A 144,179-nucleotide genomic window follows, 5' to 3' on the forward strand; every position below is an offset into this window, starting at 1 on the left:
CCACCAATGCGATCCAATTGGAAGATAATTTAATGATTGAAGGAGAAATAATGTCTATTGAGCCTAAATCTATTAGCTCGCAAGCATCAGGGCATCATCCAATGACCCTAAAGCCTATTGCTAAGGAGCCAAAGATATCTGAGTTGACTTTAGCAGATCTCACCAAGGCTATCCAAGAGAGTCTTAGAGATAATCATGCTCCGCAAAACAATCATATGTATGCAAGAAGAGGGCAACAATGGTGCTCAGTATGCTATGGACCGCATAGTACCAGTGAATGCCCTACTTTTAGAGTAAAATTCAATGGGAACTACAATGCCTGTGGGATGTATGGTCATCAAGATAAGGATTTCATAGTATTTAAGTGCGCGATGGCCAATAGACCAACCTTAGCATGGACACACACCTCAAGTGTCTGCATTGATGCCGGTCCCACCTCTTGAACAAACAACACAACACATGGTCCCTAGGGCCCAAAATGTTGTTCAAACAACACCCTTACCACCTCCACTGCTAGGACCGCAACCACCATATCCGAGAATCACTTCAGTGAGTCAAGTGGGTTGTGAGTCATCTATTGCTTGTTTGGAAGGCTGTGAGGAAGATATAGATCCTAATATCGCCTATGGGATGGATGTGCTTGAAGAAAGTCCACAATACTACATGGAGGACAATTGGGAACAAGTCAAACCTATCTATCAAGTAGCTGCTCTTGCTGCAAGAGGCCAAAATGTCAATTACACTGCCAAGAGACCACCTCTTCAATGCTACGAGTGTGGAGGTCCACATCGTGTAGCCGAGTGTCCTATTAGGCTACAGAGGAATGCCACACTAATGAAAACCAATCAAGCGAGCACGTTTACAATGCCAATACTCATGTGTAATCGATGTGGCATAGATCATTTGATTTCCCAATGTCTAAATAATCCAAATGCACCGAAGATCACGCCACTTGATTGAAGTTACCGAGGAGCCATCACAAAGTACACCTGTGGTACCAGTAAACGTACTCACACGATCGATGCTCCAAAAACAAAATTATATTCTTGAGGAAAGAGACACGGCATCAATTGCCCAATCTCAAAAAAAGAAGAAAACACGAAGGAAGAGATCGCAAAAAACAGCGAAGTCAGGCCCCAGTTCAAAGACCAACATAGGGACTGGTGACGACCCCGTATATATGAACACGTTGAAGAAGATTCTGATTCAGGTGAAACCATGGAGACTAAAACAACCACTAAGATAGAAACCAATAAGGAAGATCTTCATGAGCCACAATGGCCAGGATCCAAGAAGAAGATAGGAACTTATCCAAACCCTACAGAGGAGATTGAGCGAGTCAAGCAATTAAGGAGTTTGGTAGAAGATACCCAAAGGGATCTAGAACTAGCACCTAGGCAGATCCAGATTACAGACACCGTGTTCCCTACGCAACAATGAACTCACCAAGTCCATAGACCCTTAGCCATACCTAGTGTCATCCAAGAAGGAAGTGACTTAAAGTCATGGGAAAGTGGGCGTACTCACTTCTTGATGGAAATAATGTTTACAGACGGACTAACTGATCCTATCAAAGAAATGGAGATCCTATCTTTCCCACGTGAAGGGACTGAAGTCCAAAAGGTGCCGTTAAACATTGCCAAATTGATGGATTTCCGACCTTCAGAAGTTAGAACCACCATCATGTCCAAACTATATAAAGACCCTAAGCTAGTCTCAGCCATTTGAGCCTTCCTCAACGGAGAACTAAAGTTTGGGCTACCACAATTTGCACAGATTGATGGAGCTGGAGAGATGCCAATAGAGGAGGAACACTTAGATCCACAACCCAACCTAGATGAGAACCTTGTTATAGAAATACATGTTAACAAGTTGGGACAATATTTTGAGGATGATGAATCCAATGCGACCATACCAATCACTACTAAGGGATTACCTATGAAGGGAATCCTTGATGGTGGTGTTGGGGTTAGCATTATGACTAAAAATTGTTGGGAAACTGTGGGAAGACCTCACCTTGTGACTACAACCATAGTAGTGAAGATGGCCAATGGGTCTATTGTTAAACCTATTGGGATGCTAGAAGATCTCAAGATCAAGGTCTTTGGACATAAAATAAGGATTACCTTTTTTGTTATGGATTTCTCCAAACACACTATGGCATCAAAGATGATCTTAGTACGTCCTTTCATGAGGGAAGCAAAAATGGTGCATGACTGATCTAAAAACCATGTCTACTTGCAATTCCAAGATTCTGTCATTCGAGTGGATCTTGTGACTGGTCGAGCACATCCTTTAGGAAACAGGTTTATAATTGATCATAGATCTGACACAACAATTCACTTGGCCCCATTGCAGTATTGTTACACGTGTAAAGCGGACACTGATGATGGGGAAGATTCTCCTTATATGGATGTACTACCTGGGATGACTGAGTCGGACAATGTGGATTGGGTCCACCTAGAAGCAACCATAGACACTTGGGGAAATAGGGAGACAACCTGGGTAACACCTGAGCAGGATGAAATGCCACCACTCGTACCCTTAAATATGCTAGAAGCACTGCATATAGCTTCTGACAAGACTCATCCTAATATAACGAAGAAAACATACAAGTGGGTCCCTAAAGCTTCTTTAGCAACCATAGCTAGTGCCAAAAAACACAAGCCTAGTAAGAGACGTCCCATTCGCTCCAAGAAAAGTAAGAAAATGTTGCGATGGATTCCTAAACGACTATTGGAAGCCCAAGGCTACTATCAAGGAAATTATCAAATCTGGGTGCCAAAATGTAGATTGTGTTCTTACCTGTCACCTGACCCATGTGAGTCCAATCTTGTAGCTTCAAAACAAATTGACGATCGTGGAAAGAAAAAAATCACAAAATGCTACACACCCGCTCCAGAGCTAGTTTGGGTACCAAAGAAAGAACGATTTGTTCCACCTAGCTCAAGAACAGGGAAGTCAAATGAAGCTTCTTACTCTTCATGTAGTTCCTATACGGAAATAAAAGCTTCTCTACAGCCTCCACCTACAATAATGAACCTCCATAAAGCTACAAAGGAATCCACACCTCCCAGTGTTCAAGAATCACCTAGTGAATCACTTCAAGTTCGATCTTGGGAGAGTACCTCACCACCCTTGTAACTCGATGAGGCACCTAAGGTAATAGAAAACTAATGGCAAAAATCCTCACCTAGTACCAACTAGAACAATTGGTTTCAAAGGGTGACGAGCACATTTCAAACGGTATGATCTACCCAAGGAAGGGGGGAGTGTTTGCTGACAGTCATTATTCACTCACTCCCCTCTCAACCTTCCTCCCTGACCTCTCAATCTTCCAATCTTAGGGAATGTATATATAAAGCCTTATACTCACAAAAAAACATAAAAATAAAGAGCAAGAGCAATTAGCAAACGAGTATGCACAATATAAGTGATAACATTGACTCAGACCTACACATTCACATCCGGTACATTGAAACAGAAACCTATGCCACAAAACACCTTTGATCCTCATCACTTGAGTAATGGAGGGTAGGTAGAATTAGTACGATGGGAGTGTTTCTGTTTTAGAGTTGAGTGATTAGCAAAGTTCTTTTTTCCCACCGATGTGCCTCCTAGAGGTATTCTTTGTGTTTCTTAGTGTGTACAGGAACGTGTTGCTGTGGTTAGGATTTGGGCCTTCATGGAATCTTTCACTCGTTCACACTTCAAATCAAGCGCGACCATCAACACAAACATGTGTTTCTTATCCATTAGCATTGCCCCTTATCTTTTTGCATCCATGTTTGTCTGCTTTAATTATGATTGGTAGCATAATATTCAGTGCATTTGCTTAGTATCAAATATTAAATTCAATGTAATTTTTTGTCATAATCACTTGTCTAGGTTTAAAAATCAAGCAGTCCGACTAAGCTAGTTTGACCAAGCTAGGTGTTAGAGATCTTCTATTAATACCATGGGGAATGCCTTCCTAATAATCTATGGTTACTTAGGTTCTTAATCCAATTTAGGCAGCATTGTGTGAAATGTACTAGGGCTTTCTAGTGGGCTTAGTCCCTATTGACTTTTAGCTTAAGTATTATAAAGGGAGTTTACTAGTGTGATGAGCCTGGGGAGGTGTAACAGTGTTATATGACCCCCCAAAGTTACAAAATTAAAATGTTGAAAACGAACAAAATAAATAAATAAATCAAAGTACCACAATGTAAAATCTTAAGCTGGAAGAGAAATCTCAGCTTGATTTGGTACTCCACTCACATGTATCGCCTATGGTATTAGAGCCCTAGAGGTTCCCAGTGTGGGCGCTTTTTCTTGAAAAGCAAAAAATCAAGGCATACAAAATAAGTACACACATCAAAATTGAATCACTGTGAAAAGACTTTGGGGGGTCAAAGAAAAGGTAATCAGTCAAGCGATGATTTCACGAGAAATTCCTTTTATCGTAGCTTAACTACAAGGTCTTCTAGGTATAGCCTCTAGTCAGCCCTCAGGCATGAAATACTTGGCTCTCGCGATTAAACAACTTAATTGACCAAAGAAAATTGAGAAGCTTGCCCATGGTATTAATGGTCGATCTTTGTTGCCTTTCGACCGCTGAATTAGCGACCCCGAACTTGTTTAGGTTTTTACCTTCCCAACTGTTTATGCGTTTGATTATATTGCAATTTAATGTTTATTGCTGACAAATGGTTTAGAATTATGCTACCAATCAATTTATCTGCCTAAAACTGCATATGCTTTTTAATTATATATGAGAATGCAATTACTGTGCCAATGTTGTTTGATTTTGCAGTGATTGAAGAAGGCTAAGGACATTCATCTCAAATGCTCTTCCACCTCAACGAAAAGCTTCAACTCAAGAGCTTCCAAGGACGGAATCTACATCAGGAAGGAGGGCATGTTAATCCTCACGCACATTCCTATCATCTACGACAGACGCTGTATTATTTATTTGGTAGAGTCAGGTATCGGGCTTGTTGGTCCAATAGGAAAAGGGTAAGAGTGATCGCCGATGAGAGGCACACTCTAATTGGAACATTCAAGGGATTAGTTGGCTAAGCATGGGCGCCCAAGTGTGAATGGGGCGAGCTTATATAAAAGTCAACTAAACCTAAAATTCACTCATTCTCTCATTTGTGCAATTGAAGAGTACTCTTGCTCCATCTTCTTTTTCTTCATCTCCTTGTGTGTGTGTGTGTGTGTGTGTGTGTGAGAGAGAGAGAGAGAGAGAGAGAGAGAGAGAGAGACAGAGAGAGCGAGCATTGTGGCGGCACGACGGCGGCGAGGCGGTTGAGCGCGGCGTAGCAACGTCTCCCTCTTCTTCGCAGCGAGGAATCCTCCACGACAACAAGCGTAGAGCTTTTTAGTTTAGGCTTGTTGTGTGTTTGGAGCCATTTGTGGCTCGCACACAGTGTATTGGTAAGTTCCTTGCATTGACACGTGCAATAGACGCACACAACAAGTCACTTAAAAAAAATAATTGAAGACATGAATTATTATCCATTTCAATAATTGATACCTCACCATGGTTTGAAATAGATTGATATTTGAGGTAGGAAACAAAATCCTGTCATGAAATCATCGCCAATAGAAACATGGAAGCGATCTATCACTCTAAATAATCTACAAATTTAACTAATAAGAACAATCACAAGAAACAACTTACTATCATATGTTTTAGGCTTTTTTTTTTTTTTTTTGACAATGTAATGTGTAACACAATTGAGAACACTTTAAGAGGCATGGAAGTCAATGACATTATAAACTAAGTTAGGATTTTTTAATGATCCTTTTAGTACCTTGCAAAAATTAAACTAAGTTAGCATACTATAGGATCTTTTATGATCCTTTTAGTACCTTGCAAAAATTAAATTATCTTTTCATACATTCACTCCTAAAACACTTTTAAAATTCTAAGCTTTACAATCTCCTTTAAATGTAGACGATGTCGTTGCCATCTTGGTTGTTTAGACTTGTACTTAGAGAAAAATTAGATAATTTTAGGCTATAAATCAAAAGGACCAATACTTGGAAGTTACGAACTAGTTTTTAGAGTCTTGGGCAACGTGAAAAGTGCATATTAACATTAATAAAACAAGGAAAAAAGTTAAAATGGATTACATAAGAGAATGAGAAAGAGAGTGGATAACCCACTATCTCTCAGGGTGGCACACATGTACATAAAGCTATGAGCAAGAAATAGGTTTGCCATCCTTATGTTGCTATGTGGCACTAGTATCCAACAATCCACAATTGCTCCAGGAGTTCCATGCTTTACTTAGCCCTTACGGATGGCAAAATTTGAGATACTTGAAATATCTCTCACATCTTGAAGGTCTTACCACCTTTATTGCTTGCATATCTTCCAACACACAATTAGCTCACAATTTGTTGAGGACCCTCATATGTAAGTTATGCTCCTCATCATTTGGTGAGATCACAAGTTCAAAATTATAGACCTCATAAGAAACAATAACGTCAAGCTACCGATGAGCTAAGAGATAATGACCAAAAGAAGCGTAAACGAGACTCGAGGAGAGAAGAAGATCTACACCAACATTAGTATTTTTTGCCAGGTCATCTGCATGTGACTATCAACGCCTGTGATTGGCTGGTTGTTTGAACACGTGGCATGTACTTTACAAGGGCTTTTGAGTACATGTGGCAGCAGGATAGTCTGCCACGTGGCATGAATGTGAATAATACATTTAAGAAATCTTGGGCGGTGGGGGGTTGCGGGAGGGGGGTATCGTTTGAACTTTGAAAGTCATCAATGGCGAGCTCGCGGGTGCAGGATGCCGCACGAATGCTCGCAGGCATTGCCTTGGTGGCACGCGAAGCTGCCCTCGCTTCGCACGCCATAGCTCACCTTCGATCAGGTGATCTGCCTGGATTTGCTTCGTTTGCCGTCACTCGCGCCGTTAATTCAGTCTCCGACATCGCTGGCCTTTCCCGCGGCTCCCCCGTTTCTTTGAGGGCTTCTGAGGACTCTATAAAACCTAATGATGCTTCTTCTGTGGATCCTTGGCTCCGACATCCAGACTTGCAGCAGGATTCAACCTTGCAGAATGGTGCTGCTGCTGCTTTGTCCTGCCAGGATGCTCCTTCCGCGTCACCTGTGTCCTCTTCTCACTCTTCATCTCCACCTCAGAAAGTTGAAGCGCATCCATCATTGCCCTCTGAGTCCACTGACAAGATATCAGATGACAATCTAGCGGACATAAGTCTCAGTCAAAGTCTTCGCTCCTTGGAGAATGGACCTGAAATCGCTTTACAAAACCAAGCCTCAACAAGCGAGCCTTCTGTAGCAGGTGGTTCTTCTCTTCGGAGGCGGAAGCCCCGAGAGAGACGTGTTCCTTCCACTCCTTTTGGACGAGCTTTTGGGTAATAATACTGCATTCTGGTTCTTTTCTGCATTTATTATTTTAAGTCAGTACTTGGTTTAGTCATGCTTATGCACTGGCAGCCAGTCTGAATTTTGTTTTTTTTTTCCAAACTGCTTGGCACTTTTGTTCAGACTTGAGAGCTCAATGTCTCTTACGTTGCTGGTGCACACTTCTTATTCCAACTCAAGACACTCAAGAGCCTCTTTGGATGTCACAGTTGAACACATAGGGCTGGTGAGGCGCAAACTACACTTGCAAAAGTTATAGCCTTCTAGTTTGTTCGTGGGTGCCGCAACATGCTTCAACCACAGACAGGCACGTGAGCGGCAAAGAGGGGCAAGTGGAGCACCCAATACTTGATTTGGACTTGTGTGTTGGAGTTCAAAGCACATTGCATTTGGCAAGGAACCAACGTAACGTGTACAAAACACTATGAGTGATGTGCACACAATCCTTGGCGGGATTACGGAAAGTGTGTGTTCCACGGTTCATTGTCTTGAAAATCTTGGACATGATGTATTCCCAGTTCACGAATGGGGATTCTTGAACATAGTGGTGTCTACAATTCAACTCTATGAGGCAACCGGTACTCAAGATGGCATTCTTTTCGGTGCTAAGTTAATGGTTTTTGAGGTGTATCGAGTAGAACGCCTTTGTTGGGTATCCATGGTAGCTTCTTCATCGACTTAGTCTTCCTACATATGTCCACTAGGAGCTGTAGAGAGGGTGTTAAAGTTATGCATCTCAAGTGAATCCCTTGTGCAATCCTATTTATTTATTTTGTCATATTAGGTATTTAGTTGCTTATTTGACATGAGTCTGGGTCAAGCAATTCATTTAAGGTGTACTTAGGATCTCCAGAGGAGTATAGAAGTACTACCTGCCCCCGTTGCAATAATCTATCTAATCCATTGCAATTTGCCAAGCTGGTTGGTTCGAGCGCTCTCTCTCTCTCTCTTTCTTTCTCGCATTCTCTCTTTATTTGTACGCTTCCGCTATGTCGACTTTGACAATGGCATAGACTTTGTTGAGTCCTTGATAGAACCAGTGTCATTGTTGTCCTCATCAACCTTGCCTTTGCCTTTGTCCTTTTACAAGCTTTTGCCTTTGCCTTTGGATTTACAATCCCAAGACAAATAACCACGCTTTCCACAATTATAGCAATGGCTCTAGGACTTCTTTATAGTTTCCCATCTAGCATCTTCCATTCATCACTTCTTGAAACTCAAACCTTGAGTAAGACAACTTCCTCCTCTATGAGAAAAGGGTTGAGATTATCAAGAATTTTCAAAATTGCAACTGTAATCGATTATTACAATGGGGGTGGGTAGTACTTATATACTCCTCTAAAGGTCTTAAGTTTCCCTCACATGAGTTGCCCGACCTAGATTATTACTAAATGGACTATTTTTTTATTTTTTACGTAATTTCTATCTAATGAAATTAGGATATTTACATGTGTGGACTTGAACTGTTAAGTTAAGATTGTAGATTTAGAAAATCTGATAAAAGCCATTAAGAACGGACACCTTCGATGTATCATATGATGGGTGACGGTAAGCATCGCGAAGGAGTCGTTCCGTAAGTTTGGTGGGAGAGACCGGGAAACGGATATTCCCGATACGTCACAGGATCTCTCTCTCTCTCTCTCTCTCTCTCTCTCTCTCTCTCTCTCTCTATTCTAGCGCCCCACTACATTTGCTCTTGTTGGGAGAAAAGCTCCACCTCACCGGCTATTCTTGGTGGCCTCTGGAGCCTATAAAAGCAACACTAGCGTCCCCACTTTTGCCAGATCTGCCAACTCTAGAACAAGGAGGCTTTGCTGCTACGAATCTGCAAGTATCTGTGACAAGTTGCAGTACAAAGGTTGCTTTTCCGTACTAGGAGCAACATGTGAAGTTTGCTTTTCCGTACTAGGAGCAACATGTGAAGTTTGTGCATACACTACGATTCTTTGCTATAGTGTTTGTGCTTTTGCGGGTACTCCATCTCGGAGAAGGAGCAAGGAGGCTTCGTAAAGTTTGACAGTTACATAGGACGGAGAGATATCTCCAAGGCACTGTCTTTTATTAGACAATTTGAAGTTGCTTTTGTGAATGGACTTTCACTGAAAATCCAAGTTGCATCATGTTGGGATGTATCTGAAGGAGATAGCAAGCAACTGGTGGTTGGCAGAGATTTTGGAAGGTACTCAAGCTAGAACATGGACTCAGTTCAAAGCTGAATTTTATGAACAATTCCTTCCACCTGACTTTGAGAAGTACATCCGGAAGGAATGGGACTGGCTCGCCAGAAGGAACATGAGAAAGTCACGACTTATGTTGACAAGGATTGATCGGTTCTTTTGAGAGTCATCTCTTTCATGAAGATTTTGTCAGAGTGAGCAACGGAGAGAGAGAGAGAGAGAGAGAGAGAGAGAGAGAGAGAGAGAGAGAGAGAGAGAGAATGGCGATGGACACACAAGAGACAGATGGAAAAGGCTTGCAAGCCCCAATAACTCCAGATGGCAAAAACTGCTGTGTACAAGACAAGATGGCAAGATATGAATGGGAGAGTGCATCCTCCCCTTCCTATATAGAGGAGAATAGGGAGTAGTTAGGGCAAACCAGAAGCCCCAACGACCATGCACAAAAAAACCCATAAATGAGGAAAAAATGGAAAAGGACTAGAATAGGTCTGGCCGGGCAAAGTGTTGAGCAAAACCCTAAACATGTCTGAAGATCCCTGTCCAGCAGGTGTACGGGTGGCCAACCCACAACCAAGGGCCAGTGCAAAGTCACGTGGTTTTGGCTTCTCTTTATCCGGTTGAGCGAAAATTTTATCTACGTGTTCTGCGTCATGCAATTGGTCGGAGACAATGTCCATAGGTCGATAGGGATGGTGTGTAGGGGAATGATGATCCTCGGAAAGCATGGCTAGATGACCACTGCTTGGGCTCCTCGACGTAGCTCTTTGTTTTCCTGTACGTGAGAGATGAGAGGGAAAGAGGGAATACCGCTCTCGCTTCGAATGAGGACGAGTTGCGACACATTATCTTTGATGAGAAACGTGAGCTTCTCCCAATCGATAATGGGCTTGAACCCGCAAACCCACTTAATGCCCAAAATGATATTGCATCGTGCAAGTTTAGAGACTACAAAGTGACGAGTAAATTGGGTTTGTTCAATGATTAATTTGACATCATCACATTCTTAAGAGATCGAAGCGTCTATGCCTGTAGAGAACCTTTGCATCGGGAGGCTGGGGATAGGAGAGGTCTGAAGATGTGCACATTTCACAAGAGATTCAATTATGACATCTTGAGAACTTCCAGAATCAAATAACACAACAACCCTTTGACCATTAACATGTCCATGACGTAGATGTGTGAAGAGTGTTGTTGTAAGCAAACTCCACCAGAGGAGTCTTTGGATCAAGATATAAGACTTCAACAAGTCCAAAGCCACTAAGTTGGCTATCTCTGATTGCCCCTCTGTCTAAGGATGAAACAACGATGAGAATTTAAGCTGAGTGCCTATATTCTCCCACATTGCTCTCCAAAACAAGCTCATGAATGTGGGGTATCTATCTGACCCCCAACCCTCCTTGCGCGACCAAGGTAAAGTGATGACCTGCTAGGAGACCTTGGCCCGAGCCGATTGTGTGTCTCGTCGTGACCACAAGACGATTAGGCTGATGCACGAGCTCGAGAAAACAAGCAAGACGTAATGTACCACATAGTGGCCAACAACACCTGGTCGGCCACCACGACCCTGCCAGTAAGAGAGAGCTGTGCTGAGCTCCAATGTAGTAGTTTCGTGCTGATGGGAAGGAGAAGAGGAGCAATCTGCTGCTTTGGTGACAGATCCAAACCAACCTGACCGCCCAAGTAACGTACTGGTGTCCTTGGAGGAATCCATCTAAACCCCTCTCGAGGCGACCAATTGGGAGTGGGAGCACCACCAACCCAAAAAGCGACTGTCTTCCGCCAGTTGATTAGTGCTCTCGACGCACAACAAAATACCTCAAGAGACTGCTCACACTCGTACAAGTTTGCCTCCCGGCCCTCCAAAAACAAGCATGAGTCATTAGTAAACTCAACGTCCAGAAGCTCCTCTCCCCGAATAGGCAAGTGCAGTCCATGCAAACCAACGTCCTGTGAGGTCAAGAACCTGCTCATCGCCTTAGCATAGAAACGGAATAGGAAGGGGGTAAGAGGGTAGCCTTGCCGAAACGAGCGTGAGCATGAAGCATTCCCCTGTTCCCCCTACTAACAACACCTGATTGTACGCATGTCTGTAGGGAGCTGACGCCCCCCCAATCCATGCATCTGAAAACCCCATCCGCCGCATAGTGCCCTCAAGGAAGCCCGAATCAACTCTGTAATGCGTCTTCTCAAAATCGAGGAGTACCACTGATCCTCTTCTCAGAGATGTGCAAGAGTAGTCGCCTCTTTAACCGGCCTGTACAACATACAGGGCGGTACTAGTCCGTTTACCTGTTAACTTTACACAAAGCACTGAGAAGGAAAGAGAACACAGATGCGTCCAGTGACTAGAATGTCACAGTGCACACGAGACCGACACCCTGTAGGCCCCAAAGACTGGCGCCCCTTTGGTATTTCTTATTCAATTTAAGGTAGACGATCCGACCACTCAGTACAAGCTTTCACAAAGCTGTCCAAACTTGGCGAGGGCTGAAAACGCAGGTTTCCGACCTGATTTCGGCAGCATAACGGCGCAAAAACCCCTCTAGCTCAAAAGTACCTGTCTAGGGTGGATTCCCTCGCTATTTGGAAGCTTTCTGATGAGCTGTTGCAGAAATTCAGCTGGCTGTAATTCTCTGTTTTTCACTATCAGGTGCCCAAAAGCCTGTACACGCATCCCAAGGCTCTCACAAGGCTCCCCTGGTGTTCCCTTGCAGTTTAGGTGCGACACCCTAAACCTGCCGAAAGACACAGCAGGCTGTAATTTCTTGTTTCGGATCGTTTTTAGCGGAGCGAATACGCTTACGCGTGTCCCAAGGGCTCCATCAGGCAATGGGACAGTTCCCCTGTGAATTGGACGAGTTTTCACGTGAGAAAACTCTCCAAACTCGCAATCTTTCGCGATGGAACTGTGCGTACCTATGGGGGATTAGCAATTAGGTAATCCGGTTCCTGTTCAGAAGGCTCTTGCCTTGGCAAACGCGCATAAACCCCAAGAACTGTACATATTCATCTGAGTAGCCCAACTAGTGGGGCATTACCATATGTGCCAAAGGGGAGAAAGAGATGCACGAGAGCAAGTCATCGCGCTACATGAGACAGAGGAGAAGGCAAGCTTTCCATTAAAGCTGTAGACCTGCACCCACTACTCACACACACAATGTAGCTCACTTCTATGAGCAAAATTCAGCCCCAGCCTCAAATGGGTGCCCCCCTCTTGCTGAGGTGTCTTGCAGGTGTCACAAAACGGGAGCGTACACGAGCACTTAGAAATCTGAAAAATAAAATACTTTGCAAAGGTGAGAGAAGGGAGAAGATCGACACAATATTGGGGACCAAAAGATGGGCTGGTCCCCCCCCCCGTCAAGAGTATTCTTTATTCAGGGAGAATTCTTATACAAGCATGAGAACCCGAGGAAACCCCTCCGTTCTGTAATCTTAGACCCGAAGGTCGTTCTTTCCCGTAAAAGGGCTTGGGCACAAGGCCGTTCTTTCCCGTAAGGGACTTAGGCGCGAAGCCGTACTTTCCCGTAAGGGACTCAGGCGCGAAGCCGTACTTTCCCGTAAGGGACTTAGACGCAAAGGTCGTACTTCCCGTGAGGGAGGATTCCTGCAAAACAACCACACAAAGCAATACTCGCGATGTGTAAACGACAAATTATACCTGTTGCTCCTTGCTCGGAAAGACGACCTCCGTACTCAGTCGTCACATGAACACTTGCAATTTCTGTCGCCAACACTTGCTCCAGAATCCGAGCGCTAGCTCCTTCTGCTGCTTTCGGCGTGTATAGAACTTGAATGCTTGCTGCCCTTTTATAGGCCCTTGCACCCGACGGGAATAGGAGCCGAGAAAGCAGAACCTTGGTGCCCCTAGAGAGAGGAGAGAGAGGGATCGCTGAATCTGGCGCTTTCTAGAGAGAGGAGAGAGAGAGCTCGCTGTTTTCAGCCCCTCCCTACAGTTTGCGTAGGTTTTTTACGTAAGCTTTGTGGGGATGCTTTATTTTATTAATAAAAGGGCTGGTCACTTAAAAGTGACCGGCCACTTTATAAAATAAAGTGTGAACCTGTTCAAACTTTAAAAACTCACTCAGTTAGTGAAAATAATGCTACACGAACACATTCCAGGCGTCCCCGGGTGTTGAACACGGCACAGATGCAATGCAGACACAGAATCCTCGCGGGAAAGTATCTGCCCTTCCGCGAATGTTCCTGCTTTTCGTAAAAAGCTTCATTGAACCCATCTTTATTCTTGTGCTTGCGTTCTTACGCGTATTTTCTTACTCAGTTCGGATTTCCTCCTTAGCCTATGGAATGCCCCCTTACTGATGCACCCGTCACCCATCATGTGACGCACCAGAGGCACTCGTAACCCGGACCTTTCCATGGAACTTACGGAAACTCCTTCGCGATGTTTACCGTCACCCATCAAGTGACACATCAGAGTTGTCCGTTCTTGATGGCACTTCCTATAGCTACAATCTTTTAACAGCTCTTAGTGTACACAATAAAATATCCTAAAAAGAAATTAATCATTAAAAGAAAAAGAATAGTCCAATTAGCAACATCCCTCTGGCTTCTAAACAGTTGACCTCAATTGTAGAGCTTGGACATATACCTCCAGTATCTCGGGATAAGTTGCTAATTCCTCCTGCGTCATCCACTGAGCATCTAGATTCGAATAGTTCTTAAACTTAACCAAATACTTCCGTGTTATTTTTTCGGACTCGAGAGGCCGCTCCTGATGATTTACTATCTGCTCCGGTTGGAGTATTTCTTCTGTTTCCTCAACCTCGGGAGGTTCCTCAGCACTAGGCTGGCTCGGAGGCGGTCCCACATACGGCCGGACTAAACTGACATGGAAAGCATTATGGATCCTCCAATTAGGCGGTGGCTCTAATCGGAAGGTGACATCATTCACTCGCTCAGTGATCTTAAACGGCCCATAATAACGGGTAGAAAGTTTTATCACTTTCCCCTTATGAGACGCTTGTTTCTCAAGTCTTGCCTTCTCAAACTTGAGTAAGACTAACTGTCCGACTGTTAAGTCTAGATTCCTCTTGTGCTTGTTTGCAGCTTTCTTATGCTTTTCCTGAGAGCGTAGAATAGCTCTCCTAACTTGCCCGTAGGCTGTGTCCAAATCCTGGACAAAGTCATCTGCTGCAAAGATCTTATCCTTGGTTAAGAGGATCGGTGGAAGCAAAGGCTTACCATAGAGAATCTCAAAAGGTGCTTTCCCCGTCGATGAGTGTATGATATTGTTATACGCATACTCGACAAGGGGCAAATATTTCTCCCAGTCAGATTGCCGGTCTGACACATAAGATTTTAACATATCCAATACTGTGGAATTGGCTATCTCACTTTGCCCGTCTGTTTGAGGATGGTAGGCAGATGAAAAATTCAACTTCGTACCAAGAATATCCATCAAGGCACGCCAAAAATTTCTTGTCATTCGAGGATCTCGATCACTCACAATAGACTTAGGCATTCCATGATGCTTAAAGATCTGTGCCAGGAAGACCCAAGCCATATGATCTGCTTTGATCGTTTTCTTGACTTGTATAAAGTGTGCTTGCTTGCTAAACCTGTCCACAATGGTCCAGATCGCGGCATTTCCAGTCTGAGTTCTAGGGAGGTCCATGATGAAGTCCATGGCAATACTTTCCCAAGGTTCATTAGGCATAGGCAAAGGTTGTAGCAACCCAGGCGTCTTATGCCGATCATACTTCACTTATTGGCAAACCAAGCATTCCTTGACATACTTATCAATGTCTGCTTTAAGGATAGGCCAAAAGAAATATCTTTCCATTGCTAAGGTCGTAGGGAGAATACCCCGATGACCTGCATAAGGCGAAGCGTGTGCTTCATCCATGATCTTCTTTCTTAATGGTTCCGCCACACATATGGCCTGATGGTGGTAGAGATAACCGTCCCGAATGGAATAGGGAAACTCATTCTCTCCACGATGTAGCTTTCCCCAAACGGTGGAGAAGTTTGGATCATTCGGATACAAATCCGGTAGTGCTTCTAATTCTTGGTACACCGAAGTGATAGCGTTCACCCTTGGCCGCCTAGACAATGCGTCCGCGACCACATTCTTACTCCCAGCCGTGTGAAGGATCTGGAAGTGAAACATAGACAAAAAGTTTGCCCATCTCATCTGCTTCTCAGATAGTTTCCTTTGCGTAAGAAAATACCGCAAACTCTGGTGATCAGTCTTGATCACAAAATCCGATGCAATCGCCTGAAGCATCGCAGTGAACCTCAAATGGTTTTCTTAAGTCAGGCACTATCAAAATAGGTCCATGGCTTAGCAAGTACTTGAGCCGATCAAAAGCTCCTTGTTGTCTCGATCCCCATCTAAAAGGAATCTTCTTCTTTGTCAAATCATGAAGTGGTCCTGCTACATGAGCAAATCCTCGGACAAACCTTCAATAATACGAACATAATCCAAGGAAACTACGTACATCATGTACCGTAGTGGGAATAGGCCAATCTTCTACCACTCGGATCTTGGCAGGATCCATACTCACTTGATTGTGAGAGACTATATGGCCGAGATAGTGTATCTCTGAGAGAAATAACTCGCTCTTCTTTGCATTCACATGCAACTCATGCTTTCACAATTCTTGAAACACTAAGTCCAAGTGCTTCCGATGTTCCTCTTCTGACTTAGAGAAGATGAGTATGTCGTCAAAGAATACTCCCGTAAAAGCTCGATACGGGCTGAAAATGCGGTCCATGCGATTGAACGTCGCAGGAGCAGTGGTCAAGCCGAAAGGCATTACCAAAAATTCATATAGTCCAAAGGTTGTGCGGAAAGCAGTCTTATGGACATCCTCAGGGGCGATCCGTATCTGATGATACCCACTCTTTAAGTCTATGCGACTAAAGACACTTGCACCCTGTAACTTATCAAGTATATCATCAATCCGAGGGATCGGAAAGCGATTCTTGACCGTGATCTTGTTTAAAGACCTATAGTCTATGCACATTCGAAACGTTCCATCTTTCTTCTGCACCAGTAGAACTGGAGAGCAATAGGGTGAAGCACTTGGCCGTACTAACCCTTTCTCTAGAAGCTCGTTGACTTGCTTCAAAATTTCCTCTTGCTGAGCAAGACTCACCCGATAAGGGAGTTGATTGGGAGGCGAGCTACCCGGTATGAGATCTATGCGGTGATCTTCCGGACGTACCGGAGGTAGTTCATTAGGGAGTGTTTCCGTGAAACAATCTTTGTACTTTTCAATAAATTGAAAACGTTTAATGTCCAGACTAGAGAGTGAATCCCCACTAGTTTTATCCTTCTCACGTGCAAAAATCAAGAAAGCAGAAACACACTTCTTCATTTCTTTCTTAATGGAGATATGGCTTACAATTGGGAACTGCCAATCTCCTACATCAGCATGAATCTTTATTTTCTTACCCCCATGATCAAAAGTGAGGGTCTTTTCCACATAATCGGGAATAGGTGTCATGTGGAAGTGCCATGGCATACCCAAGATGATATCACATCCCTCGATGGGTGCCATCAAAAATGATTCGCGGTCCTTGTACTCGCCAATCCGAAGATTGAGCTGTCCTTGCACGGGAGTTGCATTGGTTGTCAACCCCTTGAATGCCGATTCGGATGTAACCGGTGTGCCAAGCTGAGCCGGTGTAAGGCACAAACGTTCCGTAGTATCCGGGGAGATGAAGTTACCCGTGGATCCTGGATCATAAAGAATCAATACTCGTTGGTTGTTCAAAGACCCCCAGCCCTTCAGAAGTTGACGCTTCCCTTTCTCCGTTTCTGTGTTTCCTTGAACATATGGAATTGAGTTCGATCTTGGTGGTGCGGGTTCCTTCCTTGCTTTCTCTTGCCTTGTAGAGGCTTGCTCTTGCCGTTGCTGCTTTAGCGGGCAATCCGGTTTCATATGTCCTTTCTCGCCACAGTAGAAGCATCTTCCTTCCTCTCTGAAAGTTTGAAGTTGAGTAGGAGAAAGATACTTGGTTCGCTTGCCATTGCCCTCTGGCTTCTTAGAATGATCATAGTCCCTAGATGGAGGACGTTTTCTTCCTTGGCCCTCTTGGTCATGGTAGACCCCTCTTTGTCTTGCATGGTAAGTGCTATGCTCCATTTTTCTGGGTGTCCCAATTGAGTGCAAATCCTCAACAATGATTGCTGACTCCATCATCCTCTGAAGAGTATCATGCGGATACACTTTCATACTCTTTCGAAGCTGCGGTTGAAGACCCGCTTCGAACTTTCGTTTCTTTTCCTCGTCGGCAATCTTCATGAAGGGAGTTACCTTCAACAGAACCGACCAACCGACCAATACTTGTCCACATAAGTCGTTACTCTTTCATGTTCCTTCTGGGCAAGCCAGTCCCATTCCTTCCGTATGTCCTGCTCGAAGTCAGGTGGAAGAAATTGTTCATAAAATTCAGATTTGAAGCTCTCCCAAGTTCTGGCCTGAGAACCTTCCAGAATCTTGGCTAACCACCAATTACTTGCCATTTCCTTGAGGTGCATCCCCACATGGCGTAATTTGGATCTTTTTGTGAAGTGCCCATTGGTAAAGGCGACTTCAAACTGTATGATGAAGGACAGTGCTTTGGAGATGTCTCTCCGTCCGTTGTAGGTTTCGAACTTGATGTCCTTGTCGCCCGATTTGAAGACTCGCATGCGATGTTGAGACTTGCGACCATGCTTCTTGAATCGAGGCTTATCTTTAGGTTGATGTAGGGTAGTAGTAGTAGCGGCTTCCTTCTTCTGACGAGATGATCGAGAAGTAGAAGTATAATCAGGAGAGTAGGATGGAGATGAGATAGAGATGTCCTTGCTCTCGTCTAGCAAAGAGAGCGCTTTTTCCCGGCCTTTCCTTGGAGTAGGCCGTTCATTCCGATCCGAAGATCCTTTGTGCATCTCGGCACGTTCTTCTTCTCTTTCCTCCTGTGGTCTCACACCAACAGTGTGGTCTGGATGCCTGGCTGCATCAGTTCCATTCGTTTTCTTCATTCCGCCCAAGAGCTTTTGGACATCTGGCAATAGTAAGATTTGTTGCAAATCCGCAAGCTGAGCTTGCACTTGTTGAAGCTCCTCTTCAACGCTTCTCCCTTGGCTCGACATGGTTCTTCCCGTTCTTCCCGGAATCGTCCTTCTTTGCAGAGAAAGAGAGGAGTCCGAGCTCTGATACCACTGTCACAAAACGGGAGCGTACACGAGCACTTAGAAATCTGAAAAATAAAATACTTTGCAAAGGTGAGAGAAGGGAGAAGATCGACATAGTATTGGGGACCTGAAGATGGGCTGGTCCCCCCCCCCCCCCTCAAGAGTATTCTTTATTCAGGGAGAATTCTTATACAAGCACGAGAATCCGAGGAAACCCCTCCGTTCTGTAATCTTAGACCCGAAGGTCGTTCTTTCCCGTAAAAGGGCTTGGGCACAAGGCCGTTCTTTCCCGTAAGGGACTTAGGCGCGAAGCCGTACTTTCCCGTAAGGAACTTAGGCGCGAAGCCGTACTTTCTCGTAAGGGACTTAGACGCAAAGGTCGTACTTCCCGTGAGGGAGGATTCTTGCAAAACAACCACACAAAGCAATACTCGCGATGTGTAAACGACAAATTATACCTGTTGCTCTTTGCTCGGAAAGACGACCTCCGTACTCAGTCGTCACACGAATACTTGCAATTTCTGTCGCCAACACTTGCTCCAGAATCCCAGCGCTAGCTCCTTCTGCTGCTTCCGGCGTGTATAGAACTGGAACGCTTGCTGCCCTTTTATAGGCCCTTGCACCCGACGGGAATAGGAGCCGAGAAAGCAGAACCTTGGCGCCCCTAGAGAGAGGAGAGAGAGGGATCGCTGAATCTGGTGCTTTCTAGAGAGAGGAGAGAGAGAGCTCGCTGTTTTCAGCCCCTCCCTACAATTTGCGTAGGTTTTTTACGTAAGCTTTGTGGGGATGCTTTATTTTATTAATAAAAGGGCTGGTCACTTAAAAGTGACCGGCCACTTTATAAAATAAAGTGTGAACCTATTCAAAATTTTGAAAACTCACTCAGTTAGTGAAAATAATGCTACACGAACACATTCCAGGCGTCCCCAGGTGCAGAACACGGCACATATGCAATGCAGACACAGACTCCTCGCGGGAAAGCATCTGCCCTCCTGCGAATGTTCCTGCTTTTCGTAAAAAGCTTCATTGAACCCATCTTTATTCTTGTGCTTGCGTTCTTACGCGTATTTTCTTACCCAGTTCGGATTTCCTCCTTAGCCTATGGAATGCCCCCTTACTGATGCATCCGTCACCCATCATGTGACGCATCAGGGGCACTATAACCGGCCCGTACAACGTAGAGGGCGGTACTATTTCAATTACCTGTAAACCTAACATAGAGCACTGAGAAGGGAAGAGAACATAGTTGCGTCCTACGACTAGAATGTCACTCGCACATTAGACGGACACCCCGTAGGCCCCAAAGACTGGCGCCCCTTTCGGTATTTCTTTAATTTAGAGAGAGAATTACAAAAAGAGCCCCTGGAAGACAACACTTGCATCCAGCTAGTACGCTCTAGATTCGGCAAAATTTCGGCAACATAACGGTACCGAAATCAATCCGAATTAGTTTCTAAGGTAGGCCCTCTGTTCCACGGACATATTCCCTCAGTCGGGAGCACAAAACAGTAAATTGCAAGTCGTCGTAATTTCTGGTTCAGCCCTGTTTTTGACCTGATTTGGGCACACGATTGTCCCTGCCCTGTTCCCTGCACCTTGGGCTAAGTGCCCCTTGATTCTGGAAACATTTTGGGCTCAAAGCAGTCCCAAAATAGAGTAAAAAAACAGCAAGCGTACAATGCTGAATTTACTGCGCAATCGAGAGGTTATCAACCTCTCGTGTACCTGCTTTGGTGTAGCAGCTAGCTACACCGGTTTCTGTGCAAAGAGGCTCTTGCCTCGGCACGAAAGCATATTTCCCCACAGGTGTACATAAGTCAAATGAGAAGCCCACTAGTGGGGCATAAGGTACTGTACGTAGGGGAGAAAGAGAGCAGTATGTAGTGTGCGGGGCATCACTCCCGTCACCATACTGTGCATAGAGGGCAAGGTAAGCATTCCATAGCTTCTGTACCTGCTACAATCCACCTGAGGCTGAAAATGGCGCCCCCTTTGTTGAAAATCGCTCACAGGTTGACACGTCGCCCAGTTTTCGAGTCTGGGCTTTCCCTGCTAAAAATATCTCAACTGGTGCGTCAGTTGACTTGGCAGCAGAGCAATAAAATGTTCCCCTTGTCATTCCAGAGCTAATGACGCGAACACATTTTTCGGTCAAAAATAGCAGTTCCCTAAATTTTAGTAGATGCTTTCATGGCGTCCCTATTGGTCTCCTGACCATCATTGAAGACTACCATTTGACCAACATCTAGAATGTGGGTTAATTTACTGGCCCCTTTCAACTTATAAAGTTGCAGTGACTTGACGAGTGGCCCAAATTCCAGTTTGGCGCACACGAGCTTCCATACTCATCAGAATTCAGTGCTAACTGGCCCGGGCAGTCCCTGTCTGACCGACCTAGATCCCCGATGCGAGAAACCCATTTGGCTGCAGCCGTTTCACACTGGCCATGCAATGTCCACTTGCACCTTTTCAAGGGTTCCGGGACAAACAAGTAAAAATAAAATAAATATATCTAATACTTATTTACGGAAGGCAACAGGAAAAATACACCTCCTGGTGACAGGCACTCGTAACCCGGCCCTTTCCACCGAACTTACGAAAACTCCTTCGCGATGTTTACCGTCACCCATCAAGTGACACATAGAGTTGTCCGTTCTTGATGGCACTTCTTATAGCTACAATCTTTTAACAGTTCTTAGTGTACACAATAAAATATCCTAAAAAGAAATTAATCATTAAAAGAAAAAGAATAGTCCAATTAGCAACAGCAGGCTGCTCTCCTTTTGCCAAGTGTCCAGTTTGCCCCTTTGAGTTAATTCCCTAGTTCCCACTGACTTATAAAGTTGTGACTTTCCGAGTGACCTAGACTTCATTCGGTGCACACAGGCTTCGATACTGGTTAGAATTCAGTGCTAACTGGCCCGACCAATCCCAAACTGACCGACCCAGACTCCCGATGTGAGAAACCTATTCGGCCTCAACCGTTTCACACAGGCCATGCAATGTTCACTTGCACCTTTTCAAGGGTTTCGGGGAAAACAAGTGAAAATAAAAATAAATAAAAATATACAGTACTATTTATGGAAGGCAACAAGAAAAATACACCTCCTGGTGACACACCCCACCCTTGAAATAATGCAAGTGACCTTGCTTGCATGCTAATAATACATGCGGATATCTCCTGATATCACATATATTCTATGATGGGAATCCAAGATATACATGCTTCCAGAAATGTAGCGTTGGACGATTAAACAATCCCACCAACCTGGCTACGACACATATCAAGCATAGAAGTCTTCTAGTGTACTCTCAAGCACAAACTTTTCTAGCTAAATTCTGTATGGAAAGAGTAGATACAATTGCTTAACTACTCTGTTGAGCATCATGAACCATGCTCTTGTCTTGCTCCAAAAAGGCTACATCAAGTCACTGTGGGTTCCATCGAAAGGCTTCAAGATATAATTGCAATAGCTGAGGCGAATCAACCAATTCAGACTCTTCCATCCATTTGGCATCCAAAGATGGATAGTTCTTGAACTTCACCAGGTAGCATCTTGCAACTTTCCTCTAACCTTCCCTTCCTTATGTGCCAATATCTGTTCAGGAACAAGGATCTCATCCAATTCTTCCACTTCGGGTTGTTCCTCATCAAGCATATTCTCTGGCACATCACCAACAAAGGGTCTTAGAAGGCTGACATGAATAGCATTATGTATTTTCAGGCCTTTTGGTAGCTTCAACCTGTAAGCTACATCGCTGATCTTTTCTGAAATCTAAAAAGGACCATAATATCGCATACTGAGCTTAGGAAACAAACGCTCCTTGTCTTTCCTTTTCCTTAACTTGGCCTTTTCAAAGCACAAAAGTACCCAATCACCAAGTGAAAATACAAGTTCACGATCCAAACAAGGGGCTCCCGTAGGCGCTCCTCTGTGCAAGTAGGTTGTCGCTGCTCCAGACCTCGCCGCAAGAGCTCCCAAGATCGAAGCAAACTCACAGCGAAGCAGTCCTCCAGTCTCCTGCTCAAACCAACTCTGCGCATCTCTGTGAAGATCCATCTGGTCGAAGGTCGCTAGGGGCCTCCAGCCTGAGGCACCCTAGCACAAAGCCGCTGTAGCAAGAACTCCTTCCAGGGCTCCTCACTCGGAAGAAGTCCTCTGACTATGAACTTCCCTAGAAGGGCTCTGCTCTGCTGTGCTGGGTCAATGATCCCAAGCCCTCCCTGTGAACAAGGAAGAGTGATGACCTGTTAAGCCACTTTGGCTTAGGCTATCTGAGTGTCACGTCCTGACCAAAGGAAGTTCCTGATCAGCCTCTCTACCTGGCTGATACAAGAACTCGAGAAGATCCAGCAAGAAGTGATGTACCACATTGTCGCCAACAACACCTGGTTGGCCACTACTACTCTGCCAACCAAAGAGAGTCGTGCTGAGCTCCAGTGTAACAACTTCCTCTTGATAGACAAGAGGAGGGGAGCAATCTGCTGCTCGGGAGACAAGTCCAAACCAACCTGACAGCCCAAGTACCGAACTGCAGTCCCTGGGAGAATCCACCTAAAACCCTCTCCTGGCATCCAATCGGGCATAGGAGCACTACCAACCGAGAAAGCCACTGTCTTTCGCTAGTTGATCAGTGCGCCTAATGCACAACAGGAGGTCTCCAGAGCCTTCTCACACCTGTGAAGGTTGGCCTCTTGGCCATCTAAGTACAAGGCTAAGTCGTCGGCAAACTCAACGTCCAGTAGCTCATCTCCTTGAATAGGGAGTGCTAAGCTCCGTAGACCAACCTGCTGCGACACCAAAAACCTGCCCATGGCCTCCGCATAGAACAAAAAGAGGAAGGGGGCAAGAGGACAACCCTGTTTGACCGAACGTGTGAGCATGAAGCGATCACCTCTACCTCCTGCCAAAAGTACCTGAATGTGAGCATGTCTGTACAAAGCTGACACCCCTCTAATCCAAGCATCTGAGAAGCCCATCGTGCGTAGAGTGCCCTCTAGAAAGTCCCAGTCAACTCTGTTGTATGCCTTCTCAAAATCGACAAGAAAAATCCCTAGGTCCTCACCACGGAGCCGCGCTAGGGCAGAAGCCTCCCAAAAAGTAAAGATGTTGTCAAGGATACTGCGTTCCTTGACAAAACCTGTCTGAGTCCCATGTATAAGGCTCTCTAGAAGTGGCTGGATCCTCAAAACTCAGAGCCTTGGCAAGAATTTTGTAGGCTGAGTTGAGGATGGTGATGGGGCGCCACTGTCGAATCTCATCCAAGGAGCCACCCTCCTTGGGAATGAGGTAGATCAAGCCCTCACTCATGCTGTCAGGCATCACTCCTCTGTGCAAAATGTACTGAAAAGCACTACAGAGATTTGGGCCAAGCAAGTCCCAGTACTCCAAGAAAAAACTGGGAGTCAAGTTTCAACCCATCCTCACCTGGACAGCTACCATGGGGGAGGGCCCTAAGAGCCGTGTGCAGCTCCTCAAGCTGAAGTGGCAGCTCAAGCCTCTGACGCATCTCCTCAGTCACAAGGCAAGGCATCTGTGCCCACACTTGCTCCCTGCATGCATTCCGACGCTCTGACTGAGGCTCTGCAGATAGTAACTCACGGTAAAAGTCAGTAGCAACTGCACGCATATCCTCGGGCTCAGAAGCAACTGACCCGTTAGGCCTCCTCAATTGACTGACCTTGGCATGCGAATGCCGAGGTCCCACTGCCTCGAAGAAAGCACCAGTCACTCTGTCGCCCACCTGTGTCCATTGAGATGCCCGTCGATTGAAAGCAAACTCATGTCGCCGCTCCTCTATGCTAACAAGCTCTTGGCGAGCCTGCTGTAGCTGCTCCTCCAACCAAGGAGTGTCTCGATGCTGCTCGTGCATCCTCTGCAACGAAGCAATGCCCCGTCTGAGACGCTGCTTCTCCTCTCTCGCTGCAGCCCGGCGAGCCAAAGACTCCTGGAGAAAAAAACGACTAATCTGAGCTAGTCCTGAGGCCACTCTGTCAGCAGGAGAATCCTACCTGTCCAAGCTCTCTATCCAGAGAGCCTCTACTCGCTCTCTGAGTGTAGAGTCTAGCAAGACCCTCTCTGGGATGCGAAGCATCGTGCTCCCTTTTCTCTACCTGTCTGCCACTGTGAGGATCACTGGTGCATGGTTTGAGAAGGAGGTCCCTGCCAGAATGCCAACTGTCCCTCCCAAGTCATTGAAATGGCACTAGTGTAGAAGCGATCTATCCGCGATAGGTTCACTCCTCCCACTCTGCGGTCCGAACGAGAGAAGGCAAGGTTGTCTGGGGGCCTCACAAAACTAGAGTACTGCCAAACATCCGAGACCCTCAGAGTCATACAAAACCTCTCCCAAGCTGGCAGCTCAACTTCATGCTCAATCCTGTCAGAAGGGTCCTCCAACATGTTGAAGTTTTTCCTATACACTAGTGTTCTGCCTGCGGCGGGAGAGACTCAACTATCTGTGACCAAAACTCTGCTTGAGCACTCGCCACATTGGGCGCATAGATGTTCAGGAAGCCCACAAGGCAACCCTGAACCTGCATAGTAATCCACTGAGCCCTGCCTGACACAATAATTCCTCTGCCCACAATGGCCTGCTGCAAAGAATCCGCAATAGTCATACATACCCCACCGTGGATGCCTCTAGGTCCAAAAGCAGCTGACCAAAAAGTATCATATCGTCCACGCAAGAGCTGACCACAACGTCTAATGCGACTCTCACACAGATGGTGCTCCTGAAGCATAAGGAGATCAATCTCTCCTCCCACAAGGTAGCGCTGAAGCTCTTGACGCAGTCGGCCCCGCTGACGCTGAAAGTGGGGCCCACCAAGTCCCTGCACGTTCCATGAGACGATCCTCATGGGGAGCGAGAGAGAACAGATGCTGTTGCAGCAACTAGACGGGCTATCTTCGAGGCTGGCTTGGATGGGGAGTAATCCGCATCCGAGCGTCCTCTAGATAGGCGTGACTGCAACGAGTGCCTGGCCCTGGCCCAAGCCCAAGCAGAGCGAGCCGTACGTAAAGCAACCTCCTCTGTCCAGGAGTCCTCATGAATGTGTACATAGCATGGCAAGCACTGTGTATCGGCAAAGAAGTAAACCACAGTGTGTCTACCCTTGCTGTATCTGGAGGTGTCACCACAAACTTGGCCAATGGCCACAAAGTCTGAAGCATGTCTGTAACTCCTAGTTCTCCCATGTGGTGAGAGAACTCTAGGACCTGTGTGTGCAACCATCCCAACACTGAGTCGAGAGTCCACTCAGTCTCGTCCCTGTTGCAAAGGGGAAAGGAGAAGCCAACCACTCAGTCCAAGGCCTCTGTCCCCCTAGCTGCAAGGAACAGAACATGGACCCTGAAGTAGGCTGCCTCATGGTCTGCTGAGGGGTCACCGAGAAAACGAGTAAAGTCGTAGTCGAAGAAGTCCCATCGGCGCCGGATGTCGATGCTCGTCAGACCACGAGGGATAGCTGCAAGGGGAGATGTCTGTACCTGTAGAGGGGGTCGCAAGAAAGGCTGTCCCTCTCTCGCCAAGCGACTCGTGGAAAAGGCACTGCCAAGAGATCTCCTAGCAGCCGGAGAAGGCCTTGCCCCCTGGGTCGACTGTGGAACTGGAGCGGCAGGGGGGGGAGTAGGAGCAGGGGGAAGAGGTGGAGAAGAGGGGCGGGGGGGAGCGGCAGAGGTAGAGGGGCGGAGGGAAGAGGCGGCGGGAGCAGGAGGCGGGGAGGAGGATGATGAGGGTGGGAATTCTCTGTGTGTGTGTGTGTGTGTGTGGGGGGGGGGGGGGGGTCGAGGGTGAAGCTGGGATGGGGGCTGGAGCAGGGACCTTATCCTGCTCAAGAGGACCAAACCGGTTCCCCGTGGGAACCCACTGCTGCTGGGTAGACGTATGAGGACCACTTTGAGTGCCAGGCTGTCGTTGTGGCCCTTGCCGTCGTCGACCACGGACTTGCTGCCATCCCTCCTCCGCTGGAGCCCCAGGCTCAGAGGGTGGCTCTGCATGTGTGCGCTGTGTCTCTGTCTGTGGCTGCTGGCCAGCCCTTGCAGGCTGAGGCTGAGTCTGTGGTGTAGGTCGAGGCCTCCTCCGTGGACAGGCCTTTGCAAGATGGTCCATCTGTCGACAAATGAAGCACTGGTTCGGGAGGCCCGAATACTCCACACTCTGTCTAAACCAACCTCCACTCACCCGAGGCAGAAGAATGACCTTCGGGAGCGTGTGAGTGTCCCTAACCATAACGCGAACTGAGGGAATGCCAGCCGCCTTGGCAGCTACTAAGGCTGCCGTGCGAGGTGTCTCTAGGACAGTCCTGATGGCTGAGCCTATCCTGGACAAAAGTGGTAAGTACTCCCTCCGCAAACCTGGAAAGCAGACGGAGATGGGGATGTCTGCCTCCGCTACCAGAATATCCGAACTAGGGTCGAAACCATGTTTCCACTGTCGAAAGTGGGCTAGAGCTGCTCGGATGGTCAATGGACTCATGACGATGACCTTGGACGCCATCTCGGAGGTCTCAAGCTCGATCTGATAGTAACCTCGTCCGAGTATCGGTACGTCCAAGATCTTGCCCACCTCTGCGAGAAGGTGGGCTTGGAGAAGGTCACGCAACTCTCCTCTGCTGGGTCGGGTGCCGAGAATCTTGCAGATGACAGAAGTCGCCTGCAAGCGCTCTACCTTTGCGGCTAGGCTTGCTTGCTCTGTCGGTGAAAGAGCAAGTCGAATGGTGGGCTCAGCGGGGTCGGGCGAGGGGGCTTCGGACGAGTCCCTTTGTGGCGGAGCTGGAGCCTCCATCTGTGTCTACTGCTGTGGCGGAGAAGCGGAGGGAGAAAATACTCTGCAACAAAACGCGCCGAGCACTGTCCAAAGAACAGCACTGCCAGAGTCAATTGCAGGGAATCTTTGGGAAAGAGGCGGAGAGCGAAGAGAACGGTGGGGGGGGGGGGGGGGGGGGGGGGGGCTGGAAAAGGCAGCAGCAGGTGAGGGCAGCGGGCGGGGGGTGGCAGCGCGAGAGGGCAGCGGGTAAGGCGGGCAGGGCTGCGTGCAGCAGGGGGCGGGCTGGGTTGGTAGCGCGAGAGGACAGGCAGGGGAGCAGCGTGAGGGTGGGGGAGTGTGTGCTAGCAGCAGCGAGTGTGCAGGTGATCTACTTAAGAAACCATGCGCTTTATTGCATGCATGCAGGGTAGTTATACTGTTATTGCCTTTTTTCAAACGCTTTTAGTCTGACTCATCATGACGAGTTGTCCACATGGACAGCTCTTCTTTTAGCGTCTGTGAAAACGATGCTTGGCTAACCACGTATAAATGCTTACAATCAAAACTGTCAATTGCTTTGCAGGTTCCATGTTGGAGTTTTGAACTTTCTGCCTTTTACTGTAGAGCAACTTATCAAGAAAGTGTTAATAGTTTATATCAATAATATTTTCATTGATAGTGTTAAGCTGTTTGATGTGTCATATGTGCATACATGGCGAGGGTTTGGAACAGAATGTCTTGTGCAGAAAGAACTAGTTGCGATGATCGTTTATCTAATATGCGCATTGTATTTCACAAAATTAGCTTCTGAGTGTGTCTGTTGACAATGCACAATGTAATAATGTATGACATCAATGGCGGCAGCAACTACAAGGAATACATAAGATACAAATTTAATTTTTTCCAATCAGAAAGCATTATGGGGGGTATGGGGCGATAGAGAACAAGATGGTAAGGCAGACTGGCAGTTGAGAGGCTAAAAGCTTTTGTATGTGTACTTCTGCCTTTGGAATCATATTAATTAGTGTGCAGATCAGACTTCCCTAGTTTGACTCTTTGATTTGTTTTGATTTTGCTTTCTGTTGTTTTTTTGGATTTGCCACCTGCTAAAGTGGGGTTAAATCGTTTCTGAACTGTACAGGTTTGCAAGATTAGGGGCAGGGCTTGCTCTCGGGACATTGCAAGAATCAGCAAAACGATTGTGGGAAGGGCAAGGTGGCTCAAATATGGGCCAATTTGCATTGTCGCCTTTTATGACGGAGAAAAATGCAGAGCGTTTGGCCTTAGGGTTATGTAGAATGCGTGGAGCTGCTTTAAAGCTTGGTCAGATGTTGAGCATTCAAGATGAGACGATACTTCCACCACAAGTAATCACTTCCTGTTTCTGGAAACACATAATTTTCTGTTCAGATTCGCATGAGCTTTTTCTCTCCTTACCATAGGACTTGAAGTGTTTGATTTCTATGATAAACCAGAGTACATACATAGATTGAAAATAGTTACATGAGTTTGAACTGGAATGAGTTTTATGGGGTAAAATTACCTTTAAAACTGTAGTCTTTCCATTATTTCTCTTAGTTTGGTGCCTAATGGGTAGCCCCATATAGCCTTATAATACCTGGTTTCTGTCAAGTTTGAGATACCATGCCTCTCTAGTCCTAGAGTCTTGTCAAGGTTTCAAGTAAAACTTCTTTGTTGGTTCAAGCTTGGTGCATTTGTGGGTGTTACTGTACAGCACCTTTGCTTGTACAATCTTATCAAGTTATCAAGTTAAACTTACATTGGGTTAGTGCATATTTGGTTCCACTACCTTTACATTCTGACATTGGCGTGTCACAACATTAGATCACCCACCGCTTATCTGAACATTGTGCATTGAGTCTGAGATGAGTGTAATTAGAATTCTGATGTACCCTAGACGACCTTTTCACTCGAAAGCCATGATTCAAACAAGCTGCACGCTACACTAAGAGAATGAGTTGGACTTTGAGTGAGAATAAGTTTGGCTCTGCCGAACCTGTGGATAATGGCGTGGAGAAACCACACAAGTGTAGAAGTCAAGGCTTTGTGAACTTTTGTGTTTGGGGATGGAACTGGGGATTTGCAACTTTGCACTTGTCACAGTATCTGTGTATCACATGAAAAACATAATCTTATTATCATATGGTGAAAGAGCTCTTAGTTGTAAGAAGATAGCATAAAAATAGCTGAAACTTAATCTTGGAGGTTCTTATGAAGCTCATGATATTCTTACAGAAGAACAGGACCAGCCATGTCGTTTGGTTATAAATAATGTGAGGGGAGAGACCAGTGAAGTTTATATCTGCTGATTCCATCCTTTTTGTGCTCAGTAGATGCATGTTTTGTGGTAATGTCAACATTGTTCATTGTGTACAGAAAGTAAAATTCTTTAGATTTTTCCGTTTAGTCTTTTTCTATAGAGTGCGTATTTTGTTGAGATGATAATGCTTCTGAAATTGTGAGGTAACTCTTTGTGCTGACAGAGAGATGGGAAACATTTTTAATCTTGTTTTGCTTCAATTTTGTTTCCTTTGAATAGGTACTTGCGGCTCTTGAAATGGTTAGACAAGGTGCAGATGTGATGCCAAGAGGCCAACTACACAGAGTAATAGATAACGAATTGGGTTCTGATTGGAAATCCCGATTGGGCAGTTTTGAGGATGAGCCACTAGCGGCTGCAAGTATTGGTCAGGTATTCGATTGCTCAGATAAAGAGATGCGACTTAAGATTATCCATGTGGTTCTGAACTGCCTTGAAGGACCAAACGCTATCACTTTTTATGATTTGGCAATGCTTCAGTTTGAGCATGTCTCACACTTTTTTTCACTGTGACAGTTACAAATTTGTGTGAGAAAGTGTCATGTCATAGTGCATGGAAATAAGTTTGGCGACCTGGCTCTATCCACTTATCACTGCATTCGCCAAATTATAGACTTCCCCCATTTAGCACGAGTTTGATTGGTGAGAAGCTGAGTTGTTAATACATGGATACATAGGTTTATAGGGCGTATATTCACACAGTTTTGAGGAATGTTATAGAGGAGGACAGAGCACATAAAGGGACAGATCTATAGCTGATCTATGGATTTCCACAAAGGCTTGTCACAGTTTTGTTGGCCTGATTGATCTACGAGCTACAGGATCTAGTATAGTTGCCTGAAAACGTGTTTTGTCCTCTCAAGACAAAAGAAAACTCGAAACACCTGAAACGTTTCCGCACAAGATGAAACGAGGTGACGAAACACAGCTACAATCCGCATGCTTTAAGATCAATATGGAGCTCTCTTTCTCTCTGTAGTCGCTAATACAAAACATTCTCTTTCCACACACACACACACACACTTTTTTTTTTTGTAAATTAATTTAATTTAGCTATCTGTGGGAAACCTCAAAGAGAGGAAAACCCACCAAAAAGATGTACAAGGAAAGGAACACAACAGTGTTCGGCGGTATAGAATAGCTAAAAACATTAATAAGAAAGCTGATGTATCTCTGCTGTGATATCACCAACTTCCAAGGCAAACCTCAAAGATTGCCGAAGGGAAATCTTGAAGAAAGGTAGTGGATCCGTATGAATGCGATGGAACATATAGCCATTACGCTGCCGCCACAGGCTCCAGTATGCCCAAAACCTGACCCACATGAAGAAGGCTGCAAAGCACTGCAATGCCGGCGAGAAGATACCAAAAATCCAAAACCGCTTATGGAAAACCGTCGTGGGAAAACGTAGCCGCATACACGCAAAAACCCGACGAAGGACTTCTCGAGTGACACGGCAATCCCACAAGAGGTGACAGACATCCTCATCGGCAGATAAGCAACGGACACATGATGAAGAGCGGATACGGCGCATCCGAAGAAAGGTACCCACTGGGAGCACACCAAGTAAACACCGCTAAAGAAACAAAGGCTCTTTCAACGGCAAACGACTTTCCCATACTGCAGATATAATCCTGCACCACCAAATATCGGATTTATGCATGTGCCAAATAGCGTTGCAATGATCAGCAATCCATGGACGAGGCAGCAGAAGAGCATATGCCCGGCCAGCAGAAATATCTCGAAATGGCATTTCCCCAATCTTCCAGTCAGACATGCGATCACCATCTGCCAAAGGTGAAACCGGCAAGAAACCTGACAACATTTGCTGGAATTCTCTCCAAAACTGGCGATAGTGCATGCCCAATCCAAAGCAGCGAGCGGCAAATGGAAACTCAAAAGTGAAACCATCTGCATCCACCACATCCTCAACCACTCGAATGCCACGCCAGGAGAGGAAATACGCCTAGCGAGGCGAGCGGTCAACCAAAGTAAGAGAAAAAGCCCGACTCCAATGAAGACTCTCCGCACGAAGCGAGTTTCCTTCCCTCCGAGCATTCCAGGAAAGATAAATCGTAACCTGTTTCCATGCAGAAAGCAAGGTGGAAGAAAGAGGGCATCCAGGAATATGAGCATCCATCTTACCAAATACTGCCTCCCACATGGATGGTTGCCAGTGACCAAATGAAGATGTAACCACATGCTGAGTCAAGTGTGCAAACATAAGTGTCCAAGGCTGAGATTGTTGCACAAGTGTAGGCAAAAGCATAGCCTTCCTGGCAATGACATGCCTCCGCAGGTCCAATATATTCAAACCACCAAAGCGCTTTGGTGTACATAGTTTCGCCATCGATATCAAGCGCAACCCTTTTTTGTGAGCACGCGTTCGCCACAAATGAGACAAAATGGCCGACTTGAGAGAGTCAAGACAATGACGGGGCCAATGCAACAATGGCAAAAAGAATTGAACATATACCACAAGGATACTCTTGAACAATACGAAGGCGAACATGTAGCGGCCAGGTAGAAAGCTTCCAGTAATGCAGTTTAACATTCAGGCGATTCATAACCCAATCCACTTTCTACGTGTGAGTAACATTCCATCCAATTGGATAACCCAAATGCCTAGTGATTACATTTGGAAGAACAATCTCTCCTGGCCACAACAGAGCATGCCAATCACAAGAACGAAGCAGCAGAAGCTTTGATTTACGGAATTGACTTTTAGACTAGCCGCAAGCGCAAACAATTCCAAAGCGTTCATAATCTCTTGAACATCATTTTGCTGATTGCGGGGCATAAATAGCGAGTCATTTGCATAAGCTTGCCCAATAAAGTATGACCCAAAGGAAGCTGCAAACCATGAAGATGGTGCGCAGAGGTCAAGTGATCAATATACATCAACAAAGGATGAGAAGCAATTGCATACAGCAAAGCACTAATAGGGCAACCTTGCCTAACCGAACAACCAAGCGGCCACGATTCTGTCAATTCCCCGTCCAGGATGCTCGAAGACGTACTACAATCATACAAAAAATAAACCACATTTGCCAACTTAGGACCAAATCCTAGACATCTCATTGTGGCAACAATGAAGTCCCAATGCACAGTGTCAGTTGGAGAAGATGCTCTCTATAGAAAGCCATCTTCTTACCCAACTCCTGTGTCGGCTATATCCATATGCTCCTGGTATCTAGCTGAATCCATGTCCCGACTGAGTCCTTATCCTTGTTGAACTTTTGTGAGGTGCAACGGAATGAATGTTTGAACTTGGCTCAAGATGAGTGCTCCGAACTGTGCTCAAGGTTCTTTTTTGTTCTTATGGAAGGGAGAGCCTTCCGTTCTTAATGAGAGTGTGCAATGATCATAACAAAGTGAATGGACACTGTGCGTGCAAGTGTATGAGACTGAGAGATAGAGAGAGAAGAGAATACGACACCAGAGACGTTGTAAAACCCTCCTCCGAAGACCCCACTCTCGTCGGAGAGAGTGGTCTACTATTGATTGCACAAACTGGTACAAACTGAATGCATGTGACTGATGCAAGTCTAGGCTAGGTCGATGTCGACGACGGGGATGACGAGACCAACGCTATGGCTGAAATCTGCTACTCTTATCTGCTATCCAAAAACGCTGATAGGCTGAATTCTGATGCGGCTGAAAACGCAAGAGAGAACGCTGCCTTTGCTGGTCTTTAGGGCTGAAAACTGATGGATCTTTAGGGCTGAAAACTGATGGTCTTAGGGCTGAAAACTGATGGTCTTCATCTGCTGAAAATTGCCATGCCAATGGAGGGCGATCTGGGTTCTGAAAAACGCTAGGGGGACTGAGGTGGTCGTGCGGAGTAGCCTTGATGAAAAACGCCAGTGGCTGATGTCCTATGGCGATGATGCCTGCAGAAAAACGCTAGTGCTGATGTTGATGGAAAACGCTAGCATGGGGGGTCTTCTGCTTGGAGGGAAAACCACCAAGGGGGTTCTTGCTGAGAAGTTGCCTGTTGAGCGATGGAGCTCTTGCTGCCTCTTCTGCCAAATAGTGCTAGTCTAGGTTTGCTTATATACAATCTTAGCAAAATTGCCCTACCTACTTTCCAACAAAAGTCACTTAAAAATAATAAGTGAAAAATGTCAAAAATAGGGAAAATAAGCTAAATGCACTAGAAAATTCCCCTGAAGGACTCTGATGGATTCTGATGGGAATGCTTATGATCATGCTGTGTGCAACTAGGATATGCATCATCTACACTAAGTGACTGGACATGCACGGTTTGCGAACAGACTCACAAAAGTGCGAGATCACTTCTAAATCTAGATTGACTGGACTGACTGAACCCTTGTCGTGTTGTAGCTTGTCCACGAACACATAGGGTTGGATGTGTCACGTGACACCTTTTTTGACCCCTGTGACGCTTCAGGAGCCGTTTTCACAAAGGGCTTCTTTGCTGAATTTTTCTTTTGCTGTCACCCTTTCACGTTGCCCGGAAACCCACTGTCCTTTCCCTTCAACAAGGCAAGAACAGTGTTGGCAACTTCCATGAGCTGAGTGAGGGTAGCCACTTTGTTCTTTGTACAGTAATCTCGAAACCTTTCAGGCAGCCCACAACAATACTTCTTAATTTGCTTTGTCAGTGGCACAAACCTATAGGAGGTTACTGAGAGCAACGCTTTACAAAACTTCCGATTATACTCCTGTAGGCTCTTGCAAGTAGCCGCAGTGAGTTGGTGCGAATCCGTCATGAGGTCGGCTTCAAATTCATTTGACAGCCACGCAGATGCAAACATTTGCTTGAAGTATACCCATGTGGCGGGTGCCTACCCTTGCATTGTCTTTCAAGAAAGTGGCAGCTTTCCTGACCTTAGAGGGAATTGGCCTCTGTAAAATTCCCTCCTGCATAAGCTGTATCAAATTGCTGGAGGAAAGTAAGAGCCTTTGCCTTATCCTCAAAGCCGCTGAAAGTGCTAAACTTTACAGCCGCACCACTTTCTTTGTAAGCTTTTGGCTTTTCTAGTGTCCCAAAATTGTCATAAGGAATTGTTTGCGACATGGGCACTGCAGTAGGGATCATCGGCATTCCTTGGCCATTGACATTTTGCATCGTAAGTGCCATATCTGACTGCTGTCCAAAAAAACCAGCCATGCCAAAATTGTCGTGTGGTACCTCAAACTGGCCCTGGCCGATGCCACCATACATGGGGTTTGACATCATGCCTTGCATACACCCAAACACTGTTCCTCGAATATAATGCTGGTTTCCAGGCGCATAACCAGCCATACTTTGGAACACAGATCCACCCCTGAAATACCCAGGATGTATAGTGGGTGGTGGAAAAACCGGATGCATTGCCCGCAAACTGGTTCCCTATCCCTGTAACGCAACATGCAGGCTTGGAAAGGTGGCGGGCTGAACTAGCAAAGCCTGTAGAATAGGCGTCCTAACCACCCCTGTTCATGGACGGAAGGAACCTGTTTTGGAGCCCCTGACTCCGCAACATGCGAGTGCTCCCTCTCCTGTTGAGACGCATGAAGTACTTGGGCTTGAGTCTCAACAGGCTTCACGGGCTTTGTGAGTTGCCTTGATTGCTGTGGCACTAGTGGCACTTGCAAAAACTCCATACCTTGAGTTTTTGCACCAATTAGGAAAACACGTTCACAGCGGCAACTAACTGAGTCCTGAACGCATCATCTTCAAGTTGCCTAGTCATAAAGCCCTGCATTGGGGACATTCACATCAACAAGAGGTACAGACAGACGTGGCTGTGAACTCTCGCCAACCTCAAACACTTTAGAAATTGCCTGCATGTTCTGTGTAGAGGAATCCTCTTCCATGATGCCTTTCCCTTTGTTGGCCATAGTGTAATCCCTCGTTCTTATATCCTGTGTCTTCACCAAACCAACCGGGGCTCACTTCTTGAGGAAAAAGTGATTCTGTCCCGACGACGGAACCATGAAACCGGCCCGTAGGGCGGTAGACTTTGGCTTTCACCCAAAACTTTACTCAAGCTTTAACGCACAAAGAAACCTTGCGGAAGGAACGTGTAATGGGAATTAATACATCAAAGCACACACGGCTCTGAAGCTAGAATGCCCCAAGCAGACGCCGACAACCTGTAGGCCCCAAAAACTGGTGCCCCTTTTGGTATTTCTTTATTCCTTTAGAGGGTAAAGTTACAAAACTAGAGTCCTGGGGATCTTCACCTATATCCAACTAGATCGCACCTGTTCTGGAAAAATTTCGGGAGCATAATGACCCCAAAACTCGCCGTGAACAAATTCCCCTACTGGAACTCACTTCCAAAGACATAAACTCTCTGTTTTCAGTGTAACAAATTGTTGACGTGTCAAAGCCTAAAGAATGGAGCCAACTTGCAGATCAGTTGTAGTTGAAGTGCTAAAAGTTTGTTCAGTCTGTTCTTTTCTATTGGCACGTGGTGCCGGTCTTGTGACATTCAGCCTAAAAACAGTAATTACACCTCGCTGTTTATACTGGTTTTTACCCTGTTTTCAGTCCTAAACAGTCCCAAAACTGTCCTCTAATAGTGGGACACTGTCCTCTAATAGTGGGACACTGTTCCCAATGCTTCTGGCATCCATACGACTGCAAAACAGTCCAAAAACAGCACATAACCAGCGCTGAAAATGCACCTGTAAGGTGAGGTTATCACCCTCACCGGTGCCTGCTTTTGGAGTGGCAGTTAGCTACTCCTGTTTCTTGTCAAAGAGGTTCTTGCCTCGGCACATAAGCATAAGATCACACAACTGTACTAGCTCTATCATTACCCCTCCTTCGTACACACTGGGTTGGGGCATACGTAGGTTGTAACCCAAAGGCTTCAAGGTAAAGCTGCAATACATTTGGTGACTCTGACAGTTCATGCTCTTCCATCCACTTTGCGTCCATAGGTGGATAGTTCTTGAACTTCACCAAGTAGCGTCTTGCAACCTGTCCCTTGACTTTTCTTTCCTTATGTGCCAAAATCTGCTTAGGAACTAAAGTTTCATGAAGTTCCTCACCCTTTGGCTGGTTCTCATCTGGCATATCTTCTGGCACATCACCCACGAAGGGTCTTAGAAGACTCACATGAAACGCATTATGAATCTTCAAAGAGTCAAGCAATTTCAGCCTGTAAGCGACATCGCTGATCTTATCAAGCACTTGAAAAGGCCCATAGTAACGCATGCTGAGCTTCGTAAATAACCTTTCCTTGTTCTTCATCTTCTTTAACCTTGCCTTCTCAAACCGTAAAAGTACCCAATCACCATGTGAAAACAATAATTCACAAGGATGACGATCATCGGTCCTTTTGTGCTTTGCCTGAGTCTTCTCCAAGGCAAGCTTAATCTTTTTATACATTTCATCCATGTTCTCGACATACGGATCTGCCTCAAAGATCTTTTCCTTTGTATGCAAAATGGGAGGAACTTTCTTGCCACCTTCAACAATCTCAAAAGGTGCCTTGCCAATTGACGAATGCACCGTATTGTGTATGCATACTCAAGCATAGACAAAGACTATTCCCACTTGACCTTATTATTTGACACATAACATTTCAACAGATCCAAGACAGTAGAATTAGCCTCTTCTGGTTGTCCATCAGTTTGTGGATACCTCTCCTTGTCCAACAACAAGAATGACACTTCACCCTCGTCACTGGAACTAGAAGTAAAGCTACTTTCCGAATCTTTAGAACCGTCTTCACTGGTAACCTCGGATTCATCATTCTCACTTTAGATCTTCTAGTGCCATAGGCTGGTTGGTAGTCATATCAAACTCCCTCTTTTCTCCCTTCTTGTCATACACACAGATTGTTCCCTTGCCCCAAGCTTGCACAACACCAACCACTCTTAACCAAGGTTGTCCCAAAATGAGAGGAAAAGCTCCCAAGCCAGCTGGAATAACATGAAATTTTACTATAACCTTCAAAGACTTCCACTTCCAAATTTTTAATTATCCACAAACACTTCACTTTGGAATGGTTTTCTAGTCAAATCTAAAACCCAGAGCTTCCACATGTAATGAGACCCAGTCTCGCGACACATGACTTTGTGATCAAACAAACTTGAGCACCTCCATCAATGTAGGCCTCTCCCATGCCCACACCTTTGTGCCAAGTGTTCACCACAAGACAAATGTCTTCCACAGCCAACACTCTGACTTGTCCATGCTTCAACTCTTCTCTGGATTCACTAATGACTTCCATTGCCTCTTGAATTTGGGCATCATATTCATCACTGTCCAAAAGTACACTCTACTTTCCTCTCAATCAGGTCATCCTTTAAACTGTAAGCTGTTTGACCTTCTCCCAAAGGTAAATCTGCTACTTCAAACCGTCTACAAGGTCTTCTCTTCCTCTTGGCTTTTGCATCCTCACCCTCTTTCTCTTTTCCTTTCTCTTTGCTAGGGCTAGGAGTGGCATAGCCTTCCCTTTCTCTTTTGCCTACAGGCAACATACCTGCTTCTTTCTTTTCAACCCGCACAATACCCACATGACCACTGAAGGTTGATGCATAATCATTAGCTCTGTTAGGAATTTGCTAGGGAAGTGGAAACATATCACCTCCCATCCTTGTTGGCTCTGAACAATAAGTGCTGATATAACCAAGTTCACCAGAATTATAAGAGGTAGAGATGAACCTCCTTTGCGGCTCAAAGACGCCTTGTCCACAACCTACATTAGCATTAGGTTGAGCTTCACATGCCTGCTAATGGGTGGGTGTAAGATGTGGTACATGGGTGGAGCTGGAGCCAAGGCCATCAATCTAGGCTCGTCTCTCCTTAGTGGCTTGGCGATCACAGGTCTGAATCTCCGCAATATGGCGTCGATGAAGTATGGGGGCCCAGTAGCCTGTAGCGCAGGGCCGTCTCCTAGCTTTGGAGGTCTCAGCCTGCTGAAGAGTCACACCTCTGTGTGTGTCGGGTGGTCGGGGGGGTGGTAGATGTCGTGAGACGAAGAAGTCAGTGAGCTGGGTTTAACTCCCTCCTGTTTGAGCTGTCGTGGGCTCAAGTAAGGCATCTTTGTGGCTCTGTATCTCTAGTAAGAATCGCCCCAGCTGGCACTGATGTCTGGAGTCCATGATCTCTCGAAGGGTAGGCTGCCCTGTGAATAAACCCTCATATCTGCCTCTGATGTCATCATATGCTCTGCATCTGCATACAAAGTGCTTCTCATCCTCTAGCTCTACTATGCATACGCGGCATATCCGCTCCTCTGGGGGTGTCTGATGTTCTGCCAGTTTCAATCTCTAGTCGATGCGAGGAGACCTTCAACTGCCCAATAGATACTCTCGAGCTATGAGGCATGTAAGTATCCATGTATCGTGGTCGCTGAATGAACCTGTCTGCTAGTATGTCTAGGAACTGATCTCGGTAATGTGACCGTCTAGATGCCAGGTCGGGTGTGAGCCATGTCCGATTGGTGTAGAGCTGCCAAAGATCCTGTCTGAGCACAGTGTTCCTCTCACTACGTGAGAGGCAGATGTGGGGTGAATCTTGGTCATACTGAAAGGGTGGTAGTCTGTCCATGTCTAGGCCCTGTCTGTTAAACCATGCTCTAACCTGAGTGTACCAAGCTCTGTCATACCTTGTCTTTGAGATCTATATAGCTGCCTCAAATGCTCTGCGTGTGAGTTTGTCTGCTGGGAGCTCTCTTATCCTCTGAATAAACGAGATAGTCTGGAATAGTGCCTCTACTATCATGGGAGGTGCTGCTAGCTCTATTCTGATGATGTCATGTGGAAGTGTCGGCTTCCCGCAAAATAATCGCGAGATCATACGTACTTGGGGCCTCTCGACCGCACTCCAGTGGGTGTCTGTGAGGCCTGGGGCCCAAACTGTCGCTGCATACATCATAGCTGGTGTGACTATTGTGTCAAATAGCCACCCCTTCGTACGGGGCTCCTGAAAGTGTGCATGGTTACATTGCCGCTCTAACATGGCCAGTGTTGCGTACCCCCGTGTCAATTTGTCTGTGGCTGCCTGTCTCATGGAGAAAAGACAAGGCAAACTCGTGAATGTGACTCCAAGGTAGGCATATGAAGTGACGACCTCTATCTGTCCGCCAGTGGCTGTGAATACTGTTGTAGTCCTCACCATGGGAGAGGTGTGGAAGATCATGACCTTGGTCTTGCCAAGGTTTCAAAACCCTGTGCGTACAGAACTCATCCAAGGCAGCCAAGTGGTGCTTTAATCCCTCGGGTGACTTTGAAATCGATGCAATGTCATCAGCATATAATAAAATGTGTACAGGTGTACCTACGAGATCTGACCCCTCTCCTCCAGCTCGTAGAATGTCGTCCTCAATCTCGTCGATGTAGAGTCCGAATAGACTGGGGGAGAGTGGGCAGCCCTGCTTAACACCAATGGTGCTAGCAACAACCTCATACAAACTTCCTGAACAGCGTACCCTCCCAGTCACCTACTCATAGAGTGCATAGATGGCTCAAATCATATCTGATGGTATCCCCAAGCTCTGGAGGCGTCGGAAGAGCCTCTCTCGTAGCACTGTATCAAAAGCTTTGCGGAAATCCACAAAGCAGCAGTATAATCTCTTCTTACGCACCTTTGTCCCATCAATGAGGCAACGCAGAATGAAGATGTGATCAATAGTGGAGAAGGCCTGTCGGAAACCTGCTTGGCCGCGTGCTCGTAGACCCTCAATCTCTGCATATGAACTGAGCTCTGCCTCAAGTACTGCCCCGTACTTGTAGTTCCCTAGGTCCAGGGTGTTGCCAGGTTTGTGGAGAGGCGCGCACACACACACACACAGAGAGAGAGAGAGAGAGAGAGAGAGAGAGAGAGAGAGAGAGAGAGAGAGAGAGAGAGAGAGAGAGAGAGAGAGAGAGAGAGAGAGATCTTCACGTCATCTGTCGTTGGCTGGCCGCGCATTGGTCGCCAACCAGGTCATTCTGGCTACAGTATGGTATATGGCCTCCTGTTGGATGCTACATTCTGGTGTGATAGCTTAGCTATGCAGACTCGTGCGGAACTTTTTATGGAGTGGCACAGATGGGACTACTGATACTCATGCTCGAGTTCGCTGGTCCACGATTATTCGTCCTAGATCAGAGGGGGGCCTTGGCATTATTGATCCAGAATTACAGAGTCGCGCCCTTCTTACCAAGCTTATTGTTCGGGGTCTTTTTCCCGGCCAAGAACATTGGAAGATGCTTCTTCAGGCCGCTCTTTCCACAGCGACTCCGCGCCTCAGAACTAGAGATGGCCATACTTGGCAAACAGGGTATCGTTTTCTCTTCACGGATGCACCCTTGTGCACCAGCACTCTCTCACCCTTCATTCGTTCGCTCCTTCAGATTTGGGTATCCATGCGACGCGCTATCAAACGCTCACCTCCCTCATGCCGTGAGGAGATTGAGCGCCAGCCTCTCATTTGGAATGATGCAGTTCTTGATTCTTCGGTTAATCCACCTCGTCAGCTTGGAGAGAGGACTCACATTGACTGGGCTGCTTGGGACACTGGACCTGCTGCCTCTATGCGGTTGTTTGCTGCCTCTATGCGGTTGTTTCATGAGACGCGTATGCTGGATGCAGATTTTGTGGCAGAACATTATGACATTGGTCGCGGGGTAACAGACAGACTGCTTGAGATTGGCTCCGCCATTCCTTCACACTGGGACGCAGTCATGCGCGGTACAGTTCAGATGCCTCCACATTGTGGCTGGGAAGGCCTCTTCTATCATAGCACTCTCTTACTAGTTCGTTTCGACACTATGCTGTTCACAGTTGATACTGACTACTCTTCGGGGATGCATGCTAGACTGACTTATGCTACTACCTCTCCGCACCTTGTCTACCCCGATGCTCGCTGGGAGGCCATACGAGTAGTTGGCTCCCGCGGGAAGCGTCGTTGTGTTGACCCCCGTTTCGCTTCCGCTGATGCTGCACTTTGGAGGCTTTGGGTGTGGGAGGGTCGTGCCCTATCTCAGCTTTATTGGGACCCAGGAGAGTGGCATTGGCCTCACTCTAACCCTACCGGCGCACATGTATCATTCTTTGAGTATACAGTCAGAATTGGAAGATTCGCATTGATGAGACAGCACCCAGAGCAACCCACTCGTATGCGTTTCTGGTTACATTCAGGTCTCTCACACGCCTATCTACGGCAATTTTGGTCAGCCATCTGGGATTTACATGTGGCTCGTCGTATTTCCTTTTTCCTTTGGATGATTGCACATGTAGGACTTCCAGTTGGGACTTGGTTAGCTTCTATGGGTCACGATCCGTTATGTACTCGATGTTCTTTGCGCCTACCTGAGTCACCTGCGCATTGCCTTTGGTCATGCTCGTCTTCTCATGCAGTTTGGCTAGCAGCTGGAGTTCAGCATGGATTTCTCACTTGGGGATCTGTTTCCTGGTTGATGCCGATGCCCGGACCGCATCTTTTCTACGAGGGCTCAGACACAGATCCAACTCTTATGCTTACCGCGACTGGTTACAGACGAGGGACTTTGGCTATGTTACCACAGATTGCTTGGCAAGGAGATCCTCAAACACGTGATGAAATCTTCTCAGTAATCACCAGCATTGCACTTTGGAATGTTTGGAGAGCTCGTTGTCTTCATATTCTTAGTGCGGCACCGCAGCTCCTTCAGGATACCCTCACTGTTATTTGGCTGGACATCATTCACACCCTCATCTGGCAGTGGGATTCTTCCTCAGGCACATCTAGAGCAGCCGAGGCTCGTCGATTTGATTTCCTTCGGCGTTGGGCAAGATCTCCACTCTTCTTCACACTTACAGGTGGACAGATTACATGGCATTATGCGCCTCCTTAGTGGTTTCTCCTCCACTCATCACACAGACCACCATGAGATTGTACTAGTCGAGTTTCCACTATAGTGGCTCTCATCCTTACATTCAGCTTGTACACCCCACGTGACAGGCTATTTTGGCATCCGTTGGGGATTCTATTGTACTCAGTAATATGCAGCCCTGATTTTTCCAAAAAAGAGAGAGAGAGAGAGAGAGAGAGAGAGAGAGAGAGAGAGAGAGAGAGAGAGAGAGAGAGAGAGAGAGAGAGAGAGAGAGAGAGAGAGAGAGAGAGAGAGAGATGAAATGAAATGAAATGTTATATTCACGTCTTCAAAAGGCCAAAGTGACCTATTAGACCAGAAAGTTACAATGTGGTGGATTTTAGACAAAGTCAGAGTAACAAAAATAAAAGCAATAACAATGTAACATAACATAATAAAAATACTATGGAATCCTAAGCCGCTCGATGTGAACTAAGCAGCTGGCTGGGATAGCTAAATAGCTAAATCACAGGAGATCCAGCATCGGTCGTCGCTGGCGGATCTCATCAATATCCTCCATGGTCAGTAGTCTGACCGGGCGTCGTGCATGCCTGGCCAAAGTGACCTAAATCTTATGATGCAACCTCTGTCGATGCTGTGTAGTCCTCTGCGGTCGTGGCGGAGGAGCGATGAGGGAGTCGTTGAACAGCTCATGGTCCGGACCTGGATGGTTATTTGTCGGGGGGGTGTTCATCGGCGACTTTATGTTTCTATGTCTTATAACATACATATGTGAGTATTTGTGTTGCATTGTGATGTGCCAACTACTGAATGTTCCTAATTGGATGAGATTGTCTGGGTATGTTATTTTAGTGCACCAAGACACCCGTGGAAGATCAATGCGGTCTGGGTGTTATGGCTAATTTTACTACGCCAGAAGATCAAGAGTTCCGATCTGGACGAAAGGAGAAGCCAACTCCTTAACAAAAGAGCCGAAAGGAGAAGCCAACTCCTTAACAAAAAAAAGAGGAAGTTGATTGTCGCTCGGAATGTCCCTCGGAAAATTTTTGAGCTAACTTGAGTTGTTTTGCAGATATGTTGTAATTGCGGAAGATTACTTGCTTTCAAGAAGGGGGGATGTCACAAACTGTTGACGTGTCAAAGCCCTGAAGAATGGAGCCAACTTGCAGATCCTGGCCGAGGGGCCTAAACCCTAAGAAGAACAAGTAACAAAAGAAGAAGTCCTACCAACTTATGGGGACCCTGTCCAATGGGGCCCTAGTGACGGAAAGGAATTAATATAAAGCAGAACCCACCTACCCACACACGCGCAGCTGATGACATGGTAGTAGTACGGACACTCCGGAAATTACGTTGACTGTGCTGACGTGGTAGGCCGTACGGATTTCCTCCTTTTGCGCTAACATGCTGACGTGGCAGGTTGTACGGTTTTCGTAAATTACGCTAGCAGCTTTTGGGCATTGCTTTTGGACCAGATGCTTTTGAGTTTGAAGGCTTTCATGTAAGGCTGCTTTTGGGGCCTAGGGCCTTTAAATATAAGGCCATAGGCTCATTCTCTGGCATGCTTCCTGGAGAAGGTGCAGAGTGTGGAGTACCTGCTTGTACTGTGTTGATGCAATATAAAGAAATACTGAAAGGGGCTAAGGTTTGGGGCCAATACTCTCTGGGTTGGAATTCCGCCACTCCGTGTCGCGTGTCGTCTCTCTCTCTCTCTCTCTCTCTCTCTCACTTCAGTTGTTATTGAAGTGCTAAAAGTCTGTTCAGTCTGTTCTTTTCTATTGGCACATGGTGCCCTTCTTGTGTGACAGGTTCTCCCTATGTCTGCGCAGCTCGAGTAAAAAACAAACCCAAGCATCTTTGATCTTCGTACCCCATGACTCTGGAGAGTGGTCCAAAACCCTCTTTGAACAAGCAATGGAAGCGGCCTCGTATCTCGTAGTAGACGGGGCAGCGACGTGTAGTGCAACTCTGTCTCAGGCTCCATGTCACACAAGGGGCATGTCCTGGCCTTTGGTGGTACTCTGCTGTATCTCCCAGTCTCAATTCGTAGCTGGTGTGAAGATGTGCGTATCTGGCCAATAGCACATCGTATCCCATGAGACAAGTGGGTGTCCATGTATCTGGGTCTCGTCGTCCTCCTGGTGACTAGTTGAGTCAAGTCCTGGCGGATGATCTCCGTGATCTCGGACTGTGTAAGAGTGAGAGATGGTGCATCCAGTGAGTACTTGAAGGGTGGCAATCTGTCTATGCTGAACCCATGCGCCTGAAACCATGATGTTATCTCCCGATACCAGCATGCTATATCTCCTTGCATGGCTAACTGTCGAGAGGACTCAAGTGCAAGGCGGGCATATCTGTCTTTGGGAAGTTCCCACATGCGGTGTATGGAGATTGATCTGGTGAGCGCCTCAACCACTAGTCGGGGGGCCGCTAACTCTGCTCGGATAATGGCACGTGGTACTGAAGCCTTGGCTCTAATGAGCCGCGAGATCATAGAGACCAGAGCTTTGTCCATGTCCTCCATCCATCAGTGCGACCTGACCTCCCGTGATGATGAGCGCCTCAACCACTAGTGGGGGGGTCGCTAACTCTGCTCGGATAATGGCACGTGGTACTGAAGCCTTGGCTCTAATGAGCCGCGAGATCATAGAGACCAGACGTTTCTCCATGTCCCCACATCCATCAGTGCGACCCGACCTCCCATGATGATCCAATGAAGGCCCCCATATCTTAGCTCCATAGAGCAATGCAAAAGCCACCAAAGTGTCAAAGAGCCAGAGCTTCGTCCGAGGCTCCTGAAACTGAACCTGCAAACACTTCCTCTCCAATCTACCCAATGCTGCATGGGCTCTAGTCAATCTGGTCTCTGCTGCCCTCCTTAATGAAAATGCCGGTCTGCTAAAAACCACTCTAAGTTAAGTGTAAGCATCTGTATACTCCACTATCTCCTGTCCATATGTGAATGTAGGTGCTGACCTCCTGATCCACTGTGGGGTGGTATTAAACACCATAACCTTGGTTTTACCAAGGTTGACAGACAGACCACTTTCATGGGCAAACCTATGCAAAGCATCCAAATGACGTTGCACACCCTCCGGGGAGTCGGACGTCAACACAATACCATCAGCATAAAACAATAGCGGAATCCATGTCCCTGCCAGCTGTGCACCTCTATCACCATCGCTCTCAATGTAGTCAGCAACCTCATCTACATACATACTGAATAGAGTAGGAGAGAGCGGGCAGCCTTGCTTCACCCCAATAGTGGAGTGAACCGGTGTAGATAGACCCTCTGAAGTGCGTACATGCCCCACTATTGACCCGTATAATGCCATGATCCCCAAAATGAGCTTTGGGGTACTCCCATCTCCTGTAGTCTGCGTATCAATCTAGCTCTGGGTACTGTGTCAAATGCTTTGCGGAAGTCCACAAAGCTACAATAGATCCGTCTCCCATGTGATCTGCCCTCCTCAATGATGGCTCTGAGTGTCAAGATATGGTCAAGAGTAGAAAAGACTCTCCTAAACCCTGCCTGCCTGGCTGCGTGTATCCTCTTCTCTGCCCATCTACTGAGCTGCTGCTCAAGAATGGATGCATACAACCGTGCCAATGTGTGTCCAATCATTTTAGTGCGATAATTCCAAGGCTCCATAGGGTCTCTCGACTTGAAGATAGGTACAATAGTAGATAGGCTCCAAGTATCATGCAAGCCTTCACACATGGCACGATTAAACATAACTGCTAAGCCATCATGATCATATGCTCTCCCAATCCTCATCCTGTCAATTTTCTTCTTCACAATCTCAGCGGTGAAAAAAGCACATGCTTGTGGGCATGGATCCGGGGTGGGGGATGGGGGGTGGGGAAGGGGCGGCTGTCCAGAAGCTGTGTACAAAGATGAAGCGTACTGGCCCCAGGCCTCTGTAGAGGTAATGGCAAGGGGGGGGGAGGGGGGGGGAGAGTGCTCATGAAAGAACTGCCATGCCGCTTGTGAGTCTTGACTCAAGAATAGCTGGTATAGATCTTGCTCTAGTCGAGCCAAAAATGCCCTCTTCTTCTGCCGCACTAGTCGTCGGAAGCATAGTTACCTGGAACAGGAACGGGGAACGGGAACGGGAGGGTCCAGAACGGGACGGGAACGGGGAGGAGGAGGGGAGGGCGGATTGGGAACAGGGCCGGAACGGTGCACCTAAAGTAAGGCTTGAATTACCTCCATTCAGCTTAGTCCCAAATAAACTCCTAAACAACCCCAAAACTGCCCCCAAATCTGCCCCCTAACTTACCCTCAAAGTGCACCAAATATGTGCCCCGAACACCCGCAAATCTGTCCCCAAAAGCCCACTTTTCTTCCCCCAAATGCCTACTTTTGCCCATTCCGCCCTGCGTTTTGCCGTTCCGCCTCGTTCCCTCCATTCCGGAACACCGTTCTGTTTACATCCCATTCCGGAACGGCATTCCGTTCCCATCTTCGTTTCGGGAACAGGACTCGTCTGGAACGCCATTTCGGATCGTTTGGGCTGTGTTCCCCCCGTTCCCTGTTACACTGGTCGGAAGTCAATTTGTGACTGTCTGTGAGTGATGTCTCCCAAAAGCACCTCCCTCTGAAGTCTGGCTCCAGTCTCGCGGCATTCCGCATCATACCAACTGTTTTGCGGCATGCTCCCAGAACGGCGTCGTTGCTCAGGCTGATTGTGTTGGTTGCTGCCTCATGTAATGTATGTGTCAGTATAGTAGTAAGCTTTTTGAGAGGTCACCTTGGCTCCTCAATGCACAGCTACAGAGTCCGTCTCCCGCGTGAAGGTGTAGCGAGTAGGTGCTGCTGCCCGTGGACTGTATGCTACATTAAACTGAAAAGAGATGGTCATCGACAGAAGGGCATGATCCACTGCCACCCCGACAGGTCTGGGTCGAACTGTGAGATCCTGGATACTAAAGACGACGCTCGGCTGTGCCATGACATAATCCACTGTGCTGGCTCCATGTCTGTGAAGAAAGCATGTAAAACCTCCCGCAGCGGGAAATCTCTCTAGGCCATTCAAGATGGCCAATCCATGTGCAGTTCCCATGTCTATCAAGTGTCGTCCATACTCAGTATGTTCCACATCTTGTGATAGTCTGGACAGGCCCGTCTCTAGAGCATCCAGCTCTCTCAACATCTCCTCTGAAGTATCATAGAAGACTGTCTGGTGAAGGGCAGTCCTAGCATTGAAGTCCCCTAGAATGATAATGTCACCATCTCTAGAGAACTCCCATATGTCATCATCCAAAATAGAAAAGGGGGACTGGCCTCTGGGTGATGCATAGATTGACGTACTCGGGGGAAAGTAGCAAATAGCGATGTAAAGATATCCGCCTGTCTCTGCTCTCAATCTCACCCACATGTACCTAGCCTGCAGGCTGCTCAGCCCTACGGGCTATATGTATCAATGGCTGCAACTCCTCTGTGAATAACACTGCCACTCCCCCTGATCCCCGCTCTCTGTGCTTTGATCGTGTCTCGTCTCTACAGACTATCTCCCATTTGTATCCACTGATGTGAGGCATAGATTGCCCAAGGGCTTGATGTGTCTCAGAGTAGAAGATGATGTCCCTTCCAGTAAAACTATCCTCAAAAGCACCCACATCAAGGCGCATGGATCCATTACAGTTTCAGGTGACAACTTTGGGTGTGGTCCCATAGGTCTCGCACCATCATGTGGAGCGTCGCTCCAATATTACCACTCTGCCATCTTGGTGCAATCTTGCCTTTTTCCCTTGCCGCTCTAATCTCCGGCATTACTTCTTGCATATGAGCGATCTACGAGAGGGTGAGATCATTCCGAGAAAAATGCCCGTCTTCTTAAGAGTTGGCCTTTTCTTTAAAAAAAATCCTTCGCTGCCATGCAGGGAAAACGAAGGATGAGTGCCCTTTCTTTCGAGGTTTCCCCGTTGCTTCCATTTTTCTTGTTGCCCACTCTCCAAGCTCTTGTGTGCATCGGCTCATGAACCCCCATTAAAGCCATGAGTTCTTTTACCTCCTCCTCCACATTATCTTTGTCTTTGGGGCTGCAAATTCTCACATGTAAAGCGTGCACACGTCTTCTTTGCTCCTGCTCTAGTGTCAGATTAATAATAGTGGGTGTGGACTTGGACGTTATCTCCTTGCCTTTTCCTTTCTTGGCAACCTCGATCCATTTATCGGCTTCATCCGCCTGCTGTATCTCTGCCCTGCTGCATCCCTGCCTCCCCCCTCGCGCTCTCCCCTTGTTGTTGCATCCCCCCCCCCCCCCCCCCCCCCCCCCCCCCCCCCCCCCCCCCCCCCCCCCCCCCCCCCCCCCCCCCCCCCCCCCCCCAACCTACGCGCTCTCCCCCTACTGCAACCCTGCCTCCCCCTCACGCTCTTCCCCTTGCTGCATCCTTGCCCCCTCCCTCGCGTTCTTACCCTGCTGCCCTACCCCCCCCCCCCCTCTTGCGCTCTCTTGCTCTCTACCTTTGCCCCCCGCCCCCCTCGCGCTCCTCCTCTGCCTCCCTGCCCCCTCCGCGCTTCCCCCCTTACTGCCCGTGCATGGAGAGAGAAAGTTCCCCTATGTTGCCCGTTGCCCGTGCATGGAGAGAGAGTGCTGCGCTCCCCCCCTTGTTGCTCGTGCGTAGAGAGAGAAAGTGGAGGGAAAGAAGGCGTAGAGAGAGAGAAGTAAAAAGTGTAGAGAGAGAAAGTGGAGGGAAAGAAAGCGTAGCAAGAGAGAGAGGAAAAAAAAAGTGTAGAGAGAGAAAACCTGCACGCGTAGAGAGAAAAAAAATAATAAAAAAAAATCTCGGATTGCAGATTTTTTTTTTGAAATTGCTGGATACGCAAAATGCATACTTGATGCGGGAGGAAATTTATGCATAGTGTGGAAACATATGTGCACATAGGCTCTCGTTTTGGCGGCGATTAAGCATGAGGAAGCAGAACGATAAGATCGACCCCCAGTGGTTCATTTTACGCTCATCCTACAGACCACCTTGATGTTTACATAGCCTACACATTGATACCCGGGACAGTGGTAGGACAGGTACGCACTCCTCAGGGCATGTATGACATGGTTCACTCCAGCATTGGGGTGAAGTAGGGTTGTCCCCTATCTCCAACTCTCTTTGGGGTATATGTAGATGAGTTTTCAGATTATGTACAGGCTGAGGGTGATAGTGGTGCTCAACTTGCAGGGACATGGATTCTGTTGCTATTATATGCTGATGATATTGCGCTGATCTCAGATTCTCTAGAGGGGATGCAACGTCATTTGGATGCATTGCATGTATTTGCACGGGACAGTGGATTGTCTGTGAACCTTGGTAAGACCAAGGTAATGGTGTTTAACACCACGGCGCAGTGGGTAAGGAGGTCCGCCCCCACTTTTACATATGGTCGAGAGGCTATGGAGTATGCAGGTACATACACTTACCTTGGTGTGGTTTTCAATGGCCCAGTATTTTCCCTGAGGCGTGCAACATATACGTGGTTGACCAAAGCCTATGCAACATTGGGGAGACTTGAGAGGATATGTTCGCAGGTTCAGTTCCAGGAACCTCGGACAAAGCTTTGGCTCTTTGACACTTTGGTCACTTCGGCCATGCTCTACGGAGTGGAGATATGGGGCCCATCAGTTGATCATCATAGCAGAGCTGGCAGTACTAATGGATGGAGATGTATGGAGAAGCCCTTGGTGTCTATGATTTCTCGGATGATTAGGGCCAAGGCCTCAGTACCACATGGCATTATTAGGGCGGAGCTCGCTGCTCCTCCATTGGTAATGGAGGCACTCACTCGACCAGTTTCATTTATGCATAGCACCTGGGCTCTCACTAGAGTCTTCTCGACAGCTGGCATTGTAAGGAGATAGATCATGTTGGTATGCAGAGATGACATCTTGGTTTCAGTTACATGGCTTTAGTATGGATTGGCTACCCCCATTTCAGTACTCTCTGGATGCACCCTCCATCTCCCTCACTAGGACAGAGATTTCCAGGCTCATCACACAGGACTTGATTCAGTTGGATACGAAGAGGACATGGATACAACCTACACATGAGCTAGGTACAAAGATGACTTTCTATAGAGAGCATCTTCTCCAACTCATGGAGGATGGTTTTGTGATCAGACCAGGATACATGGACACTCATCTATCCGATGTGCTATTGATCAGGTACGCACATCCTCACATCAGCTAGAGATCGAGATAGGCAGATTTAGATTACCCGTTGAGTCCAGGATTTGTCAGGTGTGCCAGATAGAGCCAGAGACAGAGCTAGATTACATTTGTCACTGCCGACTATACTATGAGATACGAGACTGCTTTCACTGTCTATTCAAAGAGGGTTTTGGGCCACTTTCTAGAGTCATGAGATATCAGGATTAGAGATGCCTTGGATTATACTTACCGGAGATTCACAAATACAGAGAGGACCTCTTGAAGAGGGGCACAATGAGAGAGATCCAACAACAGCGGAAGATAACAGATTTCTTTCAGTCACAGATAGAGGAGTCCGAGCAGCCTCAACAGCATAACAACACTAGAGGCACCAGAGGCATACTGCTTGATCGGGCGATAGAGTTGGGGCGGTCCGGTCGCCCACGGATGAGGGGGCCCTCTCGACATTGACGCAAATTGCGACAGAGGATCCATACCATACTGGCACGACATAGGAGCCAACCCGATAGAGCGCCTACCTTGGAGGACATTGAATCTCTATAGCCTTTTGGATACTGATGTATATGTATATGATGCCTCGACTGTCAAAGAGCTCCATTGTATCAGCTCACCCTTAGCATTCCCTTTGTATCAACTTTCACCCCACCCCTACCCATTATTTTCTTTTCAGTTCTTTGTACTTTTCGTACCCAAACCTAGTATTAGATTCACCACATGTAACCTTTTGGTCTCATAGGTCATTTTGGCCTTTTGAAGACATTAATATTACATTTCATTTCATTTCATTTCTCTCTCTCTCTCTCTCTCTCTCTCTCTCTCTCTCTCTCTCTCTCTCTCTCTCTCTCTCTCTCTCTCCCCTCGACAGCGACATAGCGGGAGCGAATCACACCACCTTTAAAGTGCATGCAACACAACCTAGATCAACATAATGTCAATCGAGGACGTAGATGACACGATAGGCACAGGAAGGAAATCTCTTTAGCTTGTCAGGTTGAGACCATCCTACACATACAACACTGTGGAAGGCCAACTAAACCACAACCTAGAATCTCACTACTCTCAACTACACCACCAACCCATATACACACAAACGGAAGGGAACTCACTAAATCATGCCAGAATCATACGAAACTTTAGGAACACCATCCCCTCACTAGGATACACCTGTCCCAAAGCCTCTACACTCAAAACCCTAACTCTAAACCCATCTGCGGAAAATGCGTTTAAAGACAGAGCCGAATTCTGAAAGTGTCCAAAACTGAAATCTATGAGTACCATGTGTAGCTTATGTCGCTACGATTCTAACGACTACATGAAGGCAGAAAACAGACATCGTTTGATATACTTAGAGCCACAAGAGCTCGCGCATTTGCTCCGTTCCGCTAGGAATGCTTGGCGCTATTGTGTAGTTCTCATTGAGCCTAGCACGATGGTGCAGTCGGATCTCCAATGTGATGAACGAGCGGGGAATAGCGCTAGGATGAAGCTCACGCTCTCTCTCTCTCTCTCTCTCTCTCTCTCTCTCTCTCACACATACACACACACACACACACACACACACACACACACACAGTCGACTCATTGATGGCATGATCCCGGCGGAAAAGAACTGACGACTTCGTCCATGTGTGAAGAAAGACGCATCGATGCTCCTCCGCTACCGTGGAGCAGCCGGTGAAGAGTCCCACTAACTGTGAAGAATATGCAAAGATTTTGTACTTCCTCTTAAGTGATAGGCGATTGAGCATCTCCAAAGGCCTCTTATGTAGAGAGAATACAGTCCCTTTTCTCGCACAAAGAGAGAGAGAAATGAAATATTATATTAACGTCTTCAAAAGCCCAAAGTGACCTATGAGACCAAAAAGTTACAAGGTAGTAGTTCTAATACAAAGGTGTAGCGCGGATAATGTGTCGTGCTCTCTACAGTGGGTGGTCCTCAGTGCAATGTGCGTGACAATCTCACTCAAACAGACTGAAAAGAAAGGAAACAATAGACATCAACAGAGCTCACAAAGGCACAACAACAGACCAGAACATACGACTCGACCATCTCAAAGACTGATACAGACTCTGGCGTGGCAGCACACTCAGCTCCAGCCCAGGACTCACAGGTACAATGGGGGTGTCGAGGCTCAGATGTGCCGGGATGGTGAAGACGTACTCTGTATATAGACTCACTCTAGACGACTACGTACCAGATGCTTTGACCAAACGCTATCTCTCATATATACAATCATAAAGAGCCACCAACGGCTCATAAATGACATCACCTAAGTCTATCCCCACTGGATGGTGGTGGTGACCTGGCCACGATGTCCACTAAACCATCGTATCCTTGCCACGTGTCGTTGCCCAGCGAGTCCGAGTCCGAGTCCGTCTAGTGTGAACCGACAAGACCAAAGACCAACTGTAAACTAACTGTCCTGTGAAAGTGACACTGTAGCCTGCTACAGGTTGCCCGCCACAAGACCGCTGCCCGTCCCGGAGAGCGGAACTGAAGAACTGAAAGATCGGCAATCTACTGTTGGTGGTCAGATGATGGAGGAGGAGGAGGAGGAGGCTGGTAGAAAGGTGGGTAAGGAGATGGAGGCCATGTGTATGGTGAGGTGTAGTGGCCATGAGGAGGGTACATCGGATATGGAGTAGCCGCCCCATGAGCAACAGACTGAGTAGGGTGAGTAGGTGGAGCGGGTGGAAACCCAGGAAAGGACTGGGTAGACTGAGATGGTGGAACAGGTGGTTGAAATCCAGGGAAGCTGTAGAAGTGCTGAGGGAAAGAGGTGGACTGGGAGGGGGAGGCCATAGAGGGTCCATGAAATTGTGATGAAATTGATCCTGCTGGCTTAGACTCCATATTGGTAGGATTTGTTTTCTCTTCTGTTTGAGAATCCCTTGAATGGGCTTTGGAAACATCCGTCTGTATCTGTGTTGCCATAGCAGGAACTTGCGTAGAAACCGGGGCTGTAGCTTTAGCTGTAGTTGTATCTGTCTGTGAAACGGCTACAGCTTGGTATTTGGCACATGAGGGACACACTGTATGTACCACGGGAGAGAGGTCATGAACTGCTGCGGCCATATCATTTCTCTTTTAACTGTATTTGTTGAGTGTGGACAATATGTTTGAGGTCCACTACCTGTTGAATGAGGATCTTTATGCGATCTTGAGCCGTAGCAATGAACATGTCCCTATCCATCGCTCGTTGAAGATGGCTGCGCACTTCCCTTTGCATATTGTCATAGACAGCACGATGCAAACCGTTGGTACCTTGCATTGAGAGGGCTACATCCATAATCGTCGAAATGGCTCTTTTGTCTGCATCTAGAAGTCTGTCGGCTTGAGGCGCAAAATTAGCATATATGTCATGCTGTTCAGATGTAGGTGTCCCAGAGCTAGATGCCCCTGCAGTATTAGTATTCCTAGGTGCCCCTGCACTAAGGGTAGTACATGGTGCTGCCGACACAACTGGAGGTTGTATTTTGGTGACTGCAACACTACTCACAAGAGGTGGTGTGAAAGTAGAGGTGGCCACAGAAGTAGATATACGCATTGCAGTATGGACGTCAGAGATTTTGACCTGTGATTCGGAGAAGGGTAGTGGTGCTAGCTGCTCAGTCGAATCTTTTTGTACATTTGCCCTTTTATGCAAGGTGCCTTTCCCTTTGGCCATTTTGGAACGGCCTTGTTCTTGTTCTTTGGCTTTATCTTGTAGGGTGAGAACAGCTGTTGCATCTGCCTTTTGCTACATAATTTGCACTATCCAATACATAATAGGGGCTGCATAGCAATTGAACCTTTCCGCTTTCCCTTTACGTTGAGTCCGAAAACACTTTGCCCTGTCCTGTAGCGCTTTAAACAGCAGATGGTGAAATGGATATGGCAGGTAGTGGTAGAGACAAAAAAAAGCATCGCATATTGCTGGAGAAGATGGAACCCCTGTTCTTTCCGGTGCGCGCAATAAAAAATAATACTGTAAAACTGAACACAGCTGCTGACTCCTGTGATAGTCTGCATGTGAGTCCAGCAACAGTTCCTTGCAAGCATTTGCAGTTTCTTCTGGGGAGAGATTCGAGAAGGTTTTGGTGGCGGGCAAAGGTGCCAGCACATTCAAGATTCCCATAGACTGTCCAATATCCTCCATTGTAAGTGTAATTCCATTAAGCTTTGGAAAAGTAAGCAAGAAGGCACATAGCTTGCCAGTGGAGATTGTGCAGGACAAGTCGGCCTGAGCCAAATTTTGGAGACCCAGGTGTATCATTTGCTGCTGAGAGAACACCTCTTTAAGTGCCGGGTTTGGTTCCTGTAAATGATGTATCATTTGTAAGGGTACCTTCGAGATGGCACCAGAAGGGCGAGGCACCTGGAGAGTGGTGACCTTGCCAGCAGTGACTGATTGGGGTGAATCTTCTGAGGAAGATTCTCTTGAAAGCTGCTCTGAACTAGGAGTATAGTTTGATTTATTGTTAGAGCTATCCTCAGAGGAGGCAGAGGACTCTTCCTCGGATTGTAGATGCTGCTCTCGATTCCTAGTACGAACCATCTTGATACAATATACCCGAGAAGCTGCAACTGATGAATGCTTACAAACCTGTATTTTTAAGTCCTCACTGTAGCAAGAGCAAGGTCCTTGCTACAAGGTCGAGATCAAGCTGCAGAGAGAGAGGAACGCCGTAGAGAGAGGAACTGGCGATGGCCAGCGATGGAAGCTGATTGACTTAATGGCGAACCAGAGCTTTACTTTATAGGTGCTATCTGCTTTTCGCTGGGAAGTGCTTTTTGCAGGGAAAAATAACTCATTTGAAGTATGCTTTAGCGTTAAAGTAAGCAGTGGAAGCACTCGCGAGCGAGGGAAGTGGGGAAAAGGTGGCGAGCGAGGGCGAGGGCGAGGGGATGGGAGTTCGAGAGGCGAGGGCGATGGGAGGGGTAAGGGCGAGGGGATAGGGGAGGGCTAGGGCGAGGGGCGAGGGAATAAGGGTAGGGCGAGAGGCGAGGGCGAGGGGAGGGGCAAGGGCGAGGGCGAGGGGATAGGGGGAGGGCTAGGGCGAGGGCGACGGTGAGGGGAGGGACAAGGGCGAGGAGATAGGGGTAGGGCGAGAGGCGAGGGCGAGGAGCAAGGGTTAGGGCGAGGGGATAGGGCGAGGGCGAGGGTGGGGGTGAGGGGCTAGAGCGAGGACGAGGGGAGGGGCTAGGAGAGGGACGAGGGCGAGGGTGAGGGGGAGGGGGCGAGGAGCTAGGGGAGGGCTAGAGGCGAGGGCTAGGGCTAAAGGAGGGGGTTGAGAGGACAGGCAAGGGCTAGGGCTAAGGGAGGGGGTTGAGAGGAGAGGCAAGGTCGAGGGGTGAGGGCAGAGGGTTGAAGAAAAATAAGGGGAGAGTTTTAACGTGTAGGAAACTATCCCAAGAGACCTTAAAGATCTAGCTACGAGGAGTTGAACTCGAGACGTGTAATTCAAGAGGGAAATGAAATGGCATAACCAATCTACCACACTTGGTTGATAGAAAAAGCAAGGCACACTTGGTTGATAGAAAAAGCAAGGCAGAGGTGAGGGGAGAGTCAGGGCAACAAGGTTGCAAGGTGAGGTGAGGTGATATTGATATTTTCGAGGCACTCAGAAGCACTGAGAGGACATCAGAAGCACCAAACAGGCAAAGGGACTAGCAAGGCACGAGCAGGAAAGATTCCCGGAATCGGAGATCATCTAACCCCTCTGAAGGAATCCGTGGCATATATAACGCGAAGTAAAATTGCTAGTGAAAAAATTACCTTCATAAATACCCCACTCAAGAATACTAAGGCATTTATGCATAGCAAAAGAACCGAGTTTCACTTGAGATGTCATAGATCAAAGAATTTTGTGCTTTGAAAAAGGGCGTGAGTCGGGGTTGAGGAGGGTAGGTTATGCCCAAGACTAGAATCATTCCTACACACAACACAGAAGAGGGGTTACATAGGATACAGACAGAGATTGAAGACAGAGAGTGAAGGAGAGGGTTTATCCAATTCTAGAATCAAATTCGTTGAACGCAACAGAGTCAGCAGAAGAAGAGCTGTATAAGGAGAGGGTGTATGAGATAGCATGAAAAAGAACAGCAGGGATGCCGAAGATAGTGATTCCGAAGTTATTTAAGGGTTCAGGAGTCGGCGAAGATCAACACTCGATTTTAGACCGTTGATCGTCACCTTAAGCATGATAGCATTTGATCCTAGATCCATTGACTAAAGGCAGCGGAACTCCTTCGAGGGTGGCTAATTGTACAGCTCCGTGGGGTAGAATCTCCATCACCTTATATGGTCCTTGCCATGTTGGGACCAACTTCTTTGCTTCTTTCAGAAACTTAGCTTGATAATGTAGCACCAGTGCTCCTTGCGTTATTTGCGGCTCTCTGAGATGGCGATCATGCCAGGCTTTGCGACGAAGCTGCTCTGCTTCCAAAGCCAGAGAAGCCAAACTTCGGCTTTCATCCAGAAGGAAAAGAAGAGAGACAGATGTCGACCCCAAATCTCCATTGGCAAGCAGACTGCTGACTCGCGGAGATCCTGAGTTGAATTCGAAGGGTGCTATTGCTTCCAAACCGAAAGCTAATTGAAATGGGGTGTGATTGGTTGTGGCTTTGAAAGAAGTTCGATATGCCCAAAGGGTGCCGTGGATAGCTTGAGCCCAAGTCGAAGGATGAAGATGACATGCTTTCCGTAGGAGTGCTATCAGAACCTTATTGGTGCTCTCTGCCTGCCCGTTTGCTCTAGGGTAATACGAACAAGATTTTCGGTGAAAAATCTTGTAGTTGGCAAGCAAGGTTGAAATTGTTTCATTCACAAAGTGACTATCCCTGTTACTGGTGATTTCCAAGGGACATCCAAACCTGCACAAAATATTTTCGTAGAGAAACTTGGCTACCGTAGTGCCAGTGTAGTCCGTTGTCGCCAGTACCTCTGCCCACTTTGTTGCATAATCTGTAGCCACCAAGAGATACTTCCGATTGCCGGGTTGGGCGGAGGGAGTAATTGGACCTACAAAATCAATGCCTCATCTCTCAAAGGGCTGCCATGCCATAGAGACCTGTAGAGGACGGTTTGACTGCTTGCTTGGTTTAGGACCACAGCGCTGACATACATCACATACTTTTACGTAGGCAGTTGCATCCCGAAAAATATAGGGCCACCATAAGCCACACTGGAGAATCTTTTGGGCAGTAATATGACCAGGGTAATGGCCACCAGTGGGACCACTGTGGGCGTCCTCCAAAATATACTCGACTTCATGAGGGGAGACACACTGCCTCAGAACACCATCCTGTATTCTGACTTGTATAGCTGACCCCCAATCAGAGTGAATGGCCTAGACTTCAAGAACAGTCGTCTCTTCTGCAGTGGAGAAGCGTTCTCTGGGTACATGCTAGTATAAAGCAGATGCAAAACATCGCCGTACCATTCCGGAGTGGTATCCACCTTAAAGAGACTGCTATCTGGAAAGTCGTCAGCAACCCCTGTAGCTTCTTCACCTGTGTGAACGCGAGAAGGTTGTCGGCAAGGACATGATGTTTGTCGGGCCTGAGTACCACTTCGAAATCAAATTCTTGAAATAAGAGTAGCCATCGCTATACTCGACCTGCAACTTTCGGCTTGTTGAGCAGATAGCGCAGGGCATGGTGATCAGTAATAACTGTGAAGTGGACCCCTAATAAATAATGCCGAAATTTTTGCAGAGCATACACAATAGCTAAACCTTCCCTTTCTGTGGTGCTATAGTTGCGCTCTGCCTAGGTGAGTAGGCGACTCGCATAGTGAACAGGACGATCCAGGTGGTACTCCTTACTAGGCTGAGTCAGCACCGCACCCACAGCCAGTTGACTGGCATCAGGTCCTCAGTGCAATGTGCGTGACAATCTCACTCAAACAGACTGAAAAGAAAGGAAACAATAGACATCAAGAGAGCTCACAAAGGGACAACAGCAGATCAGAACATATGACTCGACTATCTTAAAGACTGATACAGACTCCGGCGTGGCAACACACTCAGCTCCAGCCCAGGACTCACAGGTACAATGGGGGTTGTCGAGGCTCAGATGTGCCGGGATGGTGAAGACGTACTCTGTGTATAGACTCACTCTAGATGACTACGTACCAGATGCTCTGACCAAACGCTACTACTCATATATACAATCATAAAGAGCCACCAACGGCTCATTAATGACATCACCTAAGTCTATCCCCACTGGGTGGCGGTGGTGACCTGGCCACGATGTCCACTAGACCACCATATCCCTGCCACGTGTCGCTGCCCAGCGAGTCCGAGTCCGTCTAGTGTGAACCGACCAGACCAAAGACCAACTGTAAACTAACTGTCCTGTGAAAGTGACACTGTAGCCTGCTACAAAAGGTCAGAGTAACAAAGTAACAACATAATAAAATAACAAAACAAAAATACTATGGAATCCTAAGCTGCTCGATGTGAAGTAAACAAAGTAAGCAGCTGGCTGGGATAGCTAGATAGCTAAATCACAGGAGATCCAGCATAGGTCGCTGGCGGATCTCATCCATGGTCAGTAGTCTGACCGGGCGTTGTGCATGCCTGGCCAAAGTGATCCGAATCTTCTGATGTAGCCTCCGTCGATGCTGTGTAGTCCTCCACAGTCGTCGGCGTCTGGATCTCCCCAGCTCAATCGCTCGGTCGATCAGTGTGCCTCTGGTGCGAGACGAATGTGAGCTCTGCTATGGGAGTAGCTCCTTCGGCTGTCCAGTGTCTGCTCTAAAGAAATCTGTCATCCGTCTCTGAGATTGGCTAGAGAGAAATGAAATGAAATGAAATATTATATTAACATCTTCAAAAGGCCAAAGTGACCTATGAGACCAGAAAGTTACAATGTGGTGGATCTGATACAAAGTCAGAGTAACAAATGACAAAATGACAAAATAAAATACTATGGAATCCTAGACTGCTGGGTGTGGACTAAGCAACTAAAACAGCTAGCTGGGATAGCTAGATCACAGGAGATCCAGCATCGGTCGCTGGCGGATCTCATCAATCTCCTCCATGGTCAGTAGTCTGACCGGGCGTCGTGCATGTCGAGCCAAAGTGACCCGGATCCTCTGATGCAGCCTCTGTCGATGCTGTGTGTCCTCCGGAGTCGTGGGTGTCTGGATCTCCCGAGCTCAGTCGCTCAATCAATCAGTATGCCTCTGGTGTAAAGCGACGAGCTCTACTGTGGTAGTAACTCCTCCGGGTGTCCAGTGGCAGCTCTAAAGAAGTCTGTGATCTGTCTCTGAGACTGGCTAGTCTTTCCTCTCATCAAGCTCTCTCTGTGTCTGCGCAGCTCGAGCAAAAACAAACCCAGGAGAGAGAGAGAGAGCTTCAACATCTCTGATTTCCACCCTTTGGTCATTTCCTGGTCCATGGTGGCTACCACACCCGGGCGTCACAACGGTTGCCCTGCAGTCTTCACCTCGACATATGATTTGACCTAGCCAATATCGAGACAGCCACTTGTCATAATCTGGGCCCGGACTTTGGTTGGGTGCATGGTGGGACTCTCCCCCTCAAAAGCAGCACATTTCGTGAGTGGCTTCATTCTAAACTTGGTGGCTCTGAGGGCAGCATCCTGGAGCTCATCATACTGGGCCATGGCATCTTTCAAGTAAAGCTTTCAGACGAGCGTTGTTTTGAGTCTCTTTACACTCTCTCCCCTATTGTGGAGGGGACTTGCTTGGTTTAGAGTGCTGGACACCAGACTTTGAGATTGAGGAGTTTGATCACCAGCAGCAGTCTGCAGATTACCCGGTTTCCAGTTACTCTTTCCTTTCCAACTCTCCCAGTCCCAGTCCACCTTTCAGGTTGTATTAATGTCCTGAGGTGGCCAAAACTGACCTTTAGGACTTATCAGATACATCAAGTTTTACAATTCACTTCAGGTATCATGTGAAATATATTAAAAAAAGAACCAAAATAGAAGACTAATTTTTAAGACTCTTCAGAGTCATAAGAGTTCATTTTTTCAATGGTAATGGAAATTCTTTCTTTAGTTCAGGTGGTAATGTGAGAAGAAGTTGTTGTTAGGTCTCATCTTTCAGTATGGTGGTGTTGAATTCTTGGATGATAGCCTTTCCTTCCCTGTATATTACCCATTTCCCTCCTTTCCTTGCTGTTCTAACTTTAGCTAGCTCTCTAGTTCGCTTGCCTTGTTCTTAGGCTGTAGGGGATTGAGCTCGTCAGATATCCACACCTTGGTTCGTTTGAGAGACTTCTTCTCTTCTATTGTAGAGTAGTCCATAGCCACCTGTTTGCCTTTGAGGACAATGTAGACTGGCTCACGAAGATCCACAAAATGGACTGCTATACGTACTTTTCCTCCTAAATATCTGTTTCCCTCATGTACTCTATCATCCTCTTCAATTGTGGTTTGGGTCCAATCATCAGATGGCCCCCAATTCTGACTGTCTTATGGTTGGAATACACTCTGTCCTGTTCTCCCTCTTTGCTGTCCTGCTCCTTTGATCTCTTCTGTTTTGCTCCTACTCTCACTGTCTATCCTGTTTTCATTATTTTGTACTGTAATTTATTTTGGCGTGGCTGTGATGGTGCTCAGTGTTTAATTAACATGCCCATAATTCATTGAAGGTACATAAAGCTGTATTGGAAGATGGTGTGGAGGTGGCTATGAAAATACAATATCCAGGTGTTGCACTGAGCATTGACAGTGACATTGAGAATGTCAGACGGCTTTTGGAGTTTACGAACTTAATTCCCAAGGGGCTGTACCTGGAACAAGCTATGAAGGTATGATTTCTCAACCAAGTCTCATAAGCTGGTTACAATTCAATTTATGGACTATACAGTCTACCTAGAGTTTGAGAGGACACCATGAATTGTTGTGTTTGTTGGCTGCAGCGTCAGCTTTCTGTTACAGAACAAGAACAAGAACTAGTATTTTCCTGAATAGTTTTTTAGTTTAATTTACAGTGTGTGAGCATGGGCATATCGTGTATTTGATCTGTTATGGAAATTTTTTTCTCATATTTTACACTACAATTCCTCTTTTGTTTGAAAGTGACCTACCTATTACAAATGCAAATAGGAAATTTTACATGCTTAAATCAGCACTCTCGAAACATGTTTCTCATCAAGTATTTGCTTCTAAGCTCATGTACCGCTCAAAAGATTGTATAGGATACTTCTTTGTCCATATATTTCTGAAAGGATTGCTTAAATAAATTCTTCCCTCCATGCTGTTTGCAGAACTTGTGGCATCCATATTTTACTCTTAAAAGAATAATTTCCATGTTTTATGTTGCCAGTCTGCTGAATGTTTTTAACGGTCTTAAATAACAGAAGGTTTATGCAGGTTGCTAAACAAGAGCTTGCAAGAGAGTGTGATTATACACTAGAGGCAGTGAATCAGACAAGGTATCGAGAAATTCTAGAGCATGAGAAGGGAGTGTATGTTCCACGTGTGTTTCCACAGTATTCAAGCAAACATGTTCTAACCACAGAGCTTGTTCCTGGTGAGCTCACAAAGAATTTAGTGAGTTGCAGCAAAGTTCTGTGCTCTTCATTTTCTAAACTTAGTGTGCTTTCAACAGGGGTTTCTATCGACAATGTTTCCAGAATGAACCAGTCTGTAAGAGATAGTGTTGGGAGGCGTTTGTTACATCTCACATTACAAGAGCTCTTTGTTCATCGTTTTATGCAGGTAATAAGGGAGCACATTTTTCAAGCACAAGTAACTTTTGATGCTAGCATGAAATGGACAATATCATGACAATAAAAAAGAGGGCAAAACACGGCACCCGGACAAACTTCCAGAGGGTTGGCCTGTTCTACCAGACAAGGACTGCTTGTAAATGCTGCTCAGCCTTGTTACAAGGAAGCTAAGCGTTGATGCCAATAGATATGTATGCATAGCAGCTGCCAGGTTGGAGTTTGGCTTTTCTCATGTCTCATGTGCAAGATGGATTCTTGAAAAAATTAGCATGATGTCAGAGAAACTTCGTACTTCCTTTCATGTGGATGGCGACATGCACAAAAGCAATAGCTCTCTTCCATATGGCATAGCGACGTGCACAAAACAGGTAGAGCACATGGGGCTGTGTTGGCACAGCCTCTAATTGGGCGGCCACTTGAACATGCTGTAGAAACATTGCAACAACATTGAACAGAACTAGAACAGCAAAACACAGCTTGAATCACACTTCACTCACTATTGAGAAGAGGGCAGAGTTCCCCTCTCAAAATCACTAGACCCTTAAGTCAGGCACCCCTGGCGCTATTTCTTTACTATTGAGCAAAAGCTGTGTTGCAAATGGGAAGCGACATAACTCACATAATCCAAGATACAATTAGCGCTCTGGCCATCTCGTTATAGCTTTAAGCCGCTCATAAGCAAGTTCAAAAGTGACTCATAAAACCAACAACGCTGTACAGCTGCTATGCCATCAGGCTCTTATGCTCTGCCACATCACCTACCACATCATCAATCCATACAGTCTACCACATCATTAATCTGCAAGCTCCTCGGTTGGGTCTTCCGTACAGGTATGACATGGCACCAATTGATGACAGCGCCCGATTATATGGGTATGGGATGCTACTAGCAGGAGAAGTGGGACAGGGAAGGGGATTTTTTTTTTTTTTGGGGGGGGGGGGGGGGGGGGGGGGGGGGGGGGGGGGGGGGGGGGGGGTACATGCAATTATGTGGCGGGAATCTATGGTCTGTCTATTTCTTTGTTGTTTTCCTTTGTTTTCCATGCTTCCTTGTGTATAGTGGTTTATGCTAGCAGGAGTCACACATGGTGCATGGTGATTGGCTTTAGGCATCTTGGGGGAGCCCCTAGGGCATGCTAGCACCCCTCACTAGGGTACGTAGAGTGGGTAGGTATGCATATGCAAGCCTACCTTACAACCTCATCATCATCATCATCATCATCATCATCATCAGCATCACATAATACATCATCTCAAAACATACAGGGATGGGTATAATCACATGAGGGCTAATGAGGTGATCATCCAATGAAGTCTCTCATGGGTCTCTGTAGTATGACCTTAATGTCCTCCATAGTCAGCTTCTTAGGGGGGCCGTGCTTGATGTCACTCAACGATGCTCTGTAGCCTCCGATGTAGGCCTTGTCTATGATGTGAGGTTCCTCGCATCCTTGGTCATCGTAAGCGGTGAAAAAAGATGGCTCAATCGAGAAGGATGCCCCAATGAGGATGTGACTAGGTAACCTGTGGTGGGTCATCCCGAGTAGTCCCTTGTAAATCGTAAGCGGTGAAGGTGGATGGCTCAATCAAGAAGGATGCCCCAATGAGGATGTGACTAGGTAACCTGTGGTGGGCCGTCCCGAGTAGTCCCTTTGTAAAAAGTAGCGATCTGCCTTTGTCTGGATCCTCTATATTTAGGTCCTCTACTCTTGACGGTAGTCTCTCTAAGTCTACCGATCTGTAGCAAGTAGAGACCTAGGCACCTGAAACCGGCCGTAGACTCACTAAAGGGCGGTAGACTTTGGCTTTCACGCAATCTTTACATTGATTAATGTTACAACACAAAGGAACTTCACGAATAAACCAATAAAAGTGGGACAGCACATAGGAGTTTACAGGTTTTCTCCAAAGTTTAATTGCGATAAAGAAATACCAAAAGGGGTGCCAACGTTTGGGGCCAACACCTTGTCACCGCCTACTTGGGAGCACCCTAGTTGCCAAATCGTGATTTGTTTTGAAATGTTGAATTCCAATCATAGGGGGCTGAAAATGGCCTACTCTAGCCCAATTTCGGCAGCATAGTGACAATAGAAGATCTCATAGACAAAATCCCCATGCACTAGGAGACTTCCCGCACGCATTAGAGCACTTTGACAAACGTGGCGAGAAAATACAGCATGTTGAAATCTCTGTTTTTCGCCTCTAAATGGCACCGGAACACTTGTTTCGCAGTTCCCTAGCTTCCCCAAAGCTCCTGGTACTTTATGGCATCAAAAAGGGTCGAAACCCTTGACCTGCAGAAAATTACGGCAAGCTGTAATTCTCTATTTTGGGCTCCGTTTCGTGTGCTGGCCGCATTTGTAGCAAGCCCTCGAGTTCCTGATGTGTAGGGCCACTTGCCCTTTGATTTGGACGAGATTTCTCGCAAGAAATCTCTCCAAATTACCTTGAACCTACGGGGGATTAGCAGTTAGCTACTAATCCGGTACTTGTACAAGAGACTCTTGCCTCGGCAATGGCGCATAAACCCACACGATTGTACATACAGATGAGTAGCCCTTGAGCTGGGCATGACGATTTTGTATTCAAAAGGGGAGAGGTGTGCACGAGAGCGGAATCATCGTGCTACAGAAGATAGAGGAGAAGGCAAGCTTTCCATTAAAGATGTAAACGTGCACCCACAACTCACACACACACACTCTGTAGGCTCACAATAAAGTCAAATCAGCCTTTCTCTCTCTAATGATTGATTTTCGGCGCCTGCATCAGCTGAGGTATCTGGCAATTTGCTTTGGAGTGGCCATGTGTCCCTTATGCCCTTTTGAGTTAATTTAAAGTGTCGCATGGGGCCTAAATGACTTTGAACTGAACCTTGTCACCTTTTTACTACTTGGATTTCAGTGCCGATTGGCCCAACCAACTCTTGGTGACATGGTCTTTATTGCTGCCAGTGAAACTCTCAATCATCGGCCGTTTCACACTAGCCATACAATGTCCGGGCAGTTGTGACTTCAACACGGGGTCTCAAAAACTAATAAAAATCAAGGGAAAGAAACCACCAACTAAGGTTAGTGGTTGTTATAGCCTCATGACATACCCCCCTCTTGAAATCGCAAGCGTCCTCGATTGCATGCTAGATATACATGCCATAGATTTCTCTCCTCAGAGTATAGGCCAATAAAAGAATGTCTCGACCGCTTTCACTTTTGCATCTATACCACAATGCCGTGCATACGGTGGGACATGACTTTCTACCATGTCGCAATGGCCTAGTGACACATAGTCTGCCATGCATCATCATAAAACCGTCCATGAGGAGATGGTGCTCATGGCGTTGTCTATCTTGCGACTGTTCAAAAATTCTTGCAAAATATTCGTCAGTAGCATACTATTCCTTCATGTCATCAAGCTCATGATGATAAGGATTTGACACAGCTGAAATTTGCGGCTTTCTTGATAATGCATCAGCCACAACATTCTTCTTGCCTTCCACATACACAATTTGAAAGTGGAACATAGAGAGAATGTTTGTCCATTGCATGTGCTTTTCAGATAACTTTGACTGTGTCAAGAAATATCGCAAGGTCTGATGATTGTTTTGAACAACAAAATCAACACCTAGCAGGTAGTGTTTCTAGCTTGAAAGAGCATGAATCACAACCAGTAGCTCTTTCTCCTAGATTTGCAGAGTCTTTTCTGGCCCTTGCAAGATTCTGCTTTCATAAGCTACTACCCGACTATCTTGCATTAACCCACTGTCCCAATACTATTGCCACAAGCATCCTACTAGACCACAAATGACTTCCGGAGATCTGGCAAAACTCCGAAGTCATCTTTTTCTTTAAGAGATCAAAAGCTGAAATATCTTTTTGGGTCCATTTGAAAGTGACCTCTTTCTTTTGCAGAGCATGTAGGGGTGAAGCAATTTTGGCAAAGTTGCCGATGATCCTTCAATAGTAAGAACATAATCCCAAGAAGCTACGGACATCATGCACAATGTTCAAGTCTGGCCATGTCTTGATTGCTTCAGCCTTGCAAGATCCATTTGGACACCATCCTTTGACACACTGTGGCCTAAAAAGTGGGATCTCTTCCAAGACGAATTCACTTTTCTTGGGGTGGATGAGCAACGTGTGATTGTGCAACTCTTCAAACACAATGGTCAACTGACGCCTATGCTCCCCTTCATTCTTCGAATAGACTATCATGTCATCAAAGAATGTGTCAACAAACTCTCACAAAGTGATGATGTGGCATGGCCACCTAGAAGAGAAATGGCCAAGCATCGGCCGTGGGGCTTAAAACCCTATTGAGGCTGATTTTTTTAAAATGCGCTGACATGCTATTGTGGCAAGCAGTACGGATGATGACTTGGCAGCACCGTACGGGTTTTCCACGTTTTTTGATGGTGGTGCCATGTGGTTGGCTGTACGGATTTTGGCAAATTATGCTGGCTGCTTTTGGAGTTTCCAGCGCTAGCTTTTGGGAGTTGATACTTTTGGGGTTTAGTGCTTTTGAAAGAACTGCTATTAGGCAACCCTTCTACTCTTTATAAGGAGCCCTTGGGGCCTCACTCTGCAGAGCATCTGAACGTAGAGTCTGAGAGCATTAATAAAGAAATACCGAAAGGGGCGCCAGTCTTTGGGGCCAGTGCTTCTGGCGTGGAATTCCGCTGTGCCGTGTTGGCTCTCTCTCTCTAGTAAAGCTCAATGATTTTGAAGTTTCTATTCGTGTGTTGCTATTGATTTCTCGCTTGGAGTGTCTAAGCCAGTAAGAGTGGTATCAGAGCTCAGAAAGATTCTTCTTCTACGGAGGATCCTATCCCTTTTGCAACACACACAGGTTCTCGAGGAGAATCTGATTAGAGCAATCAAGATTTTGTTTGTCAAGGAATCTTCATGTCCCTTCCCCAAACTTATTAGCCACTCCCACCCTTGGTCCATCACGCATGAGGCGCGCTCTGTCTTAAGGGACATAAGCCATAAACAACCCAAGACCACACATGGTTCTCGTGGAGAATCTGATACAGATAACACCTCTCGGGGGGAGGTGAAGAAAAGTTGAAATACGGCGCGGAAATTGAAGAAAAGAATGAAGATTTGGGAAAATTTTCGACGGAGAAGTTTGCTAGAGCGGAGTATAAACATCAACTGCAGATTGACATGTGTGTGAAAATATTGATGAAGTACTTCAGAGACCAGAGGTTTGCGAAACACTTGAAGAACTACCCGATTGAGAGAAGGTGTGAGACCATTGATTCTCCTCTGAGGTCGGGAAGAAAGTGAAAGGACAGACCAGTGCACAAAAGCGGAAGTTGTACTCGCAGAAAGAGCTACCCAGATCTCTTCACAAGAAGATGATCCTGATAATGAAAGGCTTGAAGTACTCTCGAGAGAAGAGGAAATCGGCGGATTTCCCCGGTTATTTGGGCCGAAAGTCGACTTTCGAGGTGGAAAGCAGATCCAAGAAGCATGTTTGTTTCGAGGATGACCTAGATTTTTCTTCGTCTTCAGAGAGTTTCAACAGTTCGTTGTCCTCTAGCTCTCGAGAGGATGAGAAAAGGCAGAAGAAGCGGAGAAACAGCAAGAAAATTCGATTTGTGAAAAAGTCTAGAAGGCATGAGAGGCCATCTAGCAATTTAGAGGAGGAGAACTCGTCCTCTTCTGACAGTGAACAAATGAGCAAGAAGACCAAGGAGTTCAAGAAAGAGAGGCAGGTCGTGAGGGTTGAGACATTTTCAAGCTACCAAGACACCCATCGAGCCCTTGAGTTTATACAACAGTTTGACGTCACCTTCTCTGGAGGTTGGTTCACGGAACACTCCAAGGTGCGAAGGGCGGAATCTTACTTTAAAGGAATTGCACAGACATGGTGGTCTACTCTGTTGTTATGCAGAGAAGCACCTGCGACGTGGGTAAAATTTAAGAAAATTCTCACGTCAACTTGGATATCAGACGAATATGAAAGAGATGTCATCATGGCTTGGCATCGTTTGAGAATGACTAACAAAGATTGCTTTGAGGGACCAAATTGAGCGGTTTTGCTATGGCCAAAAGTGATTCGAGAGTATTGTCTACAACAGAATTCTAACTCTATTCAAAGATTTATGGGACATGCCAAGCAAGGATTTGGAATGCATGCCGGCTCATTGACTTATCCTAGAGACGGGATAGTATCCACCTCAAGAGGGCAGGAGTCTTTGAGGGAAGAGAATGAATCAGGGGAGCCGGATGACGGTTTCATCACAGGATTCTGGAGCAGTAAGAGAATTAGATGGTAACACATCCGAGGGTTCTGATGAACTAAGGGAACCAGATTCAAGTTCATCAGAGGATTCCAGAGCACAACAAGGATCGGATGATAATGCGTATGAGGGTTCCAACGATTGAGACTGACGTGCAAATGGGAGGCTATCAAGGCTATCCACATGTTCCAAGGCACAAGGAAAGAAAGGAAAGGGAATTAGCTAGTAGATTAGAGAATTCCACAGATTGAGATTGAGGTGCCAAGGACAGGGAGGCCAGTAGGACTACCAACAGGTTCCATGGCACGAGAAAATTACTGAAAGGTAAGCTGGATCCATCGGATAATTTGCTGCAGGGTACTTTTTGGCTGGTGGAGGAAGAGAACTTCACAAATTCTCTTCAGAGAGAGTTGTACCTTGAAGCTTTTGGGCTATTAGCAGTCTCTATGCCAAAAATTACTGATGAATTAGTAGGTTGAATTTGGTGCGGTGCGGACTGCACAAGAGGGGAGCCACTCCACTCCTTTGTCACAAATTACCTAGATTGAATAAAGTCAATAATATATCTCTTAGATTTTAGGGTACTGACGGATTGATAGTATTTTGCAGAATGACTTTATGAATTGTGTGCACTGAATTGGAAATTTGCTTCATTGAACTGAAAACTTGTGCTCTTTCATGTGTGTATTGTTATTCTGATGAATGATTAGAACTTGATGCATCTAGACATCCGTCAGAGATATGTAAGATCTGGATGTGATGGCTAAGTGAATGAAGAATGAAGGTGTTTTGAACTTGGTGTATATAGACATCTGTTAGAGATTAGTGAGATCTGGATGTGATCTCTAAGTGAATGTGAATTGGATGAGATTCTAATGCATCAAAATGTCTATGGATGAGATGACTTGATACTGTTGTGGAGTTTCGGAAGGATGAGATGACTACACAGTGATCTTTGTCCATCAAGAGTTTTGGACGGAATGAGATGGCTAGATTGAATGATTGAGGACAGGGTCTTCAATGTGAACTAAGTGTGTGATTTTGTGAATTGCTTGCTATGTGGATGTATTGTCTTGTGGGAATGGTCATGGGCACGGTTTGCTTGGATGAAATGTGAAATGAAAGGATATGAATTTGATAGTAACAAGACTAAGTAGATCAAGACATCCTTGAAAAGATCAGCATGGTCTAAATGTGATTGCTAAATGGCTACAATGATCATGATTTGTACCTGAGCCCCTCGACAGAAATGTGATTGATCAATGATTGATATCTTTGTAGAAGTGCTAGATTGGTGGAGTCTGGTGCATGAGTACATAGAGTCAGTGTCTACTGAAGAAAGTTTCTGTCCTTTGGCTGTTTTTGCAGGCGTAATCAAGGGCGATTACAATTCTTTCAAGAGGGGGAAATGTCACAAAGTGATGAAGTGGTATGCTCAACTAGAAGAGAAATGACCGAGTGGACAAGAGAAACTGAGCCAACCAACTTCAAGAACTTCTGAGCACCGGCCGTGGGGCTTAAAAGCCTAAAAGTCCAAAGCTTGAGGTTTGAGGCTGATTTTCGTAAAACGCACTGACATGCTAACGTGGCCAGCAGTACGGATGATGAAGTGGTAGTATTGTATGGATTTTCAAGGTTTTGCGCTATTGGTGCCACATGGCAGGTTGTACGGATTTTCACAGATTACACTGGCTGCTTTTGGAGTCTCCGGCGCTAGCTTTTGGGGTTTAGTGCTTTTGAGAGAACTTCCTTTGGGGCTTTGCTCTTAGGCAACCCTTGCACTGTCTATAAGGAGTCCTTGGGGCCTCAGTCTAGAGCATCTGGACGTAGAGTCTGAGAGCAGAGGACCCTCGGGAGTTGTACTTTGCTGTGAGCAATAATAAAGAAATACCGAAAGGAACGCCAATCTTTGGGGCTATTGCTTCAATTCCGCGTGCTGTCGACTCTCTCTCTCTCTCTCTCTCTTAAAGCTAAGTGATTTTGAAGTTTCTATTCGTGTATTGCTATTGATGACGTGGCATGCCCAACTAAAAGAGAAATGGCCGAGTGGACAAGAGAAATCGAGCCAACCAACTTAAAGAACTTCTGAACACTGGCCATGAGGCTTAAAACCCTAGAAACCCAAAGCTCGAGGTTTGAGACTGGTTAGTGGGAACTAGGGAATAAACTCAAAGGGGCAAATTGGACACTTGGCAGAAGGAGAACCACTTGCACGACACCTCAGCAAGAGGGGACGCACATTTTGAACAAGGGGCTGATTTTTGTTCATGCAGTGACCTACAGTGTGTGTGTGTGTGTGTGTGTGAGCAGTGGGTGCAGGTTGACAGCTTTAATGAAAAGCTTGCCTTCTCCTCTGTCTCATGTAGCGCGATGATTTGCTCTCGTGCATCTCTCCCCCCCCTTTGGCACATATGGTAATGCCCCACTAGTTGGGCTACTCGGATGAATATGTACAGTTCTGAGGGTTTATGCGCGTTTGCCAAGCCAAGAGCCTTCTGAACAGGAACCGGATTAGCTAACTGCTAATCCCCCACGAGGACGCACAGTTTCATCGCGGAAGATTGCGAGTTTGGAGAGTTTTCTCGCCTGAAAACATGTTCAATTCATAGGGGAACTATCCCATTGTGTGTAGGAGCCCATGGGACAGCGTAGGCGTGTTCGCTCTGCTAATATGATCCGAAACAGAGAATTACAGCCTGCTATGCTGCAGGTTTAGGGTTTCACACCTAAACTGCAAGGGAATGCCAAGGGAGCTTCGTGAGAGCTTGGGATGCGTGTACAGGGTTTTGGGCACCCGACAGCAGAAAAACAGAGAATTACAGCACGCTGAATTTCTGTGACAGCTCACCGGAAAGCTCCTAAATTGCGAGGGAATCCGTCCTAGATAGGTTTTTTTGACCTACAAGGGTTTTTGCACTGTTGTGCTGCCGAAATCAGGTCAAAAACCTGCGTTTTCAGCCCCCGCCAGGTTTGGACAGCTTTGTGAGAGTTTGGACTAAGTGTTCGGATCGTCTACTTTCAATTGAATAAAGAAATACCGAAAGGTCCGCTAGTCTTTGGGGCCTACACGGTGTCGGTCTCGTGTGCGCAGTGACATTCTAGTTGCTTCACATAATCGTGTTCTCTTTTGTGTAAAGTTAACATGTAATTGAAATAGTACCGCCCTCTACTGTGTACAGGCCGGTTATACCATCACATTCCTATGAAGCAAGAGGATGTGCACAAGACTACATTTAGAACAACATTTCGTCTATATGAGTTCCTAGCATAGTCACCACCCGAAACGGAAACGGGAGAAACGAAAACAGAAAAACTGGGGCTTCGGAGTTTCGCTCGAGGCAAATACAGTTGAGATTTTTTTCAATTTGTAAACAATGTATTTCATAAAACAAGTAGCCTAGGAGGGGCCATAGGTATATTCAAAATTGAAAATGAAAAGACCTAATTCAAAGGTTTTAAACTTAATTCTCAAACACAAAAACAGTAAACCTACTAGTTACAAGTTTACAACTTACCACTTCATAGACTATTTTCAAACTAGAACCTAGTACTTCATGGTGTGACGAGTCAAACCAGGATACAATCACACATGATACATGTAAGTTTGTAACATGTGACATGTCAAAATGTCAAGAGCCATGACTCATAGTATCAAGGATCCAAAACATCAATGTCATAAAACACGATCAAAGGTGAGAGTCCTAATATGTCTAATAAATATCACTGAAATCACTGCAAACATAAGATAGGGTCCATAATCAAAATAGTAGTCCATAATGTGAGTGATCATGCTCAAGAATCTTTTTTTAAAAAATCATGCTCAAGAACCTTTAAAACAACTGACATCCCGGAACGCCGTTTCGACCAGTCCAAAACGGTGGGGAAACTCCGTTCCCCTTTCCCCCCTCCGAAACGCCATTTCGTGTGACTATGGTTCCTAGTGATTCCATTTGGTCTTACAAAGGCTCCTGTTACGTTCAAAAGAATGATGGATCGGATTTTCCACCCACATCAAAAGATTATGTTATCGGCTTGGAGTCTAGACACTCCAAGCAAGAAATCAATCGCAACACACGAACAAAAACTTCTGAACTTTACCACACACACACACAGTCGACACGGCACGGCAAAGTTCCGTGCTGAGAAGCATTGGCCCCAAACATTGGCGCCCCTTTTGGTATTTCTTTATTATTGCTCACAGCAAAGTACAACTCCCGAGGTCCTCTGCTCTCATACTCTGCGTCTAGATGCTCTATAGAGTGAGGCCCCAAGGGCTCCTTATGATCAATACAATTGTTGCTTAAAAGCAGAGCCCCAAAAGCAGTTCTCTCAAAACCACTAAACCCAAGAGCATCTGCTCCCAAAAGCTAGCGCTCAAGACTCCAAAAGCAACCAGCGTGATTTGCGGAAATTCGTACAGCCTTCCATGTGGCACAAGCACCACAAAATGCGGAAAATCCTTACGATACTACCACGTCATCATTTGTAATGCTTGCCACATCAGCATGTCAGTGCATTTTACAGAAATCTATAAAGTTGTAAGTGACTTTCTGAGTGGCCCAATTTCATTTGGTGCACACAGGCTTCCATACTCATCAGAATTCAGCTCTAACTGGCCCGACCAGTCCGAGACTGACCGACCTAGACTCCCGATGTGAGAAACCTGTTCGGCTGCAGCAGTTTCACACTGGCCATGCAATGTCCACTTGCACCTTTTCAAGGGTTCCGGGGAAAACAAGTCAAAATAAAAGAAAGAAAAATATGTAGTACATATTTAAAGAAGGCAACAGGAAAAATACACCTCCCGTTGACACACCCCACCCTTGAAATACTGCAAGCGGCCTCGCTTGCATGCCAATAATACATATGGATATCTCTTGATTATTCTATGATGGGAATCCAAGATATACATGCTTTCGAAAATGTAGTGTTGGACGATTAAACAATTCCACCATTCTGGCTACTACACATATATCAAGCATAGAAGTCTTCTAGTGTACTCTCAAGCAGAAACTTCCCTAGCCAAATTATGTATGGAAAGAGTAGATACAATTGCTTAACTACTCCATTGAGCATCATGAACCATGCTCTCACCTGGCTCCAAAAGGCTACATCAAGTCATTGTGGGTTCCATTTGAAAGGCTTCAAGATACAATTGCAATAGCTGAGGTGAATCAACCAATTCAGTCTCTTCCATCCATTTGGCATCCAACGATGGATAAGGGTAAATTTTTTGTTGTAAGTATCCACCATAGCATGCAACCTGTAACACCGTGGGATACCCAATAACACATCACAGCCATCAAGTGGCATAATATGAAATTCTTCCACATCCACATAGCTATGAATGTGCAGAGGAAGCTTCCCAAAATGGGAGTAACAGGCTCCGAATGACCTCAGCATGCCAAACCTGCTTCACCTGTCATACCCATCTTCTCTGCACGAATGCCCAACTTTGATGCCAATTCTGGTGATATGAAATTTGCACGGGCTCCTGGATCAAAGAAAACTAGCACTGTCAGGTCTCTAAATTTGCCCCAAGCTCTGCACAGTTCTGTGGCATCTATGTTTGGTTGGTCACCAACCAAATCTGGGACAAGTCCTGCACTCGGCTTTGGCTTCTTCCCTTTATGGTCTGACTTGTCATCCTTATCATGTGACTTCTTCTTTGAGCATTTATTTGCAAAATGTCCTTCCTGTTCACAAATGTACCATTTCTTGGCCTCTCTAAGAGCTTTCCTTTCTTCGAAAGTTTTACCAGAAAAATGCCTTTTTTGTCCTTGTCCTCGTCCCGAAGAAGATTTAGATTGCTTCTTGGATGTGTCAGCTTCTTCAGTGGAGGGCTTCTTTGTGGGAGGCACAGAAGGCTTTGTTGTAGCATTGCCCTTGGCTGAAAATTGCTTACACAGTGGAGGGCTTCTTTGTGGGAGGCACAGAAGGCTTTGTTGTAGCATTGCCCTTGGCTGAAAATTGCTTATAGAGGGATCCTTTCTTGTGGCTATTATATCCATCGGAATCTCCCTTGGATAGATTGCTGGCCACTCTCGCATTCTCAATCAACTGCGCCATATCCATGACAATAGTCTTTGTGCAATAGTCCCTGATTTTCTTGGGCAATCCGCAATAGTATTTCTGAATCTGTTCTGACAATGGCACAAACCTATAGGAGGTTACTGACAACAGTGCGGCCCAAAACTATTTATTGTACTCTTCCAGGTTCGCACACTGTTTAGCATTCAACTCGTGCCATTATATCATCACATCCACTTCAGAAGTGTTTGTAAGCGATGCAGGTGCAAAAACTTGTTTGAATTGGACCCATGTTGTTGGGGCTTGACCCTGGTTCAACAATACGGTCCACCATTGAAGCGCATTCCCTTTCAAGAAAGTAGTAGCCTTGCGTATCTTCGAAGATTCTGTGAAGTTTCCTCCGGCATAAGCTGCATCGAATTGTTGTATGAAGGTCAAAGCCTTCAGTTGATCCTCAATTCCCCTAAAAGTTTCAAACTTCACTCCTTGCCCACCTTCCTTGTAATCTTTAGGCTGACTCAAAGGAGCCACATTATCGTAAACAGGTGCCCGCAAAAGTGGTGCTTCATGGTTGTTCATTCCAGCACGTGTTTTACCTGTGATATGTGCATTTTGGGCATATGGCTGTGGAAAACCAGCCATATCAAATTGTGTTCTAGGCACTTGAAACTGACCATAGGCACCCCGAAAACCTGGTTGGACACCCATGTTCCCGTACATAGGGTTACCTATGCCTGTTTGCATTGTCTCGAACACGTTCCTTGGCATAAAACCTTTGGAAGGTCCAGCCATAGCTCGAAATACCAAGGTAGTTAGGTACGTAGTGTTCGGTACATATTCTGTACGTAAGGTACGTAGTACATAATGGATCGAGTTTTTAGGTATGTAAAAATTCGTCCTTTTTTTTACAAAGCCTAAAACAAAGGGAACTTCATACATTTACTTATGCATTCACCAAGACTTCAAATAAAAACTAGCAAATCAATAGTACACCGTTACAAATGCCAAAAACTGGAGTCCACGACTCCAACCGAAAAAATCAGCACCCAGTTCAAAATGGTCGCCCCCTCTTGCTTAGGTGTCGTGCAAGTGGTTCTCCTTCTGCCAAGTGTTCAGTTTGCCCCTTTGAGTTTATTCGCTAATTTCCACTTACTTAAAAAGTTGTGACTTTCCGAGTGGCCCAGATTTCACTTGGTGCACACAGGCTTCCATACTCATCAGAATTTAGTGCTAATTGGCCCGACCGACCTAGACTCCCGATGTGAGAAACTTGTTCGGCCGCAACCGTTTCACATTGGCCATGCAATGTCCTTGGCTTTTCTAGCACTCCCAAATTATAATAGGTAAACCACTTCTTGATGCTTTGCATCCATCCTAACGTTCAATACGTCTTGAAAAACGTACTGTACAAAAAGTTGTATGGTTTGAACAATATATTGTACATATCCTACCTTGATAAGGAAGGCCATTTCCTATGAAAGGTTGGGAGGGTCCTTGCCACCCTTCATTCTAAACCGATCTTTGGCTAGCTTTTAATGATGTTGCAGCGTTCCCTAGTACGTATCTAGGTATATTTCTGCTCATATGGCTTGGCTTATGACCATTCTCACTCTCATTTGTACACTTGTTTCTTTTAGGTCTCCCTCTACTATGGCCAATAAATAGTGTAATATTTCTTTGAGAAAGGGGATTGTCCCCTCAACATAAAGTCTCTCCACATCACTTGGCATATACACCCCCTTGCTCGTTTCATCCTGCACTCTTTACAATTGCCCCCTTAATGTATATGTAGCTCATACACAATAATGTAATTTCTTATAGGCTGTTCTACCTCTTGGTGATCGGCTCACATGAGCATCTCGAGAGGTCTATACGAACACAAACGATAGCTCCTCCTTTCAAAAAAAGAAAGAAAAGAGAAAAGACAAGTGCAAGCACAAGCTTCAGTTTGTGGAATAGTAAGAATGCAGCCTAGCCAGGTCAGCTTGCTCACCTGCTGCGCAAACCAAATTTCAACCAATACTCCTTAAGCACACATTCACACACACACAAGCTTTCCTTAACACAACTAGACACTTTGATAGATTAGGCTATCTTGGATCTTTGAGATAATAATAGCATGCATACATTAACATATATATTCTGGATGCTTTGAGCATGAACATAGTGCTCCATTATTTTATTTGTTGTTGTTGCTTTGCAGACCTAGTGCTCCATTATTTTATTTCTTGTTGTTGCTTTGCAGACCGATCCAAACTGGAGTAATTTTTTATATGACGAATCAACCGACATTATCAATCTTATTGATTTTGGAGCCGCTCGAGAATATCCAAAACATTTTGTAGATAATTACTTAAAAATGGTTTGCTCTCTCTCTCTCTCTCTCTCTCTCTCTCTCTCTCTCTCTCTCTCTGCCCCCAACATCCCTTCCCCTTCCACACTCAGACACACACCTCCACCTGGCAAAGGTCTCCCTCCACACACATGTATGCACAACATCACCTTATAGTGAAGCCTATTTTGGTAGCATTTTATTTTGTACATTTTTTTCATTTTACTGGATAGAGGACACACTCATATGTATGATCTGTCTCATAGGTCGATTCCTACCTCGAGAAGATGTTAATAAATCTCAATCTCTCTCTCTCTCTCTCTCAACGGAGGGTTGATGGCGATAGCTCGTGATGCCAAAGTGACCTATGAGACCAGAAAGTTACAATGTGGTGAATCTGATACAAGGTCTGAGTAACAAAAATAAAAAGGCTGCTGAAAAAAAGAGAGAGGGTACTACTACAGAATCCTGTCAAGAAAACACAATGTGGGTGTATCCTGAGAAAGGGCTAAATCACAGGAGATCCATCATCGATTGCTAGCGGATCTCATCAATCTCATCCATGGTCAGTATTTGGACCCAGCGTCGTGCATGTCGGGCCAAAGTGATCCGAATCCTTTGGCGCAGCCTTTGTCGATGGTGTGTAGTCCTCTGCAGTCGTGGGCGTTTGGATCTCACTAGCTCGATCGCTCGGTCGATTAGTGTGCCTTTGGTGTGAAGAGAATGTGGGCTCTGTTGTGGTAGCAGCTCCTCCAGCTGTCCAGTGTGTGCTCCAAAGAAGTCTGTGATTAGTCCCTGGGACTAGCTAGCCTCTCCTCTCATGAGGCTCTCTCTGTGTCTGCGCAGCTCGAGAAAAAACAATCCGAGGCAGATCTGGTCCTCGTACCCCATGACTCTAGAGGTGGTCCAAAGCCCTCTTTGAATAGGCAGTGGAAGTGACCTCGTATCTCATAGTAGATTGGGCAGTGGCATGTGTAGTGCAGCACTGTCTCAGGCTCCATGTGGCATAGGGTTCATGTCTTGGCCTCTGCTAACACTCCGTTGTATCTCCCGGTCTCGACCCAAAGCTGGTGTGAAGATGTGCGTATTTGGCCGATAGCACATCGTATCCCATGAGACAAGTGGGTGTCCATGTATCTTGGTCTCGTCACAAAGCCGTGCTCCGTAAGCTGGAGAAGATGCTCTCTGTAGAAAGCTATCTTCGTGCCCAACTCCTGCGCCGACTGTATCGAAGTCCTCCTAGTGTTTAGTTGAGTGAGGTCCTAGCGGATGAGCCTGATGATCTTGGACTGTGTAAGAGTTAGAGAGGGTGCATCCAGTGAGAAGGGGGCCAATCTGTCCATGTTGAACCCATGTGCCTGAAACCATAATGTCATCTCCCCGTACCAGCATGTTGTATCTCCCTGCATAGCTAACTGTCGAGAGGACTCAAGTGCTAGGCGGGCATATCTATCTCTAGGAAGGTCCCACATGCGGTGTATAAAGGAGACTGATCTGGTGAGCGCCTCAACCACTAGTGGGGGGGCAGCTGGCTCTCCTCGGAATCACAAACCCATTCTTTGTGAGTTGGAAACGATGCTCTCTATAGAAAGTCATCTTCGTGTACAACTCTTGTGTCGGCTATCCATGTCCTTCTGGTGTCCAACTCACTCAGGAATGAGTCTAGTAATCTCCACCCGTGTAAAAGATAGCGATGGTGCAACAAGGAGTACTGGGAGGGAGGTAAGATGTCCATGTTGAAGCCATGCATTTGGAACCATGATGACAGTTGTGCATACCAGCATGATGTCTCCCCCTGTAAAGCGCCAATTTTGCATATCTCTCCTGGGGAATATCCCATAGTTTGTGCATAAAAGAGATTGATTTGGTAAGTGCCTCTATCTCCATAGGAGGGACTGCCAACTCCGCTCTAATGATCTCGTGTGGCACGGAGGCCTTGGCTCTAATCAGCCAAGATATTATAGATACCAAGGGCCTCTCCATACCCCCATCTTGACCCACATAGGGTGCCCAAACCTAAACCCTATAGAGCATAGCTGAAGTTACCAAGGTATCAGAGAGCCAGAGCTTTGTTCGGGGTTCCTGGAACTGAACTTGCGAACACATCCTCTCCAATCCTCCGAAGACCGCATATGCTCTGGTCAGTCTAGTCTCTGCTGCTCTTTTTAAAGAAAACCTTGGCCCAATGAATACTACCTCAAGATAAGTGTATGCATCTATGTACTCCACATTCTCCTAACCATAATTGAATGTAGGTGCTGATCGCCTAATCTACTACGGTGTGGTGTTAAACACCATAACCTTGGTTTTACGAAGGTTTACAAACAATCCACTATCCTCCGCAAAGCTATGTAATGCATCTAAATGTCGCTGCATACCCTACGGCGAATCAGAGATCAACACAATATCATCAGCATATAACAACAATGGAATCCTTGTCCCTGCCAGCAGGGCACCTCTATCACCCTCTCTATCGATGTAATAAGAAACCTCATCTATATACATATCAAATACGCTAGAGCCAGATTACCCATTTGTTTGAAGCATGGGATTAGAAGGTTGAGCATAAATGGTGTTGCCTTGTTAGTTGTGACGCAAGTGTTGGGTGTGTGGAAGAGCAAGAACACCTCATTGAAGGAAATGTGTTTCAGAATTAAAGGCCTGTTAAAAAAGTTTGAAGCATGGAGCATCAGACACATTGAACGTGCTCTAAATGGAGAGGCACATGAAGCAGCTCAAAGCATGACTAGGGAGCTATTTGTGTTGAGGACCAATTTACCTCTTTATCATGGCCGGGAGAGTTTGGCTCAAGAAGAGGAGTTTTTGCTAATAGGAATCATTCCGAAGGACATTCACGAGTCTAAGGAGTATGGTTTTGTGTGTAGAGCATCCAAGTACAAATTGATTGGTGATGTCTTGTACATGAAAGGGGCTGATCTCGTGTTGAGACGTGTACCTTGGTGGGAGGGAGCTTTATAGAGTGCTGGAAGAGAATCATGAAGGCGCATGTGGCGGACATTTTGCTCTAAAGATCACCTTGCATAAGATCTTGCATAAGGGGTATGTATGTCGGGATGCTCAAGTGCTAGCCGAGCATCTCTCTCTCTGGGAAGGTCCCATAAATTATGCATGAAGGAAACTGATTTAGTAAGGGCCTCAACTAGGAGAAGAGGGGTAGCTAGCTCAGCCCGAATAATCTCATGTGGCACTGAGGCCTTAGCCCGAATCATCCGAGAGATCATAGAGACTAAAGGCCTCTCCATACATCTCCATCCATTAGTGCTACCAGATCTGCCCCGGTGATCCACTGAGGGCCCCCAATCTCAACCCCATAGAGCATAGCTTAAGCCACTAGAGTGTCAAAAAGCCACAGCTTTGTTTAAAGTTCTTGAAACTGAACCTGCGAACACATCTTCTCCAAACCTTCCAAGGCTGCATAAGCTCTCGTCAATCTAGTCTTTGCTGCTCTCCTCAATGAAAATGTCGGTTCATTGAAGACTACCCCAAGATAGGTGTATCCATCTGTATACTCCACCGTCTCCTAGCCATATGTAAAAGTAGGTGCTGACCTCCTGACCCACTGTGGTGTGGTGATAGACAGTTTTTCCCAGGTTAACAAACAATCTACTATTGTGGGCAAATGTTTACAAAGCATCTAAATGACGTTGCATTCCCTCCGGGGAGTCAGAAATCCGCACAATATCATCAGCATGTAACAATAGTGGGATCCATGTCCCTTTCAATGTAATCAGCAACCTCATCCACATACATGCCAAATAGTGTAGGAGATAGCGTGCAGCTGTCACAAACTGATGACGTGGCATGTCCCAGGACCTTATAAGTTGGAACTTGTTCCATCTTATGGCCATTAGCCGAGGCGGGGCCTAGGGACATAAAGGGATTAAAATCAGCGAACTGCCCAGCTATACGGACGCCGCAAACTGCACTGGCTGCTGACGTGGCAAAACGTACGGATGTTCGTAAAATTGTGCTGACAGCGCTAACGTGACTCAGTTGCACGGATTTTCGTGAACAGCACTGGTTTGCTATTGGGCCTTTTGCTTTTGAGTTTGAAGCTTTTTGTGTAATTGCTTTTGGGGCTCTGCTTTTGGCATCCCCTCGTAAGAATAACCCAAGGGCCTTACTCTGCAGAGATCTGGACGTAGAGCCTGAGAGTTGAGGACCTGCGGGAGTTGTACTTTGCTTAAAGTTTAATACAAAAAGAAATACAGAAACGACCTCCATTCGAGTAATCCTTGGATGCACCCTCCCTTTCTCTCACACGAACAGAGACCACTAGACTTATATGCCAGGATTTGATTCAATTAGATACCAGAAGCACATTGATACATCCGGTACAAGAGTTGGGCACGAAGATGGCTTTCTATTGAGAGCATCTCCTCCAACTAACAGAGGATGGATATGTGATCAGACCGGCCTATATGAACTCATTTATCCTATGGGATTCGATGTGCTATTTGTCAGATGCGCACATCATTGCATCAGCTAGAGATTGAGACTGGCAGATTTAGGAGAGTACCGACAGAAGCCAGGATATGCCAGTTATGCCATATAGAGCCAGAGACAGAGTTACATCACATTTGTAGTTGTCCGGTATACTAAGAGATACAAGGCCGCTTTCACTGTGTATTCAGAGAGGGCTTTGGACCGTTGGCTAGAGTTATGAGGTATGAGGATCTGATATGCCTCGGGTTGTTTTTGAGCTGCGTAGATAGAGGGAAAGTCTCTTGAGGAGGCCAGATAGTGGGAGTCATTCACAGAGGGATATCACTGACTTCTTTAGAGCAGGGACTAAACAACCGGATGAGCATGCTTCATAGCAGACTTCAGAGCCCACTTCTACCAGCGGGATATTAGCGGACAGAGCTATTGAGCTCGGGAGAGAGAGACGCCTACGTCTACCGAGGCGACGACCACATCGACGGAGACTCCACCAGAGAATCAAGACTATTCTAGGCCCACATGGGAGACGCCCAATACAACTATTTACAAAGGAAGACATTGACGAAGCTCATCAGCGACCGATGCAATACTTTCTCGGACAACGCCTGATGTTGGGCATCCTCGAGCATGGATGATGATTTTCAGTCTGACGTTTTTCGTCTTTTGGTTTTAGTCTTTCACTTTACTTCATTTTATTTTTGTACCCAGACATTGGATTAGATCCACAAGAATTGTATCAGTTTGTGTCACGTGCACATCTAACCCTATGTGTACGTGGACAAGCTACTTCATGACATGGGTTCAGTTCAGTTAGGTTAGGAAGTGATCTGGCACTTTTGTGAGTCTGTTCGTAGACCGTGCATGTCCAGACACTTAGATTAGATGCATATCCTCTGGTTGAACACAGCATGATCATTAGTTTTCCATCAGAGCCCATCAGGAGCATTTTTACAGTGCATAGACCTATTTTCCCTATTTTTGACATTTTTCACTTATTATTCTTAAGTGAATTTTCTTGGGAACTAGGTAGGGCAATTTTAGAAAGCAAGTACATAAAGAAACCTAGCGCTAGCACTTTTTTGGCAGAAGAGGTAGCAGGAACTTCGCGTTCAATAGGCACCTTCTCAGCAGGATCCCCCCCAAGATGCCCTAGCGTTTTTGCATCACAGCAGAGGCCTAGCGTTTTTCTCATAGAACCATCCCTGGCGTTTGCATTGCAGATCTGCCTCGGCAACAACAAGAGACAGCAGATCAGCCCTAGCGTTAGCAGATTCCACAGCACCACAACAGATCAGCCCTAGCGTTAGCAGATCTCCCACAACAGACAATTTTCAGCCTAGCGTTTTTGGTTTGCAGATCAGCCCCGGCGTTTTGCAGATTCACCGCGACGGAACACCAAAGAGCACCAGCGTTTTCAGTTTTCAGTAGTCAGACATCGTAGTAGAAGTCTCTAACTTCGCAAATCTCACCTTCCCGGAGCAGATCCTCGCCGCACGGTCAGGTCCCGCGTAGTTTGCAGATTCAGCCCAGAAAACACAGATTTCAGCATCTGCGTTTTCAGCGTGTCGTCGTTGCATCGTCGTCATCGACATGGTCGCCAACATAGAGTTAGAATTCAGCAGATAAAGATTTGCAGATTTCAGCCCTTAGCATTTTCCGATTTCAGCCCGTCTCGTCGTCGTCCTCATCGTCCTCGACATCGTCGGTTAGTCCAAGCCCTTATCATCGTCAGAATTCAGCAGATAAAGATTTGCAGATTTCAGCCCTTAGCATTTTCAGATTTCAGCCCGTCTTGTCGTCGTCGACGGCTAGTCCAAGCGTTGTAGAGTGCAATGAATAGGAGATCGCTCTCGCCATAGAGAGTGGGGCCTTTGGAGGAGGGTTTTGACAGCATTATGGTGTCGTATTCTTCTCTCTCTATCTCTCAGTCTCATACACCTTGAACGACAGGAAGCCATGGAGCGTGAGCGTGAGCAAGTGCGCTTGGCGGCCAAAGAAAGACAAGCAGAGCGTGAGGCACAGAGAGAACTATGCATGCAAGAGTTGGTCCAACATGTTCTCACCTCGAAGTCAAAGCCAGCCAAAGATGTTGGTAGTTCATCAAGTGGCGCAAGCCGAGATTCGGATTCCGACAACCCAGTCAGAGAGAAGATCACGTTCAGTAAGTATGACGGTAAGATGTATGCTAATATTATACATTCTTGGTTGCATCAATTTAATGCTTATTTTGCGACAACTAAGAAGCCAGGAAATAGCAAGGTTTTGACGGCAGCTATGTACCTTGGCGGTGATGCCATTAATTGGTACCACGCATGGCAAGAGGCATAGTTGGCCGCGCATCTAGAGGAAGCTGAGGAAGGCACACCTCTTTCCTTCAATTGGGCCGACTTCCAAGACAAGCTCAAGACGCGGTTTATGCCCCACAGTACCTAGGACGGTTGAAAGACGATTGGTGCAGTCTCAAGCAAAATGGTATGCCAGTTATGTTTTTCTCTAATCGTGTTTTGCAGCTCGACACCCAATTACACAACTCAGATGATGAGCGCAAGGAGGCTTTCATTTTCGGGTTGGACGACTATATTAGGTTTGATGTCGAAGTCCTCGACCCAATCGATCTCAACAAGGCGGTAGCGATTGCTCTCGCACAAGAGATGAAGCACAACAAGGGAAAGCCTAAGGAAAACAAGACTTCCATAAGTACCTCTCAGACTTCTCAGAACCCTAGGTAAGAACGGTAAGATTGGTAAAAACGGTAACTCTTCTGACCAATCTTTCAATAGTCTCTCAGAAAAGAATACTCCAAATGAACCTAAGGGTAAAGCTAACACAATTGCTCAACCTAAGCTCACTCCAAATGAAAGGGCAGAACAAGGAATTTTAGGAGGATATATCACGTCAGAAGAACAAAGCATTTATTTTAAGGAAGGTCGTTGTTTTCATTGTCACATCAAGGGTCACATAAAAAGAACATGTCCTAAGCTTGAATCTAATGAAAGTAAAGAACCCACAGAACTCACTTACTCTGTCAATGCAATAAATGAGAACACGAGTGTGACCCAAGTCTCTCATGATCCTGAGTCTCTCATTAAGTGTTATGGTCATGTGAAGGGTCAGCGTTTTGTCATATTGTTTGACCCAGGCAGTATGCATGATTTGATTAGTGACTCTTTTGTCGAAAGAGCCCGCTTGGAGGTTCGCAAGACATCTCCTTTAGAGGTGTCAGGCTTCTCTCCCAATATGGACTCTCTCATCACGCAAGAGTGCCTTGATGTTTTGTTTATTGTTCAACTAGTGTTCTTCCGCAGAAAATTTGTAGTTTCTCCTCTTTCAGGATGTGATATGCTTTTGGGCATTCGATGGTTTCGTGAGCATAACCCTCTCATTGATTGGGCGGAAAATACGTTCACTTTCAATGCCAAAAGTGACTCTCCCCTTGTCATTCGTGGAGATCAAGTTGTTCATTCTTCATTTCTAATGTGCAGGTGAAGATGACAAAGAATCCGGAAATGGAGACTCTCTCAGTCTCTTCTTTTTCAAAGCATGACACACATGATTTGCACGATAATGATAAGCATGATGATTTGCATGATCAAGATGTGATTTCTCACAAGCATGATGATTTGCAGAAAGATGATGTGATTGTTCACAAGGATGATAGTTTAGTTGATACTTTTCCTAGTGAAGCTAACCTCATTGCAGATTCGATCCCTCACGAAGAACCAATCTTGGCTCTTGAGCCTAGGTCCAGAGAACCCCCTCAGGAAGTATTGTGTATGCGCATGATTAGTCAGTACGCATTGTTCGAGTGTTTCATTCGTGATGCTTTCCCTATTCACAGGCATGCCATATTGCACGTTGAACATGATTCACTCATGAATGAGCACGGATGTATGCGGATTACTCATAAAAAGATCAAATGTTTGCACCCAAGGAATTCACATTCTATGTCTCTTTCTTGACATGACACAGTCTCAGAAAGAGCACAAGAAGGATTGAGCATCAAGCATGGGCATTTCCATTGTGTTTTGCCACAATTGATTGATTTAGATTAGAAAGTCAAGATTCGACCCCATTGTTTGCGTATGTTTGATGAACGGTTTGGCACTCCGTCACTTTGTTCATCTGCAGTGCATGCACAGTTTTTTAGAAAGACTAGAATTTTTCCAGTCACTTTACGTGGAATGGGTATGTTCATGTTTTTGTGTTGGAAGTGGTTTCAGGAATTTTCATCCTCGGAGATTCTTGAAGAAGGTAGACGCATGACTATAGACGAAGTTGAAGCATTGAAGGAGCCACAGATGATTTTGTGTCGCTTTCGGCGCGGCCCAAAGAAGCAAGTGTTGCAGATCTTTATGAAGTTCAAGTATCGCACGACCCACACATCAGAGTGGGCCGGCGAACAATCTTTCCCAAGATTCATCCAGACGCTGTTGGCGATCTCCCTTGATGCTATACAGTTTGGTACCAGTACCTCACTTTGAAAAGGAGGGGATGTCATGTGCACATCTAACCCTATGTGTACGTGGACAATCTACTTCATGACATGGGTTGAGTTCAGTTAGATGAGGAAGCGACTTGGCACTTTTGTGAGTCTGTTCGCAGACCGTGCATGTCCAGACACTTAGATTAGATGCATATCCTTTGGTTGCACACAGCATGATCATCAGTCTTCCATCAGAACCCATGAGGAGCATTTTTACAGTGCATAGACCTATTTTTCCTATTTTTGATATTTTTCACTTATTATTCTTAAGTGAATTTTCTTGGGAACTATGTAGGGCAATTTTAGAAAGCAAGTACATAAAGAAACCTAGCGCTAGCACTTTCTGGCAGAAGAGGTAGCAAGAACTTCGCGTTCAACAAGCACCTTCTCAGCAGGACCCCCCAAGATGCCCTAGAGTTTTTGCATCACAGCAAAGGCGTTGCATTTTTCTCACAGACTATCCCTGGCATTTGCATTGCAGATCAGCCTCGGCAACAAGTGACAGTAGATCGGCCCTAGCGTTAGCAGATTCCACAGCACCAGAGCAGATCAGCCCTAGCGTTAGCAGATTTCCCACAGCAGACAGTTTTCAGCCTAGCGTTTTTGGTTTGCAGATCAGCCCCGGTGTTTTGCAAATTCACTGCGACGAAACCACAAGGAGCACCAGCGTTTTCAGTTTTCAGCAGTCAGACATCGCAGTAGAAGTCCCGAACTTCGTAGATCTCACCTTCCCGCAGCAGTTCCTCGCCGCACGGTCAGATCCCCCGTAGTTTGCAGATTCAGCCAGGAAAACGCAGATTTCAGCATGTGCGTTTTCAGCGCGTCGTTGTTGCATCGTCGTCATCGACATCGTCGCTGACATAGAGTCAGAATTCAGCAGATAAAGATTTGCAGATTTCAGCCCTTAGCATTTTCAGATTTCAGCCCGTCTCGTCGTCGTCCTCATCGTCGTCGACATCGTCGGCAAGTCCAAGCATTATAGAGATTTGTGCAATCATGAGAGTGGGGCCTTCGGAGGAGGGACTTGACAGCATTATGGTGTTGTATTCTTCTCTCTCTATCTCTTAGTCTCATACACCTTCATTCACAGCGCTCACCACTTTATTTGTGTCCATTGCACTCTCTGACTAAAGGAACGGAAGGCTCTCCCTTCGTAAGTAAAAGGAATCCTTGAGCATAGTTCGGAGCACTCATCTTGAGCAAAGTTTCAACATTCATTTCCGCTGCACCTTACAGTTTGGTCATATAGGTCATTTTGGCCTTTTGAAGACTTTTAATATTTCATTTCATTTCATCTCTCTCTCTCTCTCTCTCTCTCTCTCTCTCTCTCTCTCTCTCTTCTCCTCCCTGCCCCTGCTCTGGACCCGCACGCGTTGCCCCTGCGCTCCCGCTCTCTCTCGCTCGCTGCCCCGCTCTGCACCCGCACCCGTTGTCCATGCGCTTCCACTCTCTTGCTCGCTCGCTGTCCTGCTCTGCACCCACACCAGCTGCCCTTGCGCTCCCTCTCTCTCTCTCTCTCTCTCTCTCTCTCTCTCTCTCTCTCACTCGCTGCCCCGCTCTGCGCCTGCCCCTGCTCTCTCTCTCTCTCTCTCTCTCTCTCTCTCTCTCTCTCTCTCTCTCTCTCTCTCTCTCTCTCTCTCTCTGTGCTCGCTGCCTCTCACCCGCTGCCCCTGCGCTCTCTCTCTCTCTCTCTCTCTCTCTCTCTCTCTCTCTCTCTCGCTGCCCTGCTCCCTTGCTCTGCACCTGCACCCGCACCCGCACCCGTTGCCCCTACGCTCTCGCTCCCTCCTAACCTAGCACGTAGAGAGAGAAAAAGGGGGGGGGGATTGCGTAGAGAGAGAAAGAGAGAAAAAAGGGGGGTAGAGAGAGAAAGAGGGGGAGAAAATCGCGTAGAGAGAAAAAAAGGGCATAGAGAGAGATAGAGGGGGGGAAAATCACGTAGAGAGAGAAGGGGGGGGAAAAAAAACCTCTTCTTCACTCCAGTACCCCTCTTCCTCTCATGTGGCGGCCTCTCAATCATGAGAAAGCCAAATAGCAAGGATGACCCGGTGAAGGCTGCCATCCAAAAATGCAAAGAACTGAGGCCTCTCAATCATGAGAAAGCCAAATAGCAAGGATGACCCGGTGGAGCGAGTCCATCAGCAAGATCAACCGCCATCTGTTAGGTACTATTAACGGACTCGACGCACGCGTGACAACACAGGAAAGCACTATACATACACTCGAAGATTGCGTGAAGGCCCAAGCTGAGAAAATCGCACTACTCAAGAAAGAGCTTGCAGAGGTGCGATCGCAGAATGTCCTCGAAGAGGGAGAACTTCAATCCACTGTCATTCAAGAGCTTATCACGATTAAGAAACAAGTACGGGCCATCAATGAAGGTGGGGAGCAACAAAAAGAAATGACTACCTTGTGGGTAGATGTCATCACAAAGACCCAACAAAAAGCAGAAAAGGCCGAAAAATGGATCGAGATTGTCAAAAAAGGAAAAGGCAAGGAAACAACCCCCACCCCCACACCAACCATTATCAATTCGACACTAGAAGAGGAGCAAAAGAGACGTGTACGGGCCTTACACGTAAGGATATGTGGCCTCATAGACCAAGATAATGTAGATAAAGAGGTGAAAGAACTCATGACTCTGGTGGGGGTCAACGAGTGGACGCATACGAGGGCTTGGAGAGTGGGCACTAAGAAAAGTGGGAGCAACGGAGAAACCTCGAAGGAAAGGGCACTCATTCTCCGTTTCCCATCCATGGAAGCGAAGAAAGACTTCTTGAAGAAGAGACCGACTCTAAAGAAGACTTGCATCTTTCTTGGAGATGTCCTCACCCTCTCGCAGATTGCTCATATGCAAGAAGTAATGCCGGAAATAAGAGCAGCAAGGGAAAAGGGGAAGATTGCTTTTTACAGGGAAGGAAAGGTGGTGATATTGGAGCGACGCCCCCCGCCTGACGGTGTGAGACCTATGGGACCACACTAAAGATGGCAACCTGGAATTGTAATGGGTCAGTCCGTCTTGATGTAGGGGCCTTTGAGGATAGCTTTATGGGGAGAGACATCATTTTCTACTCTGAGACGCATCAAGCACCTGGACAATCCATGCCACAGGTGAGTGGGTATAGATGGGGGGTATAGATGGGAGACGGCCAGCAGACAAGAGACCAGATCGGAGCATCGAGGACGGGGCTCAGGGGGAGTGGCAGTTCTATTCAAGGAGGAACTGCAGCCGCTGATATATGTAGCACGCAAGGATGAACAGGCTAGGTACATGTTGGTGAGACTCAGGGCAGAGACGGGTAGATACCTCTACATTGCTATTTGTTACTTTCCTTCTAGTACGTTAGTATATGCATCACCTATAGGACAATCCCCCTTTGCTATTTTGGATAGGAGTTTTTCAAGGATGGTGATATTATCATACTAGGGGATTTCAATGCTAGGATTGCCCACCACCAGACAATAGTTTATGATACTTATGAAGAGATGCTTAGGGAGCTGGACGTCACAGAGATGGGTCTATCCAGACTATCACAAGATGAGGAATACACCGAATATGGTAGATACTTGATAGATATGGGAACCGCACACAGATTGGCCATTGTGAATGGCCTACAAAGATTTTCGACAGCTGGAGGTTTTACTTGCTTTCCACACCGACATGGTGCCAGCACAGTGGATTATGTTATGGCCCAGCCAGGTCTCATAACATTCTTTCAGGATTTCATGGTGGACACTAGGCCAGTTGGAGTAGCAGTTGATCATGCTATCGTGTCTTTCACCCTGACCTTTCAACTCAGCACAGCTCCATTAGGAGAGGTCCCCACACACACTCGGTATACCTTCATAAGGGGGACGGATTGTGTGTATATGGATGAGATATACATGCAGCTATGCACCTAGGAGCCGGGACGGCCACTAGATGAACTCACTGATGCTCCATGATGCAGCATCAGAGGCATACCCCCACAGCCAGCCCACATGGAGACGATCTGTGAACATGTCCCAGAACAGTTGGTATGATGAGGAGTGCAGAGAGACGAGGATCAAATTACAGAGGGAAGTGCTCATGGGTATTACCACACATAGACAGTCCCGGATTATCTTTCGCCGCCTAGTGCGACAAAAGAAAAGGGCCTATCTATCTTAGCTAGAGCGGGATCTATATCAGCTATTTATAAGTCAGGACTCGGGCGAAGCATGGAGGCTATTCCACGAGCATTGACCACCGCCAGCGGTCACCTCGACTGAGACATGGGGGGAATATGCCACATCTCTCTACACAGCATCAGGGCAACCACCTCCGCCGGACCCACTAGACACATGCCCGGAGACATGTTCTTTCTTTACTGTCGGGAGGGCAAGGAAAGCCATTGGCAGGATGAAGACAAGGAGAGCACATGATCATGATGGTCTGGTAGCAGAGCACTTCATCCATGCCAGAGATATGCTTGCAGAGCTCCTGGCTATGATGTTTAATCGAGCCATGTATGAAGGCTTCCCAGAGACTTGGAGTATGTCTACGATTGTGCCTATTTCAAGTCAGGAGATCCCAATATTCCTGCGAATTATCGCACCATCATGGTTGGTCACACATTAGCTAGGTTGTATGCATCTGTTCTTGAGCAGGAGCTGAGTAGATGGGCAGAGCGAGAGGGCATAAGAGCACCAGGGCAAGCAGGTTTCAGGAGAGGTGTCTCCACTCTTGACCAGATTCTGACACTCAGAGCTATTATTGAGGAGGGTAGACACCATGGCAAGAGGTTCTATTGTAGCTTTGTGGACTTCCGCAAAGCTTTTGACACAGTGCCGAGAGCCAGATTTATACATAGACTACAGGACATGGGTGTGCCTACAGAGCTGATAAGGGGTATTCTGGCTCTATACAGGACAGTGATGGGGCGGGTACGCACCACTGAGGGAATGTCTGACATGGTCCACTCCACTATTGGAGTAAAGTAGGGATGCCCCCTATCCCCGACTCTTTTTGGGATGTATGTGGATGAGTTTTCAGACTATGTAGAGCGTCAGGGGGACAGGGGGGCTCAGCTAGCAGGGACATGGATTCCGCTGTTACTATATGCTGATGATATTGTGCTGATTTCTGACTCCCCAGAGGGGATGCAAGCGTCATTTGGATGCTCAACGTACATTTGCTCGTGACAGTGGATTGTCTATCAATCTGGGGAAAACCAAGGTTATGGTGTTCAACACTACACTACAGTGGGTCAGGAGGTCGGCACCCACATTTATGTATGGCTAGGAGACTGTGGAGTACACAAATGCATATACCTATCTTGGGGTAGTCTTCGGTGGACCGGTGTTTTTATTAAGGAGAGCATCAGAGACTAGACTAACGAGAGCATATGTAGCTTTGGGAGGATTGGAGAGGATGTGTTCGCAGGTTCAGTTTCAAGAACCGCGAACAAAGCTTTGGCTTTTTGACACTCTAGTGACTCCAGCTATGCTCTATGGAGTTCAAGTATGGGGACCCTCAGTAGACCACCATGAGATTTGGCAACACAGATGGATGGAGATGTATGGAGAGGCTCTAGCTCGACACGCAAGACACCCAACCAGAGTTCTGACCATGGAGGAGGTCGATGATAGCGACCGATGAGAGATCTCATCAAACCCCCCCCCCCCCCCCCCCCCCTCTTATTTCCTTTCTCCTTAGTGTTTTAGTGTTAATTCCTTGTAACTTTGTAACTTTGTAATTTCCGTACTCAGACACGGTATCAAATTCACCAATTGTAACTTTTTGGTCTCATAGGTCATTTTGGCCTTCACTCTCTCTCTGTGCATTCGCTTCTATCCTTGCACTTTGTTTCCTCCTCTGCTTTGGACTTGGCCTCACACACGGATGGAGGCCATAAAATGCAGTTTTACAAGCACATGATTCACACTAAACGTTTATAACCTCATCTATCTAGTCATCTCATCCTTTCGGAATTCTTGATGCACTAGAATGACCATCTATTTAGACAACTACATTTAGAATTTTAAGAGTTAATGCAATGCAATTCACAAATGAAATTTATGGAATGTGTCATAGATACAGCTGATTTGTTGACTAAACAAGAATACATAAAGTGACTCATATACTGTGTAGAACGGGTCCTTGACATGTGCCATTTGCTCAATGAAAAGAGTCATTATGTGCTCTAGACTTTGGGCAGACAAAAGTTTGGGCACATCTATAGCAATGTCTCCCCAAGAGTAGCGCCAAGAATACAACATAGAATACTAACGGTCCTCTAGAAATTCATCAGAAGCTAGGAAACACTTATCCTGGCATGGAATTACGGCACTCGCCATCCAATGTACTCGAGGAAAAGAGCTTCCTCTTCAACAATTCAACTCGTAGTAATCAAAACCTCAAAATTAGTTTCCTCAATTTTTGTACATACGTTGGTAGCACCTTTCAACCATGATTGTCTCCAAGCTGCAAGAAATTGAATATAACTCCCACATCAGATTTCCAAAAGGACCAATTCAAGGCCTCAAAGAAACTTCAAAAGATGGGGAACGAAATCCCTGCACATAGATTTTTATTGATTCCATAGAACACTATGTACATAATTGGTGACAACAGGGAGCTGTTCCAACAAGAATACACAGGTAGAGGCAAGGTGGATACACAAGATGAAGACAGTAACTCATAGAGGCTCCACGCAAAGCTGATATTCTCTGATACATTATAGATGATGCCATGCAGACTTATTTAAATAGCTGTGCATATCCTCACTTCTGAAATTTTAAAGGCTTGCATATGTTCCCACAATTTTCCTGGTTGGTGTTTAGTAAATATTTAAGTCAGTCAGTCTGGAAGGCAAAAGAAGGTAAAAATGAGCTTGAGTGAGTGGCCTTTTGTATTGAGTGTAATGAAGTCTTATTGCAAAGAAACTTACATTATTGCTGGTGGCTGTTGTAGGTACATGCATGTTCCAATCGAGATCGAAAGAATGTTATACAGATGTCGTGTAAACTGGGTTTCCTCACTGGGAAAGAATCAAGTGTTATGCTCGATGCCCATACTGAGGCTGCCTTTGCTGTGGGACTACCTTTCTCTCAACCTGGCGGCTTTGATTTCCATTCTTCGAACATGACAAGAAGGGTAACAGAACTAGGCGCAATTATGTTGAGACATCGGTTAACGCCCCCTCCGGATGAAGCTTACAGCCTACATAGAAAGCTATCTGGAGCATTTTTGGCCTGCATAAAGTTAAGAGCTGTGGTTCCTTGCAGAGAAATGCTTCTTGATGTCTATAGAAGCTACAAGTTTTCCGATGAAGATTCTGGTTCGTTATGAAGTAGGGTAGAAACAAGGTTCTAGCAAACATTTTTGCAAAGCAAGAAAAATGGTTTAACAGAACTTGACAGAACAATTTTGGTGAAAAAAAAATTGCCTCCTTTTCTGGAAGAAACTCAAATTCATTTTTTCATGGGCTTAATTTGAAGCCCTTCACCTGTCCAGGGTGGTCTGCATCATCTTGAGAGTGAAAATTGCAAAGGTTTTTGTATTTGTTCTCATTTATTGCCCCTTGTTACGAACAGAATACCATTGTTGGAATCCAAAAACTAAGAAGATTATGCAGAATAATGTTGTTTAGTTCAATGGTGTTAATTCTTCTTTTTGGCATCTGCCTATGGGGAGGACATCATATTTGATTATTTGCAGCTGCCTTGGGCAGCCACAAAATTAATTTTGTATATTGAAGAGCTTGTTTTAACAGGATTAGAAAAAACTCTGATACTAGAGGTAGAGTCTAGGCACACCAAACCCAAAAGAATGTGTTAATGAGCGCGTCCGTAGTTCCTTGTGGCTTGCCTTCAACAGATTTAAATTGTCAAATTATTAAATGAGGACAAAAATCTGTATAAGATAGGTCCCATTCCAAGGTCCTTAGTCATACAAGGTATGGTGAATGCTGAATTTATGTATAAGCATCTTGTGACCCCATGCCACATATGCTGTTTGTATTGCAAATTTGATTAGAAGTATCAGCGTCTCTCTCGTCACCGTCTCTCTCCTCATGAAGTGGCACCCCCCTCTATCTCCTCATTTTACCCTCCCTTTCTGGGTTGTCGCTACCTGTATGTTTGGATGAGGCTATTCCGTTCGCTATTCCCTTGCAATGTCGGCAATAGGCAGTAAGTGATACCCATTTGGAAGACAATATCTTCCCAAATTCTTCATTCAGTAGGCCTCATTTATTTTCATTGGGCTAATGTCTCTCTGCCTACACGCATGGCGCAGTCCCAGAAGACACACCTTCGTAATACATCTCTCTCTCTCTCTCTCTCTCTCTCTCTCTCTCTCTCTCTTACACACACACACACACACACACAAGACGATCACAGTCGAGCAGCCATGTCTCTCACCCCTAACATACGTGAGTTCGTTCTCTCTCTCTCTCTCTCTCTCTCTCTCTCTCTCACACACACACACACACACACACACACACACTAGATGCAAAGGGAAGGTGTTTGGGCAAGAAGAAGCTATGTGCCCCTTTCACCGAATGGAAAGGGAACCAGCATGTTGCCTTGCGTTAAAAAATTCACGAGAAATTGCTTATCAGGGTCGACATGACGGTCCAAGGGGGTGCAGAGAGAGATACATACAAGAACTAAGGTGTTGCATGCATGCCATAGATTTTTTTTTTGGATCTCCTGGCTTTCTACACAGGTAGTCGATAGCCAGGCTTTAGCAGGCGCATGAGGCAGAGGCTAAAGGAGTCGGTAGCCAGGCTTCAGTAAGTGTAGTTCATCCTTACTAATGTGCATGGATGCACCTCTCTCTCTCTCTCTCTCTCTCTCTCTCTCTCTGCGCGAGCATCCCATCCCTGTCGTCTCTCACTGCCCCTGCCGTCTCGCTCCATCACCGTGACAGGTCATGTAGCTGCTGATGTGGCTTTTTGAAGCATTGTTAGGCAATGTAAGCCTTGAAATTTGAATCTGCAAGGAAATTGATTGGTTTTATATAAAGAGGAGCCAGTAGTAGGTGCCAGTAGGCATTAGCACAGTGCACTGTATAAACGAATAAAATGGAGTCTTATTGGTTGAATGTGCACTTTTTGAAATATTAATATAGCATTACATTTAGGCTAGATGCTATGATAGTTTTGGAATGGAATACGTCTCTCACATGGAAAGGGAGTGTTTAAGAATGTAATTGAGAGCATAGACTAAGGGGCCTATGTTTTTTATTGGGAAAATTACTGGAAATTCCCCAAATACCCTTCAAATTTCAAAACATCCCAATATACCCCTCATATTGTCAAAAATCCCCAAAATGTCCTTCAAATTTTCCAAAATTCCCAAAATACCCCTGATTGTGAGAGTAAATTTATCCAAAAATTTAAAAAATTATAGCTTTTCATAAGAAGACTGATTGTCTATGAATACAAGATACTAAAACTAGAATTTGAGCTGGTTATGTAGGCTTTGGAGATGAATTGCTTCATTATTTTTAGACATAATTGTCTTTTTTTGGAGGTAATTTGTGACAAAATACATGCTAAGCACTAAAAAACGGATATACATTGTCAAAAAAGAATAAAGATTAGGAAATCGTGAACAATCCAGCTAAAATAAATACAAGGGTATTTTGGGAATTTTTGAAATTTGAGGGGTATTTTGGGAATTTCCACAAATTAGAGGGGTATTTTGGTAATTTTCCCTTTTTTATTTTATTTCAATAAGGAGAATATCTTGTGATTGAATAGGGAAGGAGAAGTGGGCAGATGGTGTGCAAGGAAGGCAAGTATGGTGCATGAGGCGACGAGGGGTGGCAGGTCGGGACACTCGGCGTGCACAGTAGCGGCCACGAGCGAGGCATGCATGTGGACAAGGGGGGAGTGTTTGGGGGAGGACATGGTATGGGGCTTTGTTTTGACCTGAAGGCTTCACAAAGGTGACCACTAGGTCTTCAGGATGCCTGCTTTGAGCCGACGCCCACTTTGGGTATGGCAGTCCTATCGGACATCTGCTGGACGAGGGCCTTTTTCTACCGGGCGAAAATCCCGGAGTACCTGGGCAAGATTCAGCACGGTCTGTGAGTTACAAGGGTTCGTCTCCCTCTCTCGGCCTTGGTCCTTAAGTGGATCACTGAATTTGTTTGGTGATTTTCCGACGTTACCCTCGGGTGGCGTGACTAACAAGGGAACATGGACTGACTAACATGGCATGAAAAGACTTTTACTCCCCCGAGGGGGAAACTTGCTTCCATTCCCCGTTGACATGCCACGATACGGCATGGAGGCACTTTTCCCCTTGTCGGTAAGTCCGCAAGATAACTTGTCTTTGACTCGTTTGCGTGCACGTGAATCAAAGGCAGTTTCTTGCTGGCTTGTCGGCTCTAGCCCAAAAAAGTAAAAAGTAAAAAACCACTAGGTCTTCACAGCGCGGTAGTTAGCTCAAAGGATCCAGCTCTCAGATGTGAATGCCTAGGTTCGATTGCTGATTGATGCACGATGCTTTCACCTGCACTAGACGGGAATCTGTGGAGATTCTACCTAACAAGAAAGTGGAATGGAGCCAAATAAGAGAGGAGAATGTGTAGTAGATAGTGTCTGGTTCTTCAGAACTCATAAGCTTAGGACTCACATGGTTATGGCTTTTATTGAGTGAGAATGCACTACATACATGTGGATGATTGCTTATTTAGCAATAAGATCTTTCGAGCTTGTCCTAGGATGTATCCCATACATAGTATCCAAGGCTTGGGCCGTGTGAGTAGCTATCTCCCTCCCTATAATCCGGCTAGTAATGAAGACTAGATGGACGGTGCAAGTTCAGTGCCCCCCGACCATCAGATGATGGACAACTCAACAATCAGAATCGCCAGAAGCTACGTTCAGCCTGCACACCAATCAGGATTCTCCAACTAAGCATGCAAAATGTCATAGAGCTATGCACAGTCTGCAAGCCAACCTTAGCGTTGGGAATATTGTGCCGCCTCGGCACCCAGAACCCGTAGAACAAGTAGGGTTTGACAAGTCAGCAGAGAGAATCGGCCTCCCCCTTCCCTCCTTTGAGGGCCGGGAATGGTTGTCTACTAATCATTCTCTTAATTAGGGCTCCCAGCCTTTGTCGGTTGGCCAGATTACTGAGTATGGTCACTAGGTGACCATTCCCTACCCCGTCACGGTTGGCGCTCATGGGGCACTGCATATGAGCCGTCAAAAACGCTGTTGTTCTCAGGGCAAGGCGTTAGATCTCTGGTATGTCAGCCGACGGTATATTTGTGCTAAACAAGGATCAGGGGGTAGTTCTCTTGTTGAAAACTTAGCATTCGAATGCATGGAATCGTTCCAGGCGAATCCATACGTGACCTGCTCAGCCGGTCCCCCCCCCCCCCCCTTTCGGCGCCCCCTCGTCACTATATGGCACGGCTCTGGGTCAGAGGGGATCTAGGGCCCAAATTTGAAGGCGCGAGGCGGTTTTAATCTCAGCCGTTGGATCACGCATTGAACTAGGGGTGAACTAGGGGTGGGTGAACTGGGGGTGAGCTAAGGGTGAACTAATGGTGAACTATGGGCGGGTAAGCTAGGGGTGGGTAAACTAGGGGCACCTAAACTAGGGTATAATCATATGCCATGCCAACATGGACAACGACGCGCGCTAGCGTGGTGATAGAGCATTCGTGTGGCAATCGAAACGTCCCAGATTCGACCCACACTCTGCGAGGCAGGTGAACTAGGGGTGAACTAAGAGTAAACTAGGGGCGCCATTTTTACCCCGAGTTCACCCCTAGTTCACTGTGTGATCCGACGATCGAAATCAAAACCACTTCACGCCCCTAAATTTGGACCCTAGATCCCCCCTGACCAGAGCCGTGCCATATAATGACGAGGCCCCTGCCTCCCAACAAGGACCATTGACGGCCAGGAATGACCCCCCTTTCTTGAAGGACCATTCCAAAGAAAACCCCTTCCGCATGGCGATTGGCATAGAACACCCCCCCCTCATGACTGGTCGCCATGCCGTCCAGGTTTTCTTTGGAATGGTCCATATACCGTGCCAGAGTGCATCCACAATAATTTGGATGCTATGAAGGTTAAGTGTTGTTTCACGTCCACAATCCACCGACGCATTCACTCTAGCCTATAGATAAGAAAACCTTGAGACACAAACAAGAAGTATCCATCACAAAACCTAAACAAATGGATATTTATACTCTCCCTTGCACTCTCTCTCTCTCTCTCTCTTACGGAAAAAAAAAAAAAACACATACACACACACACACACATTTTTGGGGGTAAATCTTGAGTTAATTTACAAGTGGAAAACCTCAAAGCGAAGAGAAACCCACAATAAAGGAGAGGTACAAAAGACAGAACATTGAGAGGCTCCGAGAACTAGAAACAATAAAAAAAATTCCTATAAGCTTAAAGAGAGATGTCTCCCACATCAGAAGCAAACAAAAGTGCTTGTCCCAAATATGGCCAATTTCCAGTGCATGAAAGATTTGAGAGTTGCTTTGGTGCCACATGATCCACACCCCAAAATTTGACCCTACTAAAGAAGATCTCGAACGAAGACTCTGGCGGTTGGTGGACTCTAAAAATCCAAAACCGTCTGTGGATGGGAAACGAAGGCGTGGAGTAGAGGATGCTTGCTTGATGATAGCCAAGGAGCAGCGGCAATCCCAAAGTAAAATGCACAACACACAACCTGGGGAGACCTCTAGGGGAGCTCACTTATATATTGACAAAGACACTATAGGATGTAGCAACGGAGGCATACCCACACACTGAGGCTGGACAAAGACTCCGTTCTGGGAGCATACCCCATAATAGCTAGTATGATGATGAGTGCAGAGAGATCAGAGCCCGTGATTGTAGAGGGAGGTACTTCAAGGAGTTCACAGGCAATCACGGATTGCAAGAAGAGGGCATTTCTAGCTCGACTAGAGTAGGATTTATATCAGTTGTTCTTGTTTGAGCCAAGATTCAGGTGAGGCATGGTGACTCTTCCATGAGCACTCCCCCCACTAGTCATCACTTCTACGAAGGTATGGGGGCAACATGCTTCATCCCTTTACACAGTCTTGGGGCAGCCACCTCTTCCAGATCCGCCAGAGCCATGCCCACACACATGTGCTTTCTTTACCACCAAGACGGTAAAGAAAGCCATTGGCAAGATGAAGACTAGGAGAGCGTATGATCACGATGGTCTGGTAGCAGAGCAGTCTATACATACTAAAGATCTGCTTGCAGAGCTTCTAGCCGTGACGTTCAATCGTGCCATGTGTGAGGGCCTACTTGATACTTGGAGTTTGTCCACTATCGTATCTATCTTCAAGTCAGGGGACCCTATGGAGCTTGGAAACTGCCGCACCATCATGATTGGACACACATTGGCACGGTTATATGCATCCATGCTTGAGCAGCAACTAAGTAGATGGGCAGAGAAAGAGGGTGTACGGGCAGCAAGGCAAGCGGGTTTCAGGAGAGGTTTCTCTACTCTTGATCATATTCTAACACTCATAGGTATTATTGAGGAGGGGAGATCATGTGGGAGACAGCTCTATTGTTGCTTTGTGGACTTTCGTAAAGCCTTCGATGCAGTGCTCCCCAAAAGCAGCCCCTATAACATCTATAAGAGGCAACTTTACTTGTTCTCGAGCCTTTTCATAAACCATGCCAGAGGAATGATTGTGCATCCACAATAATTTGGATGTTATGAAGCTTAAGTTTTGTTTCACGTCCACAATCCACCCACGCATTCACTCTAGCCTATATATAAGAAAACCTTGAGACACAAACAAGAAGGTATCCATCACAAAACCTAAACGAATGAATATTTTTAGTCTCCCTTGCCAACTTTCTCTCTCTTTAAGGTCTCTTGGGATAGTTCCACCTGTCACCGCCTATCCCAAGAGACCTTAAAGAGAGAAAAACTTGGTTTGGTTGCGTCTGCCTGGGCCCCTGGGCCTGGCTGTGGAGTCCCAGGTTCATGGGTATGGTGTTGTGTAGGTTATTGGCTTCCTGGCAAAAAGCTTGTGTATGGTTGTTATTGGTTGTGGTTCTTTGGTCATGCTGTATGGTTACGGCTCCATGTAAAAGCCGGATGTACTTGTCTTGTACGCTTGGGAGTTTACGTTGTTCTGGGGTTCCCTAGAGGGTGAGGCTGTCGTGAGTGGCAGTCATGATAGTCTTGGTGGCATCCTTCGGGGTTATGTAATCGTTTCTTTTTGGTTGTTTGTGGTCGGATTGCAGCAGTATCCGTTGTGTATGAGCTCCATGGCTCGTGTTGAGCATGGACGGGATGTAATCTGTTCTTTATTATGCTGATAGTAAAAACACCACTCACATGTGTGCGTTTGGCCAAAAAAAAAAAGAAAAAGGTCTCTTGGGATAGTTGCCTATGACGTTAAAATTCTCCCCCCCCGCCCCCCCCCTCCCCTTCCTTGCTCTCTCTCTCTCTCTCTCTCTCTCTCACACACACACACACACAGTGCACACACACACACACATGATAATGGTTGTGGTGTGTGTGCCCGATGAGAGGTGAACTCTCTCTAATTTTCTACTTCATTAAAAATCATAACAACTCTATGGAGAGCTTACCTTTTTTTCTCTTTTTGCAAAACTCACAATTGTGAGTGAATTATATTAACCTAGCGAAAAAAATACAAGTTCCTGCCATGCTCAAGCTGAGCCATGATAGCTTCCCTAGGTTAACCTTACATCGACTGATGGGGGAAGTACGTGTTCTTAGGCCATTGCCACACTTTCCACTTGAACTTGGATTCATAGTTCGGTAGACACACCTCGTTTAACCGTTCTAGCACTCTATTGATCAACAACCTTTCTATCCCATTCAGATTATACTGCAGAGCCAGCTGGTCCGTTCTTTTCCAACCACATCTGGTGTGATCCCAAAGTTGACCAAGGCATTTGATACCTTTGTTATTAGATTTTCTAGCAACTTCTCTCCAAAACAGGGTCAAGAGGATGCTTCCAACCTTGGATAACCAAGGTGGCTCCCCTGTCTCAGCGGTATGGTAGTAACTTTTTTGTTAGCCTTACGTTGGGATGTCAGTTGTATTTTGTTGGTCAGTTTGTTGATATGGACGCCATGGCTCGGTTGGAGCATGGTTCAATATGTAATTCTTTTTGGTTTATTATCAATTAACACACTCACAATTGTGAGTTTTGCAAAAAAAAAAAGGTAAGCAAATACATTATGTACCATACTTGTATACCATATCAACTAAGATGCGGTCAAGCACTGGTTTCTATTGCCAATGCATACACTTGGCCACAATCAACAGTGATGTATTATAGCAAAAAGCTTCTTTATAGGCTATATTTCAGTCAATCATCCAATAATAAAAAATCCATAGTACCATATCCTTTGGTCAGAGAGCAATCCTAAAGGCTTAGCTAGCCAGTGAACAAAAACTTCAGAGCAGCCAAAGGTTCAATATCACAAACAAAATGCTACCAGGCTATACAAATAAGTTCCATCAGAAGCTTTAATGGGTGGAAGCTACCATCTCGTGGCCATGTTGATGGGATGCATGATTGGCATTAGAATTGCAACGATGGAGCTAGCAATAGTAACTTAAAGGCATGACTAGTTCCACACACTAGAAGACTCATTGATGAAGGTACCAATTTGGTTGTTTGCACCAAAAATTGTCTAGGAGTTTTGGACTAGAAATTATAGTGTTTAAGACGATGCTAGAATGTGCGACGAGGACATGAGCACAAACATGTCCGTAGCTCTCATCTACAATTATCAACACACCACGAACGGAATTGATGTATCTTGGAAGGTATAAGTGTTCTTTTTGTGGTTATAGTTTATGATAAGTTAAAACTGTCTAGAGCTTGCTTGAGTACAAAAGAAAATTTTGTTCTTAAAACAATGCTTATTCTTTTTTTCCCCCCTAAACTTTAAGAATAAGCATTGTTTTATAGTTTTTTTTAAAACAATGTTTATTTTTAAAATAGTAATAATAAGAATAAGCAAGGACTCCTGTGAATGGAATTGGGCCGTCAATGCGATGTTGGTGAACCTGGGTCATATGTGCGCATTTTGAAACCCCTCGTATCTTCTTGGTCCTACGGATGCCCTAGCTCGGATTGTGAGCCTCTTTGATCCAGGCTGCTCACATGCAAGGGGATGCAGAGAGAAAACCAGCCGCGTCCCCCCTGCTCAAACCCTAGGTCGCTTGTCTCAGAAAGAGCCCTTCATTGAAGGGTAAAAGTGCCTCCGAAGGGTGTCGAAGTCTTCAAAAAGCGGTAGTGGTAGGAGGTCACGATTTTAAAAAACCTTCTTTGGAGGGAATCAACATTGATTCTAGACTTGGAGAAGGGTATAACATTGAAAGGGTCCTCCTTTCTAAATATCATGCATGCAAACTGTCTGATTGTCGATAAGAGAGATACGGAGAGATAGGGAGAGAGAGAAGGCGTGTGAACAAGAGATGATGAGGGCAAAGAGGGGAAGAAGGCAGAAAAAGAGCACCCACCCAAAAACTCCAACAACCTCTATAGCAACATTTGATCATGGGGTCCAAGAAGTCACTTTTCTATTGATGTTCGCTGCTCCTCTCTCTCATCGAGTGGACCTGATGAGCTTGCTTGCGCATTTTCTCTATGTCTTTCCTTCTCAGTGCAATAGAGCCCGCAATGGTTTGCGATGGACTCTCTCTCTCTCTCTCTCTCTCTCTCTCTCTCTCTCTCTCCGCCTCTCTCGTTTGTGCCCTTGGGGCGGGGGTGGGGTGGATGCCAAGTAGAGGGCCAAGGAGGAAGGTGAGGCGAAGAGGCCCTGAGAGGCACGTGGACCAAGCCACCGTCGGGACTAAGTGGCACGGGCATGGGAGGGTGGGATCTACAGCCCACAATCCCCTCACCGTAGATCCCACCCTCCCATGTCCGTGCCACTTAGTCCCAAGGGCCAGACCAGTGGAAGGAATCTTTGAGTTATTGAATTTTTTAAAAACTAGAGCGAGTGTAGGTGTGCCAAATTTTTGCAAGTGGACGTATTGACAAGAATTTGGCAATATACCTTGCAGAACGCAGAGATAGGCACGTGGCAAGGGATTAGCGAGGGTCTTGGGCATTTGTCTTGTCTCCACTCTCCACAGATTCGTTTGAGCGAGGTGGCACCGATGGACGTAGAGGATCAAAAGCAACTTGTATGGAAATGTCAGCAAGATGCCCTGGTTAAAATTGGAGATCAAAATACAAGCTAGACTTCATGAAGACAATCTTTGGACCAATGACAGCTGAACACAATATATTGTATTTCTTGCCTTTGTAGCATCTTCAAAAGATTCCGATTAATGCATCTTTTTCCGAAATCGAGCACACATACTAATGACAAAATTACTTTTTGTTCTCAAGACAAAAGTATTGCTTTACTCCATTCTGTTGTTTTGGCAGACCAAATAGATTTTCCGAGTAGGAGGAAAATGTTGCTTTAGAGTGCATTCGCACGAGACGCAGGGTAGCATGTCCTTTTATCAGCTTTTTTGTCTCTCAACGAGGAGCAGGCTTTGAGCGAAGCGAAGAACGCTTGTTATTTTTTGCAAAAGGATGCCACTCAAAGATTAACTTTGCCAATTTTGGGAGAGTTAGGTTGAAGAGGCAGCGTTGAGGAAATGACGACAAGGAGCCATGACACCATGAAAACATTGCTTGCTCTCTTGTGCGAAATGTACCTTAGAAGGTATATTAGTGAGACTCGCTTCGCCTCACCTCAGGCGGAGTGGCCGGCAAAAAAAAAAAGAGAATTTATTCAGGAGGAAGTACAATCACTATCAATATTGGAATGGCTTTAATGATATTTGATAAGTGGGTTTGCAAGTCTTTCTTCACACATCTACCTTTCTATACACACACATGGCAACCTCTGTAGGAGCTAGCAGTTGTGAGAATAGTGATAGCTAGTCACCTCTCTCTCTCCCTCTCTCTCTCTCTCTTTTTTTGGGCACTTGCTCTATTGCAAGCCATGGCCGCCATGCTAAAACTTTCCCTTTGCGCTTGCTCCATTGTAGGCCACTATCGCCATGCTTAAAGCTATCCACCTCCCTCGTTGTCACATGGTGTCAGACGACCCTGTAATAGACAAAAGAGAGAGCTGAGAGCGAGAGAAGATCAGGCTCGAGTAGCAATAGGGTTGGTGCATGGACGGTCTCTTTATGCACTCATATGTAACCTCAATATTGAAGTTGGAAAGAGGTAAAAGGATAGTGGGAGCTCCACCCGCCTACATCATGCTATGCGATTCCACAGAAGCTCATGAGGCTGTCACCGAGCAATGCGAGCACGTGGCATAGCTCCATTGAGAGGGACCACCTTTTCAGCTTGGAGGTTGCCACTAAGCACCTGGCAGAGCTGGTGCAAGGGCCCACACAGCGGCAATTGGGCACGTGAATTGTCGGAAGCCGTGATTCTGCCATGGAGGCTCCCACCGAGCACTTGGCAGAGCTCCACTTTGTGAAGAGCTAGTGCAAGGGCCCACACATCGGCAGTTGGACACTTGCATTGCTTGAAGCCGTGATCCTACCATTGCTGACCTCCTAGAACCGCTCTGAGCGAAGCTCTTGCAAGTAAGGCTTGTCAACACCAGGATGGGGAGAAGCATTGGTCATGGTAGACATGATATCAGAAATGAACGCGATGGCAAAAGCTATCGTAGCAGACATGATCGACATGATGATGCAAATTGGGGTATACATATCGACATGAGAGAAGGAAGACACCATGAAAAATTAGGAGGAGCAGCGCTAAAACACACACAAGCGCGCGCGCACACACAAAAAGAGAGAGAGAGAGAGAGAGAGAGAGAGAGAGAGAGAGGGGGGGGGGGGAGAGAAATGACATTAGGATGCCTTGATTGATTTGTTGTGAAAATGGTGTAATTAAACAAGAGGAGCAATGTTGTACATCACCTCCTATCGTCTCTGATTCAAAAATCTCCATATCATCTCTCCTCGAAGCTTTTGCCAAAAACTCTATGACTTTTCATCACAAATGAGATTTTGCAGTAAAAGATGTGTCTATGTGAAAACTTGCACATTATAAATAGAAAACAGAGAGATGCATTTCGTGCTTTTGCGATGCTTGTGATCCTGCAATCAAGAGAGAGGCCATCGCTTTGCATCTGTTGAACAAAAACTAGAGCTTTCTAGCGCTGTCCTTGTGGGGAAATCCTACAATCAATGCATTCCAAGAGTCCACACTCCAGACAGGAAGCTTTTTGAGAAGTTCCGGTGCTCTTTGAAGTGCACCACATTTACCAAACATGTCAACCAAGGCATTGCCAAGCATGACATCTTTTTCAACAACCCCTGACTAACAATATCAGTGTGAATTTTTATGCCCATATCAGCATCTTGCTTTGCCTTCAAGCTGCACGTGTAGGTGATTGCATTTGCTCTCTTTGCATCTACTGAAAACAACCCAGAGCTACCTGGCCTTGCATGCCTTCAAGATGCACGCGTAGGTAATTTCAAGTGGACAAAGTCCATCACTTTGCATCTGCTGAAAACAGCCTAAAGCTTTTTGTCCCTGCTCTTGTTGTGGGTATACCGCAATCAGTGCATATTAAGTGATGGCGGAAGGGACTGCAGCTCTCTCTCTCTCTCTCTCTCTCTCTCTCTCTCTCTCTCTCTCTCACGCACACAGTACCTCGATTGCCTCTCTCTCTCTCTCTCTCTCTCTCTCTCTCTCTCTCGGAGCTGGCGATTGCCGCAGTGCTCCTCTGTGTGTGTGGATAAATAATGTATTTAATAAATAAATATAGAAAAAAACAATGATTTAGTGTAAATTGAAAGTAATATCCTATGAAATTGTATATATATGGAAAAATAACAAACCTGAGCATTTTCTTAAATTTTCCATCCATCCAAGTTTTTTTAAATTAAATTGTAAATATTGAGTATATTATAAATCGCATATAAATACATAGAAGTTCTCTCTTTACCTCGAGCAACATACATTAATTAAGTTTGAATAGAGAGAGATAGAAGAGGGACGGGCGAGCGACCGGATTGGAAGGAGGCCTACCCTCCAATTCCTAGTTGCTCTTGTCACTTGGGTTGATGTTTGATGAGGCACCAACAATCACAAGAAGATTTAGAAATTTTCTCATGTAGGAAAATTGAGTCTTTTCCAATGTTTTTCATATAGTGAATAACATCATGAGCTTATGCTCGAGAGGCACCACATACCTAACTAGGTACGATTGGGGGCAAGGGGACCCCCCCCCCCCCCGCCCCCAACACACACACACACACAGGGCCGGTGGTCCCTTGCCCCCAATCGTACCTAGTTAGGTCTGCGGTGCCTCACTCACAGAAGCTCATGATGTTGAGGTAAGTCACAATGTGGGAATTATTGTGAGAATTTGTCCAAAATATCTTGTGAATGGAAACTCTGCCTTGTGAAGAAGCTCTATTTGTGGGTATGTATAGCTCTGCCGCTGCACTCAAAAGGTTTGAACTTCTAGGTCAATTACAGCTGGAGCAATTTGTTCTTCTACGGAGTCGAGCTTTGCTGATAGCTTGTGCAATTTCTATATCATCCAGCTGTGCACCAGCAGAGGAAGGAGACCGTGTGATCTCTCTGCTTAAAGCTTCAAGCTTCTCCTGCGACTCTAGATCAGGTTTACCTGCTTGCTCCTCGATCAAAGAGTTGCTCATGTTTGAGCACAGCTTCACTTGCCTCTCTCTATCTCCCATGGGCGGAGACTATTCATCTCCCATTGGATCAACGTTTTCCAGGTCCGGCTTTCGCATTGTTGCTCAGACTGTTGAGAAGCTCCCCGGCCATGTTCAAGCTTGGCCGTGTCCACCAGCTGCGTACTCCTCATGGAGAAGGAAGAGAGAGAGAGCGACCCTTGCTGCAGTATGTGTGTAGGAGGATGTTGGAGGTCGGAGAAGCACAACGAGGAGTTCAAGCAGCATTGCAGAAGTCCTGGAGTATCGTGTGTAGGAGGAGGTTGGAGAGGGTTTGAGGTCGGAGAAGCAGAAGATCAGGTGAGAGAAGGACGACGAGGAGCTCAAGCAAAATTGTAGAAGTCAAGGCGAGTGCCTTTTGATTGGCGGGCAGCCAGCCTCACCTATATCTAACACGGGCATGGGAGATGCGATCAAAGGCTCCCATCACGTCTGTGCCCCGACATTAGGCGCGCACCATAGATCATTCCCGAGTTTACAAAAATAGCCGAGTTTACTTTTTCTCGCCCCGATACTTTTGCACGCCAAAATTCCACGGAAACGTGTACATTTAACATGTGACGTGCGCGGGAGAGGTGGATAAGCCACATGGCCCTCAAACCCCAAGTTGTGTGTTCAATCTCGAGGGGCGGGGGGAAGGGGCGAAGTAAACTTTGGGTACCCGAGTTTACATTGTACTTGAGTTTACATTTTTTTCGAGTTTACATTGTCCACGGAAGCCCGAGATCTACGGTCCTCAATCGTCCCATCCTAGATCCCCTCTCCTCCCATGCGAGCGTGAGATATAGGCGAGAGGCAACCACTACTGGGGTTTGCCTTTGGAGGCAAGGAGAGGGAGCAGCCTAGAATGCTCTGGAAGCGGGCAAAGGTTTCCTCGTGTCTTGCAGTTCGAGTGTGGTTTTAAGTTGCTGCCAGCAAGAAGCCCTTTGCGATGCCGTGTAGGCCACTTGCTAGATGATGTCTTGCTATCGTGGACGTCACATGGTGCCATGGATGATGGCGAATGTGAGAGAGCACTGAGCAGTGGGAGAGACTGGAGGCAACATTTGTTCCCAAATGGCAATCCACACCTCTCATTTTAACATATACATATAGAATATATAGATTGTTTTGGGTTGCTGCCAGCAAGAAGCCCTTTGAGATGTCGTGTAGGCCACTTGCTAGATGATTTCTTGTTATCGTGGATGTCAGATGCTATCGTGGATGATGTATATACATAGTCTAGAATAAAAAAGAACTGAAATAAAAAAAATACTAGTACAAGCTAGGACTATGTGAATGTGGCAGCTAATACAGAAGGTGCCTAGTACAATGTGTAGAGCATATATATATATATACACATTGTACTAGGCACCTGCTAATACAGAAGGTGCCTAGTACAATGTGTATATATATATATACACACACACACACACACACACACACACACACACACACATATATATATATATATATATATATATATATATATATATATATATATATATATATATATATATATATATATATACACACACATTGTACTAGGCACCTGCTAATACAGAAGGTGCCTAGTACAATGTGTAGAGCATATATACACACACACACACACACACACACACACACATATGTACTAGGCACCTTCTGTATTAGCAGGTGCCTAGTACAATGTGTGTATATATATATATATATATATGCTCTACACATTGTACTAGGCACCTTCTGTATTAGCTGCCACATTCACATAGTCCTAGCTTGTACTAGTATTTTTTTTATTTCAGTTCTTTTTGATTCTAGACATGGTATCAAATTCACTATGTTATAACAGCTTGGTTTCATAAGTCATTTTGGCCTTTTGAAGACGTTAATATATCATTTCATTTCATTTCATGCTCTCATGTAATGGACTTCTCCCTCATGCGCTCCATGCAAGTCGTCTTGATCATGAGGGGCGAGCAGAGCTCTGTGCTGGCGAGCCCTGTGTGTGTGTGTGTGTGGACCCCTTTAAAACCTATCCAATAACATTCAAACACATTATGAGGGCCACATGTGAAGGATCATTTGAACATGTGTCTTTTATGTTTATTAAGTCATTTGGTTGAATTGAATACTTCAAGGACCTAATCTATCAATCATGGAAACGTTGATGCCTCTTGAGAGTTATCTTTGAATTGAATACTTCAAGAACTTTAGTCATTTAAGCATGTTATAAACACCTCAAGCTTTTGGGTAAGGTTCCCACTAACACTCAACAAACTAACAAGCACCTCATGCTTGGGTAGGATTCCCACCACAAGGTCAGCCCTAGCTTGCCTAAGGTCAAAGGACTTTTGAACACTAACTTTTCTAGGTCTTTAATGAAGTTAACCCTACGTTCTTTAAGCTCCATTAGGTAGCATTGCTCTTTAACATACCATCTCTCATTTGGACGCCTTTTAACCTTGACCTCGTGTTGAGACAGATCCATAACCACATGTCTATATTCTAACCCTTGTTCCCATTTATTCTTCCATATTAAATGATTATTTTAATATGAGAAAATCATTTGGGTTGGTTAGATATTAGATTTTATGACATTACCTCTCTCTTGAAATCATAGTCGTCCTTGACTATGAGGTAGAAGAGATAAAGTCTTAATCATTAGTCTACGTTTCTTAGCGGGTAGAGGATCCCTTTTCACCCTGCGACATCACTCCAGAATGGATAATTAGTCCATTTGGTGCTTGGGAGACGTAGGTGCCGCAAGCATGTCTGCTCTTTAGTCCATATGATCATACTCCCAAAGTAGAGTGACAAATTCTACTTGGTGTTTGAGTGACGTCATCACAAACATGATTCTAAGCATGCATACTATTTAAATTTGTGCACAAAAGAGGATTAGTCTTATAAGACAAAAACATTGTTCATTTAGAAAGCATTTACATTTGCTTACTCTAGTGCAACATTGTAAGCATTGACAAGGTTCATACTATCCTTAAGCTGTATTCCTTGCATCCATCTAGCATCTTCAAATGGATAATTTTTGAACTTAATAAGATACCGTCAGATAATCTTACCATGCCGTAGTGCCTTGTCTTCACGCTAAAGGATAACTTCGGGTTGTAGCACCTCGTCTTGGTCTTCGATTTCTAGAGGGTCTTCAATAATTGGTTCTATTGGTGGCTCTCCTTTGTAGGGCTTAAGTAGGCTCACATGAAAAGCATTGTGTATGAGCCAATGGTTGGGAACCTTTGTTGGGGTATAAAGCCCAATGTGGTCGCCTAGGTAAGTGGGCGGGCCGCTAGGTATGTACACATATTCTTTTGTAAAAACCTAATAAGAACTCACTATGCTCTACACATTACAGTAGAGCGAGTTCACCATATCATCATGCTCTTCTTCTCGTACTCTCTCTCGCGTTGCACTTCCGCTCGTACTCCTTCAACTGGTATCAGAGCTCAGATCAAGGCTCGGGGCAGCACTGCAGGAGGCTAGAGTCACCAGCTCAGATTGGAGTGAAATTCAACAGGCAAAGACACGGCCCCAAATCTTGTGGGTAAGCCCGTAGGGCTTGGTGTGCTCAGAATTTCATTCTGAGGTCATCTCGGTCACCGTTCGGCTTCGACAATGTTCTGCGCAGGCCATTTTCGACTACGTGGTCTCAGCGGGTGCAGATCCGACTCTGCAAATTTGGGGTTTTCGGCCTACGACTGCAGGTGCTGAGGATATCGACACTTCCAGAGTGTTGATTTGTGGCTGTCTACACATCGAAGGACGGCTCACAGTTCTTGGAGGCGTGTCACATACGACACGGGCGCATCTACACACAGACTGTAGGCGACATCCACTAGTTCATCAGGTAGCTTGTGTTTGCTGCTTGATATTCCAGATTTCATCCTGACATTGCAGGTACTTTCACATGGGATGTATTGTCAGAGATGATGTATGTCTGCTGAGGGTTTGCTGGCTGTGAGTCACACAGCAACCAACCGCCGGAGCGGTTACAGCATACAGTGGGAAATTTGTGGATGTATGACTTTGTGGGAAGTCTATGTACTGTCAGATTTACTGCAGCCTTTGTTGAGGGTCGAGTGAGGTTTTATTGAGCTGGGGGATTCTCGAATGTTGAGATCCTTTCGGTGATACAGGTCTTGGAGTGATCCCTCGAGCACCCTTAGAGAGGCAGCTAGGATGTATTGACTGTGAGTTAGATAGTTGGGATTGCATCTTTGCTTTACTGCCGTTGAGGCATTGTCGCACTCTATGCTTACAAGACAGTGACAGGACAGTCAGAGGCAGTACAGGTGCAGGACAGGTTTACCCACAGCTTACAGTGTTAGAGAGACAGTGGTTTTTTGAGCTGTTTTTTGGTCTGTTTTTAGTACACCAGAGCCATTTTACAAAGGAGACTCTGCTAAAATTTTTGCAGAATCTGAAGCTTTCTTGGTTCATTTGACAGGTTGATATTGGTTCAGAGGTCAGTTTATAGGGAAAACTCTGCCGAATTTTTCCCAGGAAAGTAAACTACTGTGAAGCGTAGCTATGGCTGGATCACAGGACACTGCTCTTTACAATATCAAGAAGCTGGATGGAACCAATTTCCCATTGTGGAAGAAGCAGATTTGGCATGTGTTGGTACAAAAGAAGCAGATAAAACCTATAAAGCTCAAGGGGATAAAACCAGAAGATATGGACGAAGATGAATGGAGCGAAATGGATGAATTGGCACTTTCTACCATTATGCTGACTTTGGCAGAAAGCGTTTACTTCAATGTAGCAGACGAGATGTCGGCTTATCAAGCATGGTTAAAGCTGAGTGATCTTTATGAGAAGCAAAGTGCAGCTTCACAGGTATACTGGCTTAAGAAGCTTGTTGACTTGAAGATGAAAGAAGGGACACCTATGTCCAATCATCTGAATGAATTCAACACAATCTATAGTCAGTTGTCAGCTCAAGGTGTCAAGTTTGATGAACCTGTTAGAGCTATGTTCCTGTTGATCACATTGCCGGAAAGTTGGGACACTTTTCACACAGCTTTGAGTAATTCTGCACCTCCAGATGGTTTGAACATAGCAGGTGTAGAAGGAAGTCTTCTTACTGAAGAAACCAATAGAAAGACAATGGACAAAGGCAAAGGAACAGCCTTAGTTGTCAGGGGAAGGACCAAAGAAAAGTACAAAAATGTAAAGAGGAATCTGTCTCGTAGCAAGTCCCGCAGTGCTAAAGGCAAGAGTGACATAGAATGCTACCATTGTGGCAAGAAGGGTCACATGAAAAGAGACTGCAGAGAATGGAAAGCAGAAAAAGGCAAAGAGGAAGCTGAAGACCATGGTGAGAAGAACAAGTCCTCGGTGAAGATTCAAGAAATAAATGTGACAAACACTGTTGCAGAGGATGACAGTCTAGTGTCAGGAGACATCTACTTCTTGAAGAATACAATGGACTCAGTTCTTCTTACAGCATCTGATGGAAATGCACTGAGTGACTGGATTATAGACTCAGGGACATCACTTCATGTGTCTCCAAACAAGGAGTGGTTTACCTCTTATGTGACCACTAAAGATCATGTTCGGCTAGGCAATGGGCAGACATGTGAGATCTTAGGTGTCGGAGATGTTCAATTGAAGTTTCAGAATGGCTCTTCTTTCACACTGAAGAATGTGAGACATGTTCCCGCAATTACAAAGAGCTTGATAAGCACAGGTTTACTTGATGATGCTGGCTACGTCACCACTTTTGGACAGAACATGTGGAAGATATCCAAGGGTTCTATGACAGTAGCACATGGAGTAAAGCCTGGAGGACTTTACATGATTTATGTATCAAATGTCTCTAAAAATGTAATCAATGTAACCGAGCAGCCGAACGTTTCTTTGTGGCATAGCCGGTTAGGACATATGTCCAAGAAGGGAATGGAAATATTGTCTCGTTCTGGTTATTTGCCTGGCTTTTCATTTAATGATTTTGAATTCTGTGAACATTGTCTGTATGGTAAGCAAACACAACAGCCACATAAGCATAGAAGCAGTAGAAGAGATACACAGTTGGCACTTGTTCATAGTGATTTGTGTGGACCTATGCCTAACCTATCTCTAAGGGGAGCTTCTTACTTTATGACATTTATGGATGATTACTCGAGGAAAGTATGGGTTTACTTTCTCAAGCACAAGGATGAAGCGTTTAGTGTTTTCAAAACGTTTGTGACACTTGTGGAGAATCAGAGTGGCAAGAAGCTTAAATGCTTACGCACTGACAATGGTGGAGAGTATGCTTCAAAGGCCTTTCAGGACTTTTGTGAGTCAAAAGGTATAAAACGTGAACTTACTGCTCCTTACAATCCTCCTCAAAATGGTGTTGCTGAGAGGATGAATAGGACCATACAAGAGAAGGTCAGAAGTATGTTGTCTAATGCACAGCTGCCAAATGGGTTTTGGGTTGAAGCTGTATCAACAGCTGTTCATCTTGTAAATAGATCTCCTAGCAAGGTTTTGCAGAAGGATTCAGTGCCAGAGATGGTATGGTCAGGCAAAATGCCCTCATACAAGCATCTCAGAGTCTTTGGCTGTGAGGCATATACTCACGTTCCAAATCAATTTAGGAACAAACTTGAGCCAAAGAGTAGAAAGTGCATCTTTCTAGGCTATGGTAATTCTGGTGAGATGGGGTACAGACTTTGGGATCCCAAATCCAGAAAGGTTGTCTGCAGCAATGATGTTCACTTTTATGAATCCAAATATCATTCTAAACCAGAGAGGGTTGAGGAGATTAGAAGAGTTGTCTTCCAAGAAGATGGACCTGCACGTGCAAGACAAAATGTCAGGGCTCAAGAGGAGCAAGGACAGGATAGAGTGGAACCACAGGTTGTGGCTGAGCCTGAGCCACCTATTGTGCGTAGATCTGGACGTGTCACGTGACCTCCTGATAGGTTTGTTCCATCTATGAACTATGTCATGTTGACTGATTGCAATGAGCCTTCATGTTACAAGGAAGCAGTGCAAATGAAGGACTCCGGGAATTGGCAATTGGCTATGCAGTCAGAGATGATAGCTCTGCATAAAAACAAGACATGGAAGCTAGTTAAATTACCACAGGGCAAAAAGGCTCTACCTTGTAAATGGGTTTACAGGTATAAGATCACCGCTCATGATAGTCAGCCAAAGTACAAAGCAAGGCTTGTTGCCAAGGGCTTTAAGCAAGAACAAGGCATTGACTTTGATGAAGTCTTCTCTCCGGTGGTCAAGATGACTACATTGAGATGCTTTCTTGCATTGGTTGCCATATTAGATTTGGTGTTGCACCAAATGGATGTCAAGATAGCGTTCTTGCATGGTGATTTAGATGTGGAAATTTACATGCAGCAGCCAGAAGGGTTTGTTGAGAAAGGCAAGGAAGATTGGGTATGCCAGTTGTTAAAGAGTCTTTATGGCTTAAAACAATCACCGAGGGCATGGTACCATAAATTTCACAAGTTTATGCTTTCTCAAGGCTACAAACGTAGTGAGTTCGATCACTGTCTATATACAAAGAAGGCTAAGGATGGTAGTTGGCTGATCCTTATTTTGTATGTGGATGACATGTTGATTGCTGGAAAGCACTTGGAAGAAATTTCAGCTTTGAAGTCAAAGATGGAAAAATCGTTTGACATGAAAGACATGGGTGAGGCAAGTCATATACTTGGTATGTGCATTGAGAGAGACAGATCAAAGAAGTTGATTTGGTTATCTCAAACAGAGTATATTGACAAGGTTTTGCAACGTTTCAATATGGAGAAGGGAAAGGCACAGAGTGTTCCATTGCCACCATATGTGAAACTTAGCAAACAAGATTGTCCTGTGTCTGAGGAAGAACAAACTGAAATGGATAAGATTCCATATGCGTCTGCAGTGGGTAGTTTGATGTATGCAATGATTGCTACTCGCCCAGACATTGCATTTGCAGTGGGAGTAGTAAGTCGATACATGTCAAACCCAGGCAAGAAACATTGGGAGGCAGTGAAAGGAATATTGAGATACCTGAAAGCTACAAAGAGTATGCGTATATGCTATGGGAGTCAGGAGCTAAGTGTAAAGGGTTTTACAGACTCAGATTATGCAGGTGACTTAGACAACCGAAGGTCTACGTCAGGGTATGTCTTTACATTGGCTGGTGGAGCAGTATCATGGCGTTCTAGATTACAAGATTGTGTTACTCAGTCTACTACAGAGGCTGAATATGTTGCAGCATCAGAGGCATGCAAAGAATCAATTTGGCTTAATCGACTAGTAACAAATAATTTGGGAATCAAAGAAGAGATGCCTGTGATATATTGTGATAGTCAAAGTGCTATACAATTGGCTCGCAATCCAGTTTATCACTCAAAGACAAAGCATGTGGATGTGAAGTATCATTTCATCAGGGAAATGCTCGAGGATAAGCAACTTCAGCTTGTCAAAGTTCACACCACAGAAAATCCTGCTGATCTACTTACAAAAGGACTTCCCTCAGAGAGCTTTGCGCATTTTCGCAAGCAGTTAGGTGTAGGGTAGTACATCACTTCTCTACATCTCTTGTATATTAGCTTGTATAGTAGCTTCTCTCACACTTAAAGTACCACATTGGACTTTAAGTGGGAGGTTGTTGGGGTATAAAGCCCAATGTGGTCGCCCAGGTAAGTGGGTGGGCCGCCATGTATGTACACATATTCTTTTGTAAAAACCTAATAAGAACTCACTATGCTCTACACATTACAGTAGAGCGAGTTCACCATATCGTCGTGCTCTTCTTCTCGCACTCTCTCTCGCGTCGCACTTCCGCTCATACTCCTTCAACCTTGAGTTGATAAGCCATGTCATTGATTGGCTTCAGAGTTTGAAAAGGACCATAATATCTTTTTGCTAATTTAGCATAATACTTTTGATGGCCCATAGGATTTTTGCCCGTCATTTGCCTCAACCGAGCTTTGGGAAACCATCATTTTCTTTGAATGTTATGGCCTTTCTGTGCTTGTCAGCAGTAGATTTTTGCCTTTGTTGAGAGATGGATATAGCCTCCTTAACCTTTTGAAAAGATTCTTGTAGGTCGCGGCTATACTCATCAGCAACGAAGATCTTCCTATGTACTTTAAGTAGCAAGGTACTTTTAGGTCTTCCCTCTATGATCTCAATAGGTGCTTTCTCAATAGTAGTATGGACAGTATTATTGTACGCTTACTCTACAAGGGGTAAGTACTTCTCCCATTGTGATCATTGATCTACTTCTATAACGTAAGTCTTTGGTAGATCGAGTATCGTAAGATTGGCTATCTCACTTTGGCCATCCATTTGTGGGTGCTAGACCGAAGAGAAATTCAATCTTGTACTTAGATTTTCAAAGAGACCTTTTCAAAAATAACTGGTCATTCTAGGATCTCTATCTGACACGATGGATGTTGGTAATCCATGGTGTTTGAAAATATGAGATATGAAGATGGTTGCCATTTGGTGTGCCTTAATAGTCTTTTTGACAGGAATAAAGTGTGCTTGCTTGCTAAACCTGTCGACTATTGTCCATACTCCCGTATTTCCATGGATAGACTTGGGTAATCCAAAGATAAAATCCACGGATATACTCTCTGGGTGAATTAGGGATTGGCAATGGCTAGAGTGATCCAGGTTTCTTCCCTCCATCATACTTAGTCTTTTGGCATACCACACATTTTGAAACATACTCTTGTATGTCCACTTTCATGGTAGGCCAATAGAAGTATGTCTCTACTCCTCGGAGAGTAGGTCAAATTCCTCTATGCCCCACATAGGAAGGAGCATGTGGTTCATACAGGACTTTCTCACGAAGGGAGTGAGAAAGGGTAACACATAGCCTATTGCCATGGAGGAGATAAACATCCTGTAGGGTGAATGGTTCCTCTTTCTTACCCAAAGCAAGGGCTGACATTACATCTTTGAAGTCAGGGTCGATAGCATACTCATCTATCATGGAAGATAGATCATTGTGAGTTGCTATAGACACCACATTGAATTTGTCGTGAAAGTGCATCGACCACTTGATTGTGCTTACTAGCAATGTGAGCAATATGAGAATAAAATTGCGAAAGAAAATTGCCCACCTCATTTGTTTGTTGGAAAGCTTGGTTTATGTCATGAAGTACTTGAGACTTTGGGGTCTGTTTGTAAAATGAATGGAGTCCCCAATAAATAGTGCTTCCATGTATCTAGGGCATGTAGAACAGCTAAAAGCTCTTTCTCATAAATGCCCAAGACCTGTTCATTCGTATTGAGCCTTCGGCTCTCATATGCTATTGTAAAGTGTGAGCTTTGTCCTAAAGTGCGAGTCAAGGAGAAGAGAGTGGATTTATCCCACATGCTGTGGAGTAAGGCTGTAGAGCTACTTAAAGCTCATTTCATGAATGAATAAACAACAACTCTATTTTGCACTACATGCTTGTCTATGGCGAGCTTGTGCTAAGCTAAGTCAATACTCAAGATTGTGTTTATGAGTCCAAGCTAATTCTATCTTGGAACCTAATTCACTTGAGTGATAACCTTGCTTACACACACACACTCACACATTGACGCTATGTTTCTCTTTCATCCACCATAGCTAGCACGATCCAATTCCTAACATATGGTATCAGAGCTTTAGGTTATGCTAGCTAGGATTGTCGTGTGTTAATTATTAGCATCTCTAACTAATTAAGCACTAATCTCGCTATGTGTGGGCATGTCCTTGGCACACCCAAGAGGCCACTACCCTCCATGGCTAGGTAGGCTTGATTAGGAGAGCGTAGGTGCATTGATCTTTAGCAATCTTGCATATTTCCGTAATATGTTTGTGCTTCCATTTACACAAGTAACCAATTGATCACCCCAATGATCAATTAGTGTCTTGATTGATTGGTCACATCATTTAGCAATCATCTCTCTTCAAATCTATGTGCATATAGTGTCGATTTTTCTACTTTTTGCATTTGCAATTAATCCCTGCACTTTCATTATCAACTTGTATCATTTCCATTATCTTGAAGCTCTCCTTGCAAGCTCTCCATAGAGTCCCTAAACACTCAAATCCGAACTCAGGAGCCCATTCATCTCCATGCCCAAATCTCTTTCTAAAGATAGGTGTGTGTGTGTGTATGGAAGCCTGCTAAGCTCATTTAACATTTCATTTTTCGGAGCCTCTTCACAAGCAAGCACGTGAGCTTGTTGGCTAGCCCAAATTAGGTAGTCCATTCTTGGCATTGGGGTCCGATGTTCAAATTGGCAGATCCAAAGTGGGCTAGGTGGGCGGACCCAAATTCTCATTAGAAAAGGGTTTTGTGGAGCTGGTGGGTCCACTGGGGAGGAGTCCCACAGCCACGTCTTAATCGGAAGCGCGCTCTTTTTTCGGCTCCACTAGCGGGCCATCCCGCGGTATTCTTCTTCCTCTTACCTCCGCCCCTCTTGGGACCCCCTTCCCGCACTGCCTCAGGGGCTCCAATCTTCGCCCCTCTTGGCCCCCCTTCCCGCGCTGCTCCCGGCCTCAAGAGCTCGAACCTTGTAAAGGCTTTGAAGCCTCCCAAGCCACACAAGGGCATGAAGGCCTCAATTTTTTGAAACTTCAAACCTTTATCGAGCATCCAAGGGCTGCCAAAGGGGCCATTCTCACCGACTGCGGCATTACCAAGCTTCAAGGAGTTCTTTCAAGCATCAAAAGCAAAAACAAAGAGTTATTTCCCCTATCTGTGAAGAGGGGCTTCACTGACAGTGAAGAGGAGCTTCACATTGAAGGGAAATTCCAAAGTACACATTGATCTTGCAGCCAATCACAACAAATTTCTTGCAATGTATGTAATTGTATTTGTCTACATGGATGATATTATGTGATTTTGTAATGGGATAGACATTGGCATTGGAGAGTCTCCAAATTGCTAAAATCTCTCCATGTGTGAAGACTTTGTGACAATGAGTATGAGAAACACCGCATGCTTGGGCTCTCGGAGTATGACCAAGATGGAAGAGAGCATTAATTTTTGCATAAACCTTTTCATAGGATATTTTAGCATTTTGTTTTATGTCATTATGACACATGGAATAAAGCTTGATTGCACAACAAAAAAGGGGACAGAAGCACTCGTTCGAGGGGAGGATACGAAGTTAGACCATGAAGCAGTTGAAAGCAACAGTAGAAGCAACAAAGGCAAGAGACCTGATAGAGGATCATCTCACATAGTAGAAGACAAAAAGGATGAAGACGAGAGCAACATTGTCTCTTATGAAGACCCATTTTGAAGATGCAGACTCTCTACTTGTAGGGGAGGACTTTTTTCTATGTGGATTTCATCATCCTGTGTGGATATCACTATCCTTTGTGGATTTTTCCTGTGTGGATTTCATCATCCTTTGTGGATATCACCATCCTTTGTGGATTTTTCTTGTGTGGAATTTATCATCCTGTGTGGATATCACCATCCTTTGTGGACTTTATCTTCCTGTGTGGATATCACCATCCTATGTGGATTTTGTTAGCCTATGTGGATCATGCATCTTCAGTATCTTGTCATAGTCCAAACCTCAAGGGGAGGATTGTAAAGTGTGAGCTTTGTCCTAAAGTGTGAGTCAAGGAGAAGAGAGTGGATTTATCCCACATGCTGTGGAGTAAGGTTGTAGAGCTACTTAAATCTCATTTCATGAATGAATAAACAACAACTCTATTTTGCACTACATGCTTGTCTATGGTGACCTTGTGCTAAGCTAAGTCAATACTCAAAATTGTGTTTATGAGTCCAAGCTAATTCTATCTTGGAACCTAATTCACTTGAGTGATAACCTTGCTTACACACACACACTCACGCATTGACACTATGTTTCTCTTTCATACACCATAGCTAGCACGATCCAATTCCTAACAGCTATGGCATGCCCTTCTTGAAGCAAGACTGCTCCAAGGCAATCACCACAAGCATCACATTGGACCTCAAATGGCTTTGAGATATTCGGAAGCATGAGGACTGTTTGAGAGGTAAGCTTCTCTTTGAGTGTGTCAAAATTTTTTGCTCCTTAGTAGCCATGAATACTTAGTGTTCTTCTTTGTTAAGTCATGTATTGGTCCTACTATTTGAGAAAATTTTTCTATGAAGCGTCTATAGTATGCACACATACCAATAAATCTTCTTTGTTCATGTAGATTCCTTGGATTAGGCCATGATTTTATTACCTCTCTAAGTTTGATGGATCCATACGGATACCATCTTGAGAGATAATATGACCTAAGCCTACAACAACAACAATAGGTCCAAGGAGAAGGGAGTTTACAAAGGTAAAAACAAACTCTCTCATGAAGAGCTTAAAGCTTTTTGCAAGGACCATAAGTATTTTAAGTGTGGGGAGCAAGGACATGGCTATCGTTCTTGCCCCAAGAAAAATGCTCGCAATGAGACTGCTAGGGCTTTCACCATCGAAGCTCCAAAAGAGGATGCTCATTGCAAATGATTTTCTCTCTCCAATGCTTGGGGAAAGGTAAGGGAGCATGATGCCTTCATCTTGTTTGACCCTGGCTCTACTCACAACTTCATATCAATGAGGTTGGCCACCAAGTTGGGCATTCAAGCTTTCAAGATGGGAGATCTTGTAACGACTGACACAGCTTTCAAGGGACAGCAAGCCTCCGTTACTCCCTTGATTGGGAAGTTGAGACTTCATGTCCAAAGCCATGTCGACAATGAAGACTTTTTCATCTCTCCTCTCCAACATGAGGATGCTATCCTAGGGGCACCATGGTTTGATTGCATGGCTGTCAACATGAAGTTCCCTGAAAGGAGAATCTACTTCACCTACAAGGGAAAGAACATGTATATAGATTCTAATGAGTCTGGTCGTACTATACCACTTATAAATTCACCAGCTTTTGATAAGTCAATGAAAAGCTAGATTTTTGTGTACATGATTTTTATCAAAGAATCCACTAATGATGCTAATGGTTTATCAAATGAAAATGGTAGGAATCAAGAAGAGTTAGAATTGTCTACTTTTCTAAATGGATTCCAAGATGTTTTCATCGATGATATCCCTATGGACTTACCTCCAAAACGAGGGGATGATGACCATCGAATTGAGCTCCTACCTGGAAGCTCACCGCCTAACAGGCCTCCTTATCGAGTTTTCCAAGCTCAACAAGAGGAGATCATGAGGCAAGTACAAGAATTGATAGACAAAGGGATGGTGAGGCCTAGCTCCTCTCCCTTTTGTTCTCCATTTCTTTTAGTGCAAAAGAAAAATGGTATATACCATATGTGTGTGGACTATTAAGCACTAAACCATACCACTATCAAAAATAGATTCCTTGTGCCTCGGATAGAAGATCTGTTTGACAAAGCTACAAGGCTCTACCTACTGCAGTAGGATTGACCTTAAAAGTGGCTATCATCAAATAAGGATAGTGGATGAAGATATCTTAAAGAACGTGTTTCGCACAACATTTGGTCTTTATGAATATCTAGCCATGCCTTTTGGCTTGACCAATGCACCAACCACATTCAATTGTTTGATGGAGAAAATATATAGACCTTATCGCAAGTTCACTGGAGTGTTCTTTGATGATATCAACATCTACTCCTTGGAGAAACACAAGCAACATCTCCAAGTGATTTTTCAAGCATTGAGGGAGAACAAGATTTTTCTCAACCAAAAGAAAATAAAAATTTTCCTTCAATAGATTCAATAGTGCCTTGGGAAGAATTTGGGCATTGGCTTTCCCCTTTGCATCATTTTTGTCTTTGTTTTCCATGGGTTTGATATTCCGTCTAGCCCTTTGTTGGAAATTGATGCGGGAAGCAACCACGGTGTGGTGGATTACTTCGGTGATAGAACCAAGCCGTTGGGAGTTGACATACTTGGCCATTTCTTTAGGTAGTCCCACACAAAATTGTTGCTTTTGCTCGACGAAGTCTATCTTTTGAAAGATAGTAGCCTTGAGATGTAAATCCAAAACTTGTCCACATATTTGTGAATAGACTCATGTGAGAGAAGCTTCAAACTGCACCATTCGGTAAGTACTTTGTCCTTTGCATCACTTACAAGGAATTGCTTCATGATAGAAACTCGTAGAGTTTTCCATGTCTTTGGGGCTTCACCATTGCCACGAAGGCTAGCCCACCATTGATGAGCCAATTTCTAAAAGTGCATAGCTACATGGTGTAGCTTGGAGGACTCCGTGAAGGCCACGTCTCCAAAGGCCGCATCAAATTGTTGGATGAAGGATAATACTTTGTTGATGGCACCAAAGGTGCCATCATAGGTGAGAAAAGAGATACTCTTTCCTCCCTCTTTGAGCCTCTTGAGCTTTTGTGATCTTCGCCATATAGGGTATGATTTGCGATGTCCTCCCCTCTTGTATTCTCTAGGAGAATAGCCATAACTTTCATCAGGAGAGGAGGAAGGTGAAGAAGAAGGAGAAGAGGGTGACCTCTTTCTTGAACTTTTCTTCCTTTGTTTCCTCTCTTCCCTTTCGGAGCGACGAGAAGAAGGGTTGTGTGTTGACCGTTTCCTCATGGGAGGAGTTGGCGATTGTCTAGACTGCCATCTTCGTGGAGACACATCTTCAGAGGAACTTAGGGATTCATCACTTTCTTGTTCTTTGGATTCCTCCTCTTGTATGTGAGAGAGTCTCCTTTTGGGGGACTCATCAAGAGGTCTCTTAATCTCTCTCTCCTCTTGGAGAGGAAGGGAAATCCCATAAGCACGAAGTTGTTGTGTAACTTTGGCTTGCAAAGTAGGGTTGCCCATAGCTTGATGCAGCCTAGTAACAAGCTAAATGATAAACATGGGGGCATCATCATTAGCACCTTCATGTGCAAAATCAAAGCGAGCAATGTTCATTCTACTTTCTTGGTTATTCTCAGCCATGCTAATTATACTTATGTGTTTACTTAGTGTATTCTTTGGCAACGCAAAACCTTAGTTGCTACTCCTCTTAGCCTTTGAAAATAAGCACTTAAGTATCTACACCCACAACTCAAATTGGTTAATTATAGAGAGTAGTGGGGTGGGTCTAACATAGAAGAATTGCGGAGGGATAGATCCTTGCAGACTTCTTATGGCTCAATAATGGTAAAGCCGTAGGCAAGTCTAAAAAGGCTTCTCACAACAATCAATTGTTGCAACTTTGTGAATGTTTGCAGCATCACATTTTTTGTTGAATGCATGAGCATTAGCTGCTTTTTTTCTAGGCCTAACTCTATGTACATAATTCCTTTTCGTAGTTGTCCCATCTTTGATATCATAGTCATCGGCCATGGAATCCTTCTCTCTATCATTTTAAGTATGAAGAAGAAGATATAGTAGGTTGAATGCTTTTCTAAAGGGGTAAAGAGGAGCGACAAATAGGGCTTGAAGTGCCAAAGTACACCTAAATTATTACACCATAAAACGTTGTTAGAATGACCAACAATAATAAAGAGAGTGAAATTAATGTTGATAGCTTTGATTTTTCTAATGAGCAAGCTACTAGTGATGCCCCTATGCTTGTTAATTACCTTGTTTCTAGGCTTCAAAAAGCCATGGAAAATCCATCCCTCCAAATTGAAGTGCAACAGAAACTACGTGCTCATGGGATCCTCCAAACTCTCCACCATGACGAGAGAGTACCCTGGAAGCCTCCTTGCGAGACTTCATAAGAGGCCTCTCTTTGATTCGGGAAGAATAAGAGGATCCATACGAAGGGCTCAAAAATTTACTTCTTGATGACGCATCTCCTTCCCAAAGGAGAACTCAAGAGCCCCCACCAAAGGAATGAGAAAGAAGTGAGTCTCCTGCCACCTCGGCGGAGATCTCTCCACAAAGACGGCGTGAAAAATTCTCTCCATCACCTCCTAAACATAGAAGACCATCACACTTTTCCACACCATAATTCAAAGAGGGATGACAGAAAACAAGAGAAGGAAAAGGCGAGAAAGAGGTCACCCTCTTCTCCATATTCTTCATGCAAACAAGGAGGAACAAGGTGAGAAAGAGGTCACCCTCTTCTCCATCTTCCTCAAATTCTTCATCTTCTGAAGAAAGCGATGGTGCAACTTTTGAACCATCAAAAAGAAGAGGCCATAGAAAATCCTATGCCGCATGGAAGAGGTCGTCCAAGATCAAGAAGTTCAAAGAGGAGGAAAGAACATCTCTTTCCTTACCTATGATGGCACCTTTGGTGCTATGGACAAAGTCTTGACTTTCATCCAACAATTCGATGCAACATTTGGAGATGAGGGCTTCACAGAGTCCTCTAAGCTATGCCATGTACCTATGCATTTTCAAAAGTCCGCCAGGCAATGGTGGTCTAGCCTATGGTAAAACGGTGAAGCTCCACAAACATGGAAAGCTTTAAGAGCTTCCATCATGAAGCAATTTTGGCCACCGATGCCAAAGGCAAAGTACTCACCGAATGGCGAAGCTTGAAGCTCTCTCCCTACGAATCCATGCACAAATATGTAGACAAGTTTTGGGACTTACATCTCAAAGCCACTGTCTTCAAAAAGATGGATTTTGGAGAGCAAAAACAACAATTTTGTGTGGGCTTAACTGAAGATATGGCGGATTATGTCAACTCCCAAAGGCCACATACCATATATGCGGTCATACACCATACCATGCTGGCTTCACGAATCAATTTCCAAACAGGGGCTAAGAGAAATCTTAAGCCCACGGAAAACAAGGGTTCCAATGAGCCTAAGGGGAAGGACAATGTCCAAAAGTCTCATAAGGGCAATTCCAATAACAACAAAGCTAAGGAGAAGGGAGTTTACAAAGGCAAAAACAAAATTTCTCATGAAGAGCTTGAGCGTTATCGCAAGGATAACCGTTGTTTCAAATGCGGCGAGCAAGGGCATGTGTATCGTGCTTGCCCCCAAAAGAACACCCGCCATGAACCTCCTAGAGCTACCTTGGTCAAAACCCAAGAAGAGGAAACTCACCACAAAGGATCTCCTCTATGCCGTGCTTGGGGAAAGGTAAGAGAACATGATGCTTTTATTCTCTTTGACCCTGGTTCTACTCACAATTTCATATCCACAGAGATGACCACCAAGGTAGGCATCCAAGCCTATGAGATGGGAGATGTCCTACCCGCCGATGGTGCTTTCAAGGGGCAAGAAGCTTCAGTCACTCCCTTAATTGGGAAATTGAGGCTCCATGTCCAAAGCTATGTGGACAAAGAGGACTTCTTTATTTCTCCTCTCAAGCATGAGGACGTAATCCTAGGGGCACCATGGTTTGAACATATGCACATCATACAGCCTCTTTACATATTAAATGATGGTCAGCCTCCACAAATGGTTTGGATCTCACCATCTACCACATGTCCCCCCCCCCCCCCCCCCCCCCCCCTCTCTCTCTCTCTCTCTCTCTCTCTCTCTCTCTCTAGGATGGGCCACACACTTGTATTACCAAGTGGTAGAGTTTGAGAGTATTTAAACGCAAGCGCGTACACACACACACACACACACACACACACACACACACACACACACACACACACACCTATATACAAAGATGTAAACACTTATTTCCATCTTTCACTTTCTTTGTCTCTATTTATAGGAGCTCATGGATGCTCTTAATGCAATACCCATCCCAAAGTATGGGTTCTTAGGCATGTAAAGACTCTATCATCAAAGTGGGTGCACCTTGGCTCTGAGTCCAAGAGGTTCAAGCTATGAGAGCGATGCTCAAAGTCCAATGTTGATATATGGCACTATGCTAAGTCAAAAATATGCAATGATATCACAGAGAGCATTGCATCACAGAAGATCGATTGAAGCTTCATCCAAAAAAGGACTATGTTGTGATCTTTGCACGTTTGGATGGGATGCAAAATGTTGCTACTAGAAAGTTATCTAGTGCATGGCCACCAAAATAGGATTGGATGGTGCCTCATGAGCATGCAACCTCTTCATTTGCATATGTCAATGTGGATGTAATGACCTCAAGCTGAGTCCTACTAAACAAAAGGTTTGTGTTGTGTAACTTGCAAGGATTTCATTAACATGTTCACGAACACGCACACATGTTAATAATGTTGAGTGATCACTTTTTAAAAGTCGTGATCATGTTCAATGTTCACGTGACCTTCCTATTAATCTATAAAACCACCCAACCAGTAGTCTCATCGGGTTTTTCCATGTCTTGGCTAGTCCGTTGGTGGGTTTTTTTGCCATATCCCAATGGGCTTGCCACAAAGAAAAAAAGCCTAGCGGGCTTTTGGTGGTTATGAGGTCACCATTCATCAACTTATTAAATGTGATAATGAAAAGTGTAACTATGTGAATATGATAATAACACATGGTAATCACAGAACAATTCACATGATTATTAAATCCCTATGTGCAAGCATGGCAGGCGTTTGTGGGATATGCAGCCATGCCTATTTTAGGTTGGATTTGGATTATGGTGGCTAGTGTTCATATAAAATTGAGGTTTAGTGTATTTTTAACCAGCTAAAATTTTCACATTCCAGCTAGATTTTGAGCTTGCTTTAAAGAAAGCTCGCAAAATTTTACAAGTTTTAGTTGAAATACTGGATAATGCTTCAAATTTTGACCTAAAAAATAAGTGTTCCCTTATTTTCTTCCCTTAGGAATGGCACACCATGTCAGTAGCCACCACATATGAAAAAATTGAGAGAACATATTATATTGTCTTTGTTACCATATACATGTGGTAGTGATGTGTGTGAACACACTAGGACCGCCGTGGCATTTTTTTCCTCTTTAGGAGGTTTTTTCCCCCGTGCATTATATATACGCCCATCACTCTAGGGCTATCTATCTTTCCATTGCACACTAAGTAACACACTCTCTATTGTGTGCCTTGAGCTTCCTTCGTCTTCTCCAAGCTGTGTGTGTTTATCTGCAACCCTAATTCCAACAATTGGTATCAGAGCAGGTCACGTCCTCCCGGGCTTAGTCGCCAGCTGCTCCAGCACACGCCTGCTCACTTTCTCCGATTTCAGTGAGCTTTGGCGAGCGTTCGCAGGTCGACAAAATTTTTGGGAGTGCTCGAAGAGCTTGATCTGCTCAGAATTTTGATTTGGGCTAATTTCGGCCTCCGTTTCCACTACAGGCAGTATTGCACAGGCTATTTTGTCATTTTGTGCAGAATTTTTGTCAGTGCCGTTTTCTGCATAACAGGTGCCTTATAGTCATCACGGTTTGTGCTATATAGCACAGGTTGTTCCCGCTCCGTTTCTCCTATTTTCGGGCAGTTTTCACATCAGGTGCAACATTTACCATGGCTGACAACAACAACACAGATGTGTTCAAGATGTTTGCTGCTGAGGACAGGTTGGATGGGGACAACTACCCTATGTGGTCTTATATGATGCAACATGTTCTTGTGTCAAAGGGTGTCTGGAACATTGTGCAGGGCATTGATGTATGTCCTGGTTCTGAGGATGTAGGCGATGTTGAGGATGTTGCAGGTCTTGCTCCAAGGATTGTAGCTGTTAGAGTTGTTTTGCCTACGCCAGAACAAGATCGTTGGGATGTTAAGGATGCGCAGGCTCATGCATTGATTGTGTTGTCTGTGAAGCGCACCATTGTTCCTCACATCCGTTCAACAAAATCTGCAAAACAAGCTTGGGATATTCTAGCAGGTCTTTATGCAAGCCGCAATGAGGCTAAAATTGCATTGCTGCGTAAAGAGCTGGAGTCGAAGATTATGCATGAGGAAGATGATATGGACACTTTCCTTGCTAGTGTCAAGGATATCAATGAGCTGGTTATTTCTGCAAGTGAAGTCATTTCAGACAGTTCCCTTGTGCAGACTGTTCTTGATGCCTTACCAGATTCCTACCAGACTTTTGCTAGTACTTGGAGACTGATGACCCAAGGAAATCCTGAAGTTATCAAGTTTGATGCATTATGCACATTGCTGTTGCAAGAGTCACTTTCTAGAAAAAACAAGACTAGGCAGCGTGCAGTTGAACAGGCTTTTATTGCTTCTCAAAGAAAGGGTGGTAATAGTAATGGAGCCACTTCTTATGGTTCTGCTGCGAGTGGAAAAAATTCTGTTCCTAATGCTTTTGCTGGCAGTACTTCGTCTCGCAATTCTGGTGATAAGGGCAAAAGAAGATGCGTTGCCATTATTGTAAAGCCAATGATCACTTGATCAAGTCGTGTCCTAAGTTGAAGGCCAAAGATGCTAAGAAGAAAGAGGGTGGTTCCACTGCAAATGTTGGTTCCACTACAAATGCAACCATTGTTGAGTCTTCTGTGAAAGGAGACTGTGTTGCTGATGTTGATGCAGAATGGGCTTTTAGCACAGAGTGCACTTACAATCCTGCTGTCCATGATGCATGCTTGTCAGTTGCTGCAGATTCACATGTGTGGTATTTCGACAGTGGTGCTACAAAGCACATTACCTCACATCGTGAATTGTTTACCTCTCTCGAGTCTGTCCCTCATGGGAATTCAGTCACTTGTGCCAACAACGCCTCTTATCCAGTTCAGGGAGTTGGAAAGATTGTGCTCACTGCTGCTAATGGCAGTTCCTTCACACTTGTTGATGCACTTTATGTACCTGGGATCAAGAAGAATCTCTTGTCTGTATCCGCACTTGCTAGACTTGGACTTGTAGTCAAATTTGTGGATGACAGATGTATAGTTCATGATCTCAGTTTTGGTGATGAAATTGTTGCATCTGGCCTTTTGTGCCGTGGGCTGTATAAGCTCACTTTGTATGACAAGTGTGGACAAAATTTTTCAAATGCTGTTGCAGATTCAAGGGCTATTTCAGATGCAAAACTTTGGCATGCACGTTTTGGTCATCTGAATTTTGCCAGTTTGCTACGTTTGCAGAAATCTTATATGGTTGCTTCTTTGCCGCCTCTTGAAGCACCTGTCAAACATGTTTGTGAAGGCTGTATTTTGGGTAAGATGCAGCGTTCTAAATTTCCAAAGGATGGTTCAGTTTGGGCTACATGCAGGTTGCAGCCATTGATGATTACTCTAGGCATGCATGGGTATTTCCGCTTAAAGCGAAGTCCGAAGTTTTTATGTGCTTCAAACAATTTCTGGCTATGGCTGAAAATGTCTCGAAATGTACTATGGGCACCCTCCGTTCCGATCGAGGGGGGGAGCATATGTCTCATGAATTTAATGCATTTATGGCTAGTCGTGGGATAAAACACCATTGTACAGTGCCTTATACACCTCAACAAAATGGTGTTGCTGAGAGGAAAAACAGGTCACTGACGAAAATGGCACGATGTATGGTCAAAATTCAAGCTTTTCTGCATTCTTTTTGGATTGAGGCCATCATGTGTGCCACTTATGTACTTAACAAGTGTCCTACAAAAGCTTTGCAGTCTATTACTCCATATGAAGCATGGCATGATAGAGAACCTTCTATTGAGCACATGCGTGTTTTTGGCTGTTTGGCATATGCTTTGGTGCCACAAGTGCAGCGCAGAAAATTGGATGATAAGGCTGTCAAATGAATTTTTGTTGGTTATAGTGCTGAAAGCAAAGGTTACAGGTTGTATCATCCGCAAACAAAACGTATTCTGGTTTCACGGGATGTAGTGTTTGTGGAAGATTCTGTTCAGCCCTTGCTGTCATGTACTAGAGACAGTAATGTATGCTCACAGGATATTTATGACACTTTGTTGCCTCTTTTCAGTGGTGGAAATACGAATGTAAGTTCCAATGAGGCAAATGTACAGCCTATGGGAGTTTCTAAAAATGTTCTAGAGCAGCCTATTATTGATGCAGATATACATGATGTACTTGACGAGGAAAGGGCTGAAAATGAGCAGGCTAGAGGTATGCCAAAATGGCTGGTGCACACTTTGCGTGACAGTAAATTGGATGCACCTTTGTCTAGTCGTACTCGTTCAGGCTCTTGCCATGCATCTTATCCATCAGATTGTTATGCTTTGGCTGTGTCTAGCTTACATGATGTTGAGGAGCCTCTGACTTTTGATGAAGCACAAAATTCAGAAAATTGGATGGCTGCCATGCAATCAGAATATGATGCACTTATAGAAAATGACACATGGACTTTATGTGATTTGCCTTCTGGCAAAAAGGCCATTGGTACGAAGTGGGTTTACAAGTTGAAACGCAAGCCGGATGGTGAGATCGATCGCCATAAGGCTCGACTTGTTGCAAAGGGTTATGCAGAGCAAAAAGGCATAGATTATGAAGAGACTTTTGCTCCCACTTGTTGTATGAATACTGTGCGTTTTCTATGTGCATTGGCAGCTCATTTTGGTTGGGATGTACATCAATCAGACATTGTTACTGCTTTCTTGAATGGTGACATATTTGAGGAAGTTTATGTAACGCAGCCTCGCGGTTTTGTCATAAAAGGACAAGAGGACAAAGTGTGTAGATGTAAGAAGGCTTTGTATGGGTTGAAGCAATCTCCTCGTGCTTGGTATGAGAAATCTGACACTCGATATTCAGTTTGCAGTCTCACAGGTCAGCAGATTTATGCATAGCCCAGGGTCTAAGCATTGGCAGTTTGTCAAGAGGATTTTCCGCTACCTTAGTGGCACTTTACATCTTGGCTTGTTTTATCCCAAGGGGGGATCATTGGCGCCAGACTTACATGCTTTTTCGGACTCAGATTGGGCTGGTTGTTTTGACACGCGAGTGTCCACAAGTGGTTTTTGTTTCATGCTTGGCAGTTCATGTATATCATGGTTGAGCAAGAAGCAACCTACTGTGGCCACTTCGAGTTGTGAGGTTGAGTACAGGGCGGTCTTCACAGCTACGGTTGAGTGTGTATGGATCAGACGCCTTATGGCTGATTTGGGTGTTGGACAGGACATTGCCAACACTATCTACACTGACAGTCAGAGCGCATTGGCAATTGCGAGGAACCCAGTTTTTCATGCTCGCACAAAGCACATTGAGGCGCATTACCACTATGTCAAGGAGAGGCTCTCAGTAGGAGAGATCAGCTTGGCTTATGTGCCAACACAGGACAACCTTGCAGATCTTTTCACAAAGGCATTGTCTCGTGAGAAGCTTGAAACTTTCCGCAAAGCTTTGGGCTTACTCCCCTTTGTGGACTGATCCTGTCCTCAGGGCATGGCACTTCCCTTTACTCATGTGGCAGCTCTCGTTCACAGCATCACTCCAGGGGGGATTTGTTACCATATACATGTGGTAGTGATGTGTGTGAACACACTAGGACCGCCGGGGCATTTTTTCCCTCTTTAGGAGGTTTTTCCCCCCGTGTATTATATATACGCCCATCACTCTAGGGCTATCTATCTTTCCATTGCACACTAAGTAACACACTCTCTATTGTGTGCCTTCCAAGCTGTGTGTGTTTCTCTGCAACCCTAATTCCAACAGTCTTGGAATATTGTATGGTTGTTTTCTTTAGAGAGTGGACTTGGACACACACTCTTGATTGATATGCAATGAAATACTAGTCAATGAAAGCATCAAGTTATACTAACTATGTCGGTATAGAAATTTGTTTGCATTGTGTTGATTGAAGTGTATTGATTATCAGACCAACTTGGAATTGACAGTGTAGGGAATGGCTAGGGACCATTCCCTGTACTATGTGCAACCATAGAGTGATTGGTTGAGGTGGGGAGCCATAGTGGGAGCAGATGCTATAAGGGAATGGTATGCTAAAAGACCCCATCAATCAAGCATCAAGGGGAGGGGGACTAACAATGATGTTTGTCATTGAAATAGTATATAGGATGCTCCCTTCCAGATGCCACTAGTTTTGTATGTTTACTTTGCAAGTGCAGGTCAATGACTGGTAGTCAAGACCTAATGATGTACATGTAGTGTAACTAAGCGAAGGGAGTAGCAAATTGGTGCTAGAAGAGCCATTTTGATAAGTGAGGTGTTGGCACCTCCTTTGATTTTAGCTATTGAGGTGCAAGCACCTCCATGGATTTTGCATGCTGAGTTGTGTACACCTCATTGGAGGAAAGCTATTAATATTCCAGATGCTAAGGTAAATAGCAAGTCTGTGTAGATTAAAAGTCACTCAATGCAGCAACAAGGGACCACTTCTCTCTACCTTTTCACGATGAAATCCGCAACAAAGTGGAAGGGTATGAAAGGCACACACTGTGTGGCTACTTTAAAATTAAGATTGATGAATAAATCCAAAATAAAGACACACTTGAAACATCATGGGGGAATTTTCTTATAGGGTGATACCTTTTGACCTCACAAATTTTCCAAGAACCTTTCAATAGTTTAATTTCAATCCCTCTTTGGAAAGTCCATAAGGATGTTCATTGATGAATCTCGTTTATCGATCTTGCATGTTCTCCATCTTGAAAAGGTAAAAGAAGGTTTCTCTAGGCTACGGTTAATAGATGCTTAGTTAAATAGTGATAAGTGTCACATTGGTAAAAGCCAGGTAACTTTGCTTGGCCTTGTAGCCTCTGCAAGGGGCAGTTGGCCATCATAGTCTCAACAAGGGGAGTTGAGGTTGTCATGATAAGATTTGAGATTTTCCTATACTCCCTTCACCCACAACTACCAAGGAGCTTGTTTCCTTTAGATCAAGTAAGAAGAATAATCAAAAAGTTATCGAGGTCAAAGAAATCCTAAGCTCTATTCCTACCCTTGCACCTTCTAAATGGGATGATACTTTTTATGCAAATCCAAGTGTGGGAAACGATGCTATAGGGGTTGTGTTGAATGTGAAAAATACCTTCATGTGGTCCGTTTACTTCATCACGAGGATATGTAACCAAGTTTCCCTCATTGAAGCCCTCCCCAAAAAAAGAAACAATTGCCAAGTATGTTCACCATGAAGTTTCCAAATTACTTAAGGCCCATCTTGTAGAAGGTACATCCAAAGGAAACTTCTCAACCCTTACCTCTACTTATAAGGCTACCTATCCCAAAAAGAAGCCAAAATTCTATCACCTTCCTCTTCTCCCTCAACCAAAGAACCCCAAATATCCCCTCCCTATCCATCTACCTCCCCTTACCTCTCCTCTCCCTAAACCATTGCATCCAACTATCTCCTCCCTCCCCTTGTTCTACCTGACCACCTCCCCTTAGGACTATTTATTACCTCAAAAGTAAAACCACCCCTTCACTCTTTAAGCCTAAGCCTTTCATAGAACCCTTCCACTTTAAAAACCTCCATTGGAGGAGGACCTAGAGTTATAGCATTCTACCTTACATGGGATCCTTCTCTTTCTCTGATCCTCCTTCGATCTCACCTCCTATGTCTTCCTCCCTTGATTACATACTCCTATTGTATTCCAACCGTGGGGGATTCACTTGTACCTTTCGTATGGTGGTATGCCAGTGCCCAATAGGGGTTTTTTTAGGACTGACATAAGCATATACATTAGGGTGTGCCCCCAATTTAGGAATGCATTTATCGTACATGTGGGGGGAGGGGGGGGGGGGGGGGGGGGGGGGGGGCATGGGTATATAGGGAGGTGAAGGAGAAATGTTTCTTATGTGGTGGACACATCTTTTGATGATGAGGAGATTGTTTCCAAGTGTGAGTTATGGCATGTCTTGGACACTGTTGTTGATAAAGAAGAAAATATTCAGGGTCAAATATCGTTTTTTGTGGAGGTAGATGGCAAGAAAATATGCACGAGTACATAGTCAATCAGCTAAATGGAAATCCTACTCTAAGGATAGATTGACAAGGGTGAAAAGCGATGTCTACTACACATTTGACAAAAAGGTCAAGTTTCAAGCAATAACATGCCTTGTAATTGGATCAGATTGTGCCATGCTTTTTAAAAATTCATCTTGAAAAGAGAACCAGGAGTACATAGTCAATCAGCTAAATGGAAATCCTACTCTTTCTAAGGATAGATTGACAAGGGTGAAGAACGATGTTTACTACACATTTGACAAGAAGGTCAAGTTTCAAGCAATAACATGCCTTGTAATTGGATCAGATTGTGCCATGATTTTTGAAAATTCATCTTCAAAAGAGAACTGACGGAGTAAAATAAAAGGAAAGATTGGTCGCACTAATGAAGGCATGATTAAGGGTACATGGTACCTAGGAAGGGTTACATGTATGAGAAGAAAGCTAGGTGCTACTATGAAGGATACACGTGGAACCATTGATCACCCCTCTAATGTGGAGATACATCTAGCATGGTATTAAAAGGAAAAGGGAACAAGGTGTTATTTGTATGACCTTGTGGATAAAAAATGTGTACCCTTGGAATTAATAATCTCCCTTGCAAACTTAACATATGACTTGGAGACAAAGAAAAATTGAACTTGATGTTGAAGAATACAAAGTCTTTAATGACTATGTGAAGGGTATAGCAATATAGACAAAGCTCTATGATTAGATTATTTATGTGCTTTTTGAATAACATTTTTTATTTTTAAAACCTAGTAAACAACACTAAGCTATTAGCTAGAATATTAATGGCTCAAGAAGAATAAAGAGTACAAATAATAAGTTAGATCAATTTAAAGGTGAGTATTTTATATGATCATCAAATGAAGATTTTGGATTCTTGCAATCTGACAAACATTTTACATGGAGATCCCTCAATGATCGGAGACTTTGCAAACCTATGAGAAGGCTATATATTTCCTAGTTTTAACATGTAGTTTGAATGTGTGTATTGTGATGATTTTAGTGAAGTTGAATTGTAAGCTCATTGTAGCTTTTGTAGCAATTTGTTTAGGAGATCAAGAAGACAATGTTTTATATTGTGACCAAGGATATTGATTGTACATATCTATGAAGTATCTTGATGTTACAATATTTTATGATTGTTTTGATTTTTTTAATTAAAAAAAGTGCTTTAAGATTTTTATCTATTTCTATCTCAATGTGTGAAGTATGAATGTTTTTTACAATGCTTTAAATCTCATGTGGGATCCTACTAAGTAGGTGGCTTGCATTTTTGGGTTGAAAATATGATCTTTGTTTGGGGAGACACACTCTCAAAATTTTCTCCAAAGACTCCAAAGAGTGGTTTTAATATTAGTAGTGAACATAATTTTGAGGTAAGTAGATATTTCTTTACATTGAAAGAGCATTCAATAATTTATAGATAAGCTATTTCAATATATTGATGCTTATTTATGTTTGTAATGCCTCCCATGATGGGATATTAGATAGTAGGTGATGTGTATTTGTTGACTAGCATTATAGACATGTATTTGGTCAAAGATTGCCTATTTTTTGTTCAAGATGGAAATAGGGTTAGTACACATAAGTTATGGGCTTACACAAATACTCAAAACCTGGTATGTAGGGGTTTATGTAAGTGCTATAATCTCCATAGGTAGGGGTTGGGTCAGTATGCATGATTTCATATATAGGGGAGTTTTGGCTCAAGGGTTGCTTGCAGGTGACGTCCCCTCATAGGTAATAGTAAATCCCTTGAGATTTTAACCTCAACATGAAACATCAATTAAATTGCTTCTTCAACAATACCCCATTTGCCTCACCCTCACCCTATCACATTTGTAACCCTAATTGGACTCTTCCACTTTCCTCCCCATCTCTTGAACAAGTCTTTGACACCACCATGTCAAAACTCCAAATCAAGCTAACCTAACCTATCTATCTCTACAAAGGTAGAGCACATACCCAATATAACCCTTCTCAAAAAACCCTAAGCCCTCATCTACTTCCATTTCCCTCTTTTAACCTCTCTTTATTACTCAGTGAACAATTTTTTATACCTCCTCTGAGATTCTCCCCCTAAGTTTTGGACCACTTAGTGGTCATCCTGCATCCACCTTACACTAATAGAGAGCTCATAAATCCCAAACCCCATCAACAATCCACATATATCCTCTTAGCTGGAAAAGCATGGAGTGGAACAAGCCAATTTTGAACTATAAAACCTCCCTCCCATGATATTTGTAAACACCACTAATGAGCAATAACATGCCAAACATGTTTGGTGTCTACTTGTGTTCCTTGCTTGGCTCATATTTCATGCTTTAAGTTTATGTACTCCCATGTAAAGGCTACAAATAAATGGTGATGAGTTCCACCCCTTCCCCAATCTCCCGTCCTCTCGCTCATCTCACTCCATTTCTCTAAAATAAAGTAATTTGCACTAATTTTAGCATGCTTTAGACATAAACATGTTGTTTACTTTCATTTCACATCCTTTTCTCCTTATGAGATCCTGGATTTTCCCTACCTTTTAAACCCTTGCAAGTCCTCCTTTAGTTTATGCTCTTTCAAACTTGGAAGTTATAACTCTTTGTCTTCCCTTGGTTCGATGTACCCACTTGGTCATGCCCCTATTGGATAGTTATCCTTGCATCCTCTCACATTCCTCATGCCTTCATCACTCCTTTCACTCGGCTCCTTCACAAATCCTCACTCATGTCACTCTATGTTTGGTGCTTTCAACCCCATTTTGGCCTCCTCTTCAAATTCTTTCTCACATAACCAAAACCTTACTAGTTTAGCCCCCTCTTTCACTCCTTCCCTGCCACCTTCACCCCTTTCCAATCTCTCTGTGCCTAAGTAATTTGATGTCATCACTAATATGTTGGTTTCAAAAGTAAAAACTCTCTACTCCAAGCTCTCCAAAGCTAGGGCTTTCTTAGATCACCTAAAATCCCAACAAGAAAAGCCAAATGTGCCCACAAGTCGCACAAGACCTACTTAGTGCTAAACTAATGGAGCTCACAATCAAATATCGAAAAGATTCCACCGAAATCTGTGTGGAGGCCCATACCATTCTCATCAACAAGATCCAACAAATATTTATTGTGATTTAGTAGAGGAATGCCTTTTTGCCCTCATTGGAAAACTCCATCACATCTCTTTCCCTAGAATCCCTTCATCTACTTGGAAATCTCATTTGGATTCATGGAAAGAGGCCACCTTTTCCTTTCAACTCTCAAATCCAATCCGCAAATATCAAGTCTTGCATCTTGGATGAAATCTTGCAAAGAGCACACCTTGTAAGGAAAGGTAATCAAGTTGCCCTCATTGAAGAAGGAACCATTGCTGAAATTCTCCACCATGAAATTTCCAAACACCTTAAGGCCTATCATGTAGAAGCTACATCGAAAGGAAACTTCTCAACCCTTACCCTCCCCTTACCCACACTCATAAGGCTACCTACCCCAACAGAAGCCCAAATCCCATCTCCTTCCTCTTGTCCCTCAACCAAAGAACCCCAGAATTCTCCTTCATATCCACCTAACTCCCCTTGCTTCTCCTCTTCTAAACAATTGTATTCCTCCAAAAAGCTAGCCAATCCTCCATCCCCTTTTCCTACACGGGCACCTTCCCTTAGGCCTAGATCTTTCCTCAAATGTATAACCACCCCTTTTCTCTTTAAGCCTAAGCCTTTCATATAACTCTTCCGCTCACAAAAACTCCAATGGAGGAGGACCTAATGTTAGAGCATTCTCTCTTACACTAGATCCATTTGATCTTCCCCGCACTCCTCTCCTTCCTCAAGTTTAGATCTTCTTTGTGACTCCTAAGCTCTCCTCTAAACGTTCTTAAAGTAAAGATTGGCTTCCCCTTGAATCCTTCCCCGGGGGATTCACTCTATATACAAAAAAAGACGCCACCCGCGAGCGGACAACTTTGATAAAACCCCTATATACGACTTGTATTAGAGAATACGACCCCCCTTTCTATGCTTATATGAAGACCCGAAGAGGTCACCTAACCTATCACGTGAGTTCAACAGAAGGGTATTTAAAGTTCTTGAAACTTACAAAATATATATACATAAGGGCATTATTTTCTCAAATTTGAAAAAACTTACAAATTTTAAAAGAAAAAGGTACATTATATTCTTAACAAAATTCACAAATAAGTGGTTTTACAAACATGTCTTGAACGCACGTGATATGCTAGTTTTACACATAGTGAACCCCCCGAGTATGAAGAAAACTATCATACCCCTATCTTACATATATAATTTATGTATCACATGATTTAATTGAGTAAAACTAGTCAAAGAGTGTGTAGCATAGTGATTGGCAACGTACTAAGGAACCACTTCTATTGATAGTTAGATGTACCCTCATTGTGTCTTAGTTTGACTTTCAAATTATGTGCCCGATCAGCCTGCACTCTGGATACTGTCTAATTCTGACCCATCCAAAGCTTGTTTAAATCAACCCTTGACCTATTCCAAATCAAACCTTATCTATGACCGGCTTGATGTGTGACCCGATAAAAAACCTCCCCTTATCTATGTGTGACACGATAAAAAACCTTCCCAAAATTCATCCAAGTTCTAGTGCACACCGGTGACCAATCATTATAAATAATCAACGTGGGTCAAGTTTTCCACAACTTCTCATACCCAACCAACAAGGTTTGAAGCATGAAAATGAACAACTGACAATGCAATAATCTGCCCACAACCTATAAGTTGTTTTTTCCTTTCACCCCACAAGTCTATAATCTGTTACACTCTTGTTAGTGTTGGGGTGCTCTCTCATGATCTTGAATAGGAGGATTGGGGGTTATTTAGGATCTTTTGGGATGGCTTTGGAGAAAATGTTCTTACTCTTGTGGGAGGATTTTTCAGTTATACACAAGGACAGGGGAGAACTTGCTTGCCTCTTGACCTATGGTAGCTTTCTTGCTCTTGGTGTATTAGAAGTGAAGGGAAATAATTTTTTTTTCTTTGCTCTCTCTCTCTCTCTCTCTCTCTCTCTCTGAGGATTCCTGGGCTCTCTTGGATCTCTCTCTTGGGAAATTGAAAGAGGGAAGGAGGCTTTCTTGTGTTGAATGTGAGGAGCTTGGAAGAATTCTTGCTCGTGTTTAGGGGATCTCTTATGTAACCAAGACCTGGGAAAGAGTTTGAGTAGATTTGTGTCTCGCTATAGCTTCAAAATCAATACACATTGTTGCTCAAAAAATATTCCTATAGAGTTGTGTTAGGTTCTTTGTGTAAATTTGCATAGCCATGATTTCGAAACACAAAAACTTCCTCTCATTTTCCCCTTTTCTCATTTCTCTCCCCCCCCCCCCCCCCCAAAAAAAAAAATAAAAATAAAATTGATACCTCCCTCCCTTACTTTTAAGCTTGGAAGATAAATTATTAGGGGCCTATCCCTCACTTATACGCTTATGTAACTTGTAAAAAAATCCCCCTCCCTTGCACTTACATGGTGCGATAAGTTTTTCATGGTGAATCCCCCAAAAATCCTTCTCTCTTTTTGATCTTACAAGATAAAAAAAAACCCCTTGTTTCTTCAAGCTCTTAACTCTAGGATGCGACAGCCTTTAAAAAAAAACTCCCAAAACAATAAAAAATCCTTGTGAGCTTATGTCTTAAACATTGTAATATAAATGCCTATTAACTTTGAGAGTACCAAACATTAGAGATAGTACTTTTGTGGAATTACTTTGTGAGCATAGAGGGTGAACTTAATTGATGGTAGAAACATAAACATAGCATTTAGTTAACTTGGCATGAACAATACTTTTGCAAGAGAGAGAGTTTAGAGAACATGACAACAGCTGAGGACCAGATTTATAGTTTCTCCCATCAAGAGAGACTTGGTACAATACATCTTTGTGTTCCTTGTGACCTAGGTGATGCAATGAATATGGAAATCTTCATGCATCACAACCATAACATAAACTTTGTGGAAAGCATTAACTATCCCAAGCCTCAGTCCCAAGGCCTCAAACACCTTAGAAGGTGAAGAGAGCTAGCGGGGAATGATGGTACGGAAGAGGAAGAAGAAACATTTTATAGGAGAAAGAAGTAGTTCCTCACTTATCATCACTCTTCCCGCTAGCATACATAATAGCATAGTAATGAAGATGGCAAGCTTAAGCATTGAAGCATGTCTCTTGGTTGTATTTCAATTCCATAGCCAAGAGTGATGGTGTAGGCTCTCAACCTCTCTACTTGCTTGGAGAAGGAGAGGGGCTCTTTCACTTTGCACTACAGACAATGAGAGTGTGTGTGTGGGAGAGTATACCCCTCAAGCAACCCCCTAGCTTTCTTTGGTCGACCCCCCCTTGTAGATCATGCCTCAAGCTCATTGGAACCCTCCAGGCCTAGCCAATCACAAGCAAGAGGCATATCGAGCAAGAATGCTAGTCTTGGGACAAGTGTCCCCCTTTCCCCTTTGAGAGAGAGGACTTGATAAATGCAAAAATAATTAATTAAATTAACTAATTTGTCATTGGACCCCTTGGGAGGCCAACCAATAGGCTTTAGGCACACCATGAGGGCAACATGAGGAGGATCTTAACAAGTGTCCCTTTTACTTTCTTTGTACCAAGCTCGCCTTGTGTGAGGGTGTGTGTGTTCTCTACCATACCCCTAGCTTTAGAGCTCACCCCCTCTCTTGTGGGGATGGGATTTGACTTTTTGGACACCTTACCCCCAAGCACCTTAGTCAGCAAGCATGACAAAGCACCTCAATCCTGAGTAGTGTTCCCACAAGCACCTCAGGCTCCCTAGTCGGCAAGCACGACAAGCACCTCAAGCATATTAGTCATCAAGAACAACAAGTACCTCAAGCATCTTAGTAAGCAAGCATGACAAGCATCTCAAGGTTGGGCCGGTTCCCACCTCAAGCTCAAACCCTAGCTTACCTAAGGTCAAAAGACTTTTAACACTAACCTTTGGAGGTTTTTAATGAAGCTAACCCTAAGGTCTTTAAGTTCCATTAGCTAGCCTTGATCTTTGACAGACCATCTCTCATTTGGACCCCTTTACCATTGGCCCCGTGTTGAGATAGATTTGAAAGCACATGTCTATATTCTAACCCTTGTTCCTGTTTATTATCCTACATTAAATGATCAGTTTAATATGAGAAAATCATTTGGGTCGGTTTGATATTAGATTTTATGACATTATCTCTCTCTTGAAATCATAGTTGTCCTAGATTATGAGGTAGAAGATATAAAGCCTTAGTCATTATCAATCTTGCTTAGCGGATAGAGGATTCTTTTTACCCTACGACATCTTTCCAAGGTGGATGACTAATCCATTTGGTGCTTGGGAGACATAGCTACCGCAAACATGTATGCTCTTTAGTCCATTTCATTCTTCCAAGTAGAGTGACAAATTCTACTTGGTGTTTGAGACACATCTTCATCACAAACATGATTCTAAGCATGCATACTAGTTAACTTTTTACACAATAAAAAGAGAATTAGTCTTATAAGACAAAAACATTGATCATTTGAAATAAATTTGTACAATTGCTTATTCTAATGTAGCATTGAAAAGGTTCATACTATCCTTAAGTTGTATTCCTTGCATCCATCTAGCATCTTCAAAAGGATAGTTTTTGAACTTAATAAGATCCGTCGGATAATCTTACCATGTCATAGTACTTTGTCTTCATGTCAAAGGATAGCTTTGGGTTGTAGCACCTCTTCTTGGTCTTCAATTTTGGGAGGGTCTTCAATAATTGGTTCACTTGGTGGATCTCCTTTGTAGGGCTTAAGTAGGCTCACATGGAAAACATTGTGTATGAGCCAATGGTTGGGAAACTTGAGCTAATAAGCCATCTCATTGATGGGCTTCAAGATTTTGAAAGGACCATAGTATCTTTCTGCTAGCTTAGCATAATACTTTTGATGGCCCGTATAATTTTTGCCCGTCATTTTCTTTGAACGCTAAGGCCCTTCCGTGCTTGTCAGCAACTTTTTGCCTTTGTCGAGAGATGGATATAGCCTCCTTAATCTTTTGAAGATTGTTGGAGGTCACGTCTATACTCATAGGCAACGAAGTTCTTCCCATGTACTTTAAGTAGCAAGGGAATTCTAGGTCTTCCCTCAATGATTTCAAAAGGTGCCTTCCCGTAGAAGTAAGTACAGTATTATTGTACGCTACTCTACAAGAGGTAAGGACTTTTTCCATTGTGAGCATTGATCTACTTTGGTAACATAAGTCTTTAGTAGATTGAGTATTGTAAGATTGGCTATCCGTTTGTGGGTGATAGGCCAAAGAGAAATTCAATCTTGTTCCTAGATTTTCAAAGAGACCTTTCCAAAAATTACTGGTCATTCTAGGACTTCTATCTGACACAATGGTGTTGGCAATCCATGGTGTTTGGAAATCTGTGATATGAAGAGAGTTGCCATTTGGTGTGCCTTAATAGTCTTTTTGACGAGAATAAAGTGTGCTTGCTTGTTAAACCTGTCGACTATTGTCCATATTCACGTATTCCCATGGATAGTTTTGGAAAATCCATGGATATACTCTCCCATGGTGAATTTGGGATAGGCAATGGATGGAGTAATCCAGGTTGCTTCCCTCTATTATACTTGGTCTTTTGGCATACCACACATTTTGAAACATGATCTTGTATGTCCACTTTCATGGTAGGCCAATAGAAATACGTCTCTACTCCTCGAAGAGTAGGTTGAATGCCCCTATGCTCTGCATAGGGAGGAGCATGGGATTCTTACATGAATTTCTCACGAAGGGAGTGGGTAACACATAGCCTATTTTCGTAGAGAAGATAACCTTCCTGCAAGGTGAACGGTTCCTCTTTCTTCCCCAAAGCAAGGACTGACATTATATAGTCAAGGTCAGTAGCATACTCATCTATCATAGAAGATAGATCATTGTGAGTAGCTATAGACACCACATTGACTGTTGGTCGTCGTGAAAGTGCATCAGCCACTTGATTGTGCTTACCCGCAATGTTAGCAATATGAAAATTAAATTGCAAAAGAAAATTTGCCCACCTGATTGGTTTGTCGGAAAGCTTGGTTTGTGTCATGAAGTACTTGAGACTTTGGTGGTCGGTTCATAGAATAAATGGAGTCCCCAATAAATAGTGCTTTCATGTGTCTAGGACATGTAAAAGAGCTAAAAGCTCTTTCTCATAAATTCCTAAGACACGTTCATCTGTATTCAGCCTTCAACTCTCATATGCTATGGCATACCCTTCTTGAATCAAGACTGCTCCAAGGCACTCACCACAAGCATCACATTGGACCTCAAATGACTTTGAGATATTCAGAAGCATGAGGACTGGTTGGGAGGTAAAATTCTCTTTGAGCTTCTCAAAAGCATTTTTCTCCTTAGCAGCCCATAAATACTTAACGTTCTTCTTAGTTAAGTCATGTAATGGTCCTTCTATTTGAGAAATTTTTTCTATGAAACGTCTATAGTATGCACACATACCAATAAATCTTCTTGGCTCATGTAGATTCCTTGGATTAGGCCATGCTTTTATTACCTCTAAGTTTGATGGATCCATACGGATACCATCTTGAGAGATATATGACCTAAGTATTGAATCTCTTGAAGGAAAAAATTGCTTTTGTTTTGGTTGAGAAAAAGCTTGTTCTCCCTCAATGCTTGAAAAATCACTTGGAGATGTTGCTTATGTTCCTCCAAAGACTTGGAGTAGATGATGATATCATCAAAGAACACTCCAGTGAATTGCGATAGGGTCTAAAGATTTTCTCCATTATACAATTGAACGTGGCTGGTGCATTAGTCAAGCCAAAAGACATGACTAGATCTTCATAAAGACCAAACATTGTACAAAACGCGGTCTATACAATATATTCATCCACTATCCTTGTTTGATAATAGCCACTTTTAAGGTCAATCCTAGTGAAGTAGGTAGAGCCTTGTAGCTTATCAAATAGATATTCTACTCAAGGCACGGGAAGCCTGTTTTTGATATTGATATGGTTTAGTGCTCAATAGTCCACACACATACGGTATGTACCATCTTTCTTTTGCACTAAAAGGACCGGAGAACAAAAGGGAGAGGAGCTAGGCCTCACCATCCCTTTGTCTACCACTTCTTGTACTTGCCTCATGATCTCCTCTTGTTGAGCTTGAGAAACTCAATAAGGAGGCATGCTAGGCGGTGAGCTTCCTGGTAGGAGCTCAATTCGATAGTCATCAACCCCTCGTTTTGGAGGTAAGTCCATAGGAATATTAGCAATGAACAGATCTTGGAATCCTTTTGGAAAATTTGACAAATCTATCCCTTCTTTATTCCTACCATTTACATTTGATGAAACATTAGGACCTTTTAGGGAATCTTTGAAAAAAATCATATACACAAAATCTGAGTTGTTCATTGATTTATCAAAAGCAGGTGGATTTACAAGTGGTATAGTACAACCAAACTCACTAGAATCTATATACATGTTCTTTCCCCCTGTAGGTGAAGTAGATTCTCCTTTCAGGGAACTTGATATTGGCAGCCATGCGGCTGAACCATGGTGCCCCTAGGATAGCATCCTCATGTTGGAGAGGAGAGATGAAAAAGTCTTCTTTGTCGACATAGCTTTGGACACGAAGCCTCAAATTCCCAATCAACGGAGTAACAGAGGCTCGCTTTCCCTTGAAAGCAATGTCAACCGTTACAACATCTCCCATCTCAAAATATTGAATGCCCAACTTGGTGGCCAACTTTGTTGATATGGAGTTGTGAGTAGAGCCAGGGTCAAACAAGATGAAGGCATTATGCTCCCTTACCTTTCCCCAAGCATAGGAGAGAGGTGCACCTTTGCAATGAGCATCCTCTTTTGGGCCTTCGATGGTGGAAGCCCTAGGAGTCTTTTTGCGAGCATTTTTCTTGGGGCAAGAATGATAGCCATGTCCTTGCTTCCCACACTTAAAACACTTATGGTCCT

At 44.9% G+C, this 144,179-nt stretch overlaps 1 protein-coding gene and 1 pseudogene across 1 annotated transcript; one reads left to right on the forward strand and one right to left on the reverse strand.

The window, feature by feature from the left end:
• Nucleotides 1–6,726: 6,726 nt before the first annotated feature.
• On the forward strand, nt 6,727–94,384 carry ABC1 (ABC transporter 1). The gene is made up of 8 exons (XM_086503842.1): nt 6,727–7,386; nt 28,617–28,842; nt 30,036–30,188; nt 61,361–61,519; nt 62,085–62,244; nt 62,323–62,432; nt 76,963–77,079; nt 92,931–94,384. The coding sequence occupies exons 1-8, from the start codon at nt 6,776–6,778 to the stop codon at nt 93,306–93,308; spliced, it is 1,914 nt and encodes a 637-aa protein (XP_086359968.1). The 5' UTR covers nt 6,727–6,775; the 3' UTR covers nt 93,309–94,384.
• Nucleotides 38,574–39,927, reverse strand: LOC147420341 (uncharacterized; annotated as a pseudogene).
• Nucleotides 94,385–144,179: the final 49,795 nt, after the last annotated feature.

Source organism: Adiantum capillus-veneris, chromosome 28, assembly GCF_014529385.1.
Source record: "Adiantum capillus-veneris isolate H3 chromosome 28, ASM1452938v2, whole genome shotgun sequence".
Lineage (NCBI taxonomy): Eukaryota > Viridiplantae > Streptophyta > Polypodiopsida > Polypodiales > Pteridaceae > Adiantum > Adiantum capillus-veneris.

What these genes read in the sequence shown, in the direction of transcription:
- ABC1 (XM_086503842.1), top strand. Translation starts at nt 6,776, where the DNA reads ATGGCGAGCTCGCGGGTGCAGGATGCCGCACGAATGCTCGCAGGCATT. An exon ending in AACCACAGAGCTTGTTCCTG is followed by an intron (nt 62,245 to 62,322) that starts GTGAGCTCACAA and finishes TGCTTTCAACAG; the next exon opens with GGGTTTCTATCGACAATGTT. An exon ending in TTGTTCATCGTTTTATGCAG is followed by an intron (nt 62,433 to 76,962) that starts GTAATAAGGGAG and finishes GTTGCTTTGCAG; the next exon opens with ACCGATCCAAACTGGAGTAA.